General features: G+C 35.6%; 13 protein-coding genes, 1 non-coding gene and 2 pseudogenes across 17 annotated transcripts; 10 read left to right on the top strand and 6 right to left on the bottom strand.

Moving 5' to 3' along the window:
* Window positions 1-15,300: 15,300 nt before the first annotated feature.
* On the bottom strand, window positions 15,301-16,533 carry LOC147534075 (fructokinase-2 pseudogene; annotated as a pseudogene). The gene has a single exon (XR_015227691.1). The product of XR_015227691.1 is annotated as a fructokinase-2 pseudogene (transcript).
* Window positions 16,040-16,417, bottom strand: LOC147534076 (putative fructokinase-5). The gene has a single exon (XM_086650089.1). The coding sequence runs from the start codon at window positions 16,415-16,417 to the stop codon at window positions 16,040-16,042; it is 378 nt and encodes a 125-aa protein (XP_086506215.1).
* Window positions 16,534-45,884: 29,351 nt separating the features above from the next.
* Window positions 45,885-47,018, bottom strand: LOC147534074 (fructokinase-2 pseudogene; annotated as a pseudogene).
* A 923-nt stretch (window positions 47,019-47,941) lies between these two features.
* Window positions 47,942-52,907, top strand: LOC147534073 (endo-1,4-beta-xylanase 5-like). Its single transcript, XM_086650088.1, has 6 exons — window positions 47,942-47,999; window positions 48,522-48,568; window positions 50,826-51,045; window positions 51,194-51,357; window positions 51,488-52,357; window positions 52,554-52,907. The coding sequence occupies exons 1-6, from the start codon at window positions 47,942-47,944 to the stop codon at window positions 52,905-52,907; spliced, it is 1,713 nt and encodes a 570-aa protein (XP_086506214.1).
* A 685-nt stretch (window positions 52,908-53,592) lies between these two features.
* On the top strand, window positions 53,593-57,399 carry ATOEP16-4 (Mitochondrial import inner membrane translocase subunit Tim17/Tim22/Tim23 family protein). Of its 3 annotated transcripts, XR_015228240.1 has the most exons (8): window positions 53,640-53,799; window positions 53,898-53,949; window positions 54,029-54,060; window positions 54,157-54,190; window positions 54,770-54,837; window positions 55,070-55,239; window positions 55,499-55,831; window positions 56,964-57,399. XR_015228240.1 is itself a non-coding variant. In XM_086650374.1 (7 exons), exons 1-6 carry the CDS (start codon window positions 53,722-53,724, stop codon window positions 55,202-55,204), a joined length of 399 nt encoding a protein of 132 aa, XP_086506500.1. In that variant the 5' UTR covers window positions 53,593-53,721; the 3' UTR covers window positions 55,205-55,239; window positions 56,995-57,399. The 3 variants fall into 3 exon arrangements, 2 of the variants coding, with proteins under 2 accessions (XP_086506500.1, XP_086506498.1); XM_086650374.1 differs by lacking the exon at window positions 55,499-55,831 and having other exon boundaries at window positions 53,593-53,799; window positions 56,995-57,399; XM_086650372.1 differs by lacking the exons at window positions 55,499-55,831; window positions 56,964-57,399 and having other exon boundaries at window positions 53,643-53,799; window positions 55,070-55,433.
* An 8,125-nt stretch (window positions 57,400-65,524) lies between these two features.
* On the bottom strand, window positions 65,525-68,271 carry LOC147534071 (uncharacterized). The gene is made up of 2 exons (XM_086650630.1): window positions 67,051-68,271; window positions 65,525-66,918 (listed from the first exon to the last, which is right to left on the bottom strand). The coding sequence occupies exons 1-2, from the start codon at window positions 67,707-67,709 to the stop codon at window positions 65,637-65,639; spliced, it is 1,941 nt and encodes a 646-aa protein (XP_086506756.1). The 5' UTR covers window positions 67,710-68,271; the 3' UTR covers window positions 65,525-65,636.
* A 4,019-nt stretch (window positions 68,272-72,290) lies between these two features.
* Window positions 72,291-83,699, top strand: LOC147534069 (uncharacterized). Its single transcript, XM_086650627.1, has 7 exons — window positions 72,291-72,358; window positions 72,486-72,537; window positions 72,800-72,824; window positions 82,393-82,470; window positions 82,884-82,988; window positions 83,057-83,180; window positions 83,489-83,699. Exons 2-6 carry the CDS (start codon window positions 72,533-72,535, stop codon window positions 83,171-83,173), a joined length of 330 nt encoding a protein of 109 aa, XP_086506753.1. The 5' UTR covers window positions 72,291-72,358; window positions 72,486-72,532; the 3' UTR covers window positions 83,174-83,180; window positions 83,489-83,699.
* Window positions 72,291-83,699, top strand: LOC147534070 (uncharacterized). The gene is made up of 7 exons (XM_086650628.1): window positions 72,291-72,358; window positions 72,486-72,537; window positions 72,800-72,824; window positions 74,014-74,091; window positions 74,511-74,615; window positions 74,684-74,807; window positions 83,489-83,699. The coding sequence occupies exons 2-6, from the start codon at window positions 72,533-72,535 to the stop codon at window positions 74,798-74,800; spliced, it is 330 nt and encodes a 109-aa protein (XP_086506754.1). The 5' UTR covers window positions 72,291-72,358; window positions 72,486-72,532; the 3' UTR covers window positions 74,801-74,807; window positions 83,489-83,699.
* Window positions 83,700-83,805: 106 nt separating this feature from the next.
* Window positions 83,806-86,871, bottom strand: LOC147534068 (uncharacterized). Its single transcript, XM_086650629.1, has 3 exons — window positions 86,536-86,871; window positions 86,338-86,428; window positions 83,806-84,188 (listed from the first exon to the last, which is right to left on the bottom strand). Exons 1-3 carry the CDS (start codon window positions 86,603-86,605, stop codon window positions 84,050-84,052), a joined length of 300 nt encoding a protein of 99 aa, XP_086506755.1. The 5' UTR covers window positions 86,606-86,871; the 3' UTR covers window positions 83,806-84,049.
* A 1,073-nt stretch (window positions 86,872-87,944) lies between these two features.
* LOC147534067 (phytochrome A-associated F-box protein-like) lies at window positions 87,945-89,958 on the top strand. The gene is made up of 2 exons (XM_086650626.1): window positions 87,945-87,985; window positions 88,595-89,958. Exon 2 carries the CDS (start codon window positions 88,677-88,679, stop codon window positions 89,712-89,714), a length of 1,038 nt encoding a protein of 345 aa, XP_086506752.1. The 5' UTR covers window positions 87,945-87,985; window positions 88,595-88,676; the 3' UTR covers window positions 89,715-89,958.
* Window positions 89,959-94,647: 4,689 nt separating this feature from the next.
* On the top strand, window positions 94,648-97,611 carry LOC147534066 (uncharacterized). The gene is made up of 2 exons (XM_086650623.1): window positions 94,648-96,033; window positions 96,191-97,611. Exons 1-2 carry the CDS (start codon window positions 94,976-94,978, stop codon window positions 97,431-97,433), a joined length of 2,301 nt encoding a protein of 766 aa, XP_086506749.1. The 5' UTR covers window positions 94,648-94,975; the 3' UTR covers window positions 97,434-97,611.
* A 4,739-nt stretch (window positions 97,612-102,350) lies between these two features.
* On the top strand, window positions 102,351-109,931 carry LOC147534065 (beta-glucosidase 11-like). Its single transcript, XM_086650622.1, has 13 exons — window positions 102,351-102,713; window positions 102,814-102,877; window positions 104,547-104,605; window positions 105,020-105,095; window positions 105,179-105,250; window positions 105,510-105,597; window positions 105,713-105,971; window positions 106,036-106,151; window positions 106,801-107,021; window positions 108,412-108,440; window positions 108,529-108,616; window positions 108,891-108,981; window positions 109,457-109,931. The coding sequence occupies exons 1-13, from the start codon at window positions 102,528-102,530 to the stop codon at window positions 109,704-109,706; spliced, it is 1,599 nt and encodes a 532-aa protein (XP_086506748.1). The 5' UTR covers window positions 102,351-102,527; the 3' UTR covers window positions 109,707-109,931.
* Window positions 109,932-111,254: 1,323 nt separating this feature from the next.
* On the bottom strand, window positions 111,255-116,401 carry LOC147534064 (E3 ubiquitin-protein ligase IPI1-like). Its single transcript, XM_086650624.1, has 6 exons — window positions 115,899-116,401; window positions 115,002-115,171; window positions 113,923-113,981; window positions 113,455-113,480; window positions 112,972-113,356; window positions 111,255-112,097 (listed from the first exon to the last, which is right to left on the bottom strand). Exons 1-6 carry the CDS (start codon window positions 116,041-116,043, stop codon window positions 111,551-111,553), a joined length of 1,332 nt encoding a protein of 443 aa, XP_086506750.1. The 5' UTR covers window positions 116,044-116,401; the 3' UTR covers window positions 111,255-111,550.
* Window positions 116,402-134,614: 18,213 nt separating this feature from the next.
* Window positions 134,615-136,408, top strand: LOC147534063 (translationally-controlled tumor protein homolog). Its single transcript, XM_086648349.1, has 5 exons — window positions 134,615-134,712; window positions 135,280-135,353; window positions 135,465-135,593; window positions 135,696-135,853; window positions 136,081-136,408. The coding sequence occupies exons 1-5, from the start codon at window positions 134,685-134,687 to the stop codon at window positions 136,196-136,198; spliced, it is 507 nt and encodes a 168-aa protein (XP_086504475.1). The 5' UTR covers window positions 134,615-134,684; the 3' UTR covers window positions 136,199-136,408.
* Window positions 136,409-136,853: 445 nt separating this feature from the next.
* TRNAS-GCU (transfer RNA serine (anticodon GCU)) lies at window positions 136,854-136,935 on the top strand. Its single transcript has one exon. It is a non-coding gene; the product is annotated as a tRNA-Ser (tRNA).
* Window positions 136,936-138,138: 1,203 nt separating this feature from the next.
* LOC147534061 (large ribosomal subunit protein uL30y) lies at window positions 138,139-140,658 on the top strand. Its single transcript, XM_086648131.1, has 7 exons — window positions 138,139-138,353; window positions 138,757-138,942; window positions 139,084-139,181; window positions 139,371-139,428; window positions 139,549-139,628; window positions 140,008-140,110; window positions 140,207-140,658. The coding sequence occupies exons 2-7, from the start codon at window positions 138,760-138,762 to the stop codon at window positions 140,420-140,422; spliced, it is 738 nt and encodes a 245-aa protein (XP_086504257.1). The 5' UTR covers window positions 138,139-138,353; window positions 138,757-138,759; the 3' UTR covers window positions 140,423-140,658.
* Window positions 140,659-142,768: the final 2,110 nt, after the last annotated feature.

Raw genomic sequence — 142,768 nt, 5'->3', positions numbered from 1 at the left:
TCTCAAGAATATTGCTCAAAACTCCAAGTAATAACTTATTAGAAGATAAAAGAAGAGAAATTTAGAAGAGAGATAGAAGAAGAAGAGATTTTAGAGAAGAAGGTATGGAGAAATTAGAAGGTTAGAAGTAGAAATTAGAAGAAGAAAGTAGATCTAGAGAAAAGATGAAGGTGGTAGAGAAAAGAATGGTGGCTAGGGTTTTTAGTTGAGAAGAGGTAGAGAGAAAAAGAGGCTAAGAGAGGATAAGAGAGGAGAATGAGAGGGTTTGCAAGTCTAGGTTCTAATGGAGGTGAAATTGATTTATTTATAGGGTTAGGGTATTGGCTAGGTTAAAGTGGTAAGAAAGGGAGAAAGTAGGGGTCAAAATTGGAATAAAAAGGATTAAAAAGATAAAACCCTAGATAGGCTGGCGGCTAGGGTTTAAGTTTGGAAATTCAGGTGATTTAGTATAGCCGGTTGTAAGATAATAACGTGAGACGTCTCAGCAACCGTCGGACTTAAAAACGCGCGGATCTGGAGGGCTGAAAGTGTGACACGCGTCCGGGACTATCATATTAAGCAGCTTCGGTCGCACGTAATAGGTAAATAACGCGCATATCACAGGAGCCGTCCGATCTAGAAAACGCGGAAGGATGCGGCTGAGATTAAAACGTGAGTATGGGACTACGGAAACTAATTTGCAACGCGTCACACCGAATCAGCCTATAGCGTCCGTTTCGCTGCTTAGCGCGAACACGGGAAAAGGATATACCGGCCTCCGAAGCTCGCCACGTGTCCTCTTGTATACCGCATGCCCGAATTTCTACCAAAAGTGTCCCACCAAGTCAACAGCATTTGACCCAACTTTGACTTTGGTTAATTCCTTCGTCCGGACTCCGATTTGACTTCCGTTTTCTCCTACGGGCTCGTCTCGACCTCTACTTTTCAACCACGCACTGACCTTGGCCAAATTACCTGATTGTCCTTGCCTCCAAATGACCAAAATACCCTTCATGCATCTTTTCCTCGTTTTTAACCGTTTTTCACACCTAACTCTCCAAAAGACACCTAATCAAGAAAATCAACCATTTTATTATAATAAAGACCCGAAACGAACTAACTCGACTAAATTAAACGACTTAGATGGGACATTTTCATGACCCATCAACATCGTTCACAAAAGAAGTTAAAAAAAAAGTAACCGTTGTTCACAAAAGCAATTCAAAATAACGAGACTACTCTTGAGATTCTAAACCATAATATATGAGATAATATAATACTTCATTCCCTTTGTGATTTCCTCGATTTCTTCACCGTAGTTTTTCTAGACGATCTTCTTGGTTCGGGTTCTGGTTGAGGTTGATGAGGACATTCGGGAAGCGGCATTTCAGCCCTCGCATTAGTTAGGATTTCAAGCCCTAACGGAACGTCAGACGCTTGAATCGCTACAATGGCACGATCAATTCCATCTCTCTAAAAAAACAACAATGGATTAATAACAAATTAGGTAACAAATTATAGCTACAAATTCAAAAGTAACAAAACAAAAGAATGATAAATCGAATACTCACGTAGTACGATACCGAACCTATGTACTGTTCTGGTCTATTGGATTTGTACAAAGCTGGGTTTTGTACAAACGGGTGAGATACTCTCTTGAACCAATTGTTATACTGAGCGCTTGCCTCCTTACGAAGCCAAAGATACCTCCTTCGGTCTATCACTCATGTTTAGTAGGTGATCTTCCCAACGCCCCCAATAAGAAGCCACATTACCAAAGTTTTTAGAATCTCCATCCTTCGACACCTTTTTTGGTCGAATCGGTTCTTTAGGGATGACTTGAACCAACCCAAGTTGCCTTAACACCCTATCAGGGTGATAGGACTCGGCAATATCGTTAACCGCGATGCAACCAGTGTAAAAAGAGTATTCAGGAAGTGGTAGTGCATCACCAGACAATAAGGGACGATATGGGTCCCAAATGACCTACATGATACAGACGTTTAACGAGTGATTCCTATAGCATACGTCAGGTATTATAGAACACAGGAAAAAATTAATAAATAAAATACATACATCTCTCTCAGTCAGACCGTCCAATTGCTCACGAGTGCTTCCTAGAGCACATGACTTGTTGCCTTTCAAAACGTGTTCCTCCCATTTATACATCCGGGGCACGTTAGATGTAGGATCATATTTTGGGTTGGGAACAGACACCCCAAGTTTGAAGTGTTCATCGATCCACGCCTACAAATGTAATGTTAAATACACATTTATTATTCGCTACTCTAACATAATAAAGAAATAATTGAGAAACAAAAATAAATATGAAATTACCTGAAATAAAGTAAGATAACCAGCCAATTGATTTCCTCCCCTCGAAGCAAAACCAATCTGCCGATCAAGATAGGCAAGCGCCGCTGTTCCCCACGAGTAACTCGAAATATCATCTAAGTTCTTCAGATAACGTAGATAGACAAAAGGAACCTTAGTTGCACTCTTATCAGCAAAAAGAGTACAACCAAAAAGATGCAAGAGGTATGCCCGTGCAACAGCATCTTTGACAAGGTCGGTGTCATCATCTTTCGACCCACTGCATTGCTCCCTCAACCACTTAAGCTCCACAGACTTAGATTTACCTAAGTGCAGTTTTACACCTTCGTAATCTAATTGTAAATAACGAGAGACTAGTAATGCATCTGGATCTTTTGTATCATCGTCATCGTCATCGTCATCGTCATCGTTCAAATCTTCATCATCCGTCTTGGACAGAATAACGGGTTTACCTTCAATTGGAAGACCACATATGCGATACACATCCTCTAACGTGATCGTCATCTCCCCGAACGGCATGTGGAAAGTATTTGTGTCCTCGTACCACCGCTCTGTAAATGCCGAGATTAGAACACGATCTAGCTTGGTGTATGAATATTTGGCGATGTGGGCCAATCCCGTGTTCCGGACTCTCTCTCGAACACTTTGACACTCAGTTTCGAGGTCCCACCCATTCGTCTTCTTCAAAGCAGTACCCACAACTACGGCAGACGCATGGTTGTGTAACTTCAGCACCGGCCTCTCCTGAAAATAAAAAAGATATTGTTTTAGATTGATGATTAACAAAATTTTATCATAACTACTAAAATTAGAAAATAATATTTGCTTACCGGTTTGTTCCAAATCGTATAAGCAACATGATTCTTGAAACAAGGTAGAAGCGAACGATCTATCGGACCTCCAGAGTACGGGTCTGAAAATGAAGATGACCCCCCTACTTCTGTTTCTGCTGTCGAAATAGGAGGCTCTGTTTCGTTCTCATTTCCTTGCGTTCGTCGTTGCTTACGTGGTGCCATAATAACTTTTGAATAATACGCGGATATGTGATGCACAAACAATAAATAATCAAAATATGTTTTCCTACTCTAAATTAATGAAGGAAAAATTAGACGTATCGCTACAAAAAAGGTCATTCAAAATAGGCACGTATCGCTACAAAAAAGGTCATTCAAATAATGAAGGAAAAATGATGAGAAAAATAAAGAAAGAAAAATATGAAAGATTAAAAAAAAAAAAAAAAAAACTAAGGTCCCGGATCAGGTAATCCGGGCCCTTTAAGTCCGGAACGGATTACCCAGTCCGTCACGGACTGGAAAGGTAGTCCGTTTCTTTGTACTAAGTCACGGATTAGCTGATCCGTGACTAGGAAGACACGGACGGACTGGACCAGTCCGTCCGAGTCGTTCCAGAACCTTCATAGATCTAGGGCAGTACACATGGGCATCAAATATTCACAGAAAATGCTCTAAATATATTCGAAATTGAAGAATACAACATTCTAAACATGTTACAACACACTATTAACATCCCCAATCAATCAAACAACAAATTTATTCAAAAAAATTAAAAAAGTTAGGGTTTTTGAACCAACCTTGAAGGAGCAATTGTAGCTTGATTTCAACTTCGTCTCCACCAAATGATTCTTGATTCTAAGAGTTAGAGAGTCGAATGACTTATTCTCAGCAAAATTTGAGGGAAATTAGTGAGATTATGAGTGATTTGATGAGGTTTAAACTCGGTTTTGTAAGAGCTTAGAGAGAGAAAGTTTAAAATCCCCAATTTTGGATGGATTTTGTGAGAGATGGATGGAGGGGTTAGGGTCAACAGATAATGGACCGGTGCCTACATACTTGAGTGGTGCCAACAGAGAATAGAGCGGTTGGGCCTGGTGCCAACAGAGATGGAAGCCAACAGCTGTTTGGTCAGGTGCCTTTAGAAGCACCCTTCGTGGACTCACTAGTTGGGGTCTATTACTTCACCTTCGACCTGTTGTCGACCCTAAAAAAAAAATTTGGGCGTTTATCACTTTTCTGTTATAGTGTAATATAATAGAGCCGAAAATGTTACAACATGCTTGATTGATGATTTAGGCCAGCGCTTTGGGGAAAGCTAAATAGTTTCCGGGGTGTGAAGACTTAGTCAAAAATTGGTCAATTTTGTTTGACAATTTTATTTAGGGGGAAAGTAACATAGCTTCTCCACCTTAGCTCTCTCTCTTTCCACCTCAGCTCTCTCTCTCTCTCCACCTTGCCTCACCCTCTCTCCACCTCACCTCTTTATCTTCTCCGATTAGGTCGCCGGCAGGAAAATTTTCTGGTCGGCGACCATAAAAAAAAAAAAATTCACTCTCTCTAGAAACTCCGGCGAAGGGGTTTGGCGAAGGGAAACCTCTTCGCCGGAGTTTCTAGAGAGGGAGAGAGAGAGTGAAATATTATTTTTTTTTTTTTATGGTCGCCGGCCGAAAAACTTTTCGGCCGGCGACCTAATCGGAGAAGACAAAGAGGTGAGGTGGAGAGAGAGTGAGGTGAGGTGGAGAGAGAGTGAGGTGAGGTGGAGTGTGTTTTTTTTATCTCCCCTCAAAATTTATTTCCCCAGAAAATTTCTAAAATTTTACATATTCCCTTTAAAATTTCACACCCCGGAAACTATTTAGCTTTCCCCAAAGCGTTGGCCATGATTTAACATGCAAATTTTTTACTCCTTAGCAACGTTGGATGAGAATGGTTGAGTTTAATGTGAAGCTAGTGTTCTTCGAATTTCAAAAGACAGTCTTACAACAATAAAGGAGTCGATGAAGAAGAATGATCTTTACGTGCTACAGGGTAATACAATGACTGGGTCTATAACGACATCATCATCAGACAAGGAGATAGAAACTACTAAACTGTAACATATACGCTTAGGGCATATGAGCAAAAATAGGTTGGCTATACTGAGTAGCAGGGATTGCTCTGTAGACAAACAGAGAGTTGGAAAACGAATTTCATTGGTTGCGGCTAATATGGAAATAACACTAAAATGACTAAAAATGGTTCAAGTTTATAATTACACCCAAAATTCTTTTTAGACTAACAATCCATGACCCCATGTTTTATAGCAATATTCTTACTGTTTACAAGTAAAATAATAGTCAAACATTTGGTAGTCCAAGTGGTCGATAATGTTGACATAAACTCTTTTTTTGATGAACTTAGGCTTTTTGCCTTCTTTATTCATTAATAACAATTGTTACATTAGTAATCATCTCTAAGTTCAGATCTTTTACAATGTAATGTGGTGGCTCATCTATTCTCCACTCGCCACTAATTTGAGTAGTTAAAGTTTCTTTTGCTAAAAAAATTTGCAGCATTATTGTGACCCCTTGACATGTGATAGAACTTCAGTTTATCCATGTATCTTGTTTCATCCGTGATATCATTGATTATGTTTCGAATTTGCAAGGTACATGATTAGATTAAGTTTCACATGCATGTATGACTGTCTTTGAGTCTCCTTCTATGATTACTTTCCTCATTGTCGCAATCCAATCAAGACAGCTTTTGCTTCTGATTCAAGAGCACTACTTGCCATATAATAATTTGTTCCAGCTGCCATGAACGGCCCTTCAAAGTTTCTAATAACAGCTACTGAAGCTCCTTCACCATATTTGAAAGCTCCAGATTAATTGAGCTTTAAGGTAGAGACAATGTAGTTGAGCTTTAAGTCATAATTTATTTGGACTTTAGGACCGTCGTTGTTAGAGTTTAAATTAGGTGGTTATCATACGCTTATCTCATCTTCGATATATCAATGTCATTGTAATGACTATTGTAGATCGAAGTCAAATTAAAACAAAAAACAAGTACACTAATAATGCCTGCTTTTAGGAGTTGTACATTAATAACGAAACAACCTAATAAAACCTTTGCATCAAACTGGATTTATGAGCTTAATGTTATTGACATGTTCTATGAAATAATAAGAGAGATGTGGGTGAAAGAGATCAACCCGAGAGAGAGAGAGAGAGAGAGAGAGAGAGAGAGAGAGAGAGAGAGAGAGAGAGAGAGAGAGAGAGAGAGAGAGAGAGAGACAGAGAGAGAGAGAGACAGAGAGAGAGAGACAGAGAGAGAGAGAGTATGTGATAAGAGAGAAAGAGATGGAAATGAGATTCAAACTTGTATTCTCTGTGTTGATAATATTATTGTTACAAATGTGTATATATAGGCAATTATAAATAACAAGTAAAGATTTACTAAGATACAAATCTAGCTTAAGAATTTGACTAAGTCTATTCAATTAATAGGTGGGGGATCGACCGGTTCTCGAGTAAACCCAGATGGGTCGGGTATACATAGTGTAATACTCCCCCTCAAGTTGGAGCAGTAATGAAAGTGATGCCCAACTTGCTATTGATCTTCTGAAAGTTGTCTGCACCCGGCGGCTTGGTAAATAAGTCAGCGAGCTGCGCAGCTGTCGGAGTGAATCTTGGTGCTATTAGGTTGTTCTTTATCTTCTCACGGACCATATGGCAATCAATTTTTATGTGTTTCGTTCGTTCGTGAAAAACTGGATTGTCAGCAATGTGGAAGGCAGCGCGATTGTCACATTAGATGGACATAGGATCAGAATGAACAATGCCAAGATCTTGGAGTAAAAATTTTAACCATTGAAGTTCACAGGAAAGAGAGGCCATGGCCCTATATTCGGCTTCTGCCGAAGATCTGGCGATAGTTGATTGCTTCTTAGATTTCCAGGATAGAGGACTGGAACCAAGCATGGTGAGATAACCAGTGGTGGATTTTCTAGTCGATGGGCAACCAGCCCAATTGGAGTCACAATAACTAGACACGTGGAGAGTTTTGGAGGAGAGAAGTATACCATGTCCAAAAGAACCTTTCAGATAACGTAAAACCCTGTGAGCAACATCAAGATGCGAAGTTCGAGGAACCTGCATGAATTGACTCAAGGTGTTTACTGCATATGTGATGTGAGGTCTAGTGACCGTAAGATAAATTAAACGACCGATGAGACGACGATAGACAGATGGGTCGAGAATAGGTGAACCATCATCAGGGCCTAGGCGAAGTTTTTGTTTCATCGGAAAGGAAGAAGGACGAGATGCCGTAAGACCTGAATCTTCTAGAATATCCAGAGTGTAACGACGTTGACATAAGAAGATGCCTTTCTTGGACCTGGAAAGCTCTATGCCTAGAAAATATTAGAGATTTCCAAGGTCTTTAAGGGAGAAAGTACGATCCAAAAATGACTTAAGGGTGGAGATATATAGCATTGTCGTCTGTCCCAGTGATAATAATGTCATCGACATAAACTAGGACATAAAGAGAGAGGGTTCCTTTGTTATAAGTGAAAAGAGAGTAATCGGCCAAAGATTGAACGAATCCCTTATGTAATAAAACAGAAGAAAAATTCGCAAACCATTGGCGAGAAGCCTGTTTCAAACCATAGAGTGATTTGTTTAATTTGCAAACACGATGCTCCCCCTGAAAAGAAAAGCCAGGTGGAAGTTTCATGTACACTTCTTCTTCAAGATCACCTTGAAGAAAAGCATTGTTGACGTCGAGTTGGTGAAGAGACCAAACCTCGAATTGCCACGATAGATAATAGAGCTCGAACGGAGACTAATTTTGCAACTGGAGCAAAGGTGTCATTGTAATCGAGTCCTTCAATCTGTGTATATCCCTTGGCTACCAAGCGAGCTTTGTAACGCTTTATTGAACCATCAGATCGATGTTTAATCTTATAGACCCATTTACAAACAATGGGTACACCAGCGTCCAAGTATTGTTAGATTCTAGCGCAGAAATTTCCTTGGCCATAGCATCACGCCAATGGGGAGAAGTCATGGCCTGAGAATAAGAACGAGGCTCGAAATGAGAAATCACCGAAGTAAGAAAAATTCGATGTGGTGCTGATAGAGAATCAAGATTAATAAAATCGTTTAGGGGGTAATCCACCTTGGTCGTGGAAGTGGGAGATGACAAGGCGGAACATACGTAATCATTCAGACGTGCTGGTGGTCGGCGTGAGCGAGTCGGCCGAGAAGAAGTGGGTGGATCATTAACGTGGGGAAGTTGAGAGGTGCCTACAGAATCCAACGAGTCCTCAAGGACAGAGGGTTCTACGAGAGGAGTGCTCGTAGTCATGGAAGGAGATTGTATAGGAGCAACGGGTTCTGGGAGAGGAGTGCTCGCAGAAGTTGAATGAAGAGAAAGAATGCGTCTGGTGGTGCCTGTAGAGACGGGAGAAGAGCTTTGAGTTAAAGGTGAGTGATCGGAGGTGTCTATAGCAGCAGGTAGAGACGTTGAGGTCTGCTGCGAGGCCCGAGGGTAATGAAAAGAACCGGTGTCCGAAATGTGAATGAGAGGTCTGACAGAGGTCCGGTCAGGCGATGGGGATCCAAGATTTGACATTAGAAAACGATGTTCATAAAAAATAACATCACGAGAGACTATTAATTTTCGCGAGGAAAGGAAAAAAAATTTGTAGCCTTTCTGGCCATGAGGGTATCCAAGAAAAATACCCGGAATGGATCGTGGATCGAGTTTGGTTTTAGGTGAAGGGTGACGAGCAAAACACAAACAACCGAATACACGAAAATGAGAAATGGATGGAGGTGATCCGAGAAGCTTCTCATGAGGGGATAGTTTATTAAGCAATGGGGTGGGTAATTTGTTGATCATATATACGACCGTCAAGACACATTCAGCCCAAAATTCTAATGGAAGGCTTGCTTGTAAACGAAGGGAACGAGCAACCTCTAAGATATGTCTATGTTTCCTCTCGACAACCCCATTTTGTTGTGGGTGTAAGGGCATGAGCATTGATGAATAATGGCCTTTTCGTGAAGCAAAAGTTTAATGTCACGATTTAAAAATTCGGTTCCATTATCGGAACGTATTATTTGAATCTCCATTTTCGGAGTTGAGATAAGTGATTGATGAACTAAATTGAGTCTTAATGTAAGTGAGAAAATTTTTGAGATATGTCTTAGTGTCCGATTTAGAGGTTAAGAGAAACACCCATGCACAACGGGAGAAATCGTCGACAATGGTAAAGAAGTAACGACTTCCGGAAAGGGATGGTATAGAGAAAGGACCCGATAAGTCGACATGGATAAGTTCAAAAGGCCGAGAAGAAGAAGACATACTAATAGGAAAAGGCAAACGAGTTTGTTTTGATAGTGGACAAACATTGCGAGAACTTTTATTAATTGAATTAAATGGAATACACGGAAATTTATTCACTAAAAACTTGAAACGAGATAGGCTCGGATGTCCTAAACGACAATGCCATAAGTCCGAGACATTATTATAATTAAAAGACGCATAAAAGAAAATTCTAGGTTCCGTGCGTAAAAATTAAAGGCCATCTCGTGGATCACCATGTCCTATCCTCTTTCCCGTTGCTAGGTCCTGAAAGACACACGAAAAAGAGTTGAAAGTTACTTCCCAGTCAAGTGAGTGAGAGATTTGAGAAACGGAAATCAAATTAAACTTAAAACATGGAATGTGTAATACATGATTTAAGTAAAGATAACTTGAAAAGGAGATGGATCCAATGTGAGATACGCGAACACGACTATCGTCCGGTAACCGCACATAATAGTTAGGAGGGGCGAGACAATAAGTAGAGAATAATGATAAGTCGGAACAAATATGGCGTGAGGCCCCCGAATCAATAACCCAGGGGGTGTCGTTAGAAGAATTACCAGTGCGATTCACAAGCGGGTCAGAAGTTGAAGGCCCGGGTGAACTGGATGGAGGCTGAACCGATGGAGTGCCTGTAGAAGAGCGTTGATGGGTCAGGAGGTTGCACAAGTTGGCGTATTGTTCTTGTGACATGGAGGTGGCTAAAAGCACCTCATTATTGGCAGGAACCAAATGAACATTAGCAGCAGTGACCGTAGATCGATGACAGGGTGGATAACCATGTAATTTGTAACACGTAGTGATGAGGTGACCATGCATGCGGTAGTTGTCGCAAAATGGTCTTGGACGTTTTGGACGTGGTTTATCACCATGGTCAACCTTGTCTGACCGTGAATGGTTGCCATAATTTGATTGATGGACTGCAAGGGCAGCACCTTCCGGACAAATAGGATTGTCGTTCATAAGGTTTTGCTGAACCTCCTCTTGTTTAACTAAACTGTGAATGCAAAAGATTGATGGGAAAGGGTCCATGAGCAATATTTGACTACGAATGGACGAGAATCGGTCATGTAAACTTTGGAGAAATTCCATCGCACGATCTTGGATCAAATGGTCCATGATTGTCTTACCGTGGCCACAAATACAAGCCTCGAAAGCAATGAGAGACTGAAGTTCATCTTGGAGTGATTTCAGACGTGTGAAGTAAGCGGAAACGTCGGATCCATCTTGTCTCAAACATCAAATAGCACGTTTGAGTTGAAAAAATTTTGGAGCATTGGTTTGATAAAACCGCTCATGTAAGTTTCGCCATATTTCTGCAACATTGTCATCATAAAGTATTGACTGACGAATATCATGATCCACAGAATTGAGAAGCCAACTAGTGACCAAATCATTACAACGATCCCATGAATTGAGATCCGTTGGAGAAGTTGGACGTGGAATAGTACCATCGACAAAAGCAAACTTGTCTTTGGCACGGAGAGCCATCTTCATGGCACGAGACCATGAAGGATAATTTTCACCCGAGAGAAGGGGTGTGAGCAAAATGGTTGTTGGTGAGTCCGAGTGATGGACATTGAACAAGGGAGATGATTGATTGGCGATAGTTGCAGCCGAAGTATCCATTGAAGATGTCATTGATTACAAATGTGTATATATAAGCAATTATGGATAAGAAGTAAAGATTTACTAAGATACAGATCTAGCTTAAGTATTTGTGACTAAGTCTATTGGTATAGAAAAGTGGGACTTCCTCTCCATCCACCTCCAATTAAGTACTGTAGTCTATAGATTTACCTATGAGATGTACTAGAACCTATATATCTATATATATCATATATTATGTTTACACCATTTATTATTTTTCAAATTTTAAAAGAGAAGAGAGAATTTCAAAATGTATCGGTGAGGCAGCTAAAAACATCGGTAAGGCATATTGAAAGAGCATATGGTTAGAAAGAAGATTACAAAATTTAAAGAATGAGAAGTCAAACTAACTTGTAAAACTTCATTAATTACTTTGAACTTATAGATATATCCATTAATTATGAAAATAAAACAAGAAATCAATAACATCCAAGAATATCTGAAAATGAAATAAAAGACTAGTTTGAACCCATAAATAGGTGGCCTGAGGAAGCCCTTGGTTTTGTCTTGAATGCAAAGGTATGTCAACCAGTATAAATTCCATTTTCTCCATTAGTTTCTATTTTCCTTCTTGAATAATCGAGCCCAGAGGTCTTTGCCATTTACTTGGAATTTTATTTTTTCTTCGCCGTTTAATATTATCGGTACTACAGATGAATTGTTGAACACGACTCTCCCAAACACAGGGTTGCTTCCTCTTTGTAGTGACACTTCTTCCACTACCCGGCCCCAGTTCCTGACATCACAAAATAATAAATCAAATCTTTACTTATTAATTAAAAGTAAACATTCTATAATATTTCATAGATGCTACTATATTTTTGTGGTAATCCATTTATTGGCACATTGCAAACAAAATTTATTGATGTTAAACATATTATATTATTTTTGAAGTATAACTTAAGACTGATAAGACTTACGAAGTGAAGAAGACCATTATTTCATCTTGGCGAAGTGGAGCATTTCTAGAGAAAGTGAGAAACAACGATCTTTGATATTTTGATGTTTTCTCCAGAATAAATGGACTAGCATTTGCGTTCAACTTGGAGTTTGACAGACTAAGTGCACCTTGAGTGCTAGTACCTTTTGCACTGGGATTTGTCGGGAAAAAATTGTAAATTTTTACCATTACTTCTTCTATGGCATTACGCATGTATTCTTGATTGTAGTAGAAAAATCTGCGGTTTATCGACGCGTCGCCCATTACTAAACACAAGTAAGGAGTATCATTGTACTCCGTAGGTTTGACACTATTTGGTTCAATAGACTCTAAACACGAAACTATTTCGTAATAAATCGGTTGAATTATGTCTTTCTCTGAAAACATGTTTTCGAAAAGACCCTTTGACCCACATTTTTCAACCACTACTAATAAAGCTATCACCCGACGAACAGTTTCGACGGATTTTTTCATAGTTACAACTAAAAAACTGAACAGTTGTATGTGGATTTTTTGAAATCGAAAAAGATCAGAAGAAAGTCTTGTATCAGCCATGTAATTGTGATAAAAAAAAGAGTAGTGAAAACTAAATTTGACGACTTTACTGTGTAAGAGAAATAGAACTTTACTTGTGGATTTATAGTGATTAGAGGTGTCCTTTCGAATTGGTACCGTTTCAGAATAGGTGTTGTACATCTCCCTCATAGAGAAAGTTTTGCGGGCAAATCATTGAGGATATATTTCACTCGATTGGTCCATTATTTCCAATGAACTCAACTCAATCATTTGTGGTTAACATAAGGGAAGAAATCTGTCAATTGATCCACTATTTCCAATGAACTCAACGTACAGAAAGGTTTGCGGGCAAATTATTGAGGATATTTCAATCAATTGGTCCATTATTTCCAATGAACTCAACGTAATCATTTGTGTTTGATATAAGGGAATAAATCTGCGGATGGATCTACTATTTCCAATAAACTCAACGTAATCATTTGTGTTTGATACAAGAGAATAAATATGTCCATTGATCCACTATCTCCAATAAACTCAAGGTAATCATTTGTGTTTGATATCATGGAATGAATCTGTCGATTGATATTTCTAATGAACTCAACGTAATCATTTGTGTTTTGATACAAGTGAATAAATATGTCGATTGATCCATTATTTCCAATGAACTCAAGGTAATCATTTGTGTTTGATATCAGGGAATAAATCTGTTGGGGCCAACACAACAATATAAATCATTGTTTTTCGATATAATGCATTAATAAAATTTGAAGCGAAAACAACATCATACTAAGATACTCTTTAATATAGGATCAAACTATCATCATTAATGAATATTTAAGTTTTGTCTAAATTTGTAAGATATGACACCACTTAAAATTAGAAACAAGCTATTGTCAAAAGATTCTTGAAATTTTGTCTTACCTTTCTACTTGAGGTAAATGGTTGTGTAAAAGTCAATTTACATGAGTGTCAAAAGATTTTTCTTAAATTATTGTTTTATTTATTTCTGGTTTGCAATCAACATATTTAACTATGAACTGCCAAACTTTAGGATTATGCATGAGTTGCATTCTAGTCCTATAAGTTGTTTTACGTGATATCTTCTAGATTTAATAATGTTGTGAAACCGCGTAAGTAACCAGAATGGGGTGCGAAATTATAAACTCAATTTTATTCGGAGCACGGAAATTAACAAAACACTTATATTCATTCTTTTTTTTTTTTGTTGAAATTATATTCATTCATTATGTCAATGACTAAAATGCAATTGACTTCTACGAGAGTTCAAGTTTTGAAATGTTCGCATAGTCGAATCATTGTCAATTTTACTAAAAACTTATTTTCCAATAAAAACATCTAAACTATCATTCAACCACATATCATTCATCTTACTTATGTGTGTCTTGACTAACATTGTAGCAGAAAAAACTCTTTCTACAGAGGCAGTTGCAACCAGAAAATTATATATGCAACATAGTTATTTTGATAAATTTGGTGAAATGGGTATAACTTATATTATATGAAAATATGATATTTTACTACGAGCAAAGAGCTTATTTACCAATTACAAATTATTCCGTAGCAGTGGTAGCTAAAAGTCATTTCAACGTCACTGTTGATTACGGGCTATTTGTCATATATAAAACACATTTGCTACAGGTTTTTTCATTACCTACGGATGTGGCCGTAACAAAAGCCCTTCAATTTTCTGAAAGATTTAGGTTTTGGATGAGGAAAACCATATACCTCCATATTTATTTATATTAGAAGAGAATTACAATGGATGGAAATAAATAACGTAGATATAGAAATAATCCTAATTCTAAAATATTCATATCTTGGAGATATATATGAGAATATTTCCTTTGAATTTCTTGGGTAGGAATATTTGACTTAAATACCTCTTTTACCCTTATTATTTTCTAGTTCCACCAATTTTTTGGGAGGATCTAGGGGGTGCAGGCTGTAAGCCGCACTCCCTTATATCTGTCCCTATAGCAAACAGGTTATGTTCTTTTTCTCCATGCTCAAGGTTGTAAAGTAAGAATGTCTAGAAATCAATTTAATCATATTTTTCATGTCATCATTTATATCTATTAGTGTCCTGTAACATTAGTAATTATTGTTGTTATCAATAAACCGTATTGTGAAAATAACGAAAGTAGCGATTTTAAATTCACTGCTTTAAAATTTATCATCACAATTACAAAGAATCCCAGTTACTGGCGGATCCTACTTTTTTTATTTGTGGGAACACATTTTAGTTATGATACGTGTAAATTTTAAATCACATAACCCGTGTTAGGTTTTGAAGTTGTAATCTCCATCGAAGTTATTTAAACTATTGTGTTATAAATGAATAAAAAATCTTTACGTGTTGTTGAAATAGGTGATATCTATTTATGGTGTCACTCTTAACAAATTTGATGCTTGCTAAACTTGTGAGTTCTTTTGAACCCAATATGAATATAAACAATTAGTTTGATGCATATACCAATTCAAAAAAAAAAAATATACCAGTTTAAAGATTATGCTAGGTATTAGAGAGTTGCTTAGTTCGTTAGAGCATATAGATTAGTAGTGTTACCTTCTATATAATGCGGATAGAATCAAACTCTAGCATTAATCTAATTCGATGAGTTCCTGATCTATTGGTGCCTAATGATCTATTTTAGCAAAAACCAAATCCATGGCCACAAAAACCAAATACCACATAAAATACTATAAAAGACATTTAAAAAGAATAAAACTTCATCATATATATCCTACTACTCATAGATTAAGAAAAAAACTAAAAAAAAAAAGAAAATTCTGTAGAAGTTCTTTTGACTTCTTAATAAACTAATAAAAGCATGAAATAAGAAATAATTAACTAAAAACATATTTAATAAGGTTTGTTGGATGATGAGATGAGTTCTTGAGCAGCAGCAACATCAGGTAGAGCAGGAATTGCTCCTTTCTTAGTAGTACAAATAGCACCACAAGCATTCGCAAATCGCAATGCTTCTCTCAATTTTAATTCATCTTCAAAGATGTTTGAATCTTCGACAATTGAAGAAAGAATTGATCCAACAAACGCGTCACCAGCTCCAGTTGTATCAACTGTATTTACTGAGAATCCTTCAACTCTTCCTCTGAATCTTTCTGTGAAATATCTACAACCCTTTTCTCCATCAGTGACAATTAAGAGCTTACATCCTTCGTACCAAAGTGAAAGCACATTCTTCTCGTCTTCTGGATCCCCTTGAGTTAGAAACCCTACTTCTTCGTCACTTACTTTAATGAAGTCGGCTTCTTTCCATATGCTCTTGATGCCTTCTCGGGCCGCTTGAGGTGAAGGCCAGAGGGGTAACCTAACATTAGGATCATATGAAAGTAATGCACCAGATTCTTTAGCAGCTTTCATTGCTGCCATATGAGCGGAACGACAAGGTTCAGTTATTAAACTAATGGAACCATAATGAAAGATTTTTTATTGTCTGATTAAACCCATGTTGAGTTCAGAGTCTTTAAGAAGCATATCAGCACTAGGGTTTCTGTAAAACATGAATTCTCTTTCACCATTCTTCTTTAATGTAACAAAAGCAAGTGCAGTTCTTGCATCTTTGTCAAAGCAAACACCTTCAATGTTGACTCCATTCTTTTTAAGAATATCAACCAACATCAAACCAAATTCATCTTCTCCGAATTTGCCGATAAAAGCCGAAGAACCACCAAGTTTAGTAATTGCACAAGCAACATTAGCAGGAGCACCACCGGGAGCTTTAATGAAACCATTCGATTCAGCAAGAGAAACTCCAGAGACATCTGGAACAAAATCTATCAACATCTCTCCAAAAGACACAATCATCTTTCCTGCAGATTTTGAGGTTGGGTTCATCATCCTCTTCTTTTTCTTTGACCAGAGAGTTATGGAATAGTAGTAGAAAGTGAGAATTATTCAAGAGATAGAGAGAAAAGGAAGATTGGTTTGAAAGAAGGTATAGAGGATCGTGTATTTATAACTAGTATGGAGGAAGAGGATTTGTTATCTAAAAAGGAGTCCTAATTTGGTAGTGACTCTGTATCCTAAAATAAACCCCAATCAGTTTTTTGTTTTTTTGTTGAAACACCCGAATCGGTTAGAGTTTTAAGTAAGGAATAAATAGTAATTTTTTGGGAGAATTTGACATTGAACCCCACTCTTATATCAATATTAGGACTACACCCCCACTTTTTTAAAACTTTTGATTTACACCCCTACATGGACGGAAACCGTCAACTCAGAGTTAAGTTTCAAGTGTGCGAATTGCACATGCGACTAAGGACAAACATGCCCTCATTAAATTATAATTTCCACTCAAATCCATCTTCTGGATGGGGGTACCTGGATGGTGTGGGTTTGAACACAACCTCCCACTTCTTTAATGGTGTGTTTGGATGACGGAATCATGAATTCGCGGATTCATGAGTCTTTGGGATTCATGATTCCGCAGATTCATGAATTCAAGTAATATTTTTTTGGTTTGTTTGGAAACTAATAAGAATCCTATGATTTATTATCATTTGAGTATTTTTAAACACTTCTTTAGAAAGAATGTTGAATAAACCTTGTTCTCGAAACTCGTTTTTTCATATATCGTTTAATTCGAGAACTCTCCGTTTTCTTCAAAATTTTTCGAGAACCGTTTTTTTTAACTTTTTTCATAAACAATTTTTTTTTCAAAAATAGTTTTTCCCGAAAGCCATTTTTTCTCAAAAAGATTTTTGGTTTCCCCAAATTTTTTTTCAAAAACATTTTTTTCGGTAACCGAAATTTCATGAAACCTATTTTTTTCACAATCATTTTTCCCCAAAAATTGATTTTTTTTCGAGCACCGTTTTTTCCTGGAAAAATAAATTTCGGAAAAAACAGTCTTTATGAAGCAAAATTTATTTTATAAAAAATTCAGTTATTGAAAAAATATTTTTCAGTAACAAAAACGGTTTGGAGGAAAAACAGTTTTAAGGAAAAATCGGATTTCGAAAAAAAATGTTATTTGGGGAAGAATCAGTTTTAAGGAAAAATCGGATTGAAATATAATCAATCAACTTCCAACCTATATAAAATCAATTAAACTTCCCTAAACCCCTATAAACTTTAATTCATCTACCCTAAAATCCTACAAACTTCAATTCATCTTACAATTCGTCTACCCTAAACTCTTACAAACTTCAATCGTCTACCTTAAAACCCTAGAAACTTTCATTCATCTACCATAAACCCCTACAAACTTCAATTCATCAACCCTAAACCCCTACAAACTTCAATTCATCTACCCTAAACCCCTACAAACTTCAATTCATCAACCCTAAACTCTATTAACTTCAATTCATCTACCATAAACCCCCTTCATCTACCTTAAATCCTAAAAATTTCAATTCATCTATCATAAATCCCTGCAAACTTCAATTCATCAACCCTAAACCCCTACAAACTTCAATTCATCTACCCTAAACCCCTACAAACTTCAATTCATCTACCCTAAACCCCTAAAAACTTCAATTCATCTACCATAAATCCCCTTCATCTACCCTAGACCCCTACAAACTCCGACTCTAAAAGATTGAAAATGGCATTAGACTTATTTTTGTGCAGATTTAATGATTTATGTATATCTCGCTTGCGAGGCCAAGGGTATGACGGAGCTAGTAACATGCAAGGAGAGTATAATGGTCTAAAAGCCCTTGTTTTAGAGCAAAATCTATGTGCTTATTATGTCCACTGCTTTGCTCATCAACCGCAACTATTTTTGGTCATTAGCGGATAATCATTTGAGTATGAACTTACTTTTCCATTTTGTCGGACAAATGATTAATGTTATTGGAGGATCGTGAACGTGACAAAATATGCTTAATATTATACAAAAAAATAAAATAAAAATAGAAGCAAAATCTATGTGCTTATTATGTCCCCAAGCCTTAGCAGTTGCCGATATTGTCCCCGCTTTAACCACCCAGGCCCAAGCCCACACGGGTACGGGGTTTTGTTCTTGGCTAAGGCACCACAAGCCCACCTAAAAGGCCTCGGTACTTACTAAGCTTGAGCTTACACATATAGCCCAGTCTCTGGACACTCTTGTGAGCAATGTGGGACTATTACAATCCCCCACCCTCAGCGAAGAGTCGTCCTCGGCTCTGATACCATTTTGTAACGCCCCAAGCCTTAGCAGTTGCCGATATTGTCCCCGCTTTAACCACCCAGGCCCAAGCCCACACGGGTACGGGGTTTTGTTCTTGGCGAAGGCACCACAAGCCCACCCAAAAGGCCTCGGTATGGGCGACGACACACGATTCGCCCGACCATCAGAGTACGCAGCGACACCGTGGACCCCCCACAACGATTTTGTCCTCACTTAGCCACCACTCAGCGTGGTGTGAGGTTTTGTCTTGGCGAAGGCACCACAGACAATATCGGCAACTGCTAAGGCTTGGGGCGTTACAAAGTGGTATCAGAGTCGAGGACAACTCTTCGCTGAGGGTGGGGGATTGTAATAGTCCCACATTGCTCACAAGAGTGTCCAGAGACTGGGCTATATGTGTAAGCTCAAGCTTAGTAAGTACCGAGGCCTTTTGGGTGGGCTTGTGGTGCCTTCGCCAAGAACAAAACCCCGTACCCGTGTGGGCTTGGGCCTGGGTGGTTAAAGCGGGGACAATATCGGCAACTGCTAAGGCTTGGGGCTTTACACAAATGAACTCGGAGACCTTATAACTGGACAAGGTTTAAATCAAGAAACAAGTCTTAGGCGATCTGGAGCTACTCGTTGGGGTTTACACTATAAAAGTTTGACATCTTTGTTAGAACCTTTCATGTTCGGTTCTGTGATAGATATCCTTAAAGTTATTGCTATACATTCTGTTAAAGCAGATCAAAAGAGGGAAGCAATAGATTTGTTATCCAAGATGCAAACTTTTGAGTTCATATGTTGTTTACATTTGATGAAACTTTTGTTGGGAATAACAAATGAATTGTCACAAGTACTACAAAGAAAAGACCAAGATATTGTGACTGTCATGGATTTTGTTGAGTCATCAAAAGCTAGAATCCAATATGTACGAGACTATGAGTGGTCATCATTGGTCTGGAATGTTTGTACTTTTTGTGAAAAACATAATATTGGAGTTGTTTATCTTAATAGTTCGTACATAGTTCAAGGGAGAAACAGAAAGAATGCACAATAAATTACAAACTTTGATCACTATCAAGTGAAGATTTTCAATAACGTTATTGATATGCAACTTCAAGAACTAAATGCTCGTTTCACTGAGAAGATTACCAAGTTGCTTCGTTGTATGACATGTTTGAGTCCATCTAGAGATTTTCCCCTTTTCGACAAAAGTAAGTTGATGCGTCTTGCTGAATTTTATCCGTCAGATTTCAGTAGTCTTGACACTATGCTACTTAGTTCTCAGCTTGATAATTATATTTACGATATGAGGCAAAATGATGATTTCTCAAATTTAGATGGAATTGGAACTCTTGTTAGAACATTGGTGGACACTAAGAGGGATAAAGCATGTCATTTAGTTTATTTGCTTATCACTTTAGCACTAATTTTGCCAGTTGTGACTTCTCTGTTGAAAGAATTTTTTCAGCTATGAACCTAGTTAAAACATGCTTAAACAACATGATGAGTGATGCGTGGCTAAATGATAATTTAGTAGTCTTTATTGAAAGAGAAGTTTGTAGTGAAATTGACAATGAGTCGATTATGCAAACATTTCAAAATATGAACTCTCGTAAAGGTCAATTGCATTTGTAATCGTTGATGTATCAATATAATTAATAAATATACGTATTTTATTAATTGTTGTGTTTGCAAAAAAAAAATTTATTTAGGTATATAAATCCGCACCCCCTAAGTGAAAATCCTAGATCCGTCCCTGCTCACAATGATGTCTTCATATCAATAAAAAGTCAAACTCTACTAATTTTAGCAAACTCATGAATTTTTCACTATCAAAAGTCATTCGTTTGAGGGGGAATGTTAGAATATTTATATAGTCCCACATAGTGCAATTGTTAAAACTTGTCTCTTGTAAAATTCTTTATAAAAGTCTTATGTAATAGCTAGGAATATCAAGTCATTGAATACAATTCTCTTTTCTTACAGTTGCTAATGTTCAACATATCAGCGATGGAGCTCAAAAAATCGTTGTTAATTTAGGGGTAATAGTATCACCTCGCCATTTGTAGCGACGGTTTTCTTAGTGTCCGTAATACTTACACCGACGATTTTGTTTTATTTGTGTCGGTTTAAAACTGTCGCTAATACCCTATTTTTGGGCTTGTACTACTATTTCTTGTGAATTTTTCTTTGTTTTTGATATAGAGGAATTGGCCGAGAAATACATGGAAGAAATAGAAGCGGTCAAGTATAAAGGTGACAGACTAAAACGACCTTTCAGTCAAGTCGAGAAGTTTGACTTTGAACCCTCCCCCAATTTTTTTCTTTACTTTTATTTTCGAGACTTATCTTATATTTATTGAATTTTAATGTGTTTCACAACTCGAAAGGATTCGAGGGAGGGGTTGTTTCATTTTTTGATCTGGAACCGAAGTTACGGGTGTCGGAATTGAACAAAATTTTGAGAAATGGTGCGAAATAGCGTTCCGGTCATTCGTTGTCGCTTCGCCACAACGGACCCACATTGAGGGGCAAATTCCGTCGTTTAGGGCCTCGAAACGGACTTTTACTAGTTTTTTATATTCTTGAGAATTGTTATCAGTTTAGGATTACTATTATTCTAGTGTTTTATTTTATTAGGAGTTGTTATTTGAATTTGACTAAGATTAGGAAACCCTAGGCCTATATAAAGAGGGTCTAGTAGTTGTTTCAGTGATTCATTCAATCAATAAAATTCAGTATTTTAGTATTCTTCTTATAAGTTTCGGTTCTATTGTCTTTAGACGGAGTTCTAAGGCTTTCTGTTAGTTTTCCATGCGTCAGTTTTGGAGATCTTTGGAGTCTGAGTATTTTTTTTTTTATCATTCCTAGAATCCTAATGATGAGTTTTCACATGATTTCGGCCATAATAACCATTTTAGTACTTCGTGTTTGTTAATATTTATTTTACGAAACGAGGAAAACCATTACCTAATCTCTGCAAGTCAATAAATTTTCAGTAGTTATCCAAATTAGTACTACAATATTTAAAAATCTGAAATTTTATGCAATAGTTTTGACAAAAAAACATCTAAAACATCAATCAGACCCACACTATACCTAATAGTTGTTAAGTCAAAAGAGCATCTGCCCAAAAAGAAACCTACAAAATTTAAGCCAAGGGTCGTGAAAAATAAATTAATGAACTTTATGAATTATTTCAACATATCAATAGTATCCACTAATTTCTAAAGGCATAAAATATGAAAAGGACAAACAATCTACGAATATGCAAAAAGATAAAGTCCAAGCTAAAATCAACATTAGGTAGTTTCAACCTACAATTACAGTGGCGAAGCCAGAAATTTTTATGAGTGGGGGCACCTTTTTGTTATAGCTAATGAATGAATTTCATAGTACGCGATTAAGCTAGAACCGGAAAGCAAATTCAACAAAATTTTATTTATAATTTAGATATTCTATAGTAATTTTGATGCATAACAAGCAATCTCAAAATTTCTCATCAATATGGTTCAAGGATCTTCCCCCAACTGGATTCCCAAAAGATATTGAAATAAAAAACAAAGGAGGGGATGAAAAGATATTGGTGAAGATTAAGAAGAAACGATGGTAGATGATGAAGAGGAAGTGATCGTAATGGAAGAAAAGATGAAGATAAAGTTTTCTTTCTATTAACATATTTACTATGACAAAAAAAATGTAAAAAAGACAATTTTGAAGTCCAAAATACAAATCACGAAAAAATCACACAAAATCAATACTAAAGGGGTTGGTTAAAATACTCATCATCTCTTGGATGTCATTTTATTTTCTTGGTGACTTTGAGTAGGTCAAAATTGAGTTATCTCAATTACTAAGAATCAATTTTAAGCGGAACATGCCCTTCGTAATATATTTTTAATGAACAATTTCAACTAATCTAAGTAGTAGACATTCTAGATAAAAATGTGTTGGTAGAAATTCTAGAAAAAAAATGTGTGTTGCATGGTTTTCGATCCCTTGACCTTTGTGATGTAACTCCACTGTTTCACCAGCTAAGCTAAGAAAGGATAATATTTCATAATGGAAATACACGTATATAAGTAGCACGTAAAGTATAACATAGGTGAGTCACATTAGGGTCGTGGGGGCCTGCGCCCCCACGGGCCCCTATGTGGGCTTGCCCCGGCTACAAATAGATGTACGAGAAAACACTTGGTTTTATCTTACTGCTACTGTATACCGCCAAGTCTAGTATTCCATTTCAATAATCTGAGTAAAGAGGTTCCTGCCATTCACTTAGGATTTCATCTTTTTTTCCACTTTTTGATATTATCGGTATTAATTGTAAGTGAATTGTTGAACATGATAATCTGAACAAAGGTTAGCTACGTCTCTCTATTGTCACATATTGCACTATCCGGCTACGAATCTTGCCATTGCAAAATAACAAATAAAACCTCATCTATTAAAATTATACCATTTCAATAATAATTTACAAATGCTACTATGTTTTTCGTTGTAATCAATCTTTAAACACAATGCAGAAAAATATTGTGAAATGAAACTTGATATTGATAATACTAAGGACACAAAGAAGGCCATTACTTAATCTTGGCGAGAGTAGAATCTTTGGAGAAAGTAAGGAACAATAACCTTTAATTTGTCAATGATCGCTCTAAGATAAATGGAGTAACAATTGGATTCAAGCTAGAGTTTAAGTGCTCCGTGTGAGCACTAGTACCTTCTGTGATTAGTGAAAATAAATTGCAAATACTTACCAATAACTTTTTCGATAGCAGAAATCATGATTCTTGATTGCGGTTATAGATATCTTCCATCTATTGGCGGGTCACCCCGACACTAAATATAAATAATGTGTATCATGGTATTTTCTAGGTTAGATAGAACTAGATTCAGTACACTCCAAATAAGAAACTGATTCGTTATAAATAGGTTCAATGATGTCTTTCTCCGGAAATGTGTTTAAGAGTAGAACAACTTGCTTTTTCATATATAGAAATAGAGATTGATGTACCAAACCCTAGATATGTCATAATACTATTGATTATCTTTGACAAAAAGGGAAGGGCGGATTTATCTTTATATATATATATAGTCTATTAAAAGATTAACTATTTTGTCAAAGATTTAATATGGTCAATTTTGGTAAGACGATGTCGTTTCAATTTTTACGATGTGTCCAATCTCTACAAAGTTATACAAAAAATAAATAATAATTGATGGTGAGACAAAATAGTTTCACGCCCTATCAAATAGTACCATCTTAGTGTTGATTATTTATACTGTAAACTTTGTTGATTTATCATTGAACAAAAATCAATGTTACCATTGTTAAAATCATCCTAATGTACTACGTAGATTTCATTTTGAATCATTGATCAAGAAACTTTTAATGGTTTGACTGAACTACTTTTTTCATGGAGAAAATGTACGGTACTGTATCAAATATATACATTCAGAGAAAGACATCGTTGAACTGATTGATAATTAATCTGTTTCACGTTTAAAGTCTATTGAATCTAATAGTGTCCAACCTACCAAATACAATGATACAACTTACTTAGTATTGGGTGATCCACTGATAAACCAAAGATTTTTCCTACCACAATCAAGATTACATGCATAATGCCACGAGAAGTTTTGGCAACTATTTGCAGTTTTATTTTCACTTATCCCCTCACAAAAAGTACTAGTGCTCAAAGAGTACTTACTTGTTCTAACTCTAACTTGAACTCAAATGCTACTCCATTTATCTTGAAGCTAACATTGAAAGATCAATGGTCGTTGTTCCTTACTTTTTCTAAAGACTCTCTTCTATGCGAGATTAAATATATATTAATCTTCTATGGCATTCTTCACTCCTTAAGGGTTATCAATCTTAAGTTTCACTCTTCAAAAGTATAATATATTATCTCAATATATTAATCTTTAACAATATTTTTATGGAAAGTGATAAAAATAAATTGATTCAACAAAAATTTAGTAGCATACATAAACTATTAAGGAAATGGTATACTTTTAATAGACATTGATATGATTTATTGTTTTGTGATGGTAGGAACTAAGGTCAATAAATGAAGGAAGTGACAATAGAGAGAGACATCATACCTTCATTGGGGCGTATTGTGTTCAACAATTTGTCTACAATACCGATAATACTACAGGACAAAAAAAAGGTAACATTCCAAGTACGTCAAGGACCCATGAGCTTTATTATCCAGGATGAAAATTAAGGAACAATGGAAGAAATAAAATTTTATACTTGGTGAAGTAACTTAGTATTAAAAATCCTTCATAAAAAAAAACTTTGTATTAAAAATAAAACCAAGTGTTACCTCATACCATCTATTTGTGAAACATTCCTAATGTTGATTTTAGTTTCGAGGTTTTGATTTTGAACATTTTTAGATCGACTATCGGTTTTATAGTTTCTCCATTTGTAATTAGTGGATGCCATTGATAAGTTGGAAATAATTGATACAGTTTCAAAATTTAATGTTGAAATCTCTTGGGCTTAAGTTTTATAGTTTTATTTTATAATCGTTTGCTCAAGTAAAAACCATTTTTTCTCCAAAAATAAAAAGCAATTTTAAACCAATTTTTTTCGTAAAATTTGTCATTTTTCTCAAAATATCTTTAGTGACAAATAAAAATACGTCAGCAATACTAAAAAATTTCATTTACAGACGACTTCAAAATATTAATAAAAGGTCGAGTCGTAAAATATTTTACCAAGAGTCCAATATAAAGAATACCAATAATCCACCTAATGCCTTGGGTAGGGATTTCATTGATTTTCAACTTGCAACAATGGCTTGATTGAGAATTTAGGGTCTGGATTAGAAAAAATTGGGGCCCTTTCATTGATCATGTTAAAACATATCTTTTTCTTGTTTCACACGTAATACATTTAACCAAAGATTCCTTCCGTTTCTTTTTGAGAGCAATTGAATGAGGGGTTGTGGGTGGAGGGCCTTTATGATTCTGAAGAAGCAAGATAGGGCTCAAGCCTTATATTAAAGAATTATTTAATTTATGTACTAATTAAGCCACGCTTCGGCCGAGCACCCCAACTTAAGGTTCGTCAGATTTCAACAAAAAAAAACTTAAGGTTCATCAGACTAATTTCTTATTCTTTTATCTTAAATGAATCTAAGACGTGTATTTTTTTGCTCCAAACACGTCAAAAATTAAACACTAATTATTGAATTTCATGACTAATCTTTAAACATACAAACTAAATTAATTTATTATTCATAACTAATAGTTGTTGTTATCACTAACATGTTCAAGACAACAACGAGTTAAGAAATAAACAAAAAATTGACAAAAGGGTGTATTGAACTCATGAGCTCATGTTCGAGGTATAAAATGCTTTCCAACTAAACTATAATTCTTACTCTCAACATTTAGTCTGTAAAAATTATTAGATTTAATTTAAAAATCTATACAGTTTTTAAATATTCTATGTTGTACATTTTATCCTTTTTTGTCCTTATCTCACTACATGAAGGGGACTCAAATATCACATAGCATCTTACATATCACTTTGTAGAGAAAACTGTTTTCAGGATTATAAAAGAGAGAAACTTGTTTGGTTATAATGACCGTGAGGAAGACAACATGTTCAAGTGATGTTACTTGATAAACATTTGTGAATTAGAAAACGTATTTAAACAAATAAAACAAGGGATAATATACTTACAGAAATTAACTTCATACATGGAGTTTTGGAAACTAAATACTTAAAAGAAGTAAAAGAGGGATGTCCTAGACACCAATGCCATATATCGGAAACATCTTTATTGATATTAGTATTAGGAACTGAAAACGAACAAATCTTAAGGTCCGTGCGAAGAAAATAAAGGTCGTCATGGAGATCACCAAGTCCAATCGTCGCCTTCGTCAATTTGTCCTGAAAGACACAAGAACCAGAATCGAATGTTACCAAACATCGAAGAGAAGTAGCGATTTGAGAAACAGAAATTAAATTGATTTTAAATTCTGGAATGTGTAAAACATTATGAAGTAAAAATTGTTTATTGAAAACAATCGTTCCAATATTATAACTTTAATGCGTGAACCATCCGGAAGACGGACAAAGTAATTATATGGGGCATTAGTATAATAGGAGAAGCGAGATAAGTGACAACAAATATGTTTGGCAGCGCCGGAATCGATAACCCAAGGGGAGGATGAAAAAGAAATACCTGAGATATTAATGTCCGAACCCGTGAGATGAATTCCAGGTTCGGTTTGACTAGGTGCTGATCGGTGGGTGCCTGCAAAATTCTGGTGCTGATCGAGCATGGACAGCAGCCCACGGTATTGTTCATTGGTGAGGCTGGTGGCTAGAGGCACACCCGTGTTCAGCTCGGCATCGGCAGGGGCAGTCACGGTGGCTGCCACCGAACCGGCTGGTCGGTTTTGCCGTGGGCGAGGTTGTTGGCCTTGTCGGTTCGGGTATCCATGGAGTTGGAAGCAGGTAGCCCGTACATGACCGTGTTGTTGACAATAATCGCAAAACGGACGTGGTCGCTTAGGACGTTGACCGGTTGATTTGTCCATGCGAGGCCATGCGAGGTAGTCGTTGGTCATTGTAGGTGGCAAGAGCGGCGGCTTCCGATGGAGTTGAAGTGGCGGCCATGATGTTTTGTTGGATCTCTTCTTGCTTAACAAGAGAATGAATTTTCAAAATCGAAGGAAAAGGATCCATTAACAAAACTTGACTTCGAATAGCCGCAAATCTATCATGTAGTCCTTGAAGGAATTCCATGGCGCGTTCTTGATTGGTACGATCAAGTAATGATTTTCCTTGACCACAAATACATGGATCGACCACCATGAGAGATTGTAACTCATCTTGGAGAGTTTTGAGTTTAGTAAAATAGGAAGATACATCATGTCCTTCTTGTTTGAAGGAAGAAATTGCCCGTTTTAATTGATAGATTTTGGGAGCATTGGTTTGGAAGAACCTTTCATAAAGATTACGCCAAATATCGGCGGCACTTTCATCATATAAAACAGAAGAACGAATATCCGGAGCAATAGAGTTGATAATCTAACTACTAACGAGATCATTACACCTTCCCCATGAGTGTAATTGAGTTGGAGAAGTGGGTTTGGGAATAGAACCATCTACAAACCCGAATTTATCTTTAGCTCGAAGAGCCATCTTCATGGCTCTTGACCAAGAGGCATAATTATCTCCGGATAATAATGGAGTGATGAGAATAGTAGTTGGTGAATCAGAGTGATGAACATCAAACACCGGATTACGTGGAGAATTTGGAGTATAGTCTCCAGAATCGATATCAGTAGTAGTCATGATAGAAGATATTGATTTTCAAAAAAAAAAATTGGCTCTTATACCATGTGAAGAGGTAAATCACCTCTTGATAATAGAAGATTATAATTAACTGAACACAGAGAGAGAGAGAGAGAGAGAGAGAGAGAGAGAGAAATCGTGTGGGAGAGAGAGAGAGATGGGAGAAAGAATTCTCTGTTTGTTTATTCATCTAGTTTACATGAGTATTTATAGGTTTACATGTAGGTTACATATAGAAGTAAATCTAGGAAACATGGAAACTTCCTTTAACAAGTTATTACATAAAATAACAATTAATAGTTAGGAAACTATTAATAATTAGGAAACCCTAATTATAGCGGGTTGGGCTTCCTCTTGCTAGTCGGCCGGTCATCCCGTGATGTTGGTGGGCTTGTGTATTCTTGCGCCTGGTGATATACCTTAACAAGTTTCAACCTACAAATAGGTGGTACGAGAAAACACTTGGTTTTATCTTACTGCTACTGTATACCGCCAAGTCTAGTATTCGATTTCAATAATCTGAGTAAAGAGGTTCCTGCCATTCACTTAGGATTTCATCTTTTTTTTCACTTTTTGATATTATCGGTATTAATTGTAAGTGAATTGTTGAACATGATAATCTGAACAAAGGTTTGCTACGTCTCTCTATTGTCACATATTGCACTATCTGGCTACGAATCTTGCCATTGCAAAATAACAAATAAAACCTCATCTATTAAAATTATACCATTTCAATAATAATTTACAAATGCTACTATGTTTTTTGTTGTAATCAATCTTTAAACACAATGCAGAAAAATATTGTGAAATGAAACTTGATATTGATAATACTAAGGACACAAAGAAGGCCATTACTTAATCTTGGCGAGAGTAGAATCTTTGGAGAAAGTAAGGAACAATAACCTTTAATTTGTCAATGATCGCTCTAAGATAAATGGAGTAACAATTGGATTCAAGCTAGAGTTTAAGTGCTCCGTGTGAGCACTAGTACCTTCTGTGATTGGTGAAAATAAATTGCAAATACTTACCAATAACTTTTCCGATAGCAGAAATCATGATTCTTGATTGCGATTATAGATATCTTCCATCTATTGGCGGGTCACCCCGACACTAAATATAAATAATGTGTATCATGGTATTTTCTAGGTTAGATAGAACTAGATTCAGTACACTCCAAATAAGAAACTGATTCGTTATAAATAGGTTCAATGATGTCTTTCTCCGGAAATGTGTTTAAAAGTAGAACAACTTGCTTTTTCATATATAGAAATAGAGATTGATGTACCAAACCCTAGATATGTCTTAATACTATTGATTATCTTTGACAAAAAGGGAAGGGCCGATTTATCTTTATATATATAGTCTATTAAAAGATTAACTATTTTGTCAAAGATTTAATATGGTCAATTTTGGTAAGACGATGTTGTTTCAATTTTTACGATGTGTCCAATCTCTACAAATTTATACAAAAAATAAATAATAATTGATGGTGAGACAAAATAGTTTCACGCCCTATCAAATAGTATCATCTTAGTGTTGATTATTTATACTGTAAACTTTGTTGATTTATCATTGAACAACAATCAATGTTACCATTGTTAAAATCATCCTAAAGTACTACGTAGATTTCATTTTGAATCATTGATCAAGAAACTTTTAATGGTTTGACTGAACAACTTTCTTCATGGAGAAAATGTACGGTACTGTATCAAATATATACATTCAGAGAAAGACATCGTTGAACTGATTGATAATTAATCTGTTTCATGTTTAAAGTCTATTGAATCTAATAGTGTCCAACCTACGAAATACAATGATACAACTTACTTAGTATTGGGTGATCCACTGATAAACCAAAGATTTTTCCTACCACAATCAAGATTACATGCATAATGCCACGAGAAGTTTTGGCAACTATTTGCAGTTTTATTTTCACTTATCCCCTCACAAAAAGTACTAGTGCTCAAAGAGTACTTGTTCTAACTCTAACTTGAACTCAAATGCTACTCCATTTATCTTGAAGCTAACACTGAAAGATCAATGGTCGTTGTTCCTTACTTTTTCTAAAGACTCTCTTCTATTCCAGATTAAATATATATTAATCTTCTATGGCATTCTTCACTCCTTAAGGGTTATCAATCTTTAAGTTTCACTCTTCAAAAGTATAATATATTATCTCAATATATTAATCTTTAACAATATTTTTATGGAAAGTGATAAAAATAAATTGATTCAACAAAAATTTAGTATCATACATAAACTATTAAGGAAATGGTATACTTTTAATAGACATTGATATGATTTATTGTTTTGTGATGGTCAATAAATGAAGGAAGTGACAATAGAGAGAGACATCATACCTTCATTCGGGCGTATGTGTTCAACAATTTGTCTACAATACCGATAATACTACACGACAAAAAAAAAGGTAACATTCCAAGTACGTCAAGGACCCATGAGCTTTATTATTCAGGATGAAAATTAAGGAACAATGGAAGAAATAGAATTTTATACTTTTTTTTTTTTTGTTGAAAAATAGAATTTTATACTTGGTGGAGTAACTTAGTATTAAAAATCCTTCATCAAAAAAAAAACTTTGTATTAAAAATAAAACCAAGTGTTACCTCATACCATCTATTTGTGAAACATTCCTAATGTTGATTTTAGTTTCGAGGTTTTGATTTTGAACATTTTTAGATCGACTATTGTCACTTCCTTGATAAGTTTCTCCATTTGTATTTAGTGGATACCATTGATAAGTTGGAAATAATTGATACAGTTTCAAAATTTAATGTTGAAATCTCTTGGGCTTAAGTTTTATAGTTTTATTTTATAATCGTATGCTCCTTTAATAAGTATATTTATGTGTGCCTTATTTAGGCTTCGCATGTTCTTGTCTGAAAAGCTATTTCAGAACACATTTGACTAACCGTGATTTTCAAAATTTTGTCTTTTTGCTCAAGTAAAAACCATTTTTTCTCCAAAAATAAAGAGCAATTTTAAACCATTTTTTTCGTAAAATTTGTCATTTTTCTCAAAATACCTTTAATGACAAATAAAAATACGTCAGCAATACTAAAAAATTTCATTTACGGAAGACTTCAAAATCTATTATATAAAACAGAAGGGAAAACGATGACTGGGACAAACATCCTTATTTAATTATGCATATTGTCTAGAAGCCCTTCTAAAAATTTAAAATATAGTCCTTCGTAGAAATAATAATCTATTATATAAAACAGAAGGGAAAACGATGACTGGGACAAACATCCTTATTTAATTATGCATATTGTCTAGAAGCCCTTCTAAAAATTTAAAATATAGTCCTTCGTAGAAATAAAGTTACCTATTTAAAAAACAATAATCTTTTCCTTCTTAGAAATAAAATAACTAATTTAAGGAAAAAAAACAAAATAAATTTCAATCATAATCTATATAATAAAATAGAAGGGAAAACGATGACTGGGACACACATCTTTTTTTAATAAAGGATATTGTCTAGAAGTCCTTCTCAAAATTTAAAATATAGTCATTCGTAGAAATAAAATTACCTATTTACAAAATAATAATCGTTTCCTTCTTAGAAATAAAAATCTTTTTTTAATAAAAGATATTGTCTAGAAGCCCTTCTCAAAATTTAAAACATAGTCCTTCGTAGAAATAAAGTTACCTATTTAAAAAATAATAATCCTTTCTTTCTCAGAAATAAAAATTCTAATTTAAGAAAAAAAGAAACAAAATAAATTTCAATGGTTAAAAAGAAATTAAAATATCTCTCTCAATAATATAATAACTAATTTAATAGAAAAGAAACAAAAAAATAATAACTAATAAAAAAATTTCTCTCTCAATAAAATATAACAATAAATTTCGTAACATTTGATTGATAAAGTGTCCGTGCCCTAGGGCACGGATTATACCCTATTCTATATTATAAAACAGAAGGGAAAACGATGACTGGGACAAACATCTTTTTTTAATAAAGGATATTGTCTAGAAGCCCTTCTATTAATTTATGATATGGTCCTTCGTAGAGGTAAAGTTACCTATTTAAAAAATAATAATTCTTTCCTTCTTAGAAATAAAAATCTTTTTTTAATAAAAGATATTGTCTAGAAGCCCTTCTCAAAATTTAAAACATAGTCCTTCGTAGAAATAAAGTTACCTATTTACAAAATAATAATCCTTTCCTTCTTAGAAATAAAAATTCTAATTTAAGAAAAAAATAAACAAAATAAATTTCAAGGGTTAAAAAAAGAAATTAAAATATCTCTCTCAATAAAATAATAACTAATTTAAGAGAAAAAGAAACAAAAAATAATAACTAATAAAAATCTCTCTCTCTCAATAAAATATAACAATAAAATTCGTAACATTTGATTGATACAAGTGTCCGTGCCCTAGGGCACTGGATATACCCTAGTATTGATAAAAGGTCGAGTTTTCTTAATTATATTTGTAAAATATTTTACTAAGAGTCCAAGATAAAGAATACCAATAATCCACCTAATGCCTTGGGTAGGGATTTCATTGATTTTCAACTTGCAACAATGGCTTGATTGAGAATTTAGGGTCTGGATGAGAAAAAATTGGGGCCCTTTCATTGATCATGTTAAAGCATACCTTTTTCTTGTTTCACACGTAATACATTTAACCAAAGATTCCTTCCCTTTCTTTTTGAGAGCAATTGAATGAGGGGTTGTGGGTGGAGGGCCTTTATGATTCTGAAGAAGCAAGATAGGGCTCAAGCCTTATATTAAAGAATTATTTAATTTATGTACTAATTAAGCCACGCTTCGGCCGAGCACCCCAACTTAAGGTTCGTCAGATTTCAACAAAAAAAAACTTAAGGTTCATCAGACTAATTTCTTATTCTTTTATCTTAAATGAATCTAAGACGTGTATTTTTTTGCTCCAAACACGTCAAAAATTAAACACTAATTATTGAATTTCATGACTAATCTTTAAACATACAAACTAAATTAATTTATTATTCATAACTAATAGTTGTTGTTATCACTAACATGTTCAAGACAACAACGAGTTAAGAAATAAACAAAAAATTGACAAAAGGGTGTATTGAACTCATGAGCTCATGTTCGAGGTATAAAATGCTTTCCAACTAAACTATAATTCTTACTCTCAACATTTAGTCTGTAAAAATTATTAGATTTAATTTAAAAATCTATACCGTTTTTAAATATTCTATGTTGTACATTTTATCCTTTTTTGTCCTTATCTCACTACACGAAGGGGACTCAAATATCACATAGCATCTTACATATCACTTTGTAGAGAAAACTGTTTTTAGGATTATAAAAGAGAGAAACTTGTTTGGTTATAATGACCGTGAGGAAGACAACATGTTCAAGTGATGTTACTTGATAAACATTTGTGAATTAGAAAACGTATTTAAACAAATAAAACAAGGGATAATATACTTACAGTGAAAAGAAGACCTATATTTCAGTTCGTTCTAGATGAAAACCTTTAGAAAGAGCATCAACCTTAGACTTCAATTCGTAAGGGCGAGTGTTCCTTGAACTTGATGTCTGAGACTTGAGATGTTTCCTCCTTGTTTTATAGTGATTTATGGAGTATCTTTTGGATCTTGCACCCATTAACAATCAATATCTTTGAGATATTGCCCTTAAAGTCTTATTCATGCTCAAATCTTTTAGATATATAATTTTATTTTGTTTGTATAAATTATGAAAGAGATAGCTATTGAGAGAGAATTACAATTCCAAAAAAAATCAACCAAGTCAAAGGTCTCAAAGAGGAAACATCATTATAAAACAACAATGTGACATCACAAAATTTCTATAGCTAATCATTCATTGGAATCAATCTTCATTACATTCATCCTAATCTAGAACACAAAATAATTTTCCCATCATTTTAAGGAGATCCAGTTACTCTGTTTTCTTGTAAAAAAATATAAGAAAATCAATTCAAGTAGTGGGCCGAGTGATTGTCCTAAAAGATTTGGATCGCCTAATAGAAATCAACAATTATTTTGAAACCATAAACAACTCATTGAAATTGGCCTTGGTTTAAGGAAAGAGATTCTTTGCTTCGAAGGTATAGAAACTAATATTGCATAATCTACGAAATTTAATGATACACATTCATATTATTTTTTTGCTCCTACTCTGCTGATTAAACAAATATTTTCTACTACAACTAGAATCACATCCATAATGGTATTGCCAAGTTTACGAAAACCTGTTATAATGTAAATATTTCAATTTCCTCTGAAGAAGGTACTAGCGCATATGAGATTATCTATTATTGATTTACATTAAAAAAAAATCCATTTTCTAGGAGATTCAGCAAAATGAGGTGATCAATTATGATACCCTCTTTTGTGTTTATATTGATTGAAATTGAGTGAATCTATATTACAAAAACTTCACACATTGAACAACTACAGACACAGTAACATGTAATATATATATATATATATACACAAATTAATATAATTGCTAATAATAGATTATCTCCTAATTTTTTATTGGGTTTTTTGAGCTTACCCCCTCACAATTAATTGGTAATTGAGTTTACCCCCTTTAGTAATTGGTAATTGAGTTTACCCCCTTGAATTTAGATTTTTTGTCAAAACTACTAAGGATATGTTTGGTATGTGATAAGAAAATCAGAAAGTAAATAATATATAAACAAAATCAATCTTTAATAATCATATTTTTGACCAAATCAAACAATAAAATGAGGTAGAATCCCTAATATGAATCATATTGAAGAACAATTGTTCTTGGTAGTGGCAATTATTTCACGTACGTCAAACATAACTTTTGTGTTTTTGTCACTAATAGTAAGTCCAAGGGGGTAAGCTCAATTACCCATTATTGAGGGGGGTAAACTCAATTACCAATTACTGACGAGGGGGTAAGCCCAAAAAACCCTTTTTTATTAAGACATGTGTAGGAAGTGTCTTGGATATGGGTCTCTACACTCAACCTGGTTTGAGACCCGCCAAATCGCTTTCAGAGTTTTCGGCCGCCTGATTTAACTTACGTTTACACTTGTCTTATTAGAGTAGTTATCAATGTAAAGGGTGTCCACGTATTTTTAGAATTAAAAGGAGAGGCAGTGAGGCGGCAGGATAATTAATCTCCCAATGACACAATGTTTCTTTTTTTGAGAAATCGACTACGTTATACGTTAGTCATTACAAGGCATGGATACATCCTGAAGGTGTGATAAACACAACTAAGATAAACCCATAAGAGGTCTAACATCCCAACTAAACATGGCTTAAAGCCCGTAAAATTATTACATTATTTATATCTTTTTTTGTTGACATACGGGAGGCCTAACATCCCAACTAAACATTATTTATACCTTAATAACTCAAGTTCAATAAATCATGAAATCCACCTCTTCAGCTTATCGAACCTGGGACCTCCAGGGTGGAGTTTATGTCAACATAATTGACCACTTGGGCTACCAAATGTTGACCCAATGACACAATGTTTTTTTTTTGAATATGATAAGTGGGGCCTTTGCTCGACCCAAATTACAAGAAATTCAAAGACTAACGAAACATAAAGAAATTCAAAGACTAACGACACAATGTTGAATTGCTAAAACAAAGGAAAAAATAGAAAAACCTTTCGTATATCATCTTAAAAGAACTTTTTGGATTTGATATATTGGGAGCATGATCGCCTTGTTAATACGTAACTTTCTTATAACATTGTACGTTGGAATCCTAGGTTGTGCACGATCGCCTCGTTAATACGTCATCTTAAATTCTCCACGGAATCCATATTTTTTTTGTATCGGGGGAATATTTTATTTTAGTCCAAAAACTCACTTGATCAAACATTGCCCCCTAATCTTCATCCTCTTTATCACGTTAACCACAACAACTTTCCACCACCACCATTGCGACCACCATTGCCACCTTTTTTCTTTCCTCTCTACCTCATTGTTACCCTCTCTCTTGTTGCTTTCGTTTTCTCTCTCTTTCTCCATCTCTCTGTCACTGACTATTACTCTGTCGTTCTCACTCTAGATCTCTCTCCCTTTCACTGTAGATCACTCTCATTATTTCTCTCGTTGTAGACATATCTCTCTCTCACTATCTATATCTCTCTTGCAGTCTTTATCTCCCTTTCTCGCAGTCTTTCTCCCTCTCGGTCTGTATAGATCTCTCTACGACAATCACAGAGTTCGTGGCCACGAAATCGTCGATGTCAGGTACCGACGAAGGGAACACTTCCCTTTACCGAAGCAGTGTTTGTGGGAGAGATAGAGAGATACAGAGAGAGAATGAGAGATCGGTTAAGAAACAGTGAGAGATTGGGAGAAAAACAGTGAGATCGAGAGCCATAGATAGTGAGAGCAATAGAGAGAAATATTAAGAGATAGACAATGATAAATCGAGAGAGACTAAGAGAAGGAGAGGGAAAGAATAAGAGAACAAGAGAGAGATGGTGCGAGACAGTGGGAGAGAGAAGATGAAAATTATGAGCCAATGTTTGATCAAGCCGATTTTTGGACTAAAAAATGCCACTGAGTCAATATTTATTGTAAACTCTTTATTCTGCGGAGAATTTTTTTTATTCCTCAAAGCTTCGGCCTTTCAAAAAATGAACGGGTGGCTCCAATCAAGTCAGCCAATATTTTTTTGGGTTTGGGCTAAGAATCCATGACCTCATATTTTATAACAATATTGTTATTATTAACAAGTAAAACAATCCCCGACTTTGGGGGTATATTAATAGTGAAGCAACCTATAAAACCTTTGCATCCAACTGGATCTATGAACTTAATGTTATTGACATTTTCACTTTACCAACCTAGCATACAACATAATACATAGTTCAACAAAAAAAAAAAAAGCATACAACACAATACACGAAAGTTATTATATCTTCATAATGTTATGATAAACTGTATACAAATGTATACAAAATACTATAGATTTACCTATAATATGATGTAGTAGAACCTATCTATATTCTGTTTATACCATTTATTATTTTTTCAAATTTTAAAACAGAAGAGAGAATTTGGGTGTGTAGACTGGAATGCAATTTATAGTAGACCTGCATCTCATTGCAAATGTCACAACCTAATAGTTCAAAGATGGAAAAGTAAGAATGTCATCCATCCTACCTTTTATTTTTAAGGACAATTCATGAATGTTTTTTAACAATTTTTGCTTTGCCCAGCCTAATCCATTTGCCGATCAAAATTTACTACTATAAAATTTTGTTTAAAAGTTTTACGTCTTATAATAGTTAAATTTTTTTTATAAAAATGTTTATGTTAAGAATGGACATTTAAGTAGACGTTCGTAATATAAACGATTAGTGGGAAGCCAACTGCGTGGTACTTGGGAATATGACATTATTGAAAAGAAATTCTCTTTCAACAAGAAAAAAAATTTCTTAATAATGGGCTTTTATCCCTGTACAATATGTTATAGTTTTAACAAAAGAACAGAGAGGCAGCTACAAAAACGCGTAAAATGTATCTGGAGCACTATTAGTCGTTAAGACAAATTGAAAGACCATATGATTATAAAGAAAATTACAAAATTTAAACCATGTGAAGTCAAAAACTAATTTGTAAAACTTCATTAATTATTTTCAACTGATCGATATATCCATTAATTATGATAAAAGAAACCAATAACATCCCATAGGTATGTCAGCTAGTACAACAACTTCATAACGGGTCTAGTGCTCTTTCTATAACCTAATATTCTCAAACTAGTTTGGTATGCTAAGTTGCTAACTTAAATCATAAGCAGCCCAAAGATACTTGAAGAAAGCCCTATTTCTCCATTATCTTTTATTTTCCTTCTTGAAGAATCCAGCCCAGATGTCTTTGCCGTTCACATGGAATTTAATCTTTTGTTTGCCGTTTAATATTATCGGTATTATAGATGAATTGTTGAACACGATACGCCCAAACACAGGGTTGCTTCTTCTTTCCAGTGACACTTCCTCCACTACCGGGCCCCAGTTCCTAACATCACAAAATAATAAATCAAATAATTTATTTATTAAAGGTATACATTCTAAAATGTGTTATAGATGCTACTATATTTTGTGGTAATCCATTTTTGGGCACAATACACAAAAAATTTATTGATGTTTAACACATTATATATATTTATTTTTTTTAAAACATAAAAAGACTGATAAGACTTACGAAGCGAAGAAGACCATTATTTCATCTCGGCGTAGTGGAGCATTTTTAGAGAAAGTAAGGAACAACGACCTTTGGTATTTTGATGTTTTCTCCCGAACAAATGGGCTAGCATTTGGGTTCAAGTTCGACTTTGAGAGAGTAAGTGCACCTTGAGTGCTAGTACCTTCTACACTGGGATTTTTCGGGGGAAAATTGTAAATATTTGCCATTACTTCTTCTATGGCATTACGCATGTATTCTTGATTGTAGTAGAAAAATCTTCGGTTTATCGACGTGTCACCCAACGCTAAACACAAGTAAGGAGTATCATTGTACTCCCTAGGTTTGACACTATTTGGTTTAATAGACTCTAAGCACGAAACTATTTCGTAATAAATCGGTTGAATTATGTCTTTCTCTGAAAACATGTTTTCGAAAAGACCCTTCGACCCACATCTTTCAACCACTACCAATAAAGCTATCACCCGACGAACAATTTCGACGGGTTTTTTCATAGTTAAAACTAAAAAACTGAACAGTTGCAATGTGGACTTTTTGGAATCGAATAAGATGAGGACAAAGTCTTGTATCAGTCATGTAAATGTGATCAACAAAGAATAGTGAAGACTAATTAAATTCGACAACTTTACTGTATAAGAGAAATAGAACTTTACTAGTGGATTTATAGTGATTAGGGGTGTCCTTTCGAATTGGTGCCGTTTCAGAATAGGTGTTGTACATCTTCCTCGTAAAGAAAGTTTTGCGGACAAATCATTGAGGATATATTTCAATCGATTGGTCCATTCCTTCCAATGAACTCAACGTAATCATTTGTGCTTGATATAAGGGAATAAATCTGTTGATTCATCCGCTATTTCCAATGAACTCGACGTAATCATTTGTGTTTGATATAAGGGAATAAATCTGTGGATAGATCCATTATTTCCTATGAACTCAACGTAATCATTTGTGTTTGATATTAGGGAATAAATCTTTTGGAATCCTACACATGCAACGATATAAATGGTTGTTTTCCATAATACTTTAATAAAATTTGAAGTAAAAACAACAAAAATACTAAGATACTATTTAATATATGATCAAACTATCATCATTGATTAATATTTATATTTTGTCTAAATTTGTAAAGATATGACACCTCTTAAAATTAGAAACAAGCCATTGTCTTACTAAAATTGATTGAATTAGTTGTTCCATTTCTGAGAAAAAGATTCTTTTTATCTAAATACATTGTATACGTGAAATTTTATATTACCGGTTTACATGAGTTATTTTATAATGGTTATGTGTAAAAGTCTAAATTATTCTTTTAATTATATTTAACTATGAACCGCCGAACTTTTAAGATTATACATGAGTAGCATTCTAGTCCCATCAGTTGTTTTTATCGAATATCTTCTTGATTAATAACGTTACTAAACAGGTCCATGTTCTTGTTCTCCATGCATGCACGAAGTTGTAAAGTAAGAATGTCTAGAAATCAATTTGATCGTATTTTTGACGTGATCATTTATGTGTTTCGTTATAGAATATATCTATATCCTATGCAACGGTAGTAATTATTGTTGTTACATGATAGAAGGATAAAACTTTTTGTGAAAATAAGAAATAGTAGAGATACTATTTTTTGTAGAACACAGAATTACGCATTTCATTATGAACTAATACTTTATTTCTCTAATTCATAGAGACGTAATAGCACAATCTAGGACGACCCATAAATTTTTGTAATACTCACTACAAAAGTGCAGCCTATTTTAGACGGAATAAAACCGTCACAAACAAGAATAATCCGTCGGAAAAATTATTTCCAACGGTGGAAAACGTCAGCAAGTTGTCAAAAAGCGTAACAAATAGTTTTTCCGATGACACCCCTCCATCAAAAAAGTCTATTTCCGACGCACAGTTGACAAAAGCCGTCGGAATAATTTTTATTTTTATAAAAAAAAATGGGAACCGAAGTTTAGAAACATAAAAAGAATAATAATTTAAATTTAAACTAGTACAACACACAGATTAGCAGAATATCAATACACTGTGACCAATTACATTTTAGCAGAAATTAACAATACATTTTGAAAAAAAAATTAGGAGCCAAAAAAATTGGCAGCACCTCAACTTCACCATCAAAAAATTTTGGAGCAGCACGGATATTAACAATACGACCAACTACAAGAGGGGACAAAATTTAGCAGGAGATGAAAAATAGCCCGCCTAATAAGAGTTGATCAAATAAAAAGACTAATAACATAATTAGATGGTTAGGCCATATTAGAAATCCTAAGTTAGAATGTACAAAAATAGTTCAGTTCATATTCACCTTTATTGAATATTTGAATTTGTGACAGCAATAGCACCTTTATTGACTATTTGAATTTGTGACAGCAATAGCACGCTTCAACATTCCACGTGCTATGAAAGCGTCTGCGTCAACAACACCGGAAACCAGAACCTACAACAAGAGACACAAACACTATCTACAAGTACCACAAACTTGAGTTAAGGTATTAAGAGCAATAACAAAATTTATGGATAGTTTCGCAAGCAATACATGGAGATGGTAATTATCATAAACATTTATCACTAAACCAGACCAAACAATGAGGGAATTGGATAGATTGACCCCTCTCTCCCTGACATCAACATCAGAAAAGAAAGAATGCCCTAATTTTCGAGGAGAAGACAGTGATATCGGGAAAGAATCTACACCTTGGGTCAAGATTGATGGAGGACAAGACAACTACACTCCCTTCCTGCTGATGTTTGCTAGAATTTGTAGAAGACAATAAATATAACCCCAGGGTGATAGTGAGAATGAGAGAGAGAGAGAGAGCTCGAAAGTGAGATCTTAGATAGAGACCGGGCAATATTAGGGCAAAACTATTTTCGTCGACCTGAAATAGTTTCCATTTTCCGTCGAAAATAATTTCAACGGAAAATTTTCAGGCGGAAAATTTCTGCGTCAGGAATTTTTTTGCCCAATTTTTGACACAAAATAGTTTTGATGCCGTAAAAAATATGCCTTTTTCCGACGGGTGGTCACGCCGTTGGAAAACAAATTTCCCGCTTACACATAATTAACCACGCTATACATGTTTCTTCAACGCCACAAGTGGGAAGTGTTAGATCTTGGGATTTGAAGAAATAAAAGGATTAGGATTACATATCATCTTTTGTATCACAAGTCATTTCGAGACAGCCCAACGGAAGATATCCAAGCCCACACCCAGCTCAACTGTGAAAACAAATTATACATGCAGCCTCCTCTCTTAATACCTGAATAAAGGAATCAAGAATTAGCTAGAAGTTGCTAGAGTTAGTTAGAATTAGTTCTTAACTAGTCTCTAAATTTCTGTTATTAGGTTTAACTTTCTCTAACTAATAATTGTCTTCTCCCCCTTTCTCTAAAATTCTATACATATCAATGTAATAGAACTAGGGAGATTGGTTGAAATAAAATTGAAGTGTTCTTAAGAAAATTCACATGGTATCAAATTTTCAGGTTAGATCCAAAAACTAGGGTTTCCTTAAGAGCATCAACAGCAATCGCAACATCAAACATCTCGTAATATTTAACATCAAACAAAATTAAAGATTAGAATCAAACCAACAAATATCATTCAGAAATCATTCATTTCAGATATAAAGATCAAGAAGTAAAGATCAGAATCATACAAACTTATTGTTTTTTCGTGCTTCTCGTCAGCTTCATTGATATTCAGTCATGGCTTCTTCCAACTCAGGTAATCTCCCACCTATTTCTGATGTTACGAGTTTCATCACAAAAAAACTTGATGACTCTAATTATCTAATGTGGTGTGACCAAGTTGAGACTTTACTTAGCACTTCTGGATGTTAGGGTTTGTAAATGGTTCCTTGGAGGAACCACCTCATTTAAAGATAGTCCATGGGATAGAACAGGTTAATCCTGAATTTCAGCAGTGGAGGAGCAAAGAGAGTTTCATTAGGTCTTATCTCAAAAGTACACTGTCAAAATCAATTTGTTGTGATACCTATGGACTGAAATCAACAAAAGATATATGGGAGTACTTAGAACTTACCAATAATGAGGGTCTCGAATCAAAGAAGACCAGTTGCGAAAGAAATTGCAAACCATTAGGAAGGGCAATTCATTTATAGCAGAATATCTTAGGGAATTAAAACAAATATCATATTCCCTTCTATCTTTTCATGCCAGAATTGGTGAATCAGAATTAGTCAGACTGGCTATTCAGGGCTTGAATTCTGACTATGATCAATTTACCATAGCATTAAGAGCCAATAATGAACATCTTTCATTGGCTCAATTGAAGTCTAGACTAATACAACATGAGCAATGGTTGATAACAAAGGAGTTGGATCAAGAGGCTGATTATGTTAAGAGATCAAATCAAAGACAACATCAAAGGCCTATTGCCAAACCATCCCCCACCTATTATAAAAATCAAGCCTATGTTAAAAGAGATAGCTCAGTTCCTCCCATCTCAAATCAATCTGCCCAATATAAGAATCAAAAAGCAGAGGATTTTGACTTTACCTCTGTTCCTTGTGGAATTTGTAAAAAGTGGGGTCATGCAGTAGAGGTGTGTTACTTCAGATATAAGCCAAACAAACCTCATTCTGGGTATCACACAGAAGCACAAGATCAGCAAGAAATAGCAAAACATGATGATAACATGGAACCCAATTCTTATTCCTATACAAATGAGTCTTTACTTGAATGTAGTAACGCAATGGTATATGAATATCAAAGTGATGAAGATGATATCTTTCAGGAATGTCACACTGCTATAGTTACTGAAATGGATGATATATATATATATGGGTTCACAGACAGATGCATTTCAAATAATGAGCTCACAAGAAGAATGTCATGTTACTATATCTCACAGGATTTCTGATTCTACAAGAGACAAAGATACATCTTGGATAGCAGATACAGGAGCCAGCATCCATATGACCCATATGGCTGCAAACATATTCAATTCTCAACCATATCAAGGGTTAGAGGCAGTCATGGTAGGTAGTGGTAAGTTCCTGTCAATTACTAATATAGGTAACTCCAAATTGTCAACTTCTGCTTGTTTTTTTTTATCTAAACAAGGTGTTACGTGTACCAAGTCTAAAAAAAACTCATTATCAATTTCAAAATTTACCATGGAGAACTCTTGTTCTGTTGAATTTATGTCATGGGGGTATAGCATTAAGGATATTTGGTCAAAGAAAATTCTTGCTGAAGGACCAGTGAAAAATAATCTATATCCTATTGAAGTAACAAGTTCTATATTGGCAGAGAGTATGGTGGCTCATATAGCACAAGTAGCTACAACTTTTGATACATGGCATGCTAGACTTGGTCATTCACATAGTGGTGTTATCAAACAACTTCAAAGAGAAAGTAAAAATGCAGTAACCATTTCAAGTGAAAAAGCATTTTGTGAATCCTGTGAACTTGGGAAAAGAAAGTGTTTACCTTTTCAATCTTCAACAACATCTACTACCACTCCATTGCAGTTGGTACATTGTAATGTTTGGAGACCAGCCCCTGTTACCACACCAAATGGAGCAAATGGTTTCAGTAGGTATAGTTAGATTTATCCAATGAAGACTAGAACTGATAGTCTCAAGTGTTTTACCCACTTTAAAACAACAAATGAGAACCTTCTCAAGAAAAAAATGGTGTATTTCCAATCTGATGGGGCTCATGAATTAAAGCAAGGGGATTTCAGGAAATTTCTGGATGCCAATGGCATAATATTCAGGCCTTCTTGTCCCTATACTCCACAGCAGAATGGCAAAGTTGAGAGGAAGCATAAACACATCACAGAATTAGGTAACACCTTATCTTTTCATTCATCTTTAGCTAAATTTCTATAATTTGGTGCATTTAGTATTGTTGTCTATATCATAAATAGAATACCCACGCCAACATTACAAGGGTCTACTCCATTTCAGGTCTTATTTCATATTGCTCCTAAATACACACATCTTAGAATTTTTTAATGTGTTTGCTATCCTTATATAGGAGAACTTAGACATGATAAGCTAAGTCCTAAGAGCTTAAAATGTGTCTTTTTGGGTTATGGTCATGAACACAAAGGATATGGATGTTATGAACCTACCACCAAAAGAATCTACATTTATAGACAAGTTATCTTTGATGAAAGCAACTTTCCATATGCCTAGTAGTGATCAGAATATAGAGCCTCTTATTTCATTACCATTATCCTCTATTATTCAGCAACAGCCTATATTAAATGAAGTGGGTACATCAAGTACAAGTATTTGCTTACCAGCCACTTCCAGACAGAGATACATGTCCTCAAATGAATTAGGTTCACCTAGTTTACAAACTAGTCCACCAGCTAATTCACAGGGACAAGTACCACTTCAGCAGACTGATCAAATAGTCACTAGGGGCAAAAATGGCATTATCAAAAGCAAACAATTACCAACAGACTTTGTGGCTCATTATTCATCTCCTCACATGTTAAATATGACCTTTCTTTCAATACTACATTTACCCACTAAAGCCACAACTTATAAGGAGGCAGCAAAGCATACTGAATGGTATAAAGCAATGAATGAAGAATATTCAGCTCTTCAGCCAAATGAAACTTGGTCCCTTGTACCATTTCATAGTACATGAACATTCTAGGATGCAAGTGGGTATTTAGATTGAAGCAAAAGAGTGATGGGTCTATTGAAAGATATAAGACCAGACTTGTTGTAAAGGGCTTTCATCAACAAGAAGGGGCGGAATATGCTCAAACATTTAGTCATGTGGTCAAGGCAAATACAATCAGACTTGTTCTTACTATTGCAGTAAGAAGAGCATGGAATGTGAAACAACTAGATGTATCAAATGCTTTCTTACATGGTACTTTGGATGAATCAGTCTTTATAATAAAACCTCCTGATTTTGAACAGAAGGGTAAATAAAATTATGTTTGTCATCTTCACAAAGCTTTATATGGCCTCAAACAGGCTTCTAGGGTCTGGTTTACTAAATTTGTCACTTTTCTCTATCAAGATTTGTAACGCCCCAAGCCTTAGAGCAGTTGCCGATATTGTCCCCGCTTTAACCACCCAGGCCCAAGCCCACACGGGTACGGGGTTTTGTTCTTGGCGAAGGCACCACAAGCCTACCCAAAAGGCCTCGGTACTTACTAAGCTTGAGCTTACACATATAGCCCAGTCTCTGGACACTCTTGTGAGCAATGTGGGACTATTACAAGATTTGTACATATATGCTTAATAATTTGTGAAGTTCGTACACATTTACGTAATATTTACATGTTTGACTTATAGTACTTTAAGCCTGTCCCGTCTTGCTAGAAATCTTGGTTCCGTCCCTGTATCTATTTAAGCAAAAATCAAATCCTTCCTCACAAAAACTATATACCAAAGAAAATGCTATAAAAGAGATCTTTAAAAAAATTATAAACTTCATCATATATATCCCTACTACTGATAGATTAAGAAAAAAATATAGAAAAAAAAAAGGTTCTATAGAAGCTCTTTTGACTTCTTAGATTACTAATTAAAGCATGAAATCAGAAATAAATAACTATATATATATATATATATATATATATATATATATATATATATATATATATATATATATATATATATAAGAAACATATTTAATTAGGTTTGTTGGATGAGATGAGTTCTTCAACTGCAGCAACATCAGGTAGGGCAGGAATTGCTCCTTTATTAGTAGTACAAAGAGCACCACAAGCATTTGCAAATCACAATGCTTCTTTCAACTTTAATTCATTTTCAAAGATGTTTGAATCTCTAACAATTGAACAAAGAATTGATCTAACAAACGCGTCACATGTTAGTATTTTTTAATACTAATGACTAATGTGGACTAATATATGTATTAATTACATAATACATGTTATTTTACTTAAGGATCCTAAAAGTGATCTGATCAATTTATACATTATGGACCATATAATATCAGTTTAAAGTGTGGGGAGCATAGTATCAATATGTTATGTGTAGAGCCCTCAAAAGTGATTATCAAAGAATCAGGGCTCTTTAATAATTACTTTGGTAACTGCTAGTAACCACTTAGGCAGTTCCTATTTTATTCAGGGCAAATCCCTAAACCAGAGATGAGACGTGATTTCTCAACTCCCATTTTTGAGAAATCTGAAACAAACGTACATTCTCAAAGTTTAGAAGATCTTGTCCAAATGATAAGGGTAACACTGAAATCTACTGTATCTTCAAGCTATGGATTCGGGTAAGTACCTACAACCTTTTACATCTTTTTAATTCATCAAATAGAGATCTTGGGTTACTTACATTATTTGTGTTCTTCATAATTTATATGCATGAGTAATGAAATTCCATCATCACCAGCTCCAATTGTATCGACTGTAGTTACTGAAAATCCTTCGACTCTTCCTCTTCATCTTTCTGTAAAGTATCTACAACCCTTTTCTCCATCAGTGACAATTAAGAGCTTACATCCTTCATACCAAAGTGAAAGCACATTCTTCTCATCTTCTGGATCCCCTTCAGTTAGAAACCCTACTTCTTCGTCGCTTACTTTAATGAAGTCAACTTCTTTCCATAGGCTTTTGATGCCTTCTCGAGCCGCTTTAGGTGAAGGCCAGAGAGGTAACCTAACATTAGGATCATATGAAACTAATGCACCAGATTCTTTAGCAACTTTCGTGGCAGCTATATGAGCGGAACGACAAGGTTCAGTTATTAATTGATGTGGTGCCAGAAAAAAAAATAGATGAAGTAACATTCATGTTTATATTTAACATTAGTTACTTAATTTTAACATAAAAAAAATACACTTTAAAATAAAGTCAAATTTTAACTTGATTGAAGTAAGAGGTTTTTGCATTACCGAACTAATTTATTTTTCTACTTCAAATAGTCAAAAAGTTATTTATTTTTGTGTTGTTGAGCAACAACTTTATATATCATTTTTGAAAGACAATCAGTTCCTCCTACATTCCGACAAACCAATTCAAACATAATGTCACATCAGAAGATACTGATATTCTTTCCCATTGGAAATAGTTGACTTTCCCATTCAAAAATTTCTCATGTAACAAAGAGATCCTAAATAAATTCTAGAAATCACACTGTTTCTTCTAGAGATACTGATCACACATAAATTCTTCCGTTGTCCTAAAAATATATATCACCAAATTTATTTACTACCTTCTGTGGAATGATATAAATAATTACAACAATTTAGACAATAAGGTGGAAAACTTATAATCTTGTCTCTCGAATCTCCAAATTCAAACTTCCGTTTTTAAAATAAGAATATTGTATTTTTGCCATGCTATTGTCTTCCTAAATCAGTAGTTTCATAATGAAAAAATATATTCATCTATATATCTATATAAATACAAATTTCAATAAAAAAGTCTATATAATACAAATTTTCCCTTTATATGTGACAGAATGGGATATCCAACCCCCTATATATAGTTTCTTTTCAACAAAAAAGAAAACAACTATAGTTTCGATCTTTTTTTCTCTTAACTTGAATCTTCTGCCTCTGTAAGCACTAAACTTTCACCTTCTTACTATTTCTCTGTTTTCTTTCTTTCTCTTTAGATTTTTCTCTTTCTAGCTAGCTAGAATTTTCTTTTTCTCTTAGTCCTTGCAAGGGCATATTTTGATTAACTTTTTATGAGTATTGTAGGCAGGAATCATGGAGACTCTTAATGTGAAACATTTGTTTTTCCTTCTGTTCACTATATTGTTAACAGGTAAATATGTCTGCTCCTAACACATATTTCACCAATTCTATGGATTACAATTTATATAATAAAGAAAGAGCGTATCTTTTTTTAGAGTATCCCTTCCTCTTCAACAGCCAAGATTATCCCAAACAAATCTCCAAAGGTTGAGATTATATGTTCCGAATTTGTCTCAAATTTACACAAAAATAATTTCTCTTTATTTTTACGAAATTACACCCCAACTCAATTATCTGATTTCTCTTTTCAATTTTTAAATTTGATGGAACTGCCTGTGCCGACAAGAAGAGACATACCTAGGGCTAGTGCGTTTCAATTTCAAAATGGGGGACTTTATGTATTATCATCTTCTATATTGAAGTATGATATGAAAAACTGAACATTGGGATACGAAGAATGACAGGTTGTTTACAAAATTGCCATTTGAGAGAAAAATACTCTCTTAAAAATATCATCTTAGAAAGGGAACTATTAAAAAATATAACTAATTTTATTGGTGTGAATCTCTATGATGATGTTTCTTTATTGCAGGTTGTACAATTGATGCTTTATCTTATGATTATTCTGCAATAACTGAGGTATACTTACATTTTGTAATTAATGAGAGAACATATATGAAACTTAAATATTCTTCCTTGCATTGGAGAAAAAAAATCTTTTTCGCGAAATAAAATTTCACATTCAGATTTTGAGTGAGAAAAGAATGTAAAGAATCATTAACTATTTTCATCATTCTGGTAGTCGATGAAATTAAAGATGGAACGAAAAAAGGTCTTTTTTGCTTCCTTGTGAGTTTGTTCATCGAGATCACTTAGGATAGTTTTGAGAAATAACAAATATCTAAAGGACATAAAGAGAAACTAAACTCTTTGCAAAATTGTTTCTTTGAAAGATCTTCCTAACAAAAATGAGTGTTAAAATCTTAAACTTCCTTGTTTTTCCAAATATAAATTTACCGGTTTTATATTTTGTGATTTTAATATTAAATTCTAAGGATCTTTATTTTCTAAAATCTATATAATAAAACATAAGGAAAAAACGAAGACTGAGACAAACATCTTTTTTTAATAAAAGATATTGTCTAGAAGCCCTTATCAAATTTTAAAATATAATCCTTCTTAGAAATAAAATAATCTATTTGAAGAAAAAAAATAACTGTGCTCTTAGAAAAAAATAATTAATGTAAGGAAAGAATAAACAAAAGATTTCAAGAGTTACAAAAAGTAATTAAAATCTCTCTCAATAAAGTAATAACTAATTTAAGAAAAGGAAACAAAAAAAAATAATACCAAAAAGTTAGGGTATCCAGAATATAGCAATATTAAATATGAAAAGTCGGGTGACATGTTTAGAGAGATCGCCTAAAACAATACAATGGGGCGACTCTAGAAGCACTAGGGCACAGGATATTCTCTAATAATTAATAGAATTACAAGATAAGTGTCATCTTAAACACTTTAAATATATTTAACTATTTCATTAAAGAGTATAAATAAAGTAAAGATACGAGAGGAAACCAGCTGGAAGAGAACATGAACATAATTAATAATGAAGAAAATTGAAAATTCAACCTAAAAACATGTTCTGAGATGCCCTAGAAACAAATCAACCTAACTCCTAAATCGGTTCAAAGTTCTAAATCAACAATTGAAAAATTCCCTAAATCAACAAATAATTTCTACAAAACTTAATCAACTTACAGAACTAGTGAGAGAAAGATAGAGAGAGTGTCGGGTTTACATAATCGATTCAACAATCGATTCTTCCGAGAGAGAGACAGAGAAAATGGAGAACGAAGAGAGATTGAGAGGGAGTCTTCCGAGAGAGAGGGAGAAAATGTAGAGAGATGGAGCGATGGAGAGGGAGAGATGGGGTGATGGAGAGGGAGAGATGGGGCGATGGAGAGGGAGAGAGTTCAGCGAAAGAGTTGGAGAGATAGAGAATGGAGAGCGCGAGAGATAGAAAGATTTGGGGGGAATTGGTTTTAGGGCAATTATTTTCGACGGAGAAAGCCGACGAAAATAGTTTTCCCGAAAAATATCCAGGAAAATTTGCCGAAAACGTTCGCGTCCGGAAATCATTTCATCTCCTGGCGGAGAAAACTCTTCCATCGTCATAATAGGAACTTTTTTCGACGGAAGGAAGAACCGTCAGAAAAGTATAATTTTTCCAAGTAGTAAGGTGCTTATTACGTCGGTTGTTAAGTAAGAACTCGTCGTTAATACCAACCACTTTCGACGGCGCGCAAATAACTCGTCGGGAATATACATATGCCCCACAACTTCTCCATCTGCCGTCAGAACATCATGCCTATTTGCGGCCGTTTTTATTGAGCCGTCGGAAAAAATCCGTCACAGATAACCCGTACTTTGTAGTGAGGGTCCATATATAGGCTTTAGAACCCAATACAATATATTTTTAATGATGGTAGCTGTCAGGTTTATTCAGTTCATGTATATATTCATGATGTATCCATATCATATTAACGCTTGGAGTTCAAAAAAAAAGTTTATTAAGTTTCCAAACTATTAAAGTACATTTATTTTGTATTTCAAACAAAAGTTTTTCTGATTTTCAAGGACAAGAGAACATCCTCATTTGATCGGATCATGCAGCGATAAATTCCCAAATTTATTTCAACTAATTATATATATCTTTATAAATATATTGTACACAAGAAGAAAAAACTAGGTTAGAAACAAGAACTAGAAAAATATTCTAGTTGCTTAGCATTTCTTGTGATCCTTTATCTATTATTTCCCTACTTTTTTTTTTTTTGTTGAACTTATTATTTCCCTACTTACACCAAAAGTTTCATGTGTTTTTATTTTTCAGTGTTTAAGAAAACCTCTTAAACCACAATATAATGGAGGGATAATTGCCAACCCAGAGTTCAAGAAGGGCTTGAAAGGATGGTCTTCATTTGGTAATGCAACTATCACATGGAGAAGAACAAAAACTAACAATTTCATCGTGGCTTATAACCGAGGACGACCATCTGATAGTTTCTCCCAGAAGCTTTATCTTGATAAGAATAACCTCTACACTTTTTCTGGTATGCTCTGATCTTATACATAGTTTTTTTTTTATTTAATATATGTAAAAAGAAGAGATACAACGCCTCGAAAGGCAATAGAGAAAAAGATTACGTAAGAGGTTACAAATTTTGTAATGTAATATTATGGTTTTTGGTGTTGTTGTAGCTTGGGTACAAGTTAGTAAAGGAAATGCAGTAGTATCTGCTAAGTTCAAGACATCAACTGGATATCCAACAGCAGCGGTTGGGGTTGCTGAATTTGGTTGTTGGTCTATGATCAAAGGTGGTCTTACTGTGGATTCATCTGGCTTTTTCAATCTCTATTTTGAGGTACAAACTCAATTACATACTATGAATGAAAATGCTTCATGTTTTAAACCCTAATGTTAGTCAAAGACGAGACATGTAGCAAAAGATTTATATTTTGTTGGCAATGCGTTGATTTTTTTTAAATTTTCAGTGTGATGAGATAGAAGCGGACATATGGGTGGATAGTGTGTCATTACAACCATTCAGTCGAGAAGAATGGAAATCTCACCAGGACGAAAGTATCGCTAAGGTACGTAAGAAGAATGTAAAAATTCGGGCAGTAAATGCAAAAGGTGAAGCTCTAGATGGGGCGAAGATCTCCATTAATCAAGGCAAACCAAACTTCCCGTTTGGATCAGCTATTACTAAACAGATTTTAACTAACACCGCTTATCAGAATTGGTTCACATCAAGGTTCTCAGTCACTGTATTTGAGAATGAAATGAAATGGTATTCAACCGAAAACACTCGAGGCCAAGAAGACTACTCTGTTCCAGACGCCATGGTTAAATTTGCTAAAGACCACGGAATCGCTGTTAGAGGCCACAATATCTTATGGGATGACCCTAAATACCAACCTTGGTGGGTAAAATCACTAAGTGGGGAGGAACTTAAAGCAGTGACGGATCAGAGGGTTCAGTCTGTTGTGTCAAGATACTCAGGGCAGCTAATAGCTTGGGATGTTATGAATGAAAACTTGCATTTCTCCTTCTTCGAAAATTCTCTTGGGGCGAATGCTTCATCTGTTTACTTTCAGAAAGCCCATGAATTAGACTCGAAAACAACTATGTTCCTTAATGAATATAACACAATAGAGGAAAGTGGAGATCAAACATCTTCACCAGCCAAATATCTGGAAAAGTTAAGAGAGATTAAAGATGCTGGTGTTATAGGAATTGGACTCGAAGGTCATTTTCATACGCCTAATCTTCCTTACATGAGAGCTTCCATTGATACTCTTGCTGCAACTGGAGCCCCCATATGGCTTACTGAAGTCGACGTTGTTAAATGCCCAAACCAGGTATTTATCTCTTCCAATCCGACTTATTTGTGTCCAACCAGCGCTATAAGATAGAAGTTTTCTTTATCTCTTCCAATCCGACTTATTTGGGTCCAACCAGCGCTATAAGATAGACGTTTTTTTATTATCATGTGAGCTATTTCACGTCAATAATGTTTGAAACAAAACCCTTTTGTTTACATTGTTTTGTGAATAGGCATCCTACTTGGAGCAAGTCCTAAGAGAAGCACACTCACATCCTGCAGTTCAAGGGATAATCTTATGGGCAGGGTGGCGTCTAGATGGAGATGGATGTAGCACGATGTGTTTGACAGATGAGAATTTCAAGAACCTCCCCACCGGTGATGTCGTGGACAAATTGATCAAAGAGTGGAGTTCTGGCCTAGTTGGCACAACAGATAGTAATGGTTACTTGGAGATTTCACTCTTTCATGGAGATTATGATGTTATTATAAGTCACCAGTCTCTCAATTCCTCAGTGACTCGAACCTTCCAAGTGTTACCAGCAGAAACTTCAGAGGAAACACTTCATCTCCAACTGACGACATAAAAAGTTCTTGTCCCCCCTCCCCCCAACCAATATCAAGTGCTCTTTATAACTGAAAGAAACAAAATTTATTTTAAGTTTATATTATAAAGTCAGAAGATAGAAAATAAAAGGGATTAAAAGTTTGGATAATTACCCGGTCTTAATCGTTTCTTCCGCTTTTTTGAACTTTTTTTACTAGCCTCAAAGCAGAAATAAAGCTTTGACTTTCAGAATTTATCTCACTGAAATGAGATTTACAACCTCTGTATGAACGCTCTTTCTTTGCATGCTCATTATATTATGTCGGCTATTTTTTGTCAAAACACTTTATATTTCTGATCACTCCCGACCACCGCATCAAATGTGATTTTCATAAAAGAATTAGTAAGTAAAATATCTTCATCTTGTTTATATGGTATCCGTGCCTTCTTGGTTGAGTCGTCCCTTCTTGCCCATAAGAATCATCAAAAATTTCATCAAATGACAAGAGAATGTGTGGAGATGTTTCTTCGTCATCATTATCTCCTAATTCAACCGACGGAAAACTAGGAGAACAATTCCATAAATATTTGGTCGAACATTTCCTGCATATCTCGGGGATCTATTAAGCGAGATTGAGATTAAATGGGAGAGAAAAAACACAAAAGGGAATCAATCATCTATACACTTATGCAAACTTAGACGGTCACGCAGAAAGCTGGTCACACTTTCCAGGCGAATGGAGAAATAAAATTTTCTTTTCTTTTTCACAATAGTGGGGAGTTGGGGACGGGTTACTCTAAATTACCCGATCTAAATTCGTGAGCATCGTTTGTCTCTCTTGACTCAAAAGAAGATGAAAGAAGGGAGAGAAATAGCTGATGATGTTCCTTGTTCTTCTCTTGCCGCTGATTCAGTCTTTCGCCTAGGAACCGTATTCTTCTTTTTCATTTCCATACATCTTTTAAATATTCTTGTATTTATTTTTGTAAATCTCGTTTTGAATTTTAATTTTCTTTTTACTGTTTTTAGGCGGGAGCAATTTGGGGTTTATGTGTTGGTCCTTACAATGCTCGTGAACAAGGTATATTCTTCAAATTTCCCTCAAACAATCATAAATTTGAGTTATTGGCATTCTTAATTTGGTGTTTTTCAATATCTAGGTCTTACTGGTTTTCCTCGAGCTTCATTTGTGGTAAGATTAATTCCTGACCCATTTCTTCAGCAATTTTCTTTTTTTTTTTGGGTAGTGAGATTGATTTAGGGTTTCTTGTTTGTCTTAATTGTGCAGTTGAAATCGGTTGGTAAAATGGGCTTTCAGTGTGGTAAATCAGTCCATCTTTTATTGTGTTTCAGCTGTTATTGTTCACTAAAATCACTTTGAGTTTCTTTCAGTTTCTTCATGCTTGTTACTTTAAGACTCTAAAATCTTTAGTCATTGAGATTATAGTAGTATAATTATTGACTTCAATAAATCTTCGATTATGTAAATCTAATGGATGTGATAATCGAAGACTAATCGTTACAATACCCATAAGACTATAATAGGAGCCTTGAAAACCTATGAACAAATCCTTGTATAGTCTTTCGTTTTAATTCAATCAAAGTTTTCAAAAAAAAAAAAAACCTATGAACAAATTGATCTTAAATTAGGTCGAGATATCCGTCTTAATGGTTCTTCTAGTAGAATGCTTGTTTTTATCAATCACGGAAAAGGAAGTCTGTTTCTTCTTTGTAATGAAAAGTTGGACTATTGTATTGAGAAGAACTCAAATTGTACTGCGGTATGGTGTTATTACCCACAATGTGCATTTTCTCATCAGCTTTGTCTTTCTTATGGTATTTATTAGTAATAAGTATTTTGGTCTAATACAGGTCGCTATTTCTGAATGATTTTTAAATAGGAGTTTTTGCTGGAATGTTTTCTATGACACATTGTGGCATTCAAAGATACCGTAGGAAGAAGGACATGGTCAGTTTATCTACTTTTATTTTTGTCTAAGTTGTATGCTTCACGTCCACTTTTTCCATTTTAATGTATTTCTATGCAGTTTAGTGCAGGATATGAGTACCCATAATCGACATAAATTAATGGGTTGGGGATATCAAATGCATATTGACATAGTTAGAATGTTAGATTGATGTTAAAATATGCCTTCTAGTTTCTTGCTATTAAGGAAGCTCTCAAATCTTTCTTTGTGCAGTTAAATGCATCTATTGCTGGTGCTATTGCTGGGGCAGCTATTGCCGTTAGGACTCGAAGCTGGACACAAGTCATCAGTATGGCAGCTTTGGTTTCTGCTATCACAACTGCATCTGATGTTTATACAACAAGCTGATGCGCTTCCTGCATGATGACGAAGAAAATATCAAGGTGATACTCAGAGTTGTTCTATCTTCAATCCCCTACCAGTTTTTACATTAACCCGTTTAAATTTTGAATTCATTTTAGATTAGTCTGTCTTTCATTATTTGATTCAGTTCTTACAATTTCTAATTCTTGTCAAAAGGTTTTATTTTGTTTACTATTATTAGTTTATAACACAATTAGAAAGTAGAAATTTGATACGAACTTGTCTATTAGTAGTAGTTGGTTAGAAAGTTCCACTTACATTGCATTTTTGTGTAACTAGGAAACTGTAGCATACCTGGTTTTCTCGAGAATCAAGGTTTCTGCCACGTGTTTAGACTAATGTTGAATATAGGTTTTCTTGGGACCCTATTTGTTAGGGGAGAGCTAATGACTCGATGAAGCGACATATAGGCCAGCATGACCAATGTTTGTTTTTTGGATTCCTAAGACGGGTAGTCTCATCATACATGAGACCAAGATGATCTGGAGGTCAACTGTGGAACGAAACAGTTTGAGAAGGGCGACTATGATCTGAGGAGAGAGTGTGCACGCACGTGTGTGTATGTGTGTGTGTGTGTGAGAGAGAGAGAGAGAGAGATCTATGTCCTTAGATGTAACGCCCCAAGCCTTAGCAGTTGCCGATATTGTCCCCGCTTTAACCACCCAGGCCCAAGCCCACACGGGTACGGGGTTTTGTTCTTGGCGAAGGCACCACAAGCCCACCCAAAAGGCCTCGGTATTGGGCGAAGACACGCGATTCGCCCGACCTATCAGAGCACGCAGCGACATCGTGGACCCCCACATACACGATTTTGTCCTCACTTAGCCACCACTCAGCGTGGTGTGAGGTTTTGTCTTGGCGAAGGCACCACGACCCTCCCAAGAGGCCTCGGTACTTACTAAGCTTGAGCTTACACATATAGCCCAGTCTCTGGACACTCTTGTGAGCAATGTGGGACTATTACAATCCCCCACCCTCAGCGAAGAGCCGTCCTCGGCTCTGATACCACTTTGTAACGCCCCAAGCCTTAGCAGTTGCCGATATTGTCCCCGCTTTAAGCACCCAGGCCCAAGCCCACACGGGTACGGGGTTTTGTTCTTGGCGAAGGCACCACAAGCCCACCCAAAAGGCCTCGGTACTTACTAAGCTTGAGCTTACACATATAGCCCAGTCTCTGGACACTCTTGTGAGCTATATGTGTAAGCTCAAGCTTAGTAAGTACCGAGGCCTCTTGGGAGGGTCGTGGTGCCTTCGCCAAGACAAAACCTCACACCACGCTGAGTGGTGGCTAAGTGAGGACAAAATCGTGTATGTGGGGGTCCACGATGTCGCTGCGTGCTCTGATAGGTCGGGCGAATCGCGTGTCTTCGCCCAATACCGAGGCCTTTTGGGTGGGCTTGTGGTGCCTTCGCCAAGAACAAAACCCCGTACCCGTGTGGGCTTGGGCCTGGGTGGTTAAAGCGGGGACAATATCGGCAACTGCTAAGGCTTGGGGCGTTACAAAGTGGTATCAGAGCCGAGGACGGCTCTTCGCTGAGGGTGGGGGATTGTAATAGTCCCACATTGCTCACAAGAGTGTCCAGAGACTGGGCTATATGTGTAAGCTCAAGCTTAGTAAGTACCGAGGCCTTTTGGGTGGGCTTGTGGTGCCTTCGCCAAGAACAAAACCCCGTACCCGTGTGGGCCTGGGTGGTTAAAGCGGGGACAATATCGGCAACTGCTAAGGCTTGGGGCGTTACATTAGATGTAACTTGCTTTCACATCTAATGTTGCAGAGTTTTTGCCGAAGTTGTTCATATTGAGTTCAGATGCATATCAGTTACGGGTGATATCTGACACATCGACTATATTCGTTAATTGGCAATGCGTTCAATATTTCAGCAATTTTCATGAAACACGTTCAAGGCACAGTCAACATGCTCTCTAGTTCAGCTCCTGCATCCGTTGGTACTCGGCAAAGCAAGTTTTGCCTCTAACTTGAATAGGTTGAAGCATTTTCAATCAAGCATCTGTTCATTTTTTTAATTGAGGGAACAATATAGACATCTTTTTGTAACATTTTTTGTTGGAAACTTGAAAATTGGGCAAGTAATATGGGTGATGGTGTTACCTTCTTCCCCACTTTATACTTGAAATGATGTTCCATAAACAATTATAACGTGGACAGGAGAGTTTTTCGACTTGGTTTGCTACAGTGATGTTTAAAAAACTACTCATATATATATCATTTACTTCATACGACTGACCTAAAATAGTGGAATTACTACTTGCAATACTTCTTTATGCTGTCAAATGGGAGTATCCATAATACAGGACACCATAATACAGGACGGAGGCTCGGATGTACTCCAAGTCGTAGAGATATTTTGTAGAATAGAAAGATTAAGCTAGCTTATGAGCCGCTTCATTACGTAATCTCTCACGAAATGAAAAGAAGATTGGGCTTGCATTTTGCGCAAGAGTGTTGATGTCCTGACATAACATGTCGGTTTTGCTTCTGCATTTACTGCAGTATAGGAAGAAAGCTTAATGTGCACAGAAAGCACTAGAAAAATGGTAGTAACAACAGAAAAATAAATTAACAGTTGATGAACATTCAGGAAAACGTAACTCACAACTCTGAAAACCTTACCTCACAGTTGCTTGCACAACATAGAGCTGGTCATTTGAGGTGTGGGTTTGAGTAAAACAATCTCCTTCTGGTTCGGAAGTTGCACTATTCTCCCATGGTGTTGAATTCTTTGATCCACCATTTCTCTTGCATGAGCTATTCACTTCTGAAATAGACTCATTTCATCATCATTTTCACTAATGGGGTTGAATGGATGCTTCTCATCCTGTCATCCATCACATTCTGAAGAGACAGTAATATTTTCTCCAATATCGGAACGGAATCGTTATGTATGAAAAAGCTCAATAAACCATTCAGTCTCCGAATGTTAGTGGAACTCAAAATCTTATCCTCCGACTTTTCTCCAATATCGGAACGGAATCGTTATGTACGAAAAAGCTCATTAAAGCATTCAGTCTCAGTTTGGAAGTTTTTTTGCCTTGATTTAAAGATCTCACAGGAGTCAGATATTAAATTAAGACTATAAGAGCATCTCCAATGCAACACTCAAACTCTAAATCTCAGAGTGCCACATAAGATTTTTTTGAATTCTTCTCTAAAATCCATCTCCAATGCAAAACTCAACATGAATCTCTAAAGTGATGTGTCAAGATTCATTTTAGAGATCCTTAAGAGGACACTCTAAATTTGGAGTGTCCTCTTGAGTTTCTCTTAGTGCCACATAAGCAAATCAATTAGTTTTAAATTAAAATATAGGTTTTTAGAGTTTCTCTTGAGGGTTGCATTGGAGATGGTTTTGAAATAGAGTGTCTCTAATGGGACCATTTAGAGATCCATTTTTCACACTTGACATATAGGATTTTTAGAGTTTTTCTTGAGTCTTGCATTGGAGATGCTCTAATGGGCTATCTTTGGATGGAGTGACGTGCCAAACTTCTTTCGCACCATCTGTAATTCCAAGCATGTTTGACTAGCCGCAATGACAATAGGAATGAGGTTGGACAACCCAAACTGTCTCGACCTACAAAATAGGAACTGAGACATTTAAACTGGCACTGTAACCTATCCAATTGCCATTCACATAATGCTTGGATAAAGATTTGGTGAAAATTATAATGTTTCTGCTCACGAAATTCCCTTGCTAAAACCTAAAGTGGACATAATAAAATTCTTCATGACAAGGAATGAACTGAGAGAAACTACTTCAGTGTAACATCATGACCTCAAGCAAATTGGGTCCTCCCGGTAATAATAAAATATAAGAAAAAACATTAAAATTGACCTCTTTTTTCTGGAAGGTTGACTGCGATTCTGTGTAGTCATTACGAAGGCATTGATACATCATCAGGATGTGATAAGCACGATAATCATGATTCAATAAACAAAACAGATATAATATCATTAAATATGTGCTTCCGAATTACATGAATGTTTTAGGCACTGTTAGATAAACATATGAAACAAAATTGATAAGTGGTGGATGTAATTCATTCCTTCAACTCAAGTATTTTGTTTTGGTCACGGTGACTTTGATACAAAATGACCATCATTAATCTTAATCCATATAGGGATATCGTCGTCATTTTGGTTTATTCAGTTGGTATGCACACATGGGTAAGTTGGTATATCTAAATGAGCCATATTCTATGAGAACCATATACGAAAAGATCTTGTAGCACTCAAGAAGTACATTAGTATTGTGCAATAGTATGGTTATCAAATTCATGGTCATGAAGTCATTCTAGCACTGACTGATAAACCAAAACTTGAGATCACGACCATACCCTAGTCAAACTCGTAATGATCGGAATACCAACATTTACGATGAGAGTATACTATATCTAAATGGATGAATCCAAAACACAGTAAAATATCTTACTTATGTTTAAAACCGAACTATATAGGCTGGAAATTAGAAAAGAAGAAGAAGAGAGAATTGATTTCGATTTCATTCAATTAACATTGACCATTACAATTCAACTCTTGAGTTTAAATAGAGATTAAGAGAGAGAAAGAAACAGAAAGAGAAACAGAAAGTAGAGAGAGAGAGAAAGAGTTAGTTATAACTAACTCTTTTCTTAACTAACTCTAAAACCCTTCTTAACTAACTCTAACAGTTTCATAACAACTTTACTAACTAATCTTGATTAAGCTAATCTAACTAGGTTATAACCGAGAATAATTACTTATCCTTAACATCCCCCTGCAAACTCAACATGGGTGGAGAGATGTTGAGTTTGGATCTTAGGGCAGCAAATCGAGTAATGGAGAGAGGCTTGGTGAGGATGTCAGCAAGCTGATCATGGGTAGAGATGTGTCGCACCTGAAGCTTATGATTCTTCACCATGTCACGCACAAAATGATAAGCTATTTCAACATGCTTCATGCGACTATGAAATATTGGATTGGCTGTGAGATAAGTAGCCCCTAGATTGTCACACCAAAGTATTGGGGAAGAACTTGATTGAATTGTTAATTCATCAAAAATGGATTGAATCCAAAGAAGCTCAGAGGTAGCATCTGCAATTGCCTTGTACTCAGCCTCAGTGCTAGAACGAGCAACTGTTCCCTGCTTCTTAGAACACCATGAAATCAAATTAGAGCCCATGAAAATGAGAATGCCACCAGTGGACTTTCTATCATCTGGACATCCTGCCCAATCAGCATCTGAAAAGGCTTGGAGGTTGCAATCCGAGAAACCATTAAGAGTAAGAGATGACTTATGAATGGTAAAACAATAGTCAATGGTGTTCTTGAGATATCTTAATATACGTTTAACTGCACTCCAATGATCTTGAGTAGGTTGTTTAAGAAATTGACAAACTTTGTTGACAGCATACGAAATATCCGGTCTGGTAATAGTAGCATACTGTAAGGCACCCACTGTGCTTCTATATAGAGTGATGTCTGAGTCACTTAAAGGATCACCCTCATCCAACTTTAGAATTGTGGAAGGAGCCATTGGAGTGGAGACAGACTTAGCATCATTCATCTTTGTTTTGAGAAGAAGGTTGGAGATATATTGCTTTTGAGAGAGAAGAAGACCATCTGAATTAGGTGTCACCTCAATTCCAAGAAAGAAATTGAGAGAACCTAAATCAGAGATAGCAAATTCTTGAGAGAGAGAAGAAATAGTAGATTGAACCAAAGAAGAGTCACTCCCAGTGATGATGATATCATCAACATAGATGAGAATATAAAGAACAGAAGTAGAAGAGATGCTATAAAACAAAGAGGTATCAGTTTGAGAAGCCATGAAACCTTGACTTAGAAGATAAGAGCTTAATCTCTCAAACCAAGCTCGAGGAGCTTGTTTGAGACCATAGAGTGATCTTTGTAGCTTGCAGACATGAGTGGGTTTATCTGAATCAATGAAACCAGGAGGTTGGCTCATATAAACCTCTTCCTTGAGAAAGCCATTAAGAAAGGCATTTTTGATATCAAGTTGTCTAAGAACCCACCCTTTTGAGACAGCCAAAGAAAGTATAATTCTAATAGAGACAGGTTTGATGACTGGACTGAATGTCTCCTCATAATCTATACCCTCAACTTGATTGAAGCCCTTAGCAACTAATCGAGCTTTGTATCTAGAAATAGAACCATCAGCATTTTTCTTGATTCTAAATACCCATTTACAGCCAATAACATTCATAGTAGAAGAAGAGGGAATAAGTTCCCAAGTACCATTCTGAATTAGAGCATTGATCTCCTCAGACATGGCTGATCTCCATTTGGGATCTTTAGAAGCTTGGAGATATGTAGTTGGAGTAATGTCATTGGGTGGAAGAGAAACAGTATAAGCTTTTGGTTTTCGAATACCATCTTTGGCCCTGGTTATCATAGGATGAGAGTTCAAAACAGGAGGAATAGAAGATGGAATATGAGAAGAGGATGGAATAGGAGGAGAAGATGTGATAGGAGGAGAAGGTGGAATAAGAGGAGAAGATGTGATAGGAGGATAAGATGTGATAGGAGGAGAAGATGGAATAAGAGAAGAGGATGGAATAGGAGGAGAAGATGGAATAAGAGAAGAGAATGGAATAAGAGGAGGGGAGAATGGAATTGAGGTGGAAGGTGAGAAAGATTGAGAAGGAGTGATAAGTGATTGATAGGGAAAAAGGGATTCATCAAACACCACATTAGAGGAGATGACAATATGATGATTGATAGGATTAAGACATCTATAACCCTTATGCTTAGGACTATACCCAAGGAAAATGTGACAAGAACTTCTAAAGTCTAATTTGTGTTTATTATAGGGTCGAAGGCAAGGATAGCAGCCACATCCAAAGATTTTGAGATAGTTGTAGTCTGGTTTTGTGTGAAATAAAGCTTCAAGAGGAGAGATGTCATGAAGTACTGGAGTAGGCAATCTGTTTATGAGATAGACAGCAGTCTCAAATGCAAAATCCCAAAAAGAAATAGGTAAGTTAGCATGAGCTAACAAAGCTAGACCAGTTTCTACTATGTGTCTATGCTTTCTTTCCACCATACCATTCTGTGCATGATCATGAGGACATGAAATTCTATGACCAATACCATTTGCCTCAAGAAACTTGGACACATTTCGAAATTCACCACCCCAATCAGATTGTAGACATTTTATTTTGAGGGAAAATAGAGTTTCAACATGAGATTTGAAGAGAAGGAAAGTTGAAAACACATCAGACTTATTAAGAAGGGGAAAAATCCAAGTGTATCTAGTGAATGTGTCTAGAAAGGTAACATAGTATTTGTATCCATTAAAGGAAGGAGTGGAAGCAGGTCCCCAAACATCAGAGTGTATTAAGTCTAAAGGAGCATTTACAGAAGATACACTTGATGGATGAAACAGAGAATGGCTTTTGGCCATTTGACAAGAATTACAAACAAATGGAAGAAGAGAAGTAAAATGAAGTTTATTTGATTGAATTACATGTTTCATTGTTCTGAAAGCTGGATGACCAAGTCGAGAATGCCAATCAGGAGCCAATGAGGAAGCATAGACAGCACCATTAACATCAGATGAAGGAGTATGAAGCTGAACTTTGTAAAGACCATCCTCACATGGCCCTTGGACAAGCTCCTTGTTAGTTTGAAGATCCTTGATGTTAAAATGATAGGGAAAGAATTGAAAATAGCAATTATTGTCTTTAGCAAACTTATGAACAGATAGAAGATTCTTAGTAATAGAAGGAACATGAAGAATGTCCTTAAGTAAAAAAGGATTAGAATCAAAAGATGCATAAGTTGAACCAGTATGAGAAATAGACAAACCTGAGCCATTGCCAATCTTTACTTGACCTTGACCTTTGAATTCTGATTGAATACTCAAATTTGCTAGTTCAGAAGTGACATGATGAGTAGCACCAGAATCTGGATTCCAAGTGGTGGAGGAAGAAGATGAAGAAGGTGGTGGAGCAGAAGTATATGTGTTATGAATCTCTGGGAAATAAGTCTCATAATCAGTAGAAGAGGGAGAATCAAAGTGAGAGGGAACATAAGATTGATCAGCATCAGAGTAGGGATAAGAATGATAATAGGCTGATGAGTAATCAGGAAAGTAAGAATGAGAATCATCAAATTCAGTAAGAAAGGTTTGATGATCAGAAGAAGAAGAAGATTTAGGTTGAAATGCTGAGTTATTCTTATTGTAACAGTAGAAGGCATAATGACCTGATTTGCCACAAATTTGGCATATAACTGGAGAAGAATTATTAGGTGATCGACCTCTAATCATATTTCTACCATGAAATCTCACATCAGATCTTCCTCTTCCTCGAAAATAAGAAGGAGCTCGATGAAAACCTCTAGAAGAAGAATTTTGAGTGAAATTAATAGAGGAATTAGCAAGATAAAGAGAAGCCTCATGTTGTAATCTGTTTTCTTCAATAAGGAGAAGACCGAGAAGATCATTAATAGAGTAATTTTGTGATTGAAGAGAGAAAGCAGCACGAAAGGGGCCATAATCAGAAGATAGACCTCTGAGAATTGTATCACAGAGATCATCATCAGAGATAGGTTTAGAAGCTTGTCGTAGTTGTAAAGCAAGAGATTTGGCTTTGTTAAAATAGGTTTGAATGGAATCAGAACCTTTCTTTAAAGATTGAAGATCATGTTTGAGGTTTGAAACTCTAGCTTTTGAGTGAGAGGAGTAAGATTTTTCTAGTTCAGACCAGACCTCATGAGAACTGGATAGATCAAGCACTTGACTGTGAGTTTCTTCAGTGAGAGAGGCAAGAAGCCAGCTTAGGATCATTTGATCTTGCTTAATCCAATTAGTATATTCAGGATTAAGTAATGGAAGATCTGAATCATGAGAACGAATGAATTTGGTAGGGCAAGGAGATGTGCCATCCACAATGCTAAGAACATCATAAGAACGCAGTAGAGGAAGGAATTGAGATTTCCAAAATATGTAGTTTGTGGATGTTAGCTTATTCGAAACATATTGATTGACAGTAGAAGGAGATGGAAGAGTAACAAAGGAAGAAGAAGAAGAAAAATTTGGAGAAGAAGAAGAAGAAGAACCAGTAGCCATTAATGGAGAAAAAAAAAAGAGAAAATTTCGTTGATTGAAAGAAGAAAAAGGAACAATTAGAAAAAGGAACAATTAAAACAAGGAAAAGAAGAAGAAAGATTAGAAAATTAAACCTGATTTGATCGAGAAGATCGAAAAAGTTGAAGGCTCTGTTACCAAATTAGAAAAGAAGAAGAAGAGAGAATTGATTTCGATTTCATTCAATTAACATTGACCATTACAATTCAACTCTTGAGTTTAAATAGAGATTAAGAGAGAGAAAGAAACAGAAAGAGAAACAGAAAGTAGAGAGAGAGAGAGAAAGAGTTAGTTATAACTAACTCTTTTCTTAACTAACTCTAAAACCCTTCTTAACTAACTCTAACAGTTTCATAACAACTTTACTAACTAATCTTGATTAAGCTAATCTAACTAGGTTATAACCGAACTATATAGGCTGGATTTCAACTATCTTACATTCTCTAATCGTATGTATGCACCATTCCATTACATAGTAGAAGTTACATATATTTTTAAATCAACTTGTGTGGCCATCACTACTACCAGTGTCGAGAGAAATTCCACTTGCAGTTAAATGCTTATAAATTTCCTCTATAACTTTAGTAATCATGTAATTTCAAATTATTATGGGGACAACTATCCATGAAATGAAACAAAGTAATGAGTACAAGAAAACACACCTTCTTGTTAAGATAGTTATCTTACTCGATGGTCGTTACTCTCTAAAGACGATTTTGTCAAAATCTCCGAGCCCTTCTTGGTGTTTTTCTTTTGCCTACTTATCTTCTTTTCAAATCCACTTCTCTTCTCTCCTTCGTGTGAATTGTAATCTTCATTCTACTTTCTCGCTTTGTAAGTTGTACTGAGAGTTGAGGCCATTGTATTATCTGAAAAGGCCACTGATGGAGATGCAGCCACTTACTGACAAACTTAAGAAATCTAAGATCTCGGCCAACCAATAGTGTTCCTTCAAGACTTAATGTTGAGGGAACGGATATAAGATATGGAAGCAACAATTTGTGCAACTACTTTGGAAAATCAAATAAGAGAGCCTTAATCTTGAAAAGATTCCTGAATTGAACAAGTAAATACTTATTATCCACGGATAAGATGTTAAACATCAACTCCTTCAATGTGGCAGGTCAATCTTCTTTCAGGAAACTGGTACTAACTTAGTTCTTTTTATATAGATAATTAAACTTTAAAAGAGTTACGAATCAAACTTTATTGACAAATATATTCATTCAAAACACTAATATATTCGTTGACAAATATATTCATTCACCTTTTCTAACTCTAGTGTTGCCTTTGTAATGAAAACTTATCTATACATGAAACCAGTCAAGTTTTTCCACTGTTGCGTTGGAGTTTGGATGGATCCAACTACAACTTAACATCTCAGTCGTGTCGTAAAAACCCTTGATATAGCTCTGACTCCCAACGGAGTAACACCTATCCTTCTCAAGAGAATAATATACGATGCTATCACCATGTAATCTATGTAAGTAGATTTTGTTCTCCATGTCACTATTGGGAGCAACAACTAGTATACACGAGGTATTGCTGATGAACATCATATGCTCTCCTAAACTTTCAACTCTAACCCATTCCATACTAGAGAAATCCAATTTAAATATCTGAATAGGAAGTCCAAAATCCCCTAAAACTACTAAAAAGAGATTCCTTTCGTACTCAACCAACATCTTCGGGTAGGCAGGATTAAAAAGACATCTGGGACCCGCTAGAATTTCCTCGAACAAGTAAGTATTAGTCTTAAAAACACCTAAACTTCCGTTATCATCTAGAGAATAAAAAGCTCCATTGCAGAAAACTGAATTGTTTAAACACGGTTGAAATATATTCGACTTCGGATAGAGGTTCGACCACCAAATATCTTGTCCCCTAGTAATGAAGGAGATGAAAAATTCTTCCAAATCTTCGTCATCCATAATTACTGTGATAGCAAAAATTCTACAATCTGAAGAATTAGGCGAGGACGAGAATGAGATGGCACAGGAATGATTCTTGTGGTGTGGTTCTGGTAAGTCCGGCAGTTGGATTGACTCTCTAGTAAACGGGTTGTAAAAGAAAATATCCATCTTAGCTTTCGTCACTAGTAACCACCCGTCTTTCGAGAAACGGATAGTTGCACCCAATAAAATTTCGTGATTACTAGTGAAGTACTTCTCATTATTATGCATTGGGTCTACGAAATTGTACCTGGATCCATTACCTTCAGAAAATACCAGCAATGGAGATAAACATAATATCGGTGAACGTATCATCGCAGAAGAAGTTCTCCAGTTTGATGCAGGTAATACTGATCGATTCCATCTACTTATAGCACGAAGATGTACGTAATCTATAGGAGGGAGATAACTTGCTATCAATGCTAAGATATCCTCGTTCAGAATACCATATGAGTTTGCTTCTTCAAAATCTACTCCATCTTTATTTTGACCATCAACCTTCCTCTCTTTATTATTTATGTTGATTTTCTGTTGATGTGCATCTATTGTGTTATCTTTCTTTCCGTTGTTGTTATCTTTCTTTCCATTGTTATCTTTCATTCCATTGTTATCTTTCATTCTTCCGCCATCACACGCCCTAAAATTAAGGCACGATGTTTAGCACCTTACCGTAGTTAAAAAATATTTATATATATAAGCGAAATAAAAAACAATCCAACAAATAAGCAAGACCTATATATACATATAGGATAGTATTTTTCAAAGTTACCTGACAATTGGATGGATCATGATCCATTCGAAATTTAAACAAGGCATTGGTAGATTTAGAAATGGCAATGAAACTGTAATACTTTTCCCTTCTAGGTCATATTTGTACAAGTTCTGATCTTCAGCGAATGTATAAAATATACAACCTCTTGTAAGACTTAGTTCTGCTGCTGAGCAACAAGCTGTAGTGTTTTCTCCAAAAAATATGACATGATTGCCTAAACTTGTTAACTCCACCCAAACCATCGAAGATAAATCCAATCTAAATATTCGTATTGCAATAACAAAGTTCGCACATCCTCTAGAAATGTAATATTTACGAAACATCAATAGTTCATCAGAAGTTACCACAAATCTTTGTTGGGAAAGAAGGTCTATTCCAGCACGAAAAAAAGTCGGGTAGGGACTAATGGAAAAAGGTCTCATTGGGGTATCAGCCTCAACTTTGCTGTCTATTTCGATCTCAAGATGCCTATGATGACAGAAAAAAATATATAATTTATCTCCAAAGCAAATCAAGGAGCCACCATATAAATCGTTTCCATTAACATCTTGAGATGGCAACTTCTCCGATCTCCACTGATGGTCTCCAGGACGGCAGTATACAAGTAGTAAGTCAGTTGCAGAAGTTGCATCCCATTCAAATAAGAAGAAGATCATGCTTTTATTATTTGAGGGAGGGGATGTCAAGACACAACTAGATAAAAAATACTTATCGGATTCAAACCAATTGAGTAAATTAGGTAACTTGATTTCCTCTAATGACAAAGGATTCCAAAGAAAGCAGTCGTGGTATCTTTAAACTCAAATTTATCATCACAAAGAATAACTAACCAATTTTCATGAGAAGGGGATTGCCAATATGATCTTCTTCCTATCTCCTGTATTCTCTTTGTGTAATTTCTCTTTTTCTTATTGGATTGAAGAAGATTGTAGAATACTTGATTTCTTCCTTCATTATGAGGTAAATAGAGGAATGGAGCTACTGAGGGAAGTGGTGGAAGAGAACGTACAGGAAGCTTATTCTTCTTCTCCATTGATGAGAAGAGACAATGAGATAGAATTCTGAAAATTTTCAATTGCAACTCGATTAGAAATTGGAATAAAATTTCATGCCAATGACATGCATAGCTTGTGGAATCTTATGCTTAAACTTCATAACCCGAGCCAAATTTATAACATAAAAATCCTAACTTTAAGGAAACTGGTATGAGCTAGGATTAAAATTGAAAGAACATCTGTTTTAGTAGTTACTAAAATTTAAACTTCCCAAAATCATCCGCTCTTGGGGCTTGCCCAGCTTAGTTAACTTATTTTCGGTGGCTATCTACTTATCATGGATTACGTCATATATGCCTCAATCACTAAGAGAGTGTTTTGACTCTGTTTTGACTACCAATATCTAACCAACTAGTCGTTTTGGCTCAGTTCGATTCAACCCCGAGGAGCCATAAAAATTTAAATTTTTTCTTGAAATATCCTTTGAGTCCAAAATGAAATTAATTCACAAAAAATTTAGAAACATTAAGGCCACATCATCTCATCTTCTTTCCTCTACTTCATCTCATTTCACCTCCATCTTATCTGTTCTTCTCTCCACTTCACTTGGCTTCTCCGTCAGAAAGCATCATCTGATGCATCAAACCAGAGCTTACGGAACAAAAATGTTATTGGACCATGCAGAAACCGTAATTGCAAAATAGACGAAGAATTGATGATTGAGAAATCTGTCACTGGCACCCTGTTTATGTTAAAAAAAATGCCCCAATAGCAATAAAGCTACGTGCCTACCGTACTTCTGTTAATATTTTCTCACAAACACAAAAAAAAAATTTGTACATCCAAATGTTTTCACACATATCAAATTGAGGTTAAATAAATTATGAGTAATGTCGCCTTGTGGAGAACAACGAATTTTACCATTCACCGTGTCATTCAATTGTTAACCACAAGTAGGACGAAATTGGCAAAAGGTCATCACCATGGTCCATTTCGATTTAGATGCATTTCATAATGGAGTTTAAAACAAAAGTAAAATAAGAAATTATGAAGATCAAAAGAAAAACTAGAGTGAAGGCACTTCTTGAGATTGCACAAGTTTCAAACGATTTGAATTTTTTTGAAGGGATGAGCTAAGGAACTCATTCTACAACATCTTCACTGCAACACTAAGAAGTAAGAACATCTCCAACGTGACATTTAAAGAAAATTCTTAAAGTCATAGTTGTTAAGTGTCAATGAAGATTTTCTTTTCTAAACGAAAGTATAGAGACGCTCTAATTGTTGTTTTTGTCTCCAATTGAGATTTCTAAAATATTTCTACTTGATACACATGTCACTATTAAATTCGGTAGGAAAAAAGTATAAAAGACAAGAGTTTTTATTGATTTAAAGTTATCAAGTGTGAATAAGTGACACTTAGAAAACTCAAGAATACACTCTAATTTTAGAGTGTATTCTTGAGACTCTAATTTTAGAGTGTCTTTATTGAGACTCTCTATAATAAATGCATTCACCTCATAAAGAGAGGCTTCAACCTAGCATTGTACTGTTTCATAAAGAGGTTCCTGCAGCAAGATTCTAAAATGCTCTGACACTGAATAAAAAATTAGAAATGTAAAGATCAGGACGCCGAAAAATAGAACACTCATTGCAAATGGTAAAGCGACATAGCATATAACAACTGCAAAATAATCTCTGGGATGATAAAAGTGTCACTCATGGTTGTAATTGCTTCAACTAAAGTATCCGCAACCATAAAAGTTAAATGCATCTATTGCTGGTGCTATTGCTGGGGCAGCTATTGCCGTTAGGACTCGAAGCTGGACACAAGTCATCAGTATGGCAGCTTTGGTTTCTGCTATCACAACTGCATCTGATCTTTATACGACAAGCTGATGCGCTTCCTGCATGATGACGAAGAAAATATCAAGGTGATACTCACAGTTGTTCTATCTTCAATCCCCTACCAGTTTTTACATTAATCCATTTAAAATTTGAATTCAATTTTAGATTAGTCTGTCTTTCATTATTTGATTCAGTTCTTACAATTTCTAATTCTTGTCAAAAGTTTTATTTTGTTCACTATTATTAGTTTATAACATAATTCTAAAATAGAAATTTTATACGAACTTGTCTATTAGTAGTAGTTGGTTAGAAAGTTCCACTTACATTGCATTTTTGTGTAACTAGGAAACTGTAGCGTACCTGGTTTTCTCGAGAATCAAGGTTTCTGCCACGTGTTTAGACTAATGTTGAATATAGGCTTTCTTGGGACCCTATTTGTTAGGGGAGAGCTAATGACTCGATGAAGCGACATATAGGCCAGCATGAGCAATGTTTGTTTTTTTGGATTCCTAAGACGGGTAGTCTCATCATACATGAGACCAAGATGATCTGGAGCTCGTGGAACAAAACAGTTTGAGAAGGCCTGACTATGATCTAAGGATAGAGAGTGTGCGCGCACGTGTGTGTGTGTGAGAGAGAGAGAGAGAGAGAGAGAGAGAGAGAGAGAGAGGGAGGGAGGGAGAGACGGGTAGTCACATCTAATGTTGCAGAGTTTTTGCCAAAGTTGTTCATGTTGAGTTCAGATGCATATCAGTTATGGGTGATATCTGACACATCGACTATATTCGTGAATTGGCAATGAGTTCGATATTTCAGCAATTTTCATGTAACACATTTAAGGCACAGTCAACATGCTTTCCGGTTCAGCTTCTGCATCCGTTGGGACTCGGTAAAGCAAGTTTTGCCTCTAACTTGAATAGGTTGAAGCATTTTCAATCAAGCATCTGTTCATTTTTTTAATTGAGGGAACAATATAGACGTCTTTTTGTATCATTGGAGACTTGAAAATTGGGCAAGTAATATAGAGTGATTGATGGTGTTACCTACTTCAGTACTTTATAGTTGAAATGAGGTTCCATAAACAATTATAACGTGGACAGAACAGTTTTTCGACTTGGTTTGTTATAGTGATGTTTAATAAACTAATGTTTGAATGTAGCATTTGCTTCATACGACTGACCTAAAATAGTGGAATTACTAGCAATACTTCTTTATGATGTCTAAGAGTATCCATAATACAGGACGGAGGCTCGGGTGTACTCCAAGTCCTAGAAATATTTTGTATAGTAGAAAGATTAGCTAGTTTCTAAGCCGCGTCATTACATAATCTCTCACAAAATGAAAAGCAGATTGAGCTTGCATTTTGCACAACAGAAGAAAACTCTCAGCTTCACTTTCATCTGGTAATCGAATCGTTTACATGTTACGTTCGCCTCCCTTGCACCTTCCTAAGTGACGATCTGTTTGCGTTCAAAGCAACATTGATATTCATTTGCAGCCCCACCTTCCGGTGGGGTTGTCCATTTGTTTCTTACCTGCTCTGGACTACTCGTGATTGTATCTGCTATTCTCCGGTGATGCTAGTTGAGTGCACACTTTACGACAACCTCTGGCTGAAACTGCTTATCATTCATGTGGCAATTAATACCTCTACTTAATATACATATCACTCTTGAATTGACTAGGGAAAAATAGTTAAAAAGCAAGAGTTTTTATTGATTTAAATTTTACAGTTGCAATTTTTTTTTGAACGCTCCAGTGGCAGTTAGAGAGTCTCAAGTGTCTTCTTGAAAGTCTAAATAGTAAATGCTCCACATCATCCAAGAGTGACATCCCTCTTCTTCTTTAGTTCTACATTAGTTGATTTCTCTCTCAATGTTCAATCTGAAAATCAATAAAAAATCAAACCTACAAAAAACCCATTAATCTATCAACAAAAACCCATTAATCGATCAAGATTGAACGTCAAGAAGGAAATCAAAAACCTAGATTTGGTTGAAGGTCTTCAAGCTTAAAGAAATCAAAGACCCGTTAATCTTCAAGCTTAAGGTTCTAGGTTTTGTTGAGATAAAGAAATCAACCCTAGATTAGGGATGAAGAAGCCCTAGATGAAGGAACCGGGTTTTGTGATTTGGCGATGGAAAAATCCCTCGACCATGTCCGTAGGACTGGTCAGTCCGAGACCTTAAGCAAGGTCTCAAACTGTCTAGTCTGAGGCCCAAAACATAGCCTCGGACTGGGCAGTTCGACTCCTTTCCGACTGGGACAGTCGGACTCCTTTCGGACTCGAACAATCCGAGACAATTTTGATAGGCGCCTGGAACAATTTTGATAGGGGCCTTTAGACGCTCCTTAGTCAGAAATTACTCTCCAAAATCTCGTCTCATTCCAGTCTTGCAGAGTCTAAGCAAAAGAGAGGGAGGAGGAGCAAGCACTAGCATAAGCCGTAAACCTTGATCCCCGTTCCTCACTTCCTCTCTTTTATCTTCCATTCTCAACTTCAAATATTCACTTTCTCAAGATCTAGTGTTCGACTCCCGTTGTTCTTCTCGCCCTAATTGTTTCTGTTTTTCTTTTTAACATTTTCAGGTTCGTTCCCCAAATACAAACCCTAAAAAGTAGTAGTACATTTGAAGATGAGGTAACTCTTTAATTTTGATATTTCTCATTTACTTTTCGCTAGTTTCGAAAGCTAAACTAACTCAAATGAGTGAACTTAAACTTTTCCTGCCTTGAAATCTCTGTTCTGATATTGTTTTTGAGGTTAGTCAAAAACAACCTTGACTTCAATAACCAAGTAATGAACTTCAATTGTTCAATTTAGTTAGGTTTTGTTGATCACCTTGTTTGATCCTTCATTTCTGAATGTACTAATTTGAAAGTAAATTTGATCTTTTTTTCAGTCGCCCAATGGAAGAAGATGCAAATGTAAGTTATTTCATACATTTCTATGTGTAATTAAACTTGTGGGTGAACTTTTCGTTTTCTTATTTCTACGTATTATTTGTATTTTGAGGTCTGATCATATCTTGGCACTCTTTATCATTTCAGTCTTGTTGGTTTTTCTAGGCACTTAGGATTTCGAATAATAAATTGCCAATCTGTTAAAATTTTTTAGAATCACGATGTATATTACGAATAAGTAAATAACAAGGAAGATAAAAAGCGCACTTAGGATGTCGAATAATAAAATGTAAACGAGATAAAGGTATTTTCTTTACAATCTTCCTCGACTCCTTTAGAAGAATCAAAGTCCCGTTATACTTTATTCTTAACTAGTTACAAACACTTCAGACATTTACTTTCCGTTTCTTTATCTTTCTTAACTAGATAACAACGATGAACTAAGAGAGACAGAATGGATTCTCCACTACGACTGACCACAAGCATTGCATCCCAAAAGTCTGCAACTTACAAGACCACTCTTTAGCCCATGCTCAACCCTTTTCGTATTCCATTATGAAGCTCCTTGTTTTGAATTTAATACAGGTCGAAACTCTTTTGACCCCTGACAAGATTCTAAACAAGTTACATATTAGTTCCAGTAAATACCATAATTGAGGACTCCCCATGCATTATGAACGTGCCCTGTTTGATTTAAGGTGTGTATGAAAATAGGTCAAATGGGGGTTGCAGGGTTTAGGGTCAAAGGCAAATCGGAGCTCCACACATGTGGGACATAGGCGTTTTGCCTTTAGTCTCACATCAGGTACATTAGGTGGGAAACAGGCTTGGATGTTAGTGTAAGGGGAAAGACTTTTAAACAAAGCATGACCTGAAGTTGGGGGAGGGACATAGGCATTTTGCCTTTATTTCTGTATGATTATTAATTTGCTTACATAACTAATGTATTCTTATCTTTCATTATACCTCAACTGTTTGATCTAATTGTGTACTCCTATTCTGTTCGTTACTCCTATGTTAAGCTCGAAGTTAGTTCATAAGCTGAGATTTCACCACTGATTTCATAAAAAAGAATCGCACTGATTCCACTGAACACTTCCATATTATTCATAGTAGCATAACACGTTCCTCTACATAGCTCTCTGATTAGTTCCTAATGACCCTAATTATATAAATTATAATTACGAATGCTTATGTGAGATATTGCTGACAGGGTGGCAAGACTGAGGAGGAGGAATTTAATACTGGTCCACTTTCTGTTCTAATGATGAGTGTCAAAAATAATACTCAGGTGAGAGTCTTCAACTCTAAAATTACTATCCCAAGTATAGAATTGAGTGATCAGTGATGTGTATTTTGGAAACTCGAAAATGTTGTTATGGGACAAATGTTATCTTTTGTATAATGTATATAAACAAAATGTGTGAAAAGACATACTACACATTGATTGGAATAACCCACATTGATCTATCAAAAAGAGATTCAATGACTAAAAGAAAGACCAATTCAATGGGATTCATCCTTTCTTTGAACAGAGATAGATACAGATTAATACGCGAAATGCCTTCCCATATATTCCTCAACGCCCCGCTTCGAGGATTCTTCTGACACCTCAGCTGGGGGTTCTCTTACAAATTATATGCTTTGTGTGCTTTTTGGTACTCTTTTCAACAAATGATCATACTCCTTTTTCTTCTATAAAAAATTCAGGTGTTGATTAATTGCCGGAACAACAGAAAGCTTCTTGGGCGAGTAAGAGCCTTTGATCGTCACTGCAACATGGTACTTGAAAATGTCAGGGAGATGTGGACAGAGGTTTGTTTCCTTAACTGACAGTTCTTTTTCCATCCATTTCTGTTGCCTAAGTAAATGTTTTTATGCAGCTACCCAAGACTGGGAAAGGAAAGAAGAAATCTAATCCAGTTAACAAGGATAGATTCATCAGTAAGATGTTCCTCCGTGGAGATTCTGTTATCATTGTTCTTAGGAACCCCAAGTAATAGAGAGGTAAGCAAGCATATTATGCATTATAATCTGCATGGTCATGTTAACAAGGATACTTGATCTACTTTTCTGCAGCAAGGACACATTCTTGTGCTACCTAAGCGGAAACTGAGAAATTTTATTGAATCATGGTGATCTTTTTGTTATATATAACGATATGAAATCTTCTTTTACAGGGAGAGATGCTGGTATGCTCAACTATTTTTGGAGGAGACCATAGTAAAAATGTAATGGAAGAAGCACTTTTTAATCGTTCATTTGCATTAGAAGGATTGACTTAATCAAGAAGCGAAGAGTTTGTTCATTTGTATGAGTTGATGAGAGAATATGTAAAACTGAAATTCGTTGCAAGATTTGTTATGTTGAAGTTAAATGACTTTTTTGATTAATGTTGTGTACCTCTTTGTTTTGATATCCCAATTCCAATGGGAAGAAATAGATCATGAAATCATTAGTAGATTGATTAAATTTATGAATTTCTGAAGTAATATAAAATGAATTTATTGTAACAATACTAGCCTTCATATAAACACTCTAAAAGTCAAAAGAGTACAACTGAATATCAACATAAAATACCTTTTCCAAGAATACCAAATGAAAAAACTCAAGTGAGAGAGATAGAGATTTCCATCCAATTTATTCTGGTTTTAGAAGTCATGTATGAATCTCTCATACTAACTAAGATTCATGAATATGATAGACTTAAGGGAGGAGATGTGGATCTTCATATTCTACTCTTCTTCCTTCAATCCTTGTGTGTGTTGTGCTCCATGGGAGGGAGGAACTTCGCGTACCGTTCTGCTTTTGCTCCTGACTGATGATCATAGTACTCCACTACTGCAGCTCCGGCTAAGGCCGCCAATGTAAGAGCTTGCGCGTGCAGCCTGTGTTCGAGCAGATGAATCAATTTCGAATTAGGAGCCTACTAAGACTAAACAAAGAAAATCAAACTAAGAATCATAATTACTCGGATCGGCTACCCGTGCATACTTAGGCCATTAGGAGGGTCCTGCTAGGCAACAAATGGCCTTCTGGGTTCAGGCCCGGGTGTAACGGGTCGGGTTCGCTATTTCAAACTGCATAGCTTTGATTCCAAAGTCCAAACAACATATCGAGTACAGGAGTTCTAGCAAGCAATCATCACCCAGGTAAGTAACCCTAACTTGGGTTAGAATTAGGATATCAGACCACTACGGAAGTTCTTCAAATTAGAGGATTTCTTTCCGTGAAAATTAATCTCTCGGAAGGCGAGACAGAACACTTTCACTTCATTCTAAATCTACTAGGGTTTGCAGGAAGGTACAGCCGAATGATGACGAGAGAATAATCAGACGCATAAACAAACAAGCCAGATTATATATTTATATGCACCTGCATAGTGCATATTAGTTTAACTACAAAAAAATTTACTCATGAAGAAAAAAGATTAGGCAAATTTTTTAAGGTTTCAAACGATTTTTGGAGCAAGTAATCACTTGAAATACGAAGTCAGCAACACGCCACAGCACAATTCATTTGATTCAAGTTTCTAGTAGTTGAAACCCTGGATGAGGAAGTATTGCAATCTCCAATACTCAAATAATAAATAGTGCTAAATAAGGCAACCACAATGCCGTAAAGAAGCATAAAGATAACCACAAAATTAGTATAGTGAATCAATTAAGATTATTCCGAGGAAGTAAAATAAGAAAGTTAAAATTCACAAGAAAATAATCTTACCACGTAATCCCCAACTTTTAATGTGCGGTCTAGTTTGCGAGATTCCATAGCTTCGTCATGCACTTCTGGATCTTGAAGATCTTGACGCACAAACCGATATATGAATCGGCCATCTTCGGGGGATTTGTTACGTGATAATTCATTTGAAGCATCTAGAATAATTTTGTGAACCTAGATTATGAATGATTTTTTTTATGTTCACTTTAGGTTTTAGCAAGGGAATTTCGTGAACAGAAACATCACAATTTTCACCAAATCTTCATCCAAGCATTATGTGCATGACGATTGGATAAGTTACAGTGCCCAGTTTAAATGGCTTAGTTTCCATTTTGTAGGTCGGGACAGTTGGGTTGTCCAACTTCATTCCAATCGTCATTGCGGATAGTCAAACGTGCTTGGAATTACAGATGGTGCAAAATAAGTTCGGCATATCACTCCATCCAAAGATAGCCCATTATAGTCCTAATTCAATACATGAGTCCTGTGAGATCTTTAAATCAAAGCAAAAATCAGCTTCCGAACTTCTTTTAGACATTGCCTGGTTGTTCAAGGATCGTAAGTTCGAGAATAAGATTTTGAGTCCCACTAACATTAGGAGACTGAATAGTTTGTTGAGTTTCCTCATACATAACGATTCCGTATGATCTTGGAGAAAATATTAATATCTCTTAAGAATGTAATGGATGAGAAGCAACCATTCAAACCCATTTCCAGAAGGAGATTGTTTCACTCAAATGACCAGCCCTGTGTTATGTCAAGCAACTGTTGTTGTTTTACTGGTATTATGAAAAACCAAGAATCTGGTCTTCCTGTTTTAATAAAAATAGGGATACACTTTAGAGTGTCTTTCTGAATAAATTCAGAGATAACTTTAATTCCAAATTATTACTGTATTCTAACAGATTAAACAGGAAAAAACTAATATAATTTAAAACAATGACAAATTAAAAAGTTAGAGAGAGAAAGCCGAGTCGAGTTGTCTCTTTCCTTAAGACAGTGAACACCCTGGTATTAGTACTAAAACCAGTAAGGTGTTTGTCTCCCAGGATACAACGGTTGTACCTTTCAGTGTGACGACTAAGAGTACTTCGTTTTTCTGAAAGCGTGCGAACTTAGAACAAGCAGTAAGAACGACAGATGAATTGACTTCTTAAACTCTAAATGCTCTTGTAAATTTGAATGTTAAAACTTTCGTATATTGTTTGCTGAAATCTGTTTGGTATTTATAGAAGTATTGGTGACACTTCAGACAGGTGCCTATAGACGAATGGATGCTTCTCAACAGTCATATTTGTCTATTGGTTTTCGGGTGCCATCTTGACCGTCAGATCTCAACGGATTTATGAAGATATCGCGCCTTGAACGCCCACCGTTAGATCATCAACGGATCTATCTTAAGAGCGCCAAATATCCTGACCGTCAGATCACATCTATGATCGTAAAATCCAAGGCTCCAATCGCTCCTCGCGAAGTGCAAAGTGCGTGCGGGCGCCTCTAAAGCGCCCAATGCGCCCTAAACGCCCATTCGCCCACGCCGCGCGTGCGTGGTTTGCGTGGTGCAAACCACGTGAGTCACCTTTCTATTTTAAAGAACATACCATAAATATATGGAAGATTCTATATAAGGAAATAAAATGTTTCCTCCTTCATAAATGTGGTACTAACTCAAAATCCCGGTTTTGAGTTAATGGTACCCAAGCCAAACGAATTTTGTAATAACTCACTCATACGGAATCGGATTTGGACAAAATTTGAGTCTAAATTCAAGAGCTCGGCGAGACGAATCCAACTAGACGTCTTGATCGAGATTCCGATGATTATAGGTACCTCAAATTAAGGAAAAAACGGTCCAGCTCTTTTGAGCTAAGTACCGATTCCAACAACTGTGAGGTAACGTTTTCAGATGTGCATTACATTTTCCTAATTGTTCAATAACTGTTGATTTATTTTTCTGTTTTTACTACCATTTTTCTCGCACTTTCTGTGAACATTAAGTTTTCTTCATATACCTCAGTAAATGCAGAAACAAAATATGGAGTTTATGAATGGGGCCTATCAGTTTTTTTCGTTGAAAATGGGTCTATCAGTTGATACTCGAAAATATGTTATCCATTTGGATATTCCCAAAAGTTTTGGATACAGCTACCCGTAGAGGAATTCATAGTTCCAGATTATTGGCCTACGAGGACTGTGATGTTTGGTTCTTCTAATTAAATTTATTTTGGTAAATCTTCTTGATAGAAAACAGGACATGGAGATGCCCAGGGAGAACACCCAAATTTGATGTCGAATCCAGTTTTTCTCCAGAGAAGTGTCAAACATGACGCAGGAATCCCATGGTAGCAGATTTTTAAGTGCAGAGTATAAGCCCTCGTTTTTTTTGTTCTTATAGTAAGGGTTGTTGCCCTATGTTATGGAGCATGTGCCATCCTATTCCATGTGAGGATGGAGAATTTGCAGTTTCAATAGGTCCGTGCTTGTTGGGGAACTCCAATTTCAATACGTCGATGGTAGACAATGCTTATCTTCGTACCAAGTTTGTTATTTGGTCCTAGTGCCATGGACACATTCACTTCTACTTCTTTTGCAACTTGGGGGCACTTCACCTATTCAGTTCCATTGCTGTGAGAATAGTAGGTGTACCCATTCCATATGCATCATTGTTTTGAAAAAAAATAGTTTAAATTGTATGGACCTTGAAATATAGTACCAAAGGGGTAATAACCTTAGCGTTCTTTCTGTTGAAGGAAAAGACGTTTTGTTGCGGTTTTATATAGATTAGCAAAATGTTGAATAGGGGGTGGAAATCGAGTTGGGCTCTGAGTACCATGACCCCGGGGTCGATTGTTATAGGCAATATAAGCCAATGGGCGGACTCAGGCCAGCACAGACAAAAATTTGATGTAGAAAAAGCCCTCGTCATGGGAGGGCTTGTGGTACAGGTGTAGAAGGCCTTTGTATAATGTCGGCGACTCTACTCTTATGTAATGTCGTCGGCTCGTTGCAAAACTCAAGGCACTCTCCATTTCAATAAAAAATGAATTTCTAGACTTGGATTCAAAACATTTTACGGAAACCAATACTCTCATAGAAAATAAAAATTTTCAGGTCTGATATATATTTGTAGATCAAAAGAAACATTAACAATTTGTAAATCTCAAAGAAAAGGAGAGGGAGAGAGATAGAGAGAGCCAGATCGAATGGAAAGAGATGCAGGAAAAGAGAAATGACGTGCATATATTTTCTCGAAAAAGACCCTTAATTAACTAGTCGCCTTAATGGTAAGCAATTACTTGCATTTTCAATTTATCTCGTTCCCAACTACAGCCAACAGCTGGGAGCTCAGTTGGTAAGTGTATCTACTCTGCAATGTGGAAGTTCCAGGTTCAATCTCATAAAAGCACAAATCCAGAAATATTGAACTTGATTATAAATAAATTAGTTTCTCTAGACTTTAGATCATTTAATTCGTCGGGCTTTAGACCATTAATTAGTCGAGCTTAATAGATTTGGGTGAAACTAAAGATCGAAAGACTCGACCATAAAACCTTTTTTTTAAAGGATGCTACTATATGCAACTTTAGTTTTGCTAAAGACAACTATTAGACAAAAATAACAAAATAAAACTAACAAAAATATTGTCCTAAATTGCTAAACAACACCAACACCAAAAATCAACTATAACCGAATTTCTCCTCCATTCTATACACAACTCTACAAAAATTATTAAACAAAATAACTAAATAAAATTAATTGAATTTCGTCTTAAACTGGTAAACCCAACACTAAAAGAAAAAAAATCAAATATAATCGAATTTTTTCTCAAAATTCAAATTTCTATTACCATAATTAATTATTCATAAATAAAATATATTCGAACATTAAACTAAGAAGTTAACCAAATACTAACAAATAACAAAAAAAAAATATATATATTTTCAAAAAAAAAAATTCCAATGGATATTGTTCAAAAAAAAAAAAAAATTCAACGGTTATATTTTCAACAAAAAATATCTCATGGGATATTCATAAAATCATACTACATAAAATCACTATGTATATTGTTAAGCTTAGTTTAAAATTTAATAATGTATATTTCATAAAATCATGCTACATAAAAGAAATGTATATTTTTTTAAAACCTATAACACTATTTTTTTTTTTAGATAATACTAATACAACCAATTTTATTTTTGTTTAATAATTCAATAAAGGAAAAATTGTGTCTATTAAATAATTTTGGGAAGTTAACATAGTTGTATTTAGCAATCTAAGATTCAAAAACTTATTTGCTAGATAAAACCAATAAATCGATCTCTAGTGTTGTTTAGCAATTTGATAAAAAAATATACGGTTGTGTCTAGCAAATAGCTTTATGAAGCAATTATGCAGCTTCATTTAGCATTTGTCTTTTTAAATGGTCGGTCCTTTCTGGTTGGCCTTTAAGTCTAGTTCGGTCTTTTTTCGAATAAGTATGTGAACCTCAAACCGTACCGGATTAAATGATATATATCAGGATTAATTTGACATTGAACAATTTTATTAATATTAGCTACAAGTTGGTGCACTTCCCTAATGGTCTAAGTGACGCCTGCTTAGAGAGACTCCACAATCACAAGTAACGAAACGCATCCTAGGGTTAAGCATCTTTTATTCAACCCCTGTTGTGTTATGCTCCTTCTTCCTGAAGCATATCTCAGACTCACACACACAAATACCAGTCTCTCTCTATCTACGAGTCAACAACCATAGGTGAATGTCAAATTCAACTTTTCTGTAAACCTAAATATATAGGAGATTTATGTGATTTAGATTGATTAGTTTAAAATATCTTCTATTAGATCTTATACTTTTCTTTTAAACCTAAATGTATACGAGATTTAATTGATTAGTTAAATGTTTTTTCCTTGTAGATATTTTTGTTATGTATATAACAATCTAGAAGATCCAACAAGAGGTTCTCTTGGACAACAATAAATCTCCAATCCCCCTTGAGACAGGAAGACAAATAAAGAGTAGTAAATTTAAAACAAATAAAACAATAAAGAAGTAAATTAGTTATTTAATTAATGTAAATTTATAAACTTAACTAATGTAATTAATAAATAATTTGATAAATTAGTTATTTAATTACCATATAATATTATTTAATAAATAAATATTTTTTACTTTGAATTAACATAAATTTATATTTGTTAATAGATAATATTAATTAACTAATAATATTAATTAAATTAATATAAATATAAATAATATATATCATTACAATATAGACTTGAGACAATAAAAAATTGATAGTGTTGGAATAATAAACATAGCTAAAGAAATTAATAATGTTATTGCTTCTAAATCTATTTATATTTAACTGTCACAAAAATATTTATTAAAAATATTTATCAATATTTAATAACTTTTTATATACATAAGTGTTTTGCCTTTAGTCTCGCATCAGGTACATTAGGTGGCAAACGGGCTTGGATGTTAGTATAAGGGGGAGAGACTTTTAAACAAGGCATGACTTGAAGTTGGGGGAGGGACATAGGCATTTTGCCTTTATTTCAGTATGATTATTAATTTGCTTACATAACTAATGTATGCTCATCTTTCATTGTACCTCAACTGTTTGGTCTAATTGTTTACTCCTATTCTGCTTGTTTACTCCTATTTTAAGCATCGAAGTTAGTTCATAAGCTGAGATTTTACCACTGATTTCATGCATTCAAAAAGAATCACACTTATTCCACTGAACACTTCCATATTGTTGATAGTAGCATAACATGTTCCTCTACATAGCTCTCTGATTAGTTCCTAGTGACCCTAATTATTGATAAATTATAATTACGATGCTTATGTGAGATATTGCTGACAGGGTGGCAAGACTGAGGAAGAGGAATTTAATACTGGTCCACTTTCTGTTCTAATGATGAGTGTCAAAAATAATACTCAGGTGAGAATCTTCAACTCTAAAAATACTATCCCAAGTATAGAATTGAGTGATGTGTATTTTGGAAACTCGAAAATGTTGTTATGGGACAAATGTTATCTTCTGTATAATGTATATAAACATAATGTGTGAAAAGACATAATACACATTGATTGGAATAACCCACATTGATCTATCAAAAAGAGATATAATGACTAAAAGAAAGATCAATTCAATGGGATTCATCCTTTCTTTGAACAGAGATAGATACAGATTAATGCGCGAAATGCCTTCCCATATATTCCTCAACGCCCCGCTTCGAGGGTTCTTCTGACACCTCAGCTGGGGGTCCTCTTACAAATTATATGCTTTCAGTGCTTTTTTGGTACTCTTTTCAACAAATGGTCATACTCCTTTTTCTTCTATAAAAAATTCAGGTGTTGATTAATTGCCGGAACAACAGAAAGCTTCTTGGGCGAGTAAGAGCCTTTGATCGACACTGCAACATGGTACTTGAAAATGTCAGGGAGATGTGGACAGAGGTTTGTTTCCTTAACTGACAGTTCTTTTCCCGTCTATTTCTCTTGCCTAAGTAAATGTTTTTATGCAGCTACCCAAGACTGGGAAAGGAAAGAAGAAATCTAATCCAGTTAACAAGGATAGATTCATCAGTAAGATGTTCCTCCGTGGAGATTCTGTTATCATTGTTCTTAGGAACCCCAAGTGATAGAGAGGTAAGCAAGCATATTATGCGTTATAATCTGCATGGTCATGTTACCTAGCTGCCGCTATATTTAGGATTGTGCAACTCTATAAAAAAAATTGCGGCCAATTTAGTATAGCAAATTCACCATATCAAAATGATCTTAGTGTCTCAGAAGGTGTCTTTTATACTTTTTTTTGTTACCTAGCCGCTGCTATATTTAGGTTTGTTTCCTTAACTGACACATTCTTGTGCAATACCTAAGCGGAAACTGAGAAGTTCTATTGAATCTTGATGTTCTTTTTGTTATATATAACGATATGAAATCTTTTTTTACAGGGAGATACTGGTATGCTCAACTATTTTTGGAGGAGCCCATAGTAAAAATGTAATGGAAGAAGCACTTTTTAATGGTTCATTTGCATTAGAAGAATTGACTTAATCAAGAAGCGAAGAGTTTGTTCATTTGTATGAGTTGATGAGAGAATATGTAAAACTGAAATTCGTTGCAAGATTTGTTATGTTGAAGTTAAATGACTTTTTTGATTAATGTTGTGTACCTCTTCCTTTTGATATCCCAATTCCAATGGGATGAAATAGATCATGAAATCATTAGTAGATTAAATTTATGAATTTCTGAAGTAATATAAAATGAATTTATTGTAACAATACTGGCCTTCATATAAACACTCTAAAAGTCAAGAGTACAACTGAATATCAACATAAAATACCTTTTCCAAGAATAACAAATGAAAAAACTCAAGTGAGAGAGATAGAGATTTCCATCCAATTTATTCTGGTTTTAGAAGTCATGTATGAATCTCTCATACTCAATAAGATTCATGAATATGATAGTCTTAAGGGAGGAGATGTGGATCTTCATATTCTACTCTTCTTCCTTCAATCCTTGTGTGTGTTGTGCTCCATGGGAGGGAGGAACTTCGCGTACCGTTCTGCTTTTGCTCCTGACTGATGATCATAGTACTCCACTACTGCAGCTCCGGCTAAGGCCGCCAATGTAAGAGCTTGCGCGTGCAGCCTGTGTTCGAGCAGATGAATCAATTTCGAATTAGGAGCCTACTAAGACTAAACAAAGAAAATCAAACTAAGAATCATAATTACTCGGATCGGCTACCCGTGCCTACTTAGGCCATTAGGAGGGTCCTGCTAGGCAACAAATGGCCTTCTGGGTTCAGGCCCGGGTGTAACGGGTCGGGTGTTTGCCTTGCTTGCTTACCATCGCTATTTCAAACTGCATAGCTTTGATTCCAAAGTCCAAACAACATATCGAGTACAGGAGTTCTAGCAAGCAATCATCACCCAGGTAAGTAACCCTAACTTGGGCTAGAATTAGGATATCAGACCACTACGGAAGTTCTTCAAATTAGAGGATTTCTTTCCGTGAAAATTAATCTCTCCGAAGGCGGGACAGAACACTTTCGCTTCATCCTAAATCTTCTAGGGTTTGCAGGAAGGTACAGCCGAATGATGACGAGAGAATAATCAGACGCATAAACAAACAAGCCAGATTATATATTTATATGCACCTGCATAGTGCATATTAGTTTAACTACAAAAAAATTACTCATGAAGAAAAAAGATTAGGCAAATTTTTTAAGGTTTCAAACGATTTTTGGAGCAAGTAATCACTTGAAATACGAAGTCAGCAACACGCCACAGCACAATTCATTTGATTCAAGTTTCTAGTAGTTGAAACCCTGGATGAGGAAGTATTGCAATCTCCAATACTCAAATAATAAATAGTGCTAAATAAGGCAATATATCATAATCCAAATGAAATTTTCACACTGACGGGTTTCATGATTTTTTTTAGTGTAATTTCTGCAGAGTTTCTGGAAAGGGTCGTATGGAATCGTAATTTAGGGTATTATTCAACAATTAACTTGTAAACTTAGGCTACATGACAAGTATCGCTACAAGCCCACAAGTGCAGCCCTTCAAAGATTAGCTTGTATCTCAACTTGCAAGCTGTATTCTAGAAGTCCTTAACAACAAAGTACTCGATCATCTTCCTGTGGGAAACAAGCTAAACCTGACAGAACAACTTCGATGAAAGATAAAGTTCCAAATGTTACATTTAAGATGATCCAGTGATCAACTAGCTAGTTTGCCGTTGTTTTTGTATTCTCCTATAGTACTATTAATTTTTTGCCTCGGAAAATAAATAGTAAAATATAATCCATAATCCATATACTTGTTTTAAAGGTAAATTAGGGAACCCATGTTTCAAAGCATTTTATACCCACTCCTCATTTTCTTTTCACCCTTCCTTTTCATTTTTTTAACAAATATTTTTACTTTATGTACCTAGTTTCTAAGACAAACCAATCTAATAATCGTTTTTCCATTTCTCAATCGTTGGTCTTAAGAATCAAGGTGAGAATGCTTTTAGGAAGTGCAGAGTACATACTTCTCTTGATGACTAAAGAATACAAAACTAAGTTAAGATAGCTAAAAGGGGCCGTCGTTTTACCCCCCTTCCCTGGAGGATCCTTAATAGATTGTCATTCCTAAATACATAAGATACACGAGTCACACGACAAGGATGATGGCGATGCGTAATGAAAATCATATTAATATAAGCTTTTATATATGCAAATTGGTATATATAAACTATCGAAGGCCCTTTTGGTTAACTAGTTTATATGCTTTTCTTAAGGTTCTTTTTGTGCAACTTCTCTCGGTTTGAGAGACGGGATGGAGCACTGGCTAAAGGAACTGGGTCTCGCCCACATGGAAACGCAAACCAACCCCCACAACTAACCCGCTTACATCCCTAGTTCTGAAGATGTGACATTTTCTCATAGTAATACTGAATCATTATCTTCCTAGTTAATCAATACGAATCCGTTTCATTACTATTAACTCTAAAACATAAAAAAAATTCAGTATTATAAAAACTAGTTAAATAAATCACATAACCTGATCACTGATTCACAAAAAAAAAATGTATTTTTAACCAAATCATAGAAACTCATTAGAATTCTAGTGCTAACAAGAACAAAACGCACGAATTTCATTTAAAAAAGGACCCAAAGTTCCTATCCATCACAAACATAAACCCTAATCTGTTTATTCTTATTTTCCTTGACCATTTCTACCCATTGATAATATCAAGTAATAACAAAAGATCAAAAAACCTAAAAGGAGAGATGAAAATTAGATACCTAGCGTGAATGATTCTGACGCTGGTTTTCATGTTAGGTTGAGACCAATTGTAAGCAATTGAACCTGCTAATCCACTAAGCCAGAGACAACCTTTTTTGTATATAAATAAAAAGAACAATAAATAATCACAAATCAAAAAAATTTAACGAGAGATAATAACTTTCTGAGGAGGAAGAAAAGAAGATTGTGATTATTACCTACAGTTCGAAGCTTGTGATCCACAATCCATTTCCTTATGGAATCAACACTGTTCTTTGTTTCAGCCATTTTTTGCTTTTTTGCTTTTTTGTTCTTGAAGAGAGAGAGAGAGAAAGAGAGGCAGAAAATAATAATAGAAGAGAAAAGAGAAAGAGAAAGCGAAAACGAAAACGAAGTGCTTGGGAGATTGTCGGCCGCTCAAAATAAAAACGTGGTTTCGTAGGTTCAACGTGGAAGAAGCGTCAGAGACTCAGAGCTGAAGTAATCGTCACATAGGCCATCGGCTTTACCCTTTTCTTGACCGTTTTAGACTATCATTATTGACCTGTTTATTGACCGCATTTGACGATTTTATTGTTAGTTTGTCAAGATATGCGAGATTCCAGTAGCTGAAAGCATCACTAGTTTACGCTCTGACCCGAGTAGGACGGGGCACGTGGACTCCCATGCGAAATAGGAAATTCGATCTCATAGAGTTCAATTCCTGTTCTCAACCCATGATCAATATGAGCATGAAGCTTCCTTCGTAACTCCCGGAAAGTGGATTACGCATGAAGGAGTTAAAGCCTTTTTCTTTTCTCTTCCCTGGCGCAGCTACACCATCCTGAACTTGAATCAGAGACCTCACCCATGAAGTAAATCATCGCACCTCTGATACAACCAATTAAAAGAGAATCGATAGATAATTTGAATGACAAAATGTGGATACCGAGGTGCCTCTTATTAATGATTGTCCCAGTGATTAAAATTGCAGATGATTAAGTCATACAAGGTGTATATGTACCCGTAAACAACCTCATGAGCGAACATGTGTGACGGGATATGGCATGTGATCATAGGTTGGTCCATCAGGACTTCAACCTATACTATTGCAAGAGTGCTACTGACGTAACATATGTACAAATAACATGATTTCAGTAATAAAGATTTCGTCCAACTCCTTCAAGCAACATGACAAACATCAAAATTAGTGGTTTTGTAGCAGGTTTTGTCTCCACAGGCCACAACTATTTCGATTATCGCCCAAACAACCATCATAACAACAAATTTTTCTCTAAATCTATTTGGTTGTTAGAAGTTTAGTAGGGTTAGATGTAAACTTATAAAAGATTATTTCGAGTGATCTAACCTAAAACAAAAGCTTATTAGGCCTAGTGCCTAACGGATAATATCTGTAAGACCTTATCTTATGGCTCGACAGACTATATATGCTCGACTGAACCTCTTCTATGTGTTGTCTAATGATAGTCCTTATTATCGGACGGGTCTGGCTGGATTAGCTTCTCCCAATCACTCGTTTTTCATAATATGTCGAGTTTTTCAGATCGGGTATCGGGCTCACGGGCTAACTCACCCTCATTCCATGTATCTTTCCGACCCCCAAAATGAAAACCCAATCTTCTCACTCACTGTCACACACAAATAAATCTCCAATCTAGTGGAGTAAGAGCATGTCCAATGTGGGTGGGGCTGGGGCTCCCAATTCAAATTTTGGGAGCCCCAGCCCCAGCCCTCCAACCCGGGAGCCCCGGGGCTGGGCTCCCGGTGGGGCTGGGAGCCCCATGCTCCCGGGCTCCCTTTTGGGATCCCGGGAGCATGGGGCTCCCAGCCCCCAAAATATGGCCGTTGGGAGCTCCAACGGCCATATTTGGGGTGGATCCCCTAAAAAGGGGATCCACCCCACCTTATTTTATTTTTTTTTAATTTTTTTAATTTTTTTTTTTAAACTAATTTTTTTTTTAATATTCTTATTATTTTAAATACTACTTTTTTAAGTATTTTTCTCTAATTTTTATTTTTGTGTTTTTTTTTGTGTTTATCTTTTTGAAATTATTTCTCTCGAATAATATCACATTTTAATTCATAGTCGAAATCTAATAATTTATAGTCGAAATTTAAAATCAAAATTTCGCACACATACTTCGCACACGTATAATATATTGATTTGGGAGCCCCGGTTGAGAGCCCGACGTTGGAATTGAGGAAAACCCCGGGATCCCAAAATTCAGGGGCTCCCAAAATTGGGAGCCCGACCCCCACATTGGACTTGCCCTTGAGGATAAAGAAGAGGAATACATTACACAGTATATGTCCGTCAGAACAATAACTCGTACCCATACCTACCTACACATCTCTCCTGATGTCAAAACCTTCTTTTTCTAACCTCTCTGAAGATCTAATTCTTCAAATCATTCTCAAACTCGAACATGATCCTCGAGATTGGGCTCGTCTTGCTTGTGTATCTACTAAATTCTCAAATTTCATTCGTCAAATCTTCTGGAAAAACAAATGTTTAGAAACAATCCCTTCTATTGTTTCCGATCTTCTTTTATCCCCATCTTCCTCCTCTGTTCCTCCTTCTGGTTGGGCTTCTCTTCATAAACTCTCTGTTTGTTGCCCTGGTCTTCTTCATGCTGGTGTTCTATTAGAAAATTCAGATTTTGGGCTTGAACGTGAATTGGGTCCTCATGAAAACTATCAACAAATCAGTTCTGCTCCTACCCATGTTGATTTGATTTCAAAATCTCAACCAATTTCATCATCATCATCTACTTCTTGTTCTTCGAATCGTCCTGATTGTGGAATTGTTGCTGATAATTGTTGGTCTCTTGTTGATGATTTGTACTTTGATGCAATCTATGATACTTCTGAATCACAAAATGGTAAGTTAATGGAAGATCAAGTTGTGGTTAAAGGTATGGATATTGATGAAACTCAGGTACCCATTGAACATGGTAGTGATAATAATAATAATAGTAAGAAGAAAATGAAGAAATTTAATTCAATTGGAAGTCATTTAGCATCTAGGGCTTGGGATTTGAGTCGTGAACAAGGTAATAAACTTCTTGGTAGTAGATTTAGATGTGATTGTCTTTATATTTGTGATTGGCCTGGTTGTATTCACATAGAAGAGAAGAGAAAGTATATGCTTTTTAGGGGAATTTTCAAGAACTTTAAAATGTCTAGGGTTTGGAGGACTATTAATGATGGAAATAGGAGTAAAATTCCTTTGAATTGTGCATTTTGCCCTTGTAAGGAAACTTGGGATTTGCATTCTGCTTTTTGTTTGAGGGGTTTTGTTGGGTATCATGATGATGGAGAACCAGTTGTTCGAGCTTATGTTTGTGAGAATGGGCACGTTTCAGGAGCGTGGACTGATAGGCCAATGTACACTTAACTGCGTAAATTTCTCTTCTTTCATCGATTTTTTATCTGTTCTTCGAATTAGATTTAGTACTTGAGCTGAAAACAATGGCATTTTTTGCAATGTTTCTCGTTTTATCTAATAGTTGTTGACATCTTGTTATAAATTATGATTATGATTTGAATCCTCCATTAAATATGGTTGGTGTTTATGTTTACTTATTTCAATTTGATTAAGATACACGCACGTATATCTATTGTAGTTGAATTTGTATCAATTTCCATGGTGTTTGGTTTCGTTTAGAACTCATAATTTTCTTTTATGTAATTCTTTTTTTAATGATGTATAGGAACTCCCGTGAAACAACATGAAACGTTGATAATTGCGTTTTTGAGAAAGACCCCTAAGTAGGCAATGATAGAAAAACTCTATACAGGCAACGATAAACGAACTACTCTCGCATTGTTTATACTTATAGAATAAATGGGATAAATCAGAAGGTGAACCACAAATCCTAGGAATCAAACCAACAACCTCTTGAAATTTTCCGATTTATTTATTAAATAGACTTTGTTTCATTACAGAAAGTGCTCCGCTATCATATATCAGAGAGCCGATATGACTTATAAGTGATGTAGCAGAGACATTCCAGCTCACACCAAGAAGCATCTCGTTTTAAATATTTAATCTCCACACAGTAGTTGATACTTGTTGATTTTACGTGTATTAAGAGTATTATATAATAGGGTTTCCTCTGTGATCTTCTCGTAGAGATATAGTACGAAACATGAAAAGGCTTGGAAACGTTAATTTTACAGATTTAACGGAATCATAAGGCTTTGTCATTTGATGAAGATAAGAGGAATCTTCATGCTTGAAATTGCTATATCTGGGGTTCTTATGAGGGATGTTGAGTTGCTGGGAGATATCGTGATGGAAAGAAACAGTTGGATGGAACATTTGTCTATACACAATGATTCAGTGTAGGGAAATGCAGATAATAGAGGTCCTAAGTTCTAAGTAGTTAGGTTCTGGATTCGATCTTGTTTGGCTGAGCCCAACCACGAGCCCCGGCTACCCTAGGCAGTCTGCCGCCCTGTATGGCTGTATCAACTCAATTTTATATATGTAAGCTTCTTCCTATCACCCGAGTCCAACCCGCAGCTCCTAACTTGGCTCGAGTTATAGCCGACTTCGAGTAACTACCGGTTAAGCATGGTTCACATGGTCTTCTTTTCTGGACACATGTGCATAAACTGATTTAGATCGTTTTAGAGATTCTTCATCATTCGTAGTTTTCTTTCCTCTGTAGAATTTCTTTTTCTGGACACGTGTGCAAATCACCAGACTCGGGAAGATTGTGATCAACTATGCTAGATGAATGGATTCAATAACAAAATCCAACTTAATCTTCTGCGCAAATTGTTTTTGAGAGGCCGGTCTTTCTTTCATGATTATTTCCGGACGATATTGAATTATATTAACATGTCACTCTAGCTTTCAGTTGCGAACAAGCTAATATGGTTGCCGATACTTTAGTTGAAGCAATTACAACCATGAGTGACACTTTTATCATCCCAGAGATTATTTTGCAGTTTTTATAGGCTATGTCGCTTTACCATTTGCAAAGAGTGTTCTATTTTTCGGCGTCCTGATCTTTACATTTCTAAATTTTCATTAAGTGTCAGAGCATTTTAGAATCTTGCTGCAGGAACCTCTTTATGGAACAGTACAATGCTAGGTTGAAGCCTCTCTTTTGTTCTCCGAGAATGTATTATTGTATCATAATTTTATGCCTAATTCTTCTTTTCATGATCTGTTCAACCTCGGATGACAAAGACATGCCCAATGTTTAGAAAAACGTTTTCAGGCCTTTATTTTTTCTGTTGAAGAATGTTTTTACGCCTTGATGCGGGTCTCTTTGAGAATGTGAGGCCGTGCCTCGAGGCATTAAAGAGGCGTAGCTTCTATCATATAATTTTAATATAATTACAATATATTCTTCTATTAATAGTATACTTTATTGAATTTATTTGTAGTACTACAGAAAACAATATTTTGGTAGTATAGTGGAGGATATGAATGTTTTCGGTCAACCCTTCTGACTACCTCTAGAAATTAAAGAAAGTTATTTACAACACCGAAACATAAGTTTTGATGCAGTACAACTATATTTTGCGTTGATGCGTATCTTATGCCACTTTTTAAACATTAGATGTACCTTGGATTTCATCAAGTAAGATAGGTGGATTTCATCCTTTGGTACAAAACCAACACCTCCCCCAACCATTGGTGCAAAATTCTTTTGATCAACCACTTAATTAAAAATCATCAAACTATTTATTCTCAACATTTGTGGTGATAGGGGGCGTCTTGAAATAATTTTGTGAACCTACATTAGCCCAAGAAGCCAGTAAATAAGATCGAAGAGCATTGGATATGGGTTTAAAATCTACAAAGAGCATTGGATTTGGGTTTAAAATCTACAAACTTAATATGACATCAGATCTCAGATATCTACATTTGTCATCGACTAGTGACTACTAGATGTTCTTGGACTTACCGATAAAAGATAAAGGGAAATGCTAAAATCACAAAGGGTTTTGATAGAAGAAGTTATCCAGCTGATGTGGCGGTTGTGGTTTGAAAGTTTGACTAAATCTGAGCCGTTGAGAGATAAATATCACAACGACCACATCAATTGGGTAACTTCTTTGTCAAATCCCTTGTGATTCTAGCACTTCCAAAAGATAAAAGGTTAATTTCTTTTTGGCCCCCATAAGTGACCGGCAGTTCGATTTGGCCTCCAAGAACGAAAAAAATTCCAATTTTTTCCCAAACTACCCTTAGGGGCTAAAATGAAATTATTTCTAAAAAATTAAACACAGAAAAGCCACCTCATCCCTCCCTCTCTTACCCCCATTTCATCACCTTTCTCCTCCACTTTAGCCCTCATCCACCTCATCATCTCCTTCTCTGATGAAAGTCGTCGACCGACCAATTTTTCGGTCAGCGACCTCTGAACAAAAAAAAATGAATTTTCTTTTTGTCTTTCTATTTTCTCGTCGGTGAAGAGGGGAGCCCTTCACCGGTCGGATCTGGAAAGCCTAGACCTTCAAGGTATGGATTCGAAGGTCCGGATTTTACAAATTCGGCGGGCGAAGGGCTCCCCCCTTCGTCGGCGAGAGAGAGAGAGAGAGAGAGAGAGAGAAAATATAAATTTTTTTTTCAAGAGGTCGCCGGTCGAAATTTGATTAAACTCTTACATAGGTGCCAAAAAATAGAGATCTTTAATTCTTGTAGTTCTCCAATGCAAAATTTTAAACTTGTTTTTTCGCACTTATTTGGTATGGTTATCTTTGTAGAGAAACAATTAATTATTTTAGAAATATATGAAGACTTGAAAACTATTGGTTTACGTTCAAAAATTGATGAATTAGACGATCAGAAATATCTGAAGAGGACACTCTAGAATAAAGTGTTTTATTGAGATATGTCAGTTCTACACTTGATCACGTCATCTTTGAGATCATAGTTGAATTTTCCGTTGGAGATGATTCTTTAGAAAAGAAACTCAAAAATCTACGTGGCACTTTAAGTTTTTAAGAGTGAGTTTTGCATCAAAAATTTTGTTAAAAAACTTTCTTTAAAGGGGCACTCTACGAGACACTTTTATGAGGTGAATGCATTATTATAGAGAGTCTCAATAAAGACACTCTAAAATTAGAGTGTATTCTTGAGTGTTCTAAGTGTCACTTATTCACACTCGATAACTTTAGATCAATAAAAACTCTTGTCTTTTATACTTTTTCCCTATCGAATTTAATAGTGACATGTGTGTCAAGTAGAAATATTTTTGAAGTCTCAATTGGAGACAAAAACAACAATTAGAGTGTCTCTATACTTTCGTTTAGAAAAGAAAATCTTCATTGATACTTGACAACTATGACTTTAAGAATTTTCTTAACAGGAAATTGGGCTGGAGACCCAATTTTTTGTTTTTTTTTGTCAAAAAGACAAGTCATCTTTTTTCCTTCTAGGCACCATGAAAAGTTTGGAAATAGGCTTGAAGGACAATTCTAAAAATCCCTTAATTTTGTATACCTGAATTGACCTTTGTATAAAGGAAAATTTTAGAAACACCCTCAGATTTTCCAAAAACCCTCACATTTTATATAATCTTACTTCTTAGTTACTTATTTTGTTAGGGTTTGATTTTGCGAAGCTTTGCAAACTAGTTTGCAAACTGATTTGCAAACTGGTTTGCACTACTTTGCAAATTGGTTTGCAATCTGGTTTGCCTTGCAGAGCTTTGCAAACTGATTTGCAAACTGGTTTGCAATCTGGTTTGCCTTGCAGAGCTTTGCAAACTGATTTGCAAACTGGTTTGCACTAGTTTGCAATCTGGTTTGCCTTGCAAACTAGTTTGCACTGCTTTGCAAATTGGTTTGCAAATTGGTTTGCAAACTAGTTTGCAATAAGGTCAGTTTTGTCTTTTCCCTATATTAGATAATTTACAAAAATGCCACAGGGAGCTGAAGCCCATAAAAAATTGTCCGATCCTTTTTAACCAAAGGCCAAAGTTTGTAGGGAGTTTTGGCCAAATTTCCCTTTTCTTAAAATGTCTCGTTAGAGATCTTCTTAGTGTTGCATTGAAGATGTTGTAGTATGAGTTCCTTAGCTCATCCCTTCAAAAAAATTCGAATCGTCTGAAACTTGTGCAATCTTAAGAAGTGCCTTTACTCTAGTTTTTATTTTGATCTTCATGATGTTCTCATTTTACTTTTGTTTTAAACTCCATTATGAAATGCATCTAAATCGAAATGGACCATGGTTATGAACTTTTGCCAATTTCGTCTAACTTGTGGTTAACAATTGAATGACATAATGAATGGTAAAATTCGTTGTTCTCCACAAGGCGACATTACTCATAGTGATGGCCGCCTATATGATGTAATCCTTGATCAGTAGATACTTAGCCACCGAAAATAAGTTAACTAAGCTGGGCAAGACGGATGGTTTTGGGAAGTTTAAATTTTAGTAACTACTAAAACATATGTTTTTTCTATTTTTATTCCTCACAAACCTAATTTGAATCGGAAAACCCTAATCCTAGCTCATACCAGTTTCCTTAAAGTTAGGATTTTTATGCTATAAAGTTGGCTTGGGTTATGAAGTTTAAGCATCCGATTCCACAAGCTCTGCATGTCATTGGCATGAAATTTTATTCGACTTTCTAGTCTGAGTTGCAATTGAAAATTTTCAGAATTCTATCTCATTGTCTCTGCTCATCAATGGAGAAGAAGAATAAGCTTACTGTACGTTCTCTTCCACCAATTCCCTCACTAGCTCCATGGCTCTACTTACCTTATAATGAAGGAAGAAATCAAGTATTCTATAATCTTCTTCAACCCAATAAGAAAAAGAGAAATTACACAAAGAGAATAGAGGAGATAGGTAGAAGATCATATTGGCAATCCCCATCTCATGAAAATTGGTTAGTTATTTTATGTAATGATAAATTTGAGTTTAAAGATACCACCAATTCAATTCGGGAATATGGAGACTGCTTTCTTTGGAATCCTTTGTCATTAGAGGAAATCAAGTTACCTAATTTACTCAATTGGTTTGAATCTGATAAGTATTTTATATCTAGTTGTGTCTTGACATCCCCTCCCTCCAATAATAAAAGCATGATCTTCTTCTTATTTGAATGGTTTGCAACTGACTTACTACTCGTATATTGCCGTCCTGGAGACCATCAGTGGAGATCAGAGAAGTTGTTTTCGCTTGAAGATATTAGTTGCGATTTATATGGTGGATCCTTGATTTGCTTTGGAGATAAATTATATATTTTTTTCAATAATCATTGGCAGCTTGAGATAGAAATAGACAACAAAGTTGAGGATGATACCCCCATGAGACCTTTTTCCATTAGTCCCTACCCGACTTTGTTTCTTGATGGAGTAGAACTTCGTTTCCAGCAAAGATTTGTGGTATGTTTTGATGAACTATTGATGGTTCATAAATATTACATTTCTAGAGGGTCCACATCCTTAAAGAGGTTTATTTTTGCAATACAAATTTGTAGATTTGATTTCTCTTCAATGGTTTGGGAAGAGTTAACAAGTTTAGGCAATCATGTCATATTTCTTGGAGAAAACACTACAGCCTGTTGCTCAGCAACAGAATTAGGTCTTACTAGAGGTTGTATGTTTTATACATTCGATGGAGATCAGAACTTGTACAAATATGACCTAGAAGGAAAAAGTATTACAGTTTCATTGCCGTTTCTAAATCTACCAATGCCTTGTTTAAATTTCGAATGGCTCATGATACGTCCAATTGTCAGGTAACTTTGAAAAAAAAAATACTCCCGCATATATATATATATATATATATAGGTCTTGCTTATTTCTTAAATTGTCTTTTACATCGCTTATATCACATACATAAATTTTTTTTTTTTTAATATAGTAAGGTGCTAAACATTCTGCCATAAATTTTAGGGTTTGTGATGACGGACGAATGAAAGGTAACAACAACGAAAAGGAAGATAACACAATAGATGCACATCAAAAGAAAATCAGCATAACCAATGAAGAGAAGGAGGTTGTTGGGCAAGAACTTGAAGAAGCAAACTCATGTGGTAATCTGGACAAGGATATCCTAGCATTGATAGCAAGTTATCTCCCTCCAGTAGATTACGTACATCTTCGTGCTGTAAGTAGATGGAATCGATCAGTATTACCTGCATCAAACTGGCGAACTTCTTTTGCGATGATACATTCACCGATATTATCTTTATCTCCATTGTTGGTCTTTTCTGAAGGTAATGGATCCAGATACAATTTCATAGACCCAAGGCATAATAATGAGAATTACTTCACTAGTAATCACGAAATTTTATTGGGCGCTACTATCCATTTCTCGAAAGACGGGTGGTTACTAATGACGAAAGGTGAGATGGGTATTTTCTTTTACAATCCGTTTACAAGAGAGTCAATCCAACTTCCGGACTTACCAGTAGTACACTGCAACAATCAGTTCTATGACATCTCATTCTCGTCATCGCCTAATTCTTCAGATTGTAGAATATTTGCTATTACAGTTATGGATGATGAAGATTTGCAAGAAGTTTTCATCTCCTTCATTACTAGGGGACAAGATATTTGGTGGTCGGGCGTCTATTCGAGGTCGAATATATTTCAGCCGTGCCTCTATCCGAAGTCGAATATATTTTGGTCGTGTTTAAACAATTCAGTTTTCTGCAATGGAGCTTTTTATTCTCTAGATGATAAAGGAAGTTTAGGTGTTTTTAAGACTAATACTCGCTTGTTCGAGGAAATTCTAGCTGGTCCCAAATGTCTCTTTAATCCTGCCTACCCGAAGGTGTTGGTTGAGTACGAAAGGAACCTCTTTTTAGTAGATTTAGGGGATTTTGGACTTTCGATTCGGATATTTAAATTGGATTTCTCCAGTATGAAATGGGTTAGAGTTGAAAGTTTGGGAAAACATATGATGTTCATCAGCAATACTTCATGTACACTAGCAGTTGCTTCCAATAGTAACATGGAGAACAAAATCTATTTACCTAGATTACATGGTGATAGCATCATATACTATTCTCTTGAAAATGACAGGTGTTACTCTGTTGGGAGTCAGACCTCTATCGATGGTTTTTACGACACGACGGAGTTGTTAAGTGGTAGTTGGATCCATCCTAACCGCAACACAAGTGGAAAAACTTGACTGGTTTCATGTGTAGGTAATTACAAAACCAACACTAGAGTTTGAAAAAGTAAGGAATTTTTTTTGTTTTTTGTTTATACTTTATATTAGTGTTTGAATTAATCTTTTTGTCAATAAAGTTTGATTCTGAACTCTTTTGAAGTATAATTGTTATATAAAAAGAACAAAGTTCGTACCAGTTTCCTGAAAGAAGTTTGACCTGCCATATTGAAAGAGTTGATGTTTAACATCTTATCTGTGGATAATACGCATTTACATCTTTAATTCAGAGATGTTTTCAAGATTAAGGTTCTCCATTATTTGATCGAAGTGCTGCTTCCATATCTTTTATCCGTTCCCTCTACATTAAGTCTTGAAGGAACACTATTGGTTGGCTGAGATCAGTGCCAAAATTTTCAGACACAGAATCGTCATTTATCACAAAACCTGCGACGGGAATTGGTTAATACATGATATAAAATTCAAAATATATAATACAGGAACACTACTATGTTCCTGTATGTAACTAATGCTGCTTTTTTTTTTTCTTAAGAAAGATATGTGTCTCTCCAACTGCTCTGTTTGCAATTCCATTCTGCATTTAGAGGGTATAAAATTACATATGTGCAATTATATAAATGAAACTGGGATGAACACAGGGTATAGGTGCTCTTTGTCTTACATATAGGCTATGTAGTGCTTCTGCTAGGTTGGAGATGGAGAGCTGCCAAAATGAGAACAGTTCACAAATTCTGCCATTTCACTAAGTATCCTCAGCCAATCTCCTAAAACTAGTTACTTACTTAAAAAGCAGATTCTTCTTTGTTTGCAAAACATATTCCCACTATTAGACGAAGGATCTTTACATACTGATTAAAAGGCTAGAGCAGAACTTAAGAAGAAAATCTAGCTAACTTCAAGTGTATATATGACAATAAGCCTGAAAATTTAACTAACCTCGGAAACTCCGGACAAGAATATTCCTTGAACCTTGCCCTCCTATATTTGCAAGTTTATAGAAATTCCAAATGTGTTGAGGTTGTTAAGGTTTTTTACTTTCAATAGAGTGATGTTTATAGAAATAGGAATTATCATCCTTGTAACATTGTGATTTTATCACTTATAAATGGAAATTGTTTCCCTTCGCTTCAAAAAAAAAAATTGGGTAATGTTTATGTCAGAGGGTTATAACTCGCCAACGGGCTACGGTCACCCGCACTCATATTAGCCATGGATGCTTGGTGTTCGTGTCGGGTAGCCACCAAGTTTGGGTGGGAGGGCTCAAGTTAAATCTTTTATCTGACCTCTCACCGCCACGTTTGGACGCAGTGTTGTCACTCGACCCGAGCCTATTGGTGTGATCAGATTGAGGCCCGTTTACATTACATGAAGTGGTGGAGTTCCTTACACCCCATTTCCCTCATGTCCGTGCTCAATTCCAGTGTTTAACAACCAAGTTTGGTTAGGTACAATAAGAACGATTGGGATCCCTTCTGGTTAGAGAGACTCGAGCCATGTAGAGTTAGTCGACCCCGCCCCTCCACGTGATCCCTTCTGATTAGAGAGACTGGATTGTCAAAGACTAGTTTTTCTTTTTTTCCACATTGGACCTGTTGAAGTTTGACACTAGGGCACCAACCATGTAAGGAACAAGATTTATTCTAAATCATCACTCAAAATTTACTCAAGATGAAATCACAAAAGCACGGTTAAGCAATAATAAGGTTTTAAGCATGTTTTTGTAATAGAATAATAGACGGTGAACGAGAAGTGGAACAGAGATGAGAACGAGATGGAGAAAAAATCTTCTAGGGCACACGATTTTTGTTTAGAAAGGAGTCTAACAGTGTCTACTAGCATCGTTAAAGGTCAATGGGTTCTTCTCCGAAGCGCAGAGTGTTTATAGATTTTTTTTTTTTTGACATGACATGGGTACTAATGGAGCCGCTCACTTGTAACACAAAGGCTGAGTGCTTTTACAACCCTCGCTTAGAACGCACGTGTTATAGTATTGAAATGTAGCAATGAACCTTTTCTACCAGTCTCATTTTAGAATTGAAATACATTGTTAGTTTCTAGTCACTATCACACTAGACATCGAGGAAATAGTTAATTGAGTAGAAAAACTTGCCAGTACTTTATTCAGACTTAACCAGTAAAAGATGAAAAGCAGACATTAGACTCAAGTACACCTCTTTGAACAAAAAAAAATCTACCCAAAAGTTGATGAGAGTGAATAATTTCTTAAAATTACTTCAATTGGTTTTTGAATTGCAAATATCTAGAGAAGCATTGGGAGTCCATTTTGGTAAACTCAGTAGGCAAATCACAATCATGTACTAGTACTATTTTTTTTTAGTTAAAACGACATTTTATTTTTATCTGCTTAAAAAATCTATTAATTTATAAAAAAAAATTTAATTCATATATTTGCATTTTATTTAGTTAAACACTCAAACCTAATATAACCAACACAGTTATTTATTAGAGTTGACAAGTACTCCAATGCACCATTGTTGTTTTAAAAACCATCTTTTTGTGAAAATAACTCTTACACTTCTAGTGTAATGCAACCCCCATTGAATTTTTTTTCTAAAATTTAGTATTATGCAAGCATTTTGCAACTATTTTTGTAAATATTTATTAGAATTGATTATTACACTCCAAATGTCCTTCCCCCAAAATTTTTAAACAATTGCAGACTCACCGCAAACAATTGCAAACTCATCGCAAACATGTGCAAATACATTGCAAATCCACTACAAACAATTCCAAAACTCTTCAAACAACTCGCAAATAATTGCAAACTCATTCCAAATACATTCTAATCTCATCACAAACGTTTGATAACTCATTCGAAACAGTTCTAAACGCATTGCAAACACCTGCAAACTTATTGCAAAATTGTAAAGGCATTGCAAATAATTACAATTTGTTTGCAAACTATTGCAACTGTTCGCCCAAATCCATTCCAAGCAATTGTAATACATTGTAAGTGATTGTAAACACATATCAAGCAAATGTAAACACATTCAAATTTGTAGTTACTACTAGTGTACTGCTATTAAAATTTGGCCGTGCCTTTGGGGAATAAAGAATTTTTTTGGGGAATAAAGAATTAGTCAATAAAAATTGAGTTGGAGGGCATATTCTTCTTTTAATCAAAATTTGACTTCATCAAACATTGCCCCCCATTTTTCATCTTCTCTCTCTCCCTCACTATCTCTTTCACTCTCACTGACTATCTCTTTGTCGTTCTCACTATAGATATCTCTTTGTAGATTAGTTTTTTTTTCTCTCACAATCTTTATCTCTCTTTCTCACAACCTCTATCTCGTCCTCTCTCTCTTGCAGTATGTATAGATCTCTCTGTGGAGATCACAGAGTTCGTGGTCACAAGACGTTTTGCAATCACAAAATGCTCAGGGTCACAAAATATTTTGTGTCCACGAAATACTCGAACGGTTTCGCCAAAAACCTTCCTCGAGGTCTGGTTCTGGCGAAGGGAACACTTTCCTTCGCCGGAACAGTGTCTGTGTGTGTGAGAGTGAGAGTGAGAGAGGGAGAGAGAGGGAGAGAGATATCAATTAAGAAATAATGAAAGATTGAAAGAAAAACAGTGAAAAATCAAGAGACATAGATAGGGAGAGCAATAGAGAGAGATAGTGAGAGAGAGGGTAACATTAAGTGAGAGGGGAGAAGAAAGGAGAGAGAAGATGAGACAATGGTAGTCAAAATGGTGGTAGTGGGAAGTTGCGGTGGTGATGGTGATAGAGAGGATTCTTCTTTCATTTTGAAGAATGAATAATATCTCTCTTTCTCCCATCCTCCCACTTGCTTTGAATCTCACATGGTATCAAAGCGTCCAGATACTTTCCTCTCTCAAAGATATTGATTCAAGCTAGTTGAGAAAATCGAAATGGATTCTTTTTCTTCTGAGAAGTCGTCTTCATCCTCAACTTCCAAAACTCATCCACAAACTTTAAACATCACAAAACTCTTCTGAGAAAATCGAAATGAATATCTTGGGTTGTAAATGGGTATACAAAACTAAATTGAAACCAGATGATAGTATAGAGAGATATAAAGCTAGGTCGGTTGCGAATGGATTCCATTAGTTTGATGGTTTAGACTTATCTGCGACCTTCAGCCTAGTGGTAAAGTCTTCCACCATCAGAGCAGTCCTTACTCTAGTCTAGTTGTTCCAAAGGGTTGGAATATCAAACTATTGGATGTGTCAAATGCATTTCTACATGACATGCTAGAAGAAAATATTGTTCACATGATAGTGCAATCACTTCTAACTGCAGTATCGGTTGTCTTCCAATACTTCCAAGTGCACGATGTTTTTGTTATATTACTACTAATGTTATTGAAAATGAGCAGTTACATATTTTTAGCATTTCGTACTTGTTCATTAAGTGCATGATTCTAGTTGGAGATGACCTAGAATTCATTACAAAAAATTAAGAATTACGGTGGATAAAGTGAATAAGTTGCATCATGAGAATAGGGAGAGAGAAAGAGTTCAATAGTAGAGTTTAGGTGACGGAGTTATGAATGAGATGAATCTCCACAAAAGCCATAAGAAATTCTTATATATCAATATCTTAAAGTTTTAGTTTTCAGTATATGTTTTAGCCCCAAAGAAAAATATACTATAAAAAACTATTACCGTATATTTTTTTTTTCTACCATCTATAAAGTAAAGGCCGAAAAATAAACTCCAAACATAACCGACCCAATCCAACAAAGTAAGCCACACTAGGGTGTCTATGTCTAATTATCTATAACCCCCCTTGTGGCCTTGTGTGTGAAATTTTCCGACAAAAACTTTGAGACTTTTTGTTAGTAGATGGGTGAGAATATCCATCCATCCTAGTGGAGTAATCTGGACCATTCTTCTTCTGTTGCAGTAGGTGTCACCAATCCGAGCAATTCATTTTTCTTCTCTTTAAGACTGTTAGGTGGAAAATCGTTTTCATCAATTTTTTCTCAAAGGGTGTGTTATCTATTGTTTCAATACTATATTACTACCTCTGTTTCTTTTTTTCTTTAAGTGGACTGTCTTTTGTTGTTGTCTCCACAAGAAGCAGTAAGATAGAGAAAGAAGAGATGAAATTGAGGGGAATGTTCACTTCTTCTTCTTCTTGGTATCTAATGCTTCTTGTTCTTCTTCTGGTAATGGTGGGTGGTTTTGATGCAGTTGAAGAAGTGGGTTTTGGCCAAAACAGTAACAAATATAGCAGAGATGATTTTCCTGCCAATTTTATTTTTGGTTCTGGAACTGCAGCTTATCAGGTTTCTCTTAAGAATTCATAGTTCTTACTTTCCTTTTTTTAATTATTTTATTTAATCTTGTTATCTTTTTTTGCATATTTAATCAATAAAAAAAAAACAGGTTGAAGGGGCAGCAAATGAGGATGGAAGAACTCCTAGCATTTGGGACACTTTTGCTCATTCTGGTTAGTGTCTGTCACTTTCCTAATTGTGATCTTATTTATTTGTTCATATAAGAAATGTTAGGATATCAGTTTCTCATTGTATTAAAGCACCCAATTTTAATTCATATTCCGGTTCGAGTAGTTGTGTTTATTGCCTCTCCTTGATTTGTAAGACACTTCCCATCAATAAACTTCAAATTGATGAGGTCACAACATCTGAGTTAGATGAGATAGAATACTTATTTAATTTAGGGTTATTTCCCTAGTAGCCTCCAACTTTGTGATCGATTTCCTGCGTAGCCCCCTATTTTTAGCAAAAATACCCATATGGCCCCCTTTTTCAGTTATCATTAACTTTCCGTTAAATAGTCACCACCTCTCTCTCATCCAACTCATCGCCTCTCTCTGCCACATCATCTCTCGCCACCTCATCATCTTCACCGGCGAAGGTTGCCGACCGGTCAATTTTCCGGCCGGCGACCTTTAAACATTAAAAAAAAAAATTCATCATTCCTCTCTCTCTCTCTAAAAAAAAATACTGTCCTCTCTCTCTCTAAAAACTCTGGCGAAAGGAAAGGCCCTTGGCCGGAGAATCTATTCACGAACAACACATGTTCGTGAACGGACTTGCTGTTCACGAACAACACCTGTTCGTGAACAGACTTGCTGTTCATGGACAGATCTGTTCGTGAAGAAGGTCCCACCTCCGGCGAAGGGCTTTCCTTTCGCCGGAGTTTAGAGAGAGAGGACATATTTTTTTAAAAAAATTTCTTTTTTTTTAGAGAGAGAGGGAGATAGGAATGATGAATATTTTTTTATGTTTAAAGGTCGCCGGCCGGAAAATTGGTCGGTCGGCGACCTTCGCCGGTGAAGATGATGAGGTGGCGAGAAGATGATGTGGCAGAGAGAGGCAATGAGTTGGATGAGAGAGAGGTGATGACTAGTTAACGGTAACTGAAAAAGGGGGCCATATGGGTATTTTTGCTAAAGTAGGGGACTAGGCAGGAAATCGGTCACAAAGTTGGGGGCTATTAGGGAAATAACCCTTTAATTTACTCGAAGTTTTAGGGATTTTGTTAGTGCAGTTGTACGAGGAGGAAGGGGTTCACTCTAGTAAGTAAAGGTCTTGAAGAGCCTTTCTGAAGTGTGGTGTACACGACCGGGGGAAGCAATGACGTCATATTGTCATGTCCCTTATGTGCTAGGCGTCATACGTTCTACAATAACCGAAAAAATTGTGATCCACGAGGATCAACTAACCCCTTTATCACATTCTTAGTTCTGATTGAAGAACGGAACTCGCCTGCTTGAAGCTTGAATGGGTAGTAAGTTCCAGCCAGTCATACATGTGTGAATTATTACCCCATGCCGTGGACACACTGTCATTTATACTGAAGGATCTATCCACGCGCAAAGTCGTTACCTTAACTGCGAGGAAGGTATTTAGAATTTACTATTTATTGGTTTGGTAATAACCTATTCCAGGACACAACTAGAACATTTTTGAGTGATGTTTTACCCTTTGGCTACAAGTCTTAGGAGGTCATGGATGCTTAAAACGTAAGATCCACAATGTGTACTATCAATTACGACTATAAGTTTTCCATGTTGATACACCACACATGTTCTTAAAGGCCAAACACTTTTTAGTCTTCATTGTACGTTAACTCGAGAAAGATTTAATTTGCAGGAGCATTACCGGACAAATCCAATGGTGACGTAGCTAGTGATGAATATCATAAATATAAGGTGTGTAAGATTCCGTTCCCCCCCACTTGTAATCAGAAAGATATAAAACTAGTTAATCACTTTTTGTTAGCTTTTCTTCTATTGGATGACAAAGATATAGAGTAAAACATTAGGAAACCATCTTTATGCCTTGTGAAATTATAATATTTCTCGTGTTTTAACTTTGAACATAAGGGAGTAAAACATTAGGAAACCGACTTTATTGTTAAAACCTTTTAATTATCAGAGCTGGAAGTCAAGGGAGATCATGGGGCAAGGTATTGTGATCAGACTAGCATCCATTGTGACCATTATGTCATACACTTGACTCGTTTATAGGGCAGAATTGCAGAGAGCATATTATAGGAATAAAATATTTCTTATATAGACTCGGCGAGTTCTATTAAATTCTTTACATTACAATTTACAATGCAGGAAGATGTGAAACTGATGAGAGATATGGACTTAGACGCATACAGATTCTCCATCTCATGGCCGAGGCTTATTCCAAGCACGATCACTAACTGGTTATACTCTGTTTAATCATCAAATTAGAAACTCGTGGTGATTTATAGTTTCCTATTGTTTCTGCAGATGGGAGAGGGCCTGTTAATCCAAAAGGATTACAGTACTATAACAACCTCATTAATGAACTAATGAGCCACGGTAAGAAATAAGTTCTGTTTATACTGAACCCAAACAAATGTTAGGAGTTGTGATCACATGGAAAATAGTACCGCACGACTACATCAGAAAAGTAATCGGCCAAGATAATGTTTCACAAAACTGAGTATCTCTCCTCTTTACTAGCATAACAATACTAGCTACACAGCCAAGTTATTCTTAGCATGCTATCAAGTTAGCTAGTTCACGATATTTCCGTTCTTCGATATTTTCTTAAGTTCACGTATGCTATGTTGAGCAGGAATTCAAGCACATGTTACACTGGTTCATTATGATATTCCTCAAGCACTTGAAGACGAGTATGGAGGGTGGTTAAGCCGAAAAATAGTGTAAATTACTACTTTATATTTGTAGTTATCTCTGTTTTGGTAACTTTGTAAACTAGCCGCAATTTACCGTTTTTCGGTGATAATAAATGTTGGTGTGGACCGTGGGTTGATGCAGGACAGACTTCACAACATATGCAGATGTATGCTTCAAAGAATTTGGTGATAGAGTTTCTACTTGGACTCCAATAAATGAACCCAATTTGTTTGCTTTAGAAGGCTATGACGAGGGACGTTTCCCGCCTCAGCGGTGCTCACAACCATTTGGCATCAGAAACTGTACACACGGAAATTCCACAACAGAGCCATATATTGTTGTTCATAATATGTTACTAGCTCATGCATCAATTGCAAGATTGTACAAGAAACAATACCAGGTATTATGACTTCTTTTTTGGGTTGAATCGATCATGGTTTTTAGATGGAGAAATGGTGATGCAGGCCAAACAGAATGGACTTATCGGGTTCAATATTGCCGGTTATGGGTTGGTTCCTCTAAGAAACACAACTGAAGATATTGCTGCAACTCAACGGGTCTTTGATTTTTATATCGGTTGGTGAGTTTCTGCTAACTTTGAATTGAGCGCTCAATGTTAGGTTTTGGTAATGTTTGTTCTAAACTTTTGATCCGAACTAATTTTGTATGTTTTTTTAATCCAAGGGAAACATATCCATTAATAGTGATAAAATCACAATGATACAAGGATGATAATTGTTATTTCTCTCCTCTGAAGACTTCATGAGAGTTACATACCTTTAAATGCAAAGTGCCTCATGAAGGGAAAGAAATTGGACAAGACACAGACACAATTTTGTATGTTAAAAATGAGGTTTTGCATTCCTATTTTATCTAATTAAGTTAGACCATAGAACAAGTCTATATCTCAAATACACAAGTTTTCAGCTAAAATATGTCTGAATTTGAAAAAGGAAGCCTTGTTTTAAGATCTGGTTTCTTTTAAAAGATAAAATGTACGTTGACTTGTGAACAATATGTAAAATGCACATGAATATTAATCATTTTCTAATCTCAGATGTCGGAAAACCAACAATATCTTAGACTCTCTAATGCCGTGTTCAATCGATTCTTTGTTGTTTAGAGACTTCTGATACCGTGAAGAGGAAACGCAGTTTGAGGAGTCTTTACTAAAATTAACTATGAATGTGCTGATCAATGTTAGGATTTGTAAATCACTTCAATTTCAGGTTTATTGATCCCTTGGTGTTTGGGGATTATCCTAAGACAGTGAAGAAAAATGCTGGTTCAAAGATTCCTTCTTTCACCCCAGACGAATCAGAATTAGTTAAAGGCGCATTTGACTTTATTGGGCTGAACCACTACGTGGCTAAGAGGGTGAAGGACAACTCCGAAAGCCTCAAGCTCCGTCAAAGAGATGTATTCGGAGACATGGCAGCCAAGATTATCGGTAAGTTGAAATGAAAAAGTACGAGTTAGCACTAATGTACTTCAAATAACTCAGAACCTATTGTTTTGCGATTTGCCTCTTAGGATACTAGGGTCTTACCTTTCTGATAGGAAATCGGTCGAACTCTTGCTAGAAATATGAATAGTAGTCCTGGGTTAAACTTTCTGGACTCGTGTTGCCTCGAAACCTATTGCAATAGGAAGTCTGGTGGTATTTATAGACTACTTGAAAAGATTGTCATGGTCAGATGTGACTGTTAAGTGAAGAGGTGCCACGCTCAGTTGTGACCGTGGGGAGGGAGCCACACATAACCGTTGCAATTCGCTTTGTGTGTCCCCACACGCCTTCCATCTATGACGTGGGATCTTTGATGATCCGACCACCAGCTGCCACTTGATCCACACCATTGGATCAGGTTCAAGTCAAAAAAGAAAAGATACTCCTCATGGTGATGCACCCTAATGCCCATTCGCCCACTTGCAAGCACTATAACATCTCTTTTGTTATTACCCGGCTATGTGCGGGTAGTTTAATATAAAGAAAGATGTTTTATTTTTCTCTACTTGATGTGGGACTAAGCTAACTTTTAGCTAGCCTTTTTTTTTTTGAAGAAGGATAATATATTAACCGAGTGCTTAGGAAGCACGGAAAAAGAACTACAAAAGCAACGACGATTGGGAGACTTTACATATTAGAAACTATAGTCTCCCAAGAATTTAACAAAAAACCCCACAGTTAAATTCTCAAAGTACCTAGTCGGCAAGCCCCAGTTGAAAATGGTGGCCTTGATCGACATAATAACTCTATCAGTGGAGTTATCAACATCACGGAAAAGACGATTATTCCTCTCTAACCATATACACCACCAAATGGCAAAAGAAGTAATTTGCTGAAGGAATCACTTTATAACACAAATTTCAACTCTAAATATATCATTCATATGGAATCGGTTTAACGCAAACCTTAGCTTGAAATTCAACCCCTCGACCACACGAATGTAGTGGTATGCTCAGCTCGTCATTTTGATGCGTAAAACCCACTTAAATACTGAAAAAAACGGTCCCATCTCAATCATGAGCTTAGGTCCAATTCCATCACCCATATGGTTCAACATATGGCCTTATTTATATGGACCGGTTCTTGGATGCTTTTGGACTCTTGCCTCGGATGACCATGAGATGCTATCAGTTAATAAGGTGCATATCGCATTAGTTGCTTCCAGATACTTGCTGAGTAGACTCTTGGCTCCTCAATGGAGTTGACTTTATGAGTCAATTGTTCGACTTGTTCACTTGAATTCGATCAAGCTTGTGATTAGAACTAAACATGTGCTTCCTTAGAAGTCCAACTGAAGCTTGGCAACTTACATTCAGATTTTACCTTATTGCAGCCAATTCAGATACATTTATACCTGATGAGGTAAGAATAAAGTAGGCTTGGTTCAGAGAGAGTGGGCTTGTCTGCATGGAGTTAATTTTAAGTAACTAACAAATGTGAGTTGAATCAGTACCCCATTACCCCGTGGGCTTTACGACAAGTACTGGAGTATCTTAAGCACGTTTATGGGAATCCTCCTATCTACATCCAAGAAAATGGTACGAGTTTTTTTCCTCGTTCAGCTCATCTTTGTATACACAACTCATCAATGTTGGTGAATATGGATACCTTTCTAGTTCATGTCTAATGGTTGTGGTAAAAACAATCATGACTTGCAACTGAGTTGACAGATGTTTAGATGAATTAAGAAAATTATCGTAATGGCTTTCCACTGTAACTTAAGTTTCTTGACAAATTGGGCTTAAACTCTAACGTCCAATACCTGTTTTCTTATACACAGTGTTAATAGCCTTGGACTAAATTGTGGTGCAGGTCAAAGGACATCAAGCAACACGACATTGAATGACACTGCTAGGGTGAAGTATTTTGAGGCTTATATTGGAGGTTTGCTTGATGCATTGAGGTATTATTTTGATTTTTGTTTAATAGCACTTCACAATTTCAAAACTTGTTTTTTTCCTTCCAAACACAAAAGCCTTCGAAACTATTACAACCCCGTCCATGAACTATTTGTATTATTTATGCGGAGAATTAAGAAGCCGATAGCGGACTAAGATGCATATCTCTCATCAAGAGCTAAGCACGATATTTTGGTATTTGAGTGTTGCAGCAAAACGATGAGTTGGGTGATAGACAATATAACGGGTATATAGTGGTGCTATGTATCGACTATGCAACATGAATTTCATTTGGTTGGGTGGTAAAATATGCATCTCTCTGGGGCGTAGAGCAGGGTTTGACTCTTGGGTTGATGTTTATGGTCATATAGAGAACCATATGCTGTTTCAAAAAAAATACATAGCTCTTAATGTCTGGTTGAATGATATACTTGCCACAATAAAAAATTTACTCGAAAATCTTGATTACCATTTTGGCAGGAACGGTTCAAACACCAAAGGGTACTTCACATGGTCATTCATAGACTCATTTGAACTATATGACGGATTTCAATCGCGTTATGGTATGTATTTTGTGAACTTCACAGACCCAAACTTGGAAAGACTACCTAAGCTCTCAGCAAAGTGGTACTCCAACTTTCTGAAGGGAGGAAGCAGCACTAAGTACAGTATCGTCGACCTTGAGAATGGTTCCTCTCCTAGAACCAAAAGTTCTCATCTTGCGCAGTAGAATACTCTTGATAATGTTATTCAGAGTCTGTGTTCACTCTACTATAGATGGGAGAATGAGTGTTCAGCTCTTGAGCAATCTTAGAAAGTAATTTGTGCAAGGAAGATGGTCTTTATGAATAAAAAAAGGTGGATTTGTATTTCTCCACTTCTTACATATATTTATGTAGAGAAGCAATACAGGTTTTTTACTTCTCTAGTATGCCATAATGTAAGTTTTACTATATATACCTTTCGAAAATGCCCGAAAAAGTAGGTTGAGATCAGATGTGGACAGACGGGTTTCGCACACCTTTTCTCTCTTGATGACTTGGGCGAAGCCCGGTCGCAATTTCGGCCTGCTTTTGGGGCATCCAGCATCCTATCTGCCCTTGATGTCTATATATTTAGAGAAACGTCAGCAGTCAGAATTCAGGCGGGAGTTTGGTTGGGGTCTAAGACTTTATGAAAAAGAAATAACAACGGTTATTTTCGGGCGTTTCTTTGACCCCAACTTGACTCTTGACTGAATTCTGACTGCTGACATAGACACCCCACGTCAAAAGCTTAGTCCGAATGTTTCTGAGAGCATCTCCAATACAACACTCAAACTCTAAAAAACTTAAATGCCATGGGACTTTCTAGATTTTCTTTTCAAAAACCATCTCCAATGCAAAATCCAACCTGAATCTTTAAAATGATGTGGCAAGATTTATTTTAGAGATTCTCAAAAGGACACTCTAAATTTCGAGTGTGCTCTTGAGGATCTCTAAGTGCCACATAAGCAAATCAATTGATTTTATGGTCAAAATATATGTTTTAGAATTTCTCTTGAATGTTGCATTCGAGAAGATGAATAATAGAGTGTCTCTAAAAGATATCCACTTTTCCCACTTGACACTTAGAGTTTTTAAAAAAATTGTTGAGTCTTGCATCGGAAATGCTGTGAGAGCACCTTCAATCCAAAACTCTACTGATCTTATATGTTAAGTTTCACTTAGGAGTTACGACTTTCTTTCCTATGTAACAAAATTAGAAAGCCCGCACATCATCTTAGATGTCTTAATTAAGTTTTGCATTTGAAAGACATCATCTTAGATGTCTTAATTAAGTTTTGCATTTGAAAGACATCTTATCTTGTACCTTGAATTTCTAAGATTGAGTGTTGCAATCGAACCTGAAGATGTTCTACCAAGCAGAAGTTTTGAGATTCACATTGTAACTCCTTGACATTTCATTGTTGTTATGTCACCCTCCCCCATAGAAGTTTTGAGATTTTCATTATAACTCTCAAGTCCTGACATTTCATTATTGTCCAGTCGCCCCCTTCGAAATTTCATCCCTTCAAAATGTGACCCCACCACATGAGACAGTCCAGACTTGAGACAGCATCCCCAAATCAATAGGTTCTGTATTACCCACATTTAAACATAACATATAACACTAAAATATGGCATCCTTCTGAGTCTTATGAACCTCAGTCCAAGAAGACTAAGCCATTCCTAGATTCAATATTTATCTGCTATTAAATGCATCAGCCATGGCAGGAATAAACCAACCAAAAAGAGAGTACAAGGAAAAAAGCAGTTCATTTTACCATTAAAAAAAAGAGAGTATAGGTTTACTTCAAATATAAAATTATAATCCTCAGAGCCAAAAAAACAAGGGAGCCAAATTGATCACACAGGTGGTTATATGAGCTCAACAGAAGAAGGTTGTTTTCAGTTTTAGGTTTTCAAGCCACTGTTACCACCAAGATAAAACATAAAAGTCGATGAAGAAAATAACAGACTCAGTCTAGCACCACCATTCAAGCACTTTCTCAATCATAACTAAGTTTTTGAGTTTTCAAAGAGGTTTTCAGCTTCAAATGAAGGGATGCATCCTCACAGAGGGATGATTAACTGGTGGCTGGTAATGAGAACTCTCTGATGGATTCTGTGAAGATGTCGTCTCAGTTCCGTACCCATGCCAATAACTCGAAGGTCTGCTCAGGGGATCTGACCTACTCGGAGCCTGGTGAAACTGACTCCACCAAATAGAATCTCTATCTACCGGGACCAAAGGGTAAGGTGCAAACCTGTCCCGTTCCCATGCATAGAATCGAGATTGAGGTGGGTTCTCTGTTTCTTGGAGATCTCGACCAGATGAACCTGATGGCGGAGTGATAAAGTAACCATTGCTGTGTTCAGAAGATGAAGCTACTGTGCCTACAGAAGCTGTCAAACTCCTCGGACCACTGGCATGCGGCAAGTTGTGAAGCATTGGTGCTTGTACACCAGTTAAACTGGATTGCTGGTGCTGATGATATGATTGGATACCTTGGTTGGTTCGTTCATGAGCGCGAGGGTTGCTGCTAGGATAAGGTGGAACCATTGAAGAGACAACAGAGCTCCCTACTCTTGTACCAGACCTGCATAAAAACGTATGGAGTTTCAAAGTTGACAGCTATAAAGCATCTAATATATAAAACTAATATTCATTTTACAAGAGATGTCTCTGAATCAGACTCTAAGGGTTTACTACAAGACTATGTACATAAACATGGAAGGCAAAGTTATGACCGGTAAGACACAAATGTACATCATATAACTTCAAACCAGTGCTAACATCATACTTCAACACATAAAGCGCTATCAATAGATTACAGAATGATTTGAGGCTTATTCCAGTCCCACAATAATGTCCTCAACACACTAACGTCACTTCGATAGGTTGTTGGATGCTTAAATTATAAAATGACTCAAATAAGGGTCTAAAACAGGTTTGGAAAATGGAGCAATATGGAACTATAGAGGAGACAGTAGAGCTCCCTGGACCGTGCTCAATAATTCAATTTTTATTTAACAATTTTATGTTCTTAACGCATATGTGAAGCACCAATACATGTGTAGGAACCTAACTGCCCTTAGTTACCATCTAGCATCAGAAGTAACAATACTAACAAAGGCCTAAGAAAGTAACTAGTACAATCACCCATTAAATAACAGAACACTTGTGGAATTAGATCAAATATTCCACATGATAAGAGAACATAGTGTTCCTATTCTTTGGTATAGAAAATGCATGATTAAATATACTAACAGATTGATACTTGCCTAGAAAAAGTGAAAACGGAAGCAGTATAAGAATTTTGGGGTACAGATCAGGATATCCATATACAAGTACGTTTAACTTTTTATTCTTTTTCTAAATGTAGTGGTATCTATGAAATGCAGAGTTTCAAGTAAAATCTCAAACATAAAGTGAAATATGAATATATTGGACTAACTCAAGACCTAACTTACCCATAACCAAGATGAACTGGATGAGGAAATGATCCTGGTCTTGTAAGACCATCCGAATCTTCCCTACTAGATCTGAGCAATGCTGATGGAATTGGAGGCTGTCCAGAGCTGATGGCATGGCCACTACTTGCAGAGAAAGAAGGAGGATGACGGTCCCAACCAAGATAATGAAGATTACCAGCTAAAACGGCATGAGAGAGGGAGGCATCATTGCGCGCTGGCAGGCCAGTCCAATTATAATTAAAGCCAAGACCTTCTGCAACACTCTCACTGGAGTTCGAAGATGACTGAAACTGGTTGTAGAAGGGAAAGTAAGGGCAAGAATGAGGAACCGGTAATGCAGATGTATGATGGTGCGTATGATGGTGCCCCGGTAATTCATGATCTGCAGTTGACCAAATTTTATTATTATCATATCTTCTGGTTATTGGCCCTCGATACAAGTTCAGAGCAAAAAGTATTGAGTTTTTAACAAGAACTTACATGCATTAGGTGGTGAATCCCCATCCCTGTAAAAAACAATTGATGATTAGGCTTCAAGAAATCTAATATAAATTAATCGTAAAAGCATGAAGTGCTTAACTTATCAAAGTATTATTATCACAGTATCACATATTCACATCTAATGGTATATATAGAATATATGTTCCTATCATTGAAGAAATTACTGGCCTGTCTTGCCAAAATCCAGTTCAAATCGGTGAATCTTGGTAGTATGTGAGAAATTCCCAGTTATCCTATACTGTGATTGGCCAAAGCAAACAGCAGTTACCCCTCCAGTTCATATGATAACACATAATTGGCACTAAATTACTTCAAATAAGATTTTAAAACAACTTGTCATGAAATGCAATTACGTAAATTACAACAAAAATTCCAGATAATAAAAGTATAAAGGACAAAGATCTGTAAATAAGATTAATTTAAAAAAAAAAACAAGATCATGCTTACTCAAAGGATGAAGATGCCCCTGTTACTCCATCAAATGGGCACCACTGGACCCCAAATCCCTAAAAAGGACAGAAAATAAACAAAAAAATTCTCACTTAAAACATTTAAAGGTAAATACGTACGATAAGTAGAGGTGAAAATTAATAACTTTTATTCACACGTTAGAGAAGATAGCAGTATGCAACTCAGAGTACAAACGTAACAGCTAATGTCATGACCTCTATAAGAAGGCTTCGCAACAAATGAGATCACCCTACTGGCTTGCTCTCAGTATAAACTATTAAGATGATTAGTGATCAACGATAAGCCTAACAATGTCCATCACTTGGGTGGTTGGGTGAACTAGACATCTCCTGCTTTAGATGTATAGGCAAAATGTACTAATAAATTATCCATGATGCAGCTTCATGCGTCTCAGCAAACGTTCAAGCCCGTATGCCTGCCCTAGTGATATTGGATTATTCCCAATATCATTAGTTCGTTACCAAATACTATTTCGCAGAATAATGCAAACCTATAGCAATTTTCATCTACTTTTCACTAGCAAACCCTTCAAATCTCTAAAACTTCCAATTGTCATAACATCCCAAGAAGTTACTTAAGTGTAATCTCTACAGGGACCATGGTTCTGCCCTAGTTCCGTGCCGTAGTTTAGTTATTCATATTCTCAATACTGTGATATGAGTAAGAACCGCTGTTAAACATGAATGCAATACAGCCCAATTCTTATGATATTTTTACTTCTAGTTTAAAGGATATTAAAGTTTGTAAAAAAAAAATTATCTTTTCTAACTTTAAAGTACTATGAATTAGACTATTAATTCACCTTATCTTGTTACTTATGCAAAATCAGTTACGCCTTAGACTCCAACAAGGGTTACAGGACCCCGCCACTACTTATAGGAAATCATAATTAACCAGTTCCCCAAACAGGTTACAAAGGCCAGACACTATGATGTTCTCCGATTTATTATGTTGAGTAATTCGTTTATTGCATAAATTACATCAAATCCTACAGTCTTACTACTATGTGTCCTGAGACTGAAATCAACCAACAGAAAGAAACTATATATATTTACCATATCAGTATAGCCCAGATCATACATATCCTCATCACGCAATATGTCCTCTCGGGTGAGTTCAGGGAATGAACGATGGCCATTTGAAAAACGCCATTGACCTTTTTCAATTTTTCTACAATTTGGGCACTGCATCGTCCCCTTTGAATTGAATGCTGATCCAATGCAATCTAAAAACAAAAGGCGTGATATAAAATAATGAGAACGTTATCACAGGAAACCCACAAGCGATAATCTAAGACAAAAGACAACATTAAAGTTTTCAATAGATAATGAGTAGTTTAACTATTCAATTATGTAGATAAAGAGATAATCACAGACTCAAGAAAGAGGTACATCATAAGTACAGAAAAGATTATGAAGCAGAAAAACTTGGCGGAACCATAGTTTGAATCAACTCAGAGATTAAATAAACACATTTTATGATCATCAATCACGTTTCGAACTTACTAAAACTAACAACTAAAAATCACTTTAAACATAATGATGGGCAAGGAGGCCTTTCCCATGAAATTGCAAGTCTGCCAATTATACAGCTAATTACGGGTAATCTGCTGCCAAGAAAACTATAGTAGATGATAACACCACAAGACCCTTACTTCAGCAACTCCATTACACCAAACAGATCAACTGCTCTAAAAAGTTGTTTTCATTCAACTACTCTAAAAAGTCTGTAATTTCAAATTGAAGTGAAAGAATTGTTCAAGGGCAGACGAAAATTAGAATTCAGGACTAGTCTAACCAGATATCTACCTGTTGTTTATCTTCCCTACAATCTAGAATCTAAGTTAACAATCAAATTTCACAAATCAAAATACAGAAACGCAATAATTCATGATATGGACAAAACATTCATCATCAATTAAAAGAAAAAGAACAAGACCCCTTATAACTCACCAAGGTGAAATTCATGTCCACAATACAATTTTGCCCTAGATCTCTCCCCATTATCAGTCACAATCTCAAAGCAAATTGAGCACTGTACCGAAGACGAATCAGACGATTCCCCTCCACCACCATCATCATCAACCCCCGATACCATAATTTAAACCAAACCCTAACTAATCGGTTTCCACCTTCTTTGATAAATCGTTCTAAAAAATTGGAAGAATAATTTAAACGAAGTTGATCGGAATTTGGGGGTAACGAGAACGGCGACGAGGGTTTGTTGTTATGAGAGAAAAGGTGGAGTTTATTAAGGAGTAGTATATTTGTTTGTCTTGGATTTTTTTATTTTTCTTCCACTTTCCCTCTCTCTCTCTCTCTCTCTCGCTAGAATCCGGAACACGGAAAATAGTTGTGGTTTATGGGTCATGCGATCATGTTCCGGAAATCAAGCTAAAAAATCTCTTCGGGTTTGCATTACTTTTTGGCCCATAGTATTTATGGAGTTTTCTATTGAGAAAGTTGCTTTTTTTTTACCACTTCTTTTTGGAAACTGCTATAGAAATTCTTTTATGTTTTTCAATAAAATTATCACACAAAATAAGAGCATCTCCCATTGAAAATTTTAGGAGCATATCTAGTACGACACTCAAATTCTAAGACATAGAGTGTCACTCAAGATTTTCTGAGATTGTGTTCAAAAATCTTCTCTAAGAGCATCTCCAATGCGACACTCAAAAAAAAATTTAAAAAACTCTAATAGTTACACATATGCATTTAATAAGAATAAGTACTTGAGAGAGAAACATTTTCTATTGATCATAAAATTAAATTTGATCATTTAGACACTTGAAAACATCTCCAATGCAACAATGAATTTTAGAAACTCTGAGTGTCACATATGATTCTTAGAGTTTTTCTCCGATCCAACACGTATATGATGACATTTCGATGGTGAAATAGAGATATCTCAAGAAGACACTCTGTTTCTAAAGTGTCCTCTTAGATATCTATAATTGTCCAACTCATCAATATTTGATTTCCAACCATTAAAAATCGAGTCTTCTATATTTTATAAATAACTAATTATCTATTTACAAAAATACTATACCACGTAAATAAATAAGTTTAGAATTTTGCATCGGAGACAAAAAAAAAAATTGTGGATCTCAATTTTCGTCACCTAGGAGTGAGAATTGCAATTGGAACTTGACACATAGGAAGAATATAGATTTTTTTGAGTTTTGCATTGGAGATGCTCTAATACTCTCAAAAGAGATCTCAAAAATAGAGTTTCTAATCCAACATCCTAAAATTAATTGTTTCCAAATCATCATAAGATCTCAATTGAGTTCTGCATTGCAGAACTTTCTTTTAAAAATAAACTCTAAAATCATAAGTGTCGCTTAAGATTTTAAGACTCAGTCTTACGTTGGAGATGCTCTAATGTGACACTCTATTTGACACTGCGTTATGATGTGGGAGGGTTTATTATAGACTCTAAAGAGAGACACTCTACCAGCAACTCCAATGCAAAACTCAATCTTAGAAATTCGAAGTGTCACAAATGATTTTATGTATTTTCTTAACTCCAAAAAAAGCTCTACTAATATCTCAAAGATGATGTATCGCGAGTGAAATAGAAATACCTCAAAAGGATACTTTATTTCTAAAAAAATTATCTTCGGCCTATAAACCAGACCTTCGTCTAGATCTAGAATTCCAGATCCAAATGAAAGTCTGTCGACTAAACCCTCCGACGACCAGACCTTCATATTTGGAATTCCAAATCTAGAAAGTCCGTCGACCAACCCATCCGGCAGAGGGGAGCATCCCCTCCGTCGAAAAGAAAAAAAGAAGAGAGAGAAAGGAGAAGATTTATTTTTTAAAAGTCGTCGAAAAATTAGATCGGTCGACAACCTTCACCCAAAAAGATATTATGATAGCGACAGAGGTGGCGTGGAGGAGGGAAGTGATGAAATGGAAGGAGAGGCTTTTATGTTCTTAACATTCTTTAGCATTTATTCCCTTTTATTCCCCTAACATTTTCATTTTCGCACCCAAGTTAAGTCTCTAACTTTTTTTGAAGAATCAACCCAAATTTGAAACAGAAAGAGAAAAAGAGATTAAATAAATCAGAATGGCAATTATGGCAAAAAAATGTAAACCACAAAAGTTAACTGACGGAGTAAACAAAAAAGAATCAATTTTGAATTTACGATAAATAGGAGGTTAAAACGAAAACCGGTCACAAAGTAGAGGACCAAAATGAAAATAACTAAATATATAAAGATGTTCAGACGAGACAACTAGGTTAATCTCAGTCTCAGCCTCGGCTGATTCCTAGGTTAATCTCAGTCTCAGCCTCGGTCTGGATCAGCCGAGATAAACGAGAAACTCAAACAAAACCCTAACTCGGTGTTTCGGTCGAGTCTCGTCTCGGAAGAAATCCAAGACCGCGCCAAGGAACAAAATCTGAATACATAGATCACCATAGGTTGTAACCATCTAAAATAATTACCGGATGAAAATTAGATACATCGAGTGATTATCCAATTTGGAGAACATTTATATCCAAGAAGCTTTCCCGAAATTGGCCTAATTACATGTTCGGTAACAGAACAGACTGTACATGCTTAGAACAAATTAGACCTGGTGGAAAACTCGAATTTGATGCAATCAGTGTATCGCACGTATATAAGCATATCTACCAGGATCTACACTCTTACTGTGAACATATGTGGTTTTGAAGAGACAGGTATAAACTTTAGTAGTGGCTATGACGGAAAGATAGCTGCCCCGGCAAAACAAAAGAAACCATTTACCAGCCGAAGCAGGGCCGGCCCTAGGCCTAGGCAACCCAGGCAGCCGCGTAGGACCCCCAAATTTTGGGAGCCAACAATTTATATAACATTGTATATATATAGATAATATTATTTTATGCACATGTACATCAAATCTATTTGGATGGTAGAGTTCGCGGAGTAGTTGATTAGTGACCCTAAGGTCAGGGGTTGGACTCCCACGACTTTCATTAAATTTAGATAATTTTTCCTGCTGAAAACAACCCAATTAATAGGAAATTTAAGATACAAAGTCATAACATTTGAACTTAATCAAAAGAAAGAAAAAAATTCAATTTAAACACATTTTCTTATAATATAGTTTCTTCTCTTGTCTAATTTCTCTTTATAACTCCAAACCCAAATGTCAACTTTTATATTCTTTTCGACTTAAAGTGTAGGGGGGCCGTCGATACGTTCGCCTAGGGCCCCCCAAAAGTCAGGGTCGGTACTGATCCGAAGGAAAATAAACTGAAACTCTAACAGTAGAACATCTACTTATTCTTGTAACCAGCAATAAGAAAACCAAGAAACTGGAAAGAGGGGAATACTTGATTATGAAAGAGATCTAAGATGAACTGGATCAAAAGGTCTGTGAGATTTCTAAGTGAAGCACGTGATTTCTGAGCCATGTTTCAAAAACAATACAGAAACTAATGCTTAGCCTATTATGATTTTTGAAGTGTACTAGCATATATCAAATACCAAAGCGTAAGAAACCTGGAATCTGAAAGAGGTGGGAGTACCAAAATAGTCCGTAATGGTTTCTCCAACCTAGAACCCAAGAAAAATTTAATCAGATCCCCCAGATGACAAAGATGGCAACGTGGGAGCTAAAGGCTAAAGACAAGGACCTTAGTATAGTGTCAACTCCATTAACATGAGCCCGTAGAACCTTCCCGAATATCCAAAACATGAAATGGTCGTCCAATCAGCATCGCTTTTCAGCTACTATATGTATAAAAAATAAAAGTAACAAGTTAGTAAAAGTACAAGTTAGTAAAAGTAACAAGTTACCAAAGTGGTCCAAATAACGTCCTCTGATAAGTTGAGAATACAAATTCGGGAGGACGTTCTTCATTTAAGAAGACAAGTAGATCATATGGTCTTATCGAAATTTATTTTCACATGTGGCAAAATAATGTCCTCGATTATAGACAACAAAAGGCAGCTTACCTTGTGTAGCAGGCCATTCATGCCACTTGCGACTCAATAATGAAGTGAGTCGCCGCACCACTATTCATGTCTAGGTTCTTCGTACTAGATAAATGTAAGAACATCAAAATACATCTCAAATGCTCGGGCTTCTCCAAATTAAGTGACCCGCAAAGTTCTAATTTGAGTGATTTATGTACTCAGTATCTTTGACAAATATCTGAACTATTTATGTGATATTTAAGCAAAGGGCAAAGAGAGATACCTCTGGTGATACAAAAGTACAACCCCATAGAGAGAAGCAAATATCGACATACAAAACCCACCAAAAAACTACATGGAAAACTCAACCACAATTTGTAGAAAGTAGTCAGATAACCATGTAAGGCGTGCACTCCTAGGACCTACAATTTGGTAACTATCTCACATTTCACGTTGATATTTCCAGTTCTTTGTTTGCATTGATTTCCATAAGAAATCACGGGAGATTTCTCAAAAACTGAGTGTAGGTTCCTGGCAGATTTACCTGTAGAAGTCCATTAACAATTTGAACTTTCTGCTTGCAATTAGTTGCATACAAGCAACTTAAGCCAATCCCTGAAGACAATTGCCTGTATTCATGCTCATACATATACACCATTTCCCTAGGAATTTTGTGTAATTATGTAAATTCTACAACTCGTACACTCGAAAGCCACAACCTCGTGTGAATATTTTGTTTCAAGGTCAATATAAAAGGTGAATATTTTGAGTAAGTGCCTGAGTACTTTGGCTTCTACGCAGTATAAAAGTGCAGAAGACGATAATTTAAATAAACACTTCGCGGAACTAAGGCATTCATATATTGCTACAGTTAGAGTCTGCAATTTGTTTTGAGGCCTAAACACAGCCTGTGAAGCTTCAGTATACGCTTCAGTATCCAGAGCACCCCATCTTACGGAATAAGTAAACTGCCCAGAAGGTGACAATAGTTCCATCATTTGGCTCAGATAGTTACGAGATTCCCAAACATCTGACACAAGTCATGCAACCACGAGGTTACTGACAACTAGATGCTGATCAGGAAATCAGCAATCACATAATCTGAAACAGTTAGAAGACTCCAGCATGACTCCAGCATGACATAACATAACAAGGTATCTTAAGAATCGCCTTAACCAGATACAACAAAATAACATGTATATTTCTAAGTGACGGCTTAACGAAGGTAGGCATTATCAAACTCAGATAGAAAAACAATATGTTAAAGATCACACCCTAGAGCAAACATGGCCAGTGATGGAAGCATTGGCAGGAGTTCCAGCAAAACATGTGACAAGTTAACACTTCCAAGAAAGATGGTTGAAACAACCCTGTACTCTGTAAGAAACTATAACTTACCACTACCTTCTATGAGTATGTACGTGTCTTCTATACCCCAAAAGTCTGATGGCTGGAAAATATTCTGTTACTGAAAGCAACCTAGGGAAACCTAATGTGGCAGCCACTTGGAATCCATCGTCCATGTACACGCCACTTAAGCCATGGCTCAATAACGAAGGAGTTATTACAGAGTTGAAGCAACACCATTCATGCCCAGGTTCTTAATACTGGGATGCAAGTGATTACTTACGCATTATAAAATATATATCTTAAATGCTCAGACTTTTCGAAATCACTTGACCAATCGATAAATCACTGCAAATTTCTTATAATTCCAGTATTTAATGTAGACACCAATGAAAGTCCCCCATCTTTGATAACTATCTGGCCTAAAGCAAAGGCAATATGGTTTGGTTCAGAAAGTTTCTTGGTGTCAATACAAGGATAAGCATAGTTTTGAAAACATGAAGAGTAAGGAAAACAGCTGCATTTTGGGGGTTTGGTTCAAAAGTTCGCAAAAGTATCGTGATGAAAACCCAGCTTTCAAGAAACTAATTACTTAAGCCGCCAAATTATTTACATTGATTCCTTAGGTTCTTGAAAAACCGGTGCATTCCCGAGCAGTAACCCTAATCATCACAATTCGCAGTTATAAATGAAACTTCATAGTAGCTTGATATCATAAAATTGAGACCAGTTGGAAAAAAAGAATGTAAATGATCAAGGACCGCGAACGCACATACACAAAAATAACACAAAAGAAAAACATTTCGACAAGCATTAGAAAAGAACCATGACGAAAACTAGTTTCCAAGACATGAATCATTTAAGCCGCCAAGTATTTATTTTGATTCATTATGTCGTCGAAAAACTAGTACATTTCCTAGCAGTCAGCCATAATCGTCACAGTTCTAAACATGATGCCGTGCAGTCCAAAATCCACGTTTAACAACAAATAAGTTTTGCAGATAAAGTGGGTCACTTGAATATGGTCAATACAAGGTTTAAAAAATCTTTTAAAGCACACAAGGAGTGGGAAAAACATATGCATTTTAGGGTTTTGGATTAAAATGTTTCCAAGTGAATCGTGAAACCAGCATTCAAGAAAGAAATTGTTTAAGCCGCCAAGTTGTTTATATTGATTCATTATGTTCTTAAAAAAACAATACATTTCCGAGCAGTCACCATCACGTCACCTTTCATAGTTTTTTTTTTGAGTTCGTCACAATGCATAGTTATAAATGAAACTTGACCGTAATTTAAAATCATAGAACTGAAAACATTTGTGAAAAGAATGTAATGGATTAAGGACTCCCGAACACATATAAAAAGACAAAAGAAAAAACATTTTGACAAGCATTTGCAAAGAACATAGACGAAAACTAGTGTCCATGACATGAAATCATTTAACCCGCCAAGCATTTTGACAAGCATTTGCAAAGTACATTTCCAAGTAGTCGTTGTCATCATCAAAGTTCTAAACAAGAGGTCAGGTTGTTCATAATCCGGGTTTAACAATAAATAAGAGCACAAGGTTTAGCATACAGTTTTCGAAACATAGAGTAACAAAAAAACAGGTGTTTGAGAATTTTGGGCTAAAAAGTTTGAAAATGAATTGTGATGACAAACCAACTTTCAAGAAACGAATCGTTTAAGCCGCCAAGTTATTTACATTGATTCATTATGTTCCTGAGAAACCGGTACATTTCCGAGCAGTCACCATTATCATCACAATACATAGTCATAAATGAAATTTCGTGGTAGTTTGAAATCATAGAATTGAAACAGTTGGAAAAAAGAATGTAAATGACAAAGGAGTCCCGAACACACAAATACAAAATAAAACAAAACAAAAACATTTTGACAAGCATCGAAAAAGAACCGTGACGAAAACTAGTTTCCAAGACATGAATCGTTTAAGCCGCCAAGTTAGTTATTATGATTCATTACGTCGTTGAAAGACTAGTACATTTCCTAGTAGTCGCCATCCATCATCGTCACGGTTCTAAACAAGATGTCAGGCGGTTCAAAATCCGGGTTTACTAATAAATAAAAGCACAACTGACATTTTGCAGCTATAGAGGATCATACAAATATGGTCAAAACAAGGTTTAGGATGTAGTTTTAGAAACATGGAGTAAGAAAAACAGATGTATTTGATGATTTTGGTCTAAAAAGTTTGAAAATGAACTGTGATGAAAACCAGCTTTCAAGAAACGAATCGTCTAAGCCACCAAGTTGTCTATATTGATTCGTTATATTCTTGAAAAATCAGTACATTTCCGAGCAGTCACCATTATCATCACAATACATGGTTATAAATGAAATTTCGTAGTAGTCTGAAATCATAGAATTGAAAACAGATGGAAAAAAGAGCATAAATGATGGAGTCCCGAACACACAAATACAAAACGAAACAAAAACATTTCAACAAGCATCGAAAAAGAACCGTGACGAAAACTAGTTTCCAAGACATGAATCACCGCCAAGTTATTTATTATGATTCATTACGTCGTTGAAAGACTAGTACATTTCCTAGTAGTCGCCATCATTGTCACGATTCTAAACAAAGGTCATGGACTGCAAAATCTACGTTTAACAACAAATAAGTGAAGAACTGACGTTTGCAGATGAAGTGGGTCAATTAAATATGGTCAATACAAGGTCTAAAAAAATTGTTTTAAAAACATGATGAGTATAAATTACGAAAAACAGATGCATTTAAGTTTTGGGTTATAACTTTGCAAATGAATTGTGATGACAAACCAGCTTTCAAGAAACGAGTCGTTTAAGCTGCCAAGTTATTTACATTGATTAATTATGTTCTTGAGAAACTGGTACATTTCCGAGCAGTCACTATTATCATCACAATACATAGTCATAAATGAAATTTCGTAGTAGTTTGAAATCATAGAATTGAAACAGTTGGAAAAAAGAATGTGACTAAGGAATCCAGAACACACACACAAAAACAAAACAAAAACATTTGGACAAGCATCGGAAAAGAACCGTGACAAAAACTAGTTTCCAAGACATGAATCATTTAAGCCGTCAAGTTAGTTATTATGATTCATTACGTCGTTGAAAGACTAGTACATTTACTAGTAGTCGCCATCATCGTCACGGTTCTAAACAAGATGTCACGTGGTTGAAAATCCGGGATTAACGATAAATAAAAGCACAACTGACGTTTTGCAGCCACAGAGGATCATGCAAATATGGTCAAAACAAGGTTTAGGATATAGTTTTAAACACAGAGAGTAAGAAAAACAGATGTATTTGAGGATTTTGGTTTAAAAAGTTTGAAATGAATTGTGATGAAAACCAGCTTTCAAGAAACGAATCGTCTAAGCCACCAAGTTGTCTATATTGATTCGTTATATTCTTGAAAAACCAGTACATTTCCGAGCAGTCACCATTATCATCACAATACAGGGTTATAAATGAAATTTCGTAGTAGTCTGAAATCATAGAATTGAAAAAAGATGGAAAAAATAGCATAAATGATAAAGGAGTCCCGAACACACAAATACAAAACGAAACAAAAGCATTTCAACAAGCATCGAAAAAGAACCGTGACGAAAACTAGTTTCCAAGACATGAATCACCGCCAAGTTATTTATTATGATTCATTACGTCGTTGAAAGACTAGTACATTTCCTAGTAGTCGCCATCATTGTCACGATTCTAAACAAAGGTCATGGACTGCAAAATCTACGTTTAACAACAAATAAGTGCAGAACTGGCGTTTGCAGATGAAGTGGGTCGATTAAATATGGTCAATACAAGGTCAAAAAAAATTGTTTTAAAAACATGATGAGTATAAATTACGAAAAACAGATGCATTTAAGTTTTGGGTTATAACTTTGAAAATGAATTGTGATGACAAACCAGCTTTCAAGAAACGAATCGTTTAAGCTGCCAAGTTATTTACATTGATTCATTATGTTCTTGAGAAACTGGTACATTTCCGAGCAGTCACTATTATCATCACAATACATAGTCATAAATGAAATTTCGTAGTAGTTTGAAATCATAGAATTGAAACAGTTGGAAAAAAGAATGTAAATGACAAAGGAGTCCCGAACACACACAAATACAAAATAAAACAAAACAAAAACATTTCGACAAGAATCGGAAAAGAACCGTGACAAAAACTAGTTTCCAGTACATGAATCATTTAAGCCGTCAAGTTAGTTATTATGATTCATTACGTCGTTGAAAGACTAGTACATTTCCTAGTAGTCGCCATCATCGTCACGTTTCTAAACAAGATGTCATGTGGTTCAAAATCCGGGTTTAACAATAAATAAAAGCACAACTGACGTTTTGCAGCCACAGAGGATCATGCAAATATGGTCAAAACAAGGTTTAGGATATAGTTTTAAACACATAGAGTAAGAAAAACAGATGTATTTGAGGATTTTGGTCTAAAAACTTTGAAATGAATTGTGATGAAAACCAGCTTTCAAGAAACGAATCGTCTAAGCCACCAAGTTGTCTATATTGATTCGTTATATTCTTGAAAAACCAGTACATATCCGAGCAGTCACCATTATCTTCACAATACATGGTTATAAATGAAATTTTGTAGTAGTCTGAAATCATAGAATTGAAAACAGATGGAAAAAAGAGCATAAATGATGAAGGAGTCCCGAACACACAAATACAAAACGAAACAAAAACACTTCAACAAGCATCGAAAAAGAACCGTGACGAAAACTAGTTTCCAAGACATGAATCACCGCCAAGTTATTTATTATGATTCATTACGTCGTTGAAAGACTAGTACATTTCCTAGTAGTCGCCATCATTGTCACGATTCTAAACAAAGGTCATGGACTGCAAAATCTACGTTTAACAACAAATAAGTGCAGAACTGACGTTTGCAGATGAAGTGGGTCAATTAAATATGGTCAATACAAGGTCTAAAAAAATTGTTTTAAAAACATGATGAGTATAAATTACGAAAAATAGATGCATTTAAGTTTTGGGTTATAACTTTGAAAATGAATTGTGATGACAAACCAGCTTTCAAGAAACGAATCGTTTAAGCTGCCAAGTTATTTACATTGATTCATTATGTTCTTGAGAAACTGGTACATTTCCGAGCAGTCACTATTATCATCACAATACATAGTCATAAATGAAATTTCGTAGTAGTTTGAAATCATAGAATTGAAACAGTTGGAAAAAAGAATGTAAATGACTAAGGAGTCCAGAACACACACACAAAAACAAAACAAAAACATTTGGACAAGCATCGGAAAAGAACCGTGACAAAAACTAGTTTCCAAGACATGAATCATTTAAGCCGTCAAGTTAGTTATTATGGTTCATTACGTCGTTGAAAGACTAGTACATTTACTAGTAGTCGCCATCATCGTCACGGTTCTAAACAAGATGTCATGTGGTTCAAAATCCGGGTTTAACGATAAATAAAAGCACAACTGACGTTTTGCAGCCACAGAGGATCATGCAAATACGATCAAAACAAGGTTTAGGATATAGTTTTAAACACAGAGTAAGAAAAACAGATGTATTTGAGGATTTTGGTCTAAAAAGTTTGAAATGAATTGTGATGAAAACCAGCTTTCAAGAAACGAATCGTCTAAGCCACCAAGTTGTCTATATTGATTCGTTATATTCTTGAAAAACCAGTACATTTCCGAGCAGTCACCATTATCATCACAATACAGGGTTATAAATGAAATTTCGTAGTAGTCTGAAATCATAGAATTGAAAACAGATGGAAAAAAGAGCATAAATGATGGAGTCCCGAACACACAAATACAAAACGAAACAAAAACATTTCAACAAGCGTCGAAAAAGAACCGTGACGAAAACTAGTTTCCAAGACATGAATCACCGCCAAGTTATTTATTATGATTCATTACGTCGTTGAAAGACTAGTACATTTCCTAGTAGTCGCCATCATTGTCACGATTCTAAACAAAGGTCATGGACTGCAAAATCTACGTTTAACAACAAATAAGTGCAGAACTGACGTTTGCAGATGAAGTGGGTCAATTAAATATGGTCAATACAAGGTCTAAAAAAATTGTTTTAAAAACATGATGAGTATAAATTACGAAAAACAGATGCATTTAAGTTTTGGGTTATAACTTTGAAAATGAATTGTGATGACAAACCAGCTTTCAAGAAACGAATCGTTTAAGCTGCCAAGTTATTTACATTGATTCATTATGTTCTTGAGAAACTGGTACATTTCCGAGCAGTCACTATTATCATCACAATACATAGTCATAAATGAAATTTCGTAGTAGTTTGAAATCATAGAATTGAAACAGTTGGAAAAAAGAATGTAAATGACTAAGGAGTCCAGAACACACACACAAAAACAAAACAAAAACATTTGGACAAGCATCGGAAAAGAACCGTGACAAAAACTAGTTTCCAAGACATGAATCATTTAAGCCGTCAAGTTAGTTATTATGGTTCATTACGTCGTTGAAAGACTAGTACATTTACTAGTAGTCGCCATCATCGTCACGGTTCTAAACAAGATGTCATGTGGTTCAAAATCCGGGTTTAACGATAAATAAAAGCACAACTGACGTTTTGCAGCCACAGAGGATCATGCAAATACGATCAAAACAAGGTTTAGGATATAGTTTTAAACACAGAGTAAGAAAAACAGATGTATTTGAGGATTTTGGTCTAAAAAGTTTGAAATGAATTGTGATGAAAACCAGCTTTCAAGAAACGAATCGTCTAAGCCACCAAGTTGTCTATATTGATTCGTTATATTCTTGAAAAACCAGTACATTTCCGAGCAGTCACCATTATCATCACAATACAGGGTTATAAATGAAATTTCGTAGTAGTCTGAAATCATAGAATTGAAAACAGATGGAAAAAAAGAGCATAAATAATGAAGGAGTCCCGAACACACAAATACAAAACGAAAGAAAAACATTTCAACAAGCATCGAAAAAGAACCGTGACGAAAACTAGTTTCCAAGACATGAATCATTAAAACAATCAAGTTATTTATTTTGATTCATTACGTCGATGAAAGACTAGTACATTTCCTAGTAGTCGCCATCATCGTCACGGTTCTAAACAAGATCTCATGTTGCCAAAATCCAGGTTTAACGATAAATAAAAGCACAACTGACATTTTGCAGCCACAGAGGATCATGCAAATATGGTCAAAACAAGGTTTAGGATATAATTTTAAACACATAGAGCAAGAAAAACAGATGTATTTGAGGAATTTGGTCTACAAACTTTGAAATGAATTGTGATGAAAACCAGCTTTAAAGAAACGAATCGTCTACGCTGCCAAGTTGTTTATATTGATTCGTTATGTTCTTGAAAAAAACCGGTACATTTCCGAGCAGTCACCATTATCATCACAATACGTAGTTATTAATGAAATTCCTTAGTAGTCTGAAATCATAGAATTGAAAACAGTTGGAAAAAAGAACGTAAATGATTAAGGAGTCCCGAACACAGACAAATACAAAACGAAACAAAAAGATTTGGACAAGCATCGGAAATGAACCGTGACGAAAACTAGTTTCTAAGACATGAATCATTAAAACAATCAAGTTATTTATTTTGAATCATTACGTCGTTGAAAGACTAGTACATTTCCTAGGAGTCGCCATCATCGTCACGGTTCGAAACAAGATCTCATGTTGCCAAAATCCAGGTTTATCAATAAATAGGGGCACAACTGACATTTTGCAGCTAGAAAGGATTATGCAAATATGGTTATATACAAGGTCTAGCATATAGTTTTGAAAACATAAGGAAAACAGATGTATTTGAGGATTTTCGTCTAAAAAGTTTGCAAATGAATTGTGATGAAAACCAGCTTTCAAGAAACGTAACGTCTAAGCTGCCAAGTTGTTTATATTGATTCGTTATGTTCTTGAAAAACCGGTACATTTCCAAGCAGCCACCATTATCATCACAATACATAGTTATAAACGAAATTTCGTAGTAGTTTGAAATCATAGAATTGAAAACAGTTGGAAAAAAATGTAAATGATTAAGGAGTCCCGAACACACACACATATACAAAACAAAACAAAAACATTTCGACAAGAATCGGAAAAGAACCGTTACAAAAACTAGTTTCCAAGACATGAATCATTTAAGCCGTCAAGTTAGTTATTATGATTCATTACGTCGTTGAAAGACTAGTACATTTCCTAGTAGTCGCCATCATCGTCACGGTTCTAAACAAGATGTCATGTGGTTCAAAATCCGGGTTTAACGATAAATAAAAGCACAACTGACGTTTTGCAGCCACAGGGGATCATGCAAATATGGTCAAAACAAGGTTTAGGATATAGTTTTAAACACATAGAGTAAGAAAAACAGATGTATTTGAGGATTTTGGTCTAAAAAGTTTGAAATGAATTGTGATGAAAACCAGCTTTCAAGAAACGAATCGTCTAAGCCACCAAGTTGTCTATATTGATTCGTTATATTCTTGAAAAACCAGTACATTTCCGAGCAGTCACCATTATCTTCACAATACATGGTTATAAATGAAATTTTGTAGTAGTCTGAAATCATAGAATTGAAAACAGATGGAAAAAAGAGCATAAATGATGAAGGAGTGCCGAACACACAAATACAAAACGAAACAAAAACACTTCAACAAGCATCGAAAAAGAACCGTGACGAAAACTAGTTTCCAAGACATGAATCACCGCCAAGTTATTTATTATGATTCATTACGTCGTTGAAAGACTAGTACATTTCCTAGTAGTCGCCATCATTGTCACGATTCTAAACAAAGGTCATGGACTGCAAAATCTACGTTTAACAACAAATAAGTGCAGAACTGACGTTTGCAGATGAAGTGGGTCAATTAAATATGGTCAATACAAGGTCTAAAAAAATTGTTTTAAAAACATGATGAGTATAAATTACGAAAAACAGATGCATTTAAGTTTTGGGTTATAACTTTGAAAATGAATTGTGATGACAAACCAGCTTTCAAGAAACGAATCGTTTAAGCTGCCAAGTTATTTACATTGATTCATTACGTTCTTGAGAAACTGGTACATTTCCGAGCAGTCACTATTATCATCACGATACATAGTCATAAATGAAATTTCGTAGTAGTTTGAAATCATAGAATTGAAACAGTTGGAAAAAAGAATGTAAATGACTAAGGAGTCCAGAACACACACACAAAAACAAACCAAAACAAAAACATTTGGACAAGCATCGGAAAAGAACCGTGACAAAAACTAGTTTCCAAGACATGAATCATTTAAGCCGTCAAGTTAGTTATTATGATTCATTACGTCGTTGAAAGACTAGTACATTTCCTAGTAGTCGCCATCATCGTCACGGTTCTAAACAAGATGTCATGTGGTTCAAAATCCGGGTTTAACGCAAATAAAAGCACAACTGACGTTTTGCAGCCACAGAGGATCATGCAAATATGGTCAAAACAAGGTTTAGGATATAGTTTTAAACACATAGAGTAAGAAAAACAGATGTATTTGAGGATTTTGGTCTAAAAACTTTGAAATGAATTGTGATGAAAACCAGCTTTCAAGAAACGAATCGTCTAAGCTGCCAAGTTGTTTATATTGATTCGTTATGTTCTTGAAAAAAACTGGTACATTTCCGAGCAGTCACCATTATCATCACAATACGTAGTTATTAATGAAATTCCTTAGTAGTCTGAAATCATAGAATTGAAAACAGTTGGAAAAAAAACGTAAATGATTAAGGAGTCCCGAATACAGACAAATACAAAACGAAACAAAAAGATTTGGACAAGCATCGGAAATGAACCGTGACGAAAACTAGTTTCTAAGACATGAATCATTAAAACAATCAAGTTATTTATTTTGATTCATTACGTCGTTGAAAGACTAGTACATTTCCTAGTAGTCGCCATCATCGTCACGGTTCTAAACAAGATCTCATGTTGCCAAAATCCAGGTTTATCAATAAATAGGGGCACAACTGACATTTTGCAGCTAGAAAGGATTATGCAAATATGGTCAATACAAGGTCTAGCATATAGTTTTGAAAACATAAGGAAAACAGATGTATTTGAGGATTTTCGTCTAAAAAGTTTGCAAATGAATTGTGATGAAAACCAGCTTTCAAGAAACGTAACGTCTAAGCTGCCAAGTTGTTTATATTGATTCGTTATGTTCTTGAAAAACCGGTACATTTCCAAGCAGCCAACATTATCATCACAATACATAGTTATAAACGAAATTTCGTAGTAGTTTGAAATCATAAAATTGAAAACAGTTGGAAAAAAATGTAAATGATTAAGGAGTCCCGAACGCACACACATATACAAAACAAAACAAAAACATTTCGACAAGAATCGGAAAAGAACCGTGACAAAAACTAGTTTTCAAGACATGAATCATTTAAGCTGCCAAATTATTTATTATGATTCATTACGTCGTTGAAAGACTAGTACATTTCCTAGTAGTCGCCATCATCGTCACGGTTCTAAACAAGATGTCATGCGGTTCACCGGGTTTAAATATAAATAAAAACAGAACTGGCGTTTTGCGGCTAGAGAGGATCATGCAAATATGGTCTATAGTCAATACAAGGATTTTGAAAATAGCATATAGTTTTGAAAACATAGAATAAGAAAAACAGATGCATTTAAGAAAGATTGAAAATGAATCGTATTGAAAACCAACTTTCAAGAAAGGAATCGTCTTAGCCGCGAAGTTGTTTATATTGAATTTGTTATGTTCTTGAAAAACCGGTACATTTCAGAGTAGTTACCGATCTATCCTAAAAATAAGACTTCAATCGTGATGAAAAAGTAGTTTTCAAGAACGGCACATTTCCTAATAGTTTTCAACACAACAGAGTATATGAAAATTTGTCACCACCTACATTATCAGAAAATGCTACAAAAAGAACAAACTCTATATTCAACTATAGGGTTTGCTTATATATCAGTCTGATTTGCAACAGTCTTGAGACTCAAAAATATATCAATCCAGAGATATAATTTAAAAAGAAACAGACAAGGAAACGAACCAGGATAAGAGTATGGAACCCTAACGTGCGATAGGGTAAGCAAAAGAAGAGCAACCCTAATACCCGATTATGATCCTTGCCCAGTTACTCAACGTATTCTCAGATTGGCTGCATAAAAATAAAGAATGATAGTTAGGGTTTACTGAAAGAACATTTCTTTGTTTTCTTTTTGAAAGAAACAGAACACATTGAGAATTATAATTTTACGAGTAAAATCTAGGTTTTATTTTGAAGACAAAAGACGATCTAGGGTTAAAAGAACGGTGTTACGCACATCTTGTTAAAGAATGATTTTGGGTTCGATGTAATAATCAAGAATCGTTAAAGAATTGTAAACCCTAAAATCAAAGAAGATGAAGAATTGTCGTGTGAAAAAGATCGTCGAAACATTTGTTATGATAAGAACTAGGGTTTCGCGATCCATGAAGAACCCGTCCCGCTAAACACCACCGCCAACAAAAACGCGGCATCTGAGATTATGCGTGTTCTGATCAAATTTATTTGTGGGTTATTTAAAGAAAATGACTAAAATACCCATACATTGCTTTTTCGAAAATTTTAGATCTTCTCTTAACATGGTACGCCTAAAAGCGCTCAACATAATTGCGGTAGGCGCACAGAACACACAACAACTCCTCGAAATTTGTCTGGAAATGCGCCTAAATCAATTACCCTTAGCGCCTTTAATCACAACCTAAAGGCCTAATTGTTGTCATGGAAATGCGCCTAGGACGCACACAATAAATGATGAGATTTTGGAATGGAGGGAAACGCATTCTATTGCGTAATATTCAAGGGGATAATCACAAAACCTGCATTATAAATTGCAGACAAAAAATTTCTACACGTAATAATTGAGAGGAATACAACTTTGGAGAAACCACGCTCAACCACATGAGCTCATATGCACTGTAACTATAACCCGTAAAAGTCATTGTACTTGGTCATTGCTTAACAACAATGCATTATGCATATACTCTGAAGTGTGGGATTTCTCTCCTACTCTTGCTCTATCTCTCAACAAAACATCTCCAAAACGGCTGCAACCATGTTTCCTACATCTTCCATTTTTCTCCAATACGGGCATCCATCTTGGTAAGTCTTCTTCCTCATTCATCTTCAACATCTTCATCTAAATCTTCATCTTCAAAATCTGATGACGGAGAGAACGAATGGGATGTGTGTGCGAAAAATTGGTGTTATCTCTACCTTATGATATTTTGCACTCGGAAATTTTTTTTTTGTTCCGAAAATTTTTCCCTAAAATTATATTATTTCATGGAATTAAAAATAATAATCAAACGAATAAATTTCAAGTGACCACTTAACGTGTCTACGTACGTAAGAGGTTTGGTAGGAATAAATTCTATTACTTTGTTGTTTCTTTTGGAATTCAATTCATTTCAAAATCAAAAGATTACGTTTGGTCCGTTATAAAATATACAATATCGTTACAAAACGGGTTGAAATTGTAAAAGTTAATTGAAATTAGATTTCAGCCGCAAGGGAGCCATAACACAAGGACTTAATCGGTAGCTATGAGATGATGAGCCCTTAAATTGCAAATTTTGAGGGCAGTATTGAATGGCATGGTGGCAAGACATGAGTCTACCACGTAGTGCTAACACATTGTTAGTTAAGCATCATGAGGTTTTTATGGAATCATCCGTTGAAATCCGACAGTGGAATTATGAAAAGCTAGTCTCCCTCAGGTATATATTGTTGCAACCTAGTTCTTTGACTAGCTCAGTGCCCAGATGAAACCCTATGAGTTCGTCGTGGAGAGGAGATACCAGAGTGAATGGTTTTCTCTTCGAGCCGATCAGAGAATTATCATGTCTTCGTGTTATGACAATAACTAAACCTCCGTTTTCTTTAAAAGAAGCATTTACATTTATCTTCACCTGTCCCAGTGGAGGAGTCGATTCCTCTCTGCCCATTGAGTTGGTCGAAGAGTAATCATAGATTTTTGCCATCAACCTTTGGTTGGGCGGTAAGAGATTTAATCTTTCATCCCAAAGCCTATAATTCAAGAGTTCGAGGCGCACTAACCATTAAAAAAAAGTTGTAGAGTTTCCGCTTTAAAGGAGTGCTAAAATTTGGGCTAGGAAAGAGTTTTCTAAGAAGGAATCTATCTCCTTTTCCATTTTTCTGCTAAATTAGAATCTCATCTCGAAATATTAATTCGTGTCCTAATGGGAAACTATAACACTAAATTACTAAGTTATCCCCGGCAGACCTTTTTTTTTATTGGGCCAAGAGTGGCGGCCAGTGGACATATTTGTAATTTGATTTCAAATCCCTTCTTTATAAACTGTGACCGGGTTTAAGAGATTCAAGTTATAGAATTAACCTTTATCTCTCTGCTTATCAATCTTTTTGTCTGTACTTTGAAAGCTTCAATTCTGCAATCATGCTAGTTTACCAAGATCTTCTTAATGGTAATTAACCCTTTAAATTTTACAGTTTGTTTTAGGGTTTCTCTTTTTATTATAATTTATTTCTCCCTTAGGACTTTTAATTGTTTCATTGAATTTGCTAATATCCTAATACTAGTTATAATAATTTGAAATTTCAGTTCAATTTGTTTTGTTATTATTAGGGTTTTGAATCTATAAGCATTATTAGCTTCATTATTTATTTAACCTTTTTGTTATTAGTGTGTTAATTTTTTTTTGAATATATTAGTGTGTTAATTTAGAAGCTGTATAGGATTTGAACTTGGAATTGGTCTCTCTAATTTAGCACTTTTCTTGGTTAACAATAAGAACTTTAGTACTCTTTAATCATTCAAATTACTATGATGTTTTGTACTACACAATTGTGTTTTGATTGTGTTCAAGGTTTATTAGAAACTATATTCTACAATATTGAGTATATAATTCTCGTCTGTCCGACCTGTGGTGTTGCCCTACCAATTAGAGAGTCATATGTCCTTGATTCATATTTACGTTGAAGCACTCGGCTTTCCATAAATATCTAACTACGTTTCTGCTACCGAATTTCAGCCGATGAGCTCCTATCTGACTCTTTTCCCTACAAAGAAATTGAGAACGGTGCTCTATGGGAGGTCGAAGGAAAGGTACAAAGTTAACAATTTTTCATCTTTTATTTACTCCTTTTTTGCTCTATTTATTTTTGTAATACTTGAGCAGCCTCGTTTATCAAGCTATATTTCTGAATGTTTCGCCAGTGGGTCGTCAAAGGATCTGTTGACGTAGACATTGGGGCAAATCCATCACAAGAAGGTGGAGAGGAAGACGAGGGTGTGGATGATCAGGCTGTCAAAGTTGTCGATATTGTGGATACATTCAGACTCCAGGTCAAATAACTTCCATTACTTTGAGTTTTGAGTGATTTTGCTTCTAGAACCTCTCTCCCAAAGAAAACCCGAAATTGACTAAAAATTTTCATCTATTTTCAGGAGCAACCACCATTTGACAAAAAACAGTTTGTGACTTATATTAAACGATACATTAAGTTATTAACTCCCAAGTTGGATGGAGAAAAACAAGAGGAATTCAAGAAGACCATTGAAGGAGCTACAAAATTTCTACTCGGAAAGCTCAAGGATCTTCAATTGTATGTCCTTCTTTATACTCTTTTTCTTCCATCATCGTAATCATCGTATTCAATACTTTCTTACCAATCTACATTATGCCTACTAGTAGGAGTCCTACCAATGTGGGGCTACTTACTTATATATTCCTATTAGTACTAATGTCGACAGTTTTTAGATTGAATTTCTTTTCAGTTCACTAATATAAAGAATAGGGGGGAACTAATTTTTAATTTGTATGATTTTACAGTTTCGTCGGGGAGAGCATGAGCGATGATTCTTCCTTGGTTTTTGCGTATTACAAAGAAGGTGCTACTGATCCAACGTTTTTATACTTCGCACATGGATTGAAGGAGATTAAATGCTAAAAGAGTACTTCTGCAACCCCAAGCTTCACAAAATGGAGAACTTCATCTTATATTTATATACTAGAGTTATATATAGTTTTTTCTTTTTCTTTTTGGTTTAGTAGGTAAAAGAGTAGGGTAAAAGAACTAGGTCGATTGTCGATATTGTCATTACTTCTCTCTTTTAGACTTGGGAAAATTTTGATCTTATAGATTTTTGTGTTTCCTATATTATATTGAGGCATGATTCTGTTTCTTCTTCCTTTTTTGTTTTTTCCCTTCTTTTTTGGGCTCTAAATGTTTTTGGTTGACAAAGATCACAAAATTCTAATACCATCATCAAAGTATTGAGACTTGAATAGATAGAATATAACAATCGATGTCTAAAAGAACCTTATAATGCTCAAGGTTCTTTTAGACATCATCTATAGAGACCGACTTCTTCTTGGTGATGAACCAATTGTTGTTTTGGTTGGAACATTTTTACGAGAGTTCAGTTTGAAAATAAAAGAATAAGCAAAAGGGTCACTCTCGGCTACTCATGTGGTTCTGAAAATCAAGAATATCTAAAAGAGCTATGATTTAGTTTAGGTCTAACTCAGGCAGCATAGTCTTAGTTCCATCACATGGTCCAGCAGCACCATTATCATTAGTATCTTGGAAGAATAGCAACAACGACGCTTTGGCCGAGTGGTTAAGGCGTGTGCCTGCTAAGTACATGGGGTTTCCCCGCGAGAGTTCGAATCTCTCAGGCGTCGTTTAACTCTTTTTTCTTCCTCTTTTTTTTGTGGAAAATATTGAAGGTTAAGTGGTCAAGTCAATTTTGCAACAGAAAAAAAACACTAGTCAAGAGAATTACTATTTTTTTTAATCAACTTTAAATATTACAAAAACACTTTAATGTTTGTCAACCATCAAGAAGTCATGCGCATGTATGCTTTGCCGGGCAGATATTTAGAACTTCAAGTTACATTTGAATAATTGTTTTGGAAAGAAAAGGTGAATGAGAGAGATCGAGTTGGTTTCGATGTTGAATTCAATCGAGGCTCTTTTCTTTTTCAAGCGCTCCAAAATTGATTCACCTGACAACAGGATAATCCCTCTCTTCACAACTTCCGCTCCCTCACTATATCCTCTCTATCCTGGCGTATTTTCCTTTCTCCCCGTAAAAAGATAATAGCTAGAAGAAAATCGAGTCAAATAATGATGAAGGCCAAATAAGAGGTGAAAGTGGACCCTGAACTGAAGTTTAACAAAACTTTTAGTTAGGAGACAAAATGTTCTACAAGTAATACGAGAGGCTAACAGACGAGTCGGTTGAAATTTGAGAACCGAATAATAGTGTATCCTTTTCTTCTATTGAAGTCATTTCAAAAATAAATTTATGATCTGACAATTTAGTTTGCCTAAGTTCATGCAAATCTTAACAAAAAAACATATTGCTTTTAAGAAAAGTTAGGCCTTGATCACAGGCATCCATCGAGAATGAAAAATACGAGAGAGGGGAAATGAAGAAGGGAGAGAAAATGGGCGAACGAAAATGTGGAAGGAAGAATTAGATTGAACTAATCAAATCTTTAACATAGTACTACGATAGTAATCAACGATTCAATCTATTAATGAATTACTAATATGGAGACAAGAAGATGATCATTCCACTGCTTCTTAACAATTATCATCTCACACATCGGCTGTATATTAGTGTAAGCTTAAACATAAACATGACAAATACACAAAATACCTTATTATGACAATAGATCAACTAATGTAAGGTCATCTAACTCTATTTTCTCACATTTGATTTATTTGAAGACATTCTCACAAACAATGAGAGGTATTTTCTTGAAGTACTTTTAGGACAAATACAAAAAAAAAAAATGCCTTGTTACGACTAACCTATATCGTAGTGGAATTCTAAAAAAAAAAAAGAAAATGAAAAATGTGAATGAAGTGTGAGTAGAGTGTAAAAATAGACAAATAAATTTGGAGGCCGGACCAGAGGATTTTGTCATCCGTCTCATCCTTCCGTAGTTTGCCCTAGGAGGAGATTGGAACCCTAAGAGGACAATATAGGTAATTTTGTCTCAATAAATTCCACAAACCTACTCCATTTTCTTCTTCTTCTTCTCTCCCACTAGCAACTTTGGAGCAGCAACTGGAACAGAAACCAAAAGAGGTATTTCTTTTCTGGATTTTTAACAACCATAAACCTGTCTAATGGCCAGACTCATGAAACCTAGGGTTGTTTTATAATTGTAATCTTGTCAATGTTAACCTGGATTTTATGATTTTTCTTTCTATGGGGTGGGTTTGATTTGTTTCGAGTTTTAACCAATGGGTTTGTAGGATTTGGAGTTTATAAGATTTCTTCAGTTAACTAGCTACCATCTTATGCTGATCTGATTGACCTAGTTTTACTCTTATGATCTCCAAAATTGTTATATCTTTTTTTCTTCATTGATTAGTATTAACTTAGTCTCTTTCTGAATTTTTGGGTCGTTGCCGAAAGGAAGGGGTTTTGTGGTATATGGATTTGAAGCTCATTTCTGCTCTGATTATTGTTGATGGTTCTGTCTCAGATAATGGGAGAAGAAGTGAAAGCAGGAGCTGTTGTTCCCGAATCTGTATTGAAGAAGAGAAAGAGAAGCGAAGAGTGGGCTTTGGCAACTAAACAAGCCCTAGAAGTTCAGAAGAAAAAGAATTCAGAGAACAGAAAGCTCATTTTCAAAAGAGCTGAGCAATATGCGAAAGAATACACTGAACAGGTCTTTAATTGTCTATTAGCCCCAAAATCCTTTCTTGTGTGTTCTTATCATACTACCGATGATTTGGGTTGATAAATTTTGTAGTTATCTATTTTCTAGAAACTTACATAATCTAACTAGTTTAATTTTTGATACTTTCAGGAGAAGGAATTGATCAGATTGAAGCGAGAGGCTAAGCTGAAAGGAGGTTTCTACGTCAATCCTGAGGCTAAGTTGCTGTTTATTATCCGTATTCGTGGGTAAGCATATTTTCTTGCTGTAGAAAACCATTTAAGTAGCTGCCGGCTTGAAATATACGAACTGTTTAAAAGATTCGAATATCTGGTTTTATTGTATAATCTCATTCATTGTTTTCGAAACACTACATTTCAATTTCTTATATAATTTGCAAGTGCTATTTTCTAATTGTTTTCATTTTATTTTCGTAGTATCAATGCAATGGACCCAAAGTCGAAAAAGATTTTGCAATTGCTTCGTTTGAGACAGGTAACAATTTTACCAGTCATTTTTAATTTACAGTTAGACCTCAAGTGTATACGAACATACGTGTAAATGTTTGGTAAAATGTGGTGAATTTTTAATCACAAAATCTGTATTTTCGCACAGATCTTTAATGGTGTATTTCTCAAAGTGAACAAAGCAACAATGAACATGTTGCAAAGAGTGGAACCTTACGTAACTTACGGGTAAGATTTACTTCTGATCAGGCCTATGTGTTAAACAATGGGGGGATTGAATTGGTCTATGATCCTGAAAATTTAGTTCCCCGTCAATCGTGGGACTACGGCAATCGTAACCTAAAAAGTTGAGCACGTTCGAATTGACCTCATAAGTCTCAAACAAATTAAAAGTCTTCTGTTTAAAACTGTTGTCCGACTGTAGAGGTTTATGTCACATCGGCTGTCCATCTCATGTGGACGTAGAGACTGCACGTCTCCAAATATGATAACAAGGGCAAAAGACATTGGTCATAAAAACGACTGGGTCATTATAGTTGGTCCATGATGTAGATTTTGCAAGTGTCCAACCGAAACTCATTTTCTTATATATTGACGGTATAAACAGATACCCAAATCTCAAAAGTGTGAAGGAATTGATTTACAAGAGGGGTTATGGAAAGCTGAACAAGCAGAGGACTGCGTTAACCGATAATGCTATCGTTGAGCAGGTATAATTCCAATGATACCCGTGTTTAATTTCTTGTTCCTTTACTTGTACTTCCAAACAATTAAGGATCCTTATATTTGTATTCTTTTTTCTGCAGGCTCTTGGCAAGTATGGTATTATCTGTGTGGAGGATCTGATTCACGAGATCTTGACTGTTGGTCCTCATTTCAAGCAAGCTAACAACTTCCTTTGGCCATTTAAGTTGAGTGCTCCATCAGGTGGCATGAAGAAGAAGAGAAACCACTATGTAGAAGGAGGTGATGCTGGAAACCGTGAAGATTACATCAATGAACTTATCAGGAGGATGAATTAGATGAATTAGATGACAAACGGGTTTCGATTTCATCTTCTTTTAATTTCAGGATTCCAGTTTTTGTAGCAGGTCAGGTTCTGGATTTAGGGTTACAATTCTTTAATGTTAAGAACATATAATGAAATGTTTTGGAATAGTTTGTTTTTCTTCCTTCTGATCTCCTTGAGTTATCGTATGGTGGATTGAATCGAGGTCATTGTTATTGTCTTAATGAGATGATTTTTGTAGTTTCGGTATATCATTGCTTATTGTTCCATTAGGTTTTTACTCCGAACTTGTATCAGAATCACAAGGAAATTGTGCACGGCTCTGGTTATCTCAAGTATGAAATTTTCAACAAAGTTTGCCGTTGGTAGCTGAACTCAATAGGCCGCATGGTTTTGGGGCAGCTAGCAAAAGGTACAAGCATAAGAAAACAATTGACATGAAGTTGCAATCCTTTTACAGAACACTTCCAACCCTTTTGCGAACCAGTTGGAAGCAACTACAATCCTTCTACAATGACCTGCAATCAGGGTCAACACTGAGATTTTTGTGGTCTGAAGTGAGTTTAAAGAATGCGGCGGACATGTGTTTCAAACGTATTTTTGAACTTCTACGTTTTCCTTACACCTAATGTCGGGTTTAAACATGATATTAATAACTATGTAGTAGTGCCAATATCTTAGTCTGTTTCTCTTCTACGTTTTTGAACAATCTATTTTGGAACTTCTACGTTTTCAAACAATCTATTGAGCATTTTTTTAAATCTACTCGGTTTTAAAGATACATGAGTCAAACTTCTGATTGAGTAGTTCAACGGTTTTGAAGATACATGAGCCAATACCTTAGTTTGTTTCTCTTCTTATTTTAAAGGGTCTTTTTGTACTTCGCTTTCTCGACCTCAATTGGTAAGCGAGTTTACCTCTCTCAATAATTAATCATTGGGTTTACTCTTTCGACTTAGGGCAAAACCAATGCGGGGCTCGGACTTCCAATTTTGGGAGCCCTTGAATTTTGGGAGTCCCAGTGTTTTTCTCAATTCCAACGTCGGACTCCCATTAGGGGTTTCCAAATTCAAAATATGTGCATGTGTGGGATTTGCGTGTCAATTTTCAATCATATTTTACGAGACGTCAAGAATCCGTTAACTGTGCAAGAACAATATTTTACGAGACGTCAAGAATCGGTAAGAAATGATGTTGAACGAGTCTTTGATGTATTGCAAGCTCGTTTTGCTATTATCCGAGAACCGACACGTCTTTGGGATGTAGAAACACTAGGTAATATCGTGAAGGCATGTATTATATTGCATAACATGATAATCGAAAATGAAGGACCTAATGCAACTAATGATTTTGATGGAAATATTCCAGAAGAAGTGCGTGTTTGGGGAAAATGTTGTCGAAAAAATGTTTGATCGTCTTGTAGAACATTGTGGAATACTAAAGATCGCAACGACTAACGGAACTATCATCGTTATTTTACTTATTTTTCTGTATTTCGATTATGTGTTTGTGGGGGAGTTATTATGTATTAGGTTTTCAATCAATGAAGTGTTATTTAGAAAAAAAAATACATTAAAAAAAGTTTCATTTGAAAAAAAATAGATTATAAAAAAAAAAATTAAATGGGGTGGCGGACCGGTTAGGAGTTCCCAACTAGCCGTTGGGAACTCCCAACGGTTGGATTTTGGGGTTGGGAGCCTCCCAGCCCGGACTCCCAGACTCCCAGTCCCACCGGGAGCACAACCCCGGAGCTCCCGGGTTGGGAGGCATGGGCTGGGGGGTGGGGCTCCCAAATTTGAATTGGGAGCCCAGCCCCCAACATGCCCTTACTATTTTAAACAAAATACTAGTCATATTTAGCGTAAAAGAGTTGGAATCATAAATTGAATCATTCACAGATAAAATAAACTTTTAAACTAAACCTAACACTGTAAGTTATTACGATTAAAATCACATCTGATCATTACTCTTGATAATCATATTCTTTTTCTACACGTCAACCATTGTGTTACTGTTCTCACCAAAGTAAGAAGTCGAAGGAGATAAACTCAACTACCAATTATTATACGAAGTACACTCAATTACCAATTAGTATTGAGATGGTAAACTCAAAAACCCTATTTTATATACTAAAAGAAAAATTCCCGCGATTCTTCATAAAGAAGTAAGAGAGCAAAAAACTTCACCTTTCTTCGTTCTTTTTGGTGGTGAGAAGGTGATAGTATTGGTCGTGGCCTGACGATAGTTTCTGTAGTTTAAGAATGGTGGTGTTTGTGGTGGTCGTCTGGAAGGTGTAGTAATGATAGAGGTGACTGTATTAGTATAGGTACAGCGGTAGTGGTGATGGAAGTATAGTAAT

This window comes from Eschscholzia californica, unplaced genomic scaffold (genome assembly GCF_041429995.1).
Source record: "Eschscholzia californica isolate CP2 unplaced genomic scaffold, dmEscCali1.0.p SCAF_6, whole genome shotgun sequence".
Lineage (NCBI taxonomy): Eukaryota > Viridiplantae > Streptophyta > Magnoliopsida > Ranunculales > Papaveraceae > Eschscholzia > Eschscholzia californica.
Note: the sequence above shows the minus strand (reverse complement) of the source record. Positions and strands in the feature narration are given on the sequence as shown.

What these genes read in the sequence shown, in the direction of transcription:
- LOC147534068 (XM_086650629.1), bottom strand. Translation starts at nt 86,605, where the DNA reads ATGGCTGAAACAAAGAACAGTGTTGATTCCATAAGGAAATGGATTGTG. An exon ending in TCACAAGCTTCGAACTGTAG is followed by an intron (nt 86,429 to 86,535) that starts GTAATAATCACA and finishes TATACAAAAAAG; the next exon opens with GTTGTCTCTGGCTTAGTGGA. An exon ending in GTCAGAATCATTCACGCTAG is followed by an intron (nt 84,189 to 86,337) that starts GTATCTAATTTT and finishes GCTCGAACACAG; the next exon opens with GCTGCACGCGCAAGCTCTTA.
- LOC147534066 (XM_086650623.1), top strand. Translation starts at nt 94,976, where the DNA reads ATGGAGAAGAAGAATAAGCTTACTGTACGTTCTCTTCCACCAATTCCC. An exon ending in ATGATACGTCCAATTGTCAG is followed by an intron (nt 96,034 to 96,190) that starts GTAACTTTGAAA and finishes CATAAATTTTAG; the next exon opens with GGTTTGTGATGACGGACGAA.
- LOC147534069 (XM_086650627.1), top strand. An exon ending in CAATGGAAGAAGATGCAAAT is followed by an intron (nt 72,825 to 82,392) that starts GTAAGTTATTTC and finishes TATTGCTGACAG; the next exon opens with GGTGGCAAGACTGAGGAAGA. An exon ending in TCAGGGAGATGTGGACAGAG is followed by an intron (nt 82,989 to 83,056) that starts GTTTGTTTCCTT and finishes GTTTTTATGCAG; the next exon opens with CTACCCAAGACTGGGAAAGG.
- LOC147534064 (XM_086650624.1), bottom strand. Translation starts at nt 116,043, where the DNA reads ATGGTATCGGGGGTTGATGATGATGGTGGTGGAGGGGAATCGTCTGAT. An exon ending in GGATTCACCACCTAATGCAT is followed by an intron (nt 113,357 to 113,454) that starts GTAAGTTCTTGT and finishes GGTCAACTGCAG; the next exon opens with ATCATGAATTACCGGGGCAC. An exon ending in CCAGTTCATCTTGGTTATGG is followed by an intron (nt 112,098 to 112,971) that starts GTAAGTTAGGTC and finishes GTTTTTATGCAG; the next exon opens with GTCTGGTACAAGAGTAGGGA.
- LOC147534065 (XM_086650622.1), top strand. Translation starts at nt 102,528, where the DNA reads ATGAAATTGAGGGGAATGTTCACTTCTTCTTCTTCTTGGTATCTAATG. An exon ending in TAATGAACTAATGAGCCACG is followed by an intron (nt 105,251 to 105,509) that starts GTAAGAAATAAG and finishes TATGTTGAGCAG; the next exon opens with GAATTCAAGCACATGTTACA. An exon ending in TATCTACATCCAAGAAAATG is followed by an intron (nt 108,617 to 108,890) that starts GTACGAGTTTTT and finishes ATTGTGGTGCAG; the next exon opens with GTCAAAGGACATCAAGCAAC.
- LOC147534071 (XM_086650630.1), bottom strand. Translation starts at nt 67,709, where the DNA reads ATGATCTTCTTCTTATTTGAATGGGATGCAACTTCTGCAACTGACTTA. An exon ending in ATGATCCATCCAATTGTCAG is followed by an intron (nt 66,919 to 67,050) that starts GTAACTTTGAAA and finishes CCTTAATTTTAG; the next exon opens with GGCGTGTGATGGCGGAAGAA.
- ATOEP16-4 (XM_086650374.1), top strand. Translation starts at nt 53,722, where the DNA reads ATGAAAGAAGGGAGAGAAATAGCTGATGATGTTCCTTGTTCTTCTCTT. An exon ending in TTACAATGCTCGTGAACAAG is followed by an intron (nt 53,950 to 54,028) that starts GTATATTCTTCA and finishes TTCAATATCTAG; the next exon opens with GTCTTACTGGTTTTCCTCGA. An exon ending in TTCCTCGAGCTTCATTTGTG is followed by an intron (nt 54,061 to 54,156) that starts GTAAGATTAATT and finishes TTAATTGTGCAG; the next exon opens with TTGAAATCGGTTGGTAAAAT.
- LOC147534073 (XM_086650088.1), top strand. Translation starts at nt 47,942, where the DNA reads ATGGAGACTCTTAATGTGAAACATTTGTTTTTCCTTCTGTTCACTATA. An exon ending in ATTATTCTGCAATAACTGAG is followed by an intron (nt 48,569 to 50,825) that starts GTATACTTACAT and finishes TTTATTTTTCAG; the next exon opens with TGTTTAAGAAAACCTCTTAA. An exon ending in TTTTCAATCTCTATTTTGAG is followed by an intron (nt 51,358 to 51,487) that starts GTACAAACTCAA and finishes TTAAATTTTCAG; the next exon opens with TGTGATGAGATAGAAGCGGA.
- LOC147534063 (XM_086648349.1), top strand. Translation starts at nt 134,685, where the DNA reads ATGCTAGTTTACCAAGATCTTCTTAATG. An exon ending in TATGGGAGGTCGAAGGAAAG is followed by an intron (nt 135,354 to 135,464) that starts GTACAAAGTTAA and finishes ATGTTTCGCCAG; the next exon opens with TGGGTCGTCAAAGGATCTGT. An exon ending in AAGCTCAAGGATCTTCAATT is followed by an intron (nt 135,854 to 136,080) that starts GTATGTCCTTCT and finishes ATGATTTTACAG; the next exon opens with TTTCGTCGGGGAGAGCATGA.
- LOC147534067 (XM_086650626.1), top strand. Translation starts at nt 88,677, where the DNA reads ATGTCAAAACCTTCTTTTTCTAACCTCTCTGAAGATCTAATTCTTCAA.
- LOC147534076 (XM_086650089.1), bottom strand. Translation starts at nt 16,417, where the DNA reads ATGATTGTGTCTTTTGGAGAGATGTTGATAGATTTTGTTCCAGATGTC.
- LOC147534061 (XM_086648131.1), top strand. Translation starts at nt 138,760, where the DNA reads ATGGGAGAAGAAGTGAAAGCAGGAGCTGTTGTTCCCGAATCTGTATTG. An exon ending in CGAAAGAATACACTGAACAG is followed by an intron (nt 138,943 to 139,083) that starts GTCTTTAATTGT and finishes TGATACTTTCAG; the next exon opens with GAGAAGGAATTGATCAGATT. An exon ending in AATTGCTTCGTTTGAGACAG is followed by an intron (nt 139,429 to 139,548) that starts GTAACAATTTTA and finishes ATTTTCGCACAG; the next exon opens with ATCTTTAATGGTGTATTTCT.
- LOC147534070 (XM_086650628.1), top strand. An exon ending in GTGTCAAAAATAATACTCAG is followed by an intron (nt 74,092 to 74,510) that starts GTGAGAGTCTTC and finishes TAAAAAATTCAG; the next exon opens with GTGTTGATTAATTGCCGGAA. An exon ending in TCAGGGAGATGTGGACAGAG is followed by an intron (nt 74,616 to 74,683) that starts GTTTGTTTCCTT and finishes GTTTTTATGCAG; the next exon opens with CTACCCAAGACTGGGAAAGG.